This window comes from Pituophis catenifer, unplaced genomic scaffold, assembly GCF_029215685.1.
Source record: "Pituophis catenifer annectens isolate HBS135680 unplaced genomic scaffold, rPitCat1.0.hap2 SCAF_3, whole genome shotgun sequence".
Lineage (NCBI taxonomy): Eukaryota > Metazoa > Chordata > Lepidosauria > Squamata > Colubridae > Pituophis > Pituophis catenifer.
In genome coordinates, this window is record NW_027256883.1 from 11,564,248 (window position 1) to 11,708,426 (window position 144,179).

At 42.6% G+C, this 144,179-nt stretch overlaps 1 protein-coding gene across 1 annotated transcript; it reads left to right on the forward strand.

Annotated features, from left to right (window-relative positions):
• Positions 1-2,321: 2,321 nt before the first annotated feature.
• On the forward strand, positions 2,322-73,945 carry HHLA1 (HHLA1 neighbor of OC90). The gene is made up of 11 exons (XM_070940028.1): positions 2,322-2,345; positions 9,693-9,875; positions 34,184-34,307; positions 36,916-36,999; positions 38,644-38,727; positions 40,292-40,375; positions 41,993-42,049; positions 44,175-44,261; positions 66,141-66,291; positions 72,121-72,203; positions 73,902-73,945. Exons 1-11 carry the CDS (start codon positions 2,322-2,324, stop codon positions 73,943-73,945), a joined length of 1,005 nt encoding a protein of 334 aa, XP_070796129.1.
• The last annotated feature ends 70,234 nt before the right edge of the window (positions 73,946-144,179 follow it).

Consider the following 144,179-nt stretch of genomic DNA (forward strand, 5'->3'; position numbering starts at 1 on the left):
ATGTCCACGGGTCAAAGTCCACGGGTCAGATGAGCGAAGGATCATTTCTGCTCTCTTTTAAGTTTCCTTGAGTTGGGCAAGTTTTGAAGTCAACATTTGAACCGTTCGTCCCAAAGGTGCTTTTTCAAAAGGCAACTGGACTTTTTCTGGTTTTCTTTTGAAGACGTTTCGCTTTTCATCCAAGAAGCTTCTTCAGCTCTGACTGGATGGTGGGGTCAGAGCTGAAGAAGCTTCTTGGATGAGAAGCGAAACATCTTCAAAGAAAAACCAGAAAGTCCAGTTGCTTCTGAAAAAACACCTTTGGGACAATCATGACCTGGATGACTGAGAATCGTCATAGACATTTTAACCAATGTTTGTTAGCCTTCACACAGCACTTCTGTCGCCAATAGTAAGGGCCAAGTCATGCTTGTCCCTTTATGATGGTAGTCATATCTTACAACATTAATCTCTTCCCTGATGAGAGATAAGTCACTAAGACATTTGGTCATTTCTCAGCTGCTTACGTGCCCCTTCTTTTATTCCATAAAGCAGTGTTCCTCAGCCTCCACAACTTCAAAATGTGTGGACTTTTGGGGAATTCTGAGAGTTGAAATCCACACGTCTTGAATGTCTATGCAGATTCTTGTTCCTTCAAGTCGTGATTGTCATATAAATCCTTCCATTCTCCACCATGCAATCAGAAGCAAAAGAAGCTTCTTGGATGAGAGGTGAAACGTCTTCAAACGAAACAAGAAACTCCGGTTGCCTTTGGAAAGAAAAGCACCTTTGCGACACACGTCTGGAAGTCGCCAGAACCGAAAAACAACACTGCTTTTGAGGCTTTCCATGTACAATGTACTAGACGTAATCATGGCTGGGGAATTCTGGGAGTTGAAGTCCACACTCTTTTAAGTTGCCAAGGTTGAGATATACTGCCCTAGAGGCTTTCAGTATACAATTTGATGTGATGATGATGGTGATGATGATGATGATGATGATGGTGTCAACCATTCAGTTGTGTCTGACGTTTGGTGATTCTATGGGCAACATCTTCCAATCTTGCACTACCTTTTTTTGAGTTTTTCTATGCTCTGGATCAGGGGTCTCTAACCTTGGCCACTTTAAGACTTGTGGACTTCAACTCCCAGAGTTCCTCAGCCAGCTGGCTGAGGAACTCTGGGAGTTGAAGTCCACAAGTCTTAAAAGTGGCCAAGGTTGGAGACCCCTGCTCTGGATGGTGTCTGTTTGATGGTGTCCAGCCACCTTGTTTTTGGATGGCCGCTAATTCTTCTAAACATAATGGCTTTCTCTAACGAATTCTTCTGCATGACATGGCCAAAATAAGTGAAACGTTATTTTATGATTTTTTTCTTCTTCTAGTGACATGTCTGGTTTTTATGTGCTCCACTTGTTATTCACCTTTGCTGTCCAAGGAATACGAAGGAGCCTTCTCCAGCACCACAGCTGAAATGAGTCAATTTTTTTTCTGGTCTTAGTTTAGTTTAGTTCATTTGATTTATATACCACCCTACTCCCGAAGGACTCAGGGCGGTGAACAGCCACAAGATAAAAACACTTAAATATAAAATTTAAAAACAGAATAAAACCGAATTAAACAATTTGGCCAAAGACAAATTTAAAACACCCCAATAAATTAAAAACGAATTAAAATTTGCGTGTTAAAAAGGGAAAAAAGGGAAAAATTAGGCCAGGCCAGCCTGAGGGAATAAAAAAGTCTTGCTTTTTTAAGTTCTAACTTTCACGACCATCGTGGGATATACAATTTACTCAGCGGTGGGTTTCAAAAATTTTCGCTACCGGTTCGGTGGGCATGGCTAGGTGGGGGGGGGCATGTGACTGAATGAGCGTGGCCAACTTGATGTCACTCACGCCCACACCCACTCAGTCACATGACCCGCCCACCTAGCCACACCCACAGGAACATTTTTGGAATTTCCACCTATCTACCCCCGCCCTTCATTTGCCAGTCACCCCTGTTTCCCCTCCTTTAGTGGCCCTGGCCCTAGCCCTGCTTCCTCCCCCCCCCACCATTTTGTTCAGGCTGCTTACCTTCCACAGCAGCTGGTCCAGAGTCTGGAAGGCAAGCTGACCGAGTTTTCGGCGGCCCCCAGCCAGCCGCCACTTCTGAAAAGCAGCTGGCAATGAAGCCTCCCAGCTGCTGCCTCTTTGAGAGCTGCTTTGCAGCAGTGGCGGCTTGCCGCAGGCCGCTGAAAAGTACCGGAGGTCACGGAAAATGCTGCTGCCATCGTTGCCATGTTCTTCACGCATACACATCCCATTGGGCTTGCAAGGCAATGTGATGCGCGTGTGCAAAGAACATGGCGATGAACATGGCGGGCGGGGTGAGCGAGCGGCGACCAGGGAACTGGTTCAGGGGCGTGGCCAGCCAGCCATCGCTACCGGTTCGGCGACCTTGACCAAATTTCTGCCGACGGTTCGTGAAAACCGGTGCGAACCGTCTGAATACCACCTCTGAATTTACTAGATATAATAACGGCTGGGGAATTCTGGGAGTTGAAGTTCATACATCTTGAAGCGGACGTGTGTTTGAGAAGATGGAGACACACTATCTTAGAGATTTTCAATGTACAATTTACTAGACATAATCATGACTGGGAAATTCTGGGAGTTGAAGTTCACACATTTTAAAGTTGCCAAGGTTGAGAAACACTGTCACAAAGAGTCACCATTTGAACATCGCAGGGAGCATTTTAACAGAATAACAGAGTTGGAAGGGACCTTGGAAGTCTTCTAGTCCAACCCCCTGCTCAAGCAGGAAACCCTACTCCATTTCAGACAACTAGTCCTCCAATCTCTTCTTAAAAATCTTTAGTCTCCCCCCCCCTAATTTTCCTCTAATCCAGGATGTTTCCATAATCAAAGAGCAGGCCAGATGTTTGCAGGGTTCCACTTTAAGTAGTTTTCTAAAACGTTGCATTCATAAAAGAAGAGGTAGAATTTCTCTGGGCTTCACTTTCCCTTCCTGGATGAGGCCTGTTTGTGCATATAAGCCATGCACTTCAAATTCAGGTTTACAGATTAACAGAGTTGGAAGGGACCTTGTAGGTCATCTAGTCCAACCTCACTTCCAAGCTGAAGACCTACACCATCTCTGACAAATGGCAGTCCAGTCTCTTCTTGAAAGCTTCCAGTCATGAAGCTCCCACAACTTCCGAAGGCAACTTCTGTTCCATGGGTTGATTGCTCTCACTGTCAGAAATTTTCTCCTTATTTCCAGGTTGAATCTCTCCTTGTTCAGTTTCCATCCATTCTTCCTTGTCTGGCCTTCAGGTGCCTTGGAAAATAGCTTGACCCTCTTCCTCCTCTCTGTGGCAGCCCCTCAAATATTGGAAGACTGCTATCATGTCTCCCCTGGTCCTTCACTAGAGTAGCAGTCAAGTATTTCCCATTTTATTAATTGTTGCCTACACATTGTGGGATTTCTTTCTTGATCGCTGGCCAGGAAACAAGGCAAGTCTTAAATTTTCCTTCTCTGGAGTTCATGCACTTGCTTGTAATGACGTGTAAAACTTGACTCGGAGACCAAATGAAGCAGAAATGCAGTTCCCAAGATGGTGGTATGGATATATACAGGTAATCCTTGACTTACAATCATTCGTTGAAGTTACAATGGCACCGACAAAAAGCGACGTAACCATTTTGCATACAACTGTTGCAGCATCCCGTGGTCACGTGGTCAAAATTCAGACCCTTGGCAACTGGCGTGTATTTATGACCGTTGCAGAGTCCCAGGGCCATGTGATCCCCTTTTGTGACCTCCTGCTAAGCAAAGTCAATGAGGGAAGCAAGATTCACTTAACAACTGTGTTACTATCTTAACAGCTGTAGTGATTCAATTAACGATTGTAGCAAGAAAGGTCATGAAATGAGGCAAAACTCATTTAACAACTGTCTTGCTTAGCACTTGAAACTTTAGGCTCAATAATGGTCATAAATCAAGGATTATCTGTGTGCGAAAGGTTTCCTTATTTGTTAAGGGAACAAACATTAAATGTGTAGGCTTAGGATAGGGAAATTGCTTGCACAATAATGGCAGGGGTGAAAAAAATCCTTGAAATTACTACTCGTCTGCAAATTAAATACGAAATATATAATTCTTGATTTTTCTACCAAATATGGGCAAACACAGTTTTAGGCTGCGTCAGAAGAAGCCGTGATGAAGTCATGTGTGACATGATATTGTTACAGAAATGATATAAATCATGGACATGCCCAGAGGTGAAATGCTACCGGTTTGCTCCGGTTTGCAGCACCGCGCAGCACAGCTGATCATCGGAAATACTGGTTCAGAGGAACCGGTAGCTTTTTTTAACTACCAGTTCAACCGAACCGGTAGCTTTTGTTTACTACCGGTTCTCCTGAACCGATAGTAATTAAAACTACCGGTTCGGTTGAACTGGTAGTAAACAAAAGCTATCAGTTCGGTTGAACCGGTAGTTAAAAAAAGCTACCGATTCCTCCGAACCGGTATTTCCGATGATCAGCTGTGCTGTGTGGTTTAGCTTTGCTAGAAAGCAGGAAATCCTGCTTTCTAGCAAAGCTAAACCGTGCAGCACAGCTGATCCCCCCCTCAATGTTCTACTTACCCAAGCCTCCTTTTGGCCTGTACTGCACATGCGCGTTCAGAGCATGTTTGGTGCGTACTGCGCATACATGCGCACGCAGCATGTGTTTGTCATGCACTGTGCATGCGCATGCACAGCACGCAATTGGCACGCAGTGTGCATGCGCGGCCAGTGAACCGGTAACAAACTGGTTCAGATTTCACCACCGGACATGCCCCATTTTGCACCACCTAGACACTTTCAGGTGTGAAAGACCAGGTCTACATGTGAAGGTCTAATTAAACTGGTTTATTGCTAAATATAGACAGGAATCTTCTCAACTAACGGTTAGCACCTGCTTGAAAAATAGATAAGGTTCCATGGGATTTAAGGGAAGTTGGACTTAATCTGCTTGTGGCTATGTGGGGATTCTAGGCTAATCCCTCTTTTAACTCCATCTCCGGCTTCTGCCACTCCTTCTCCTACAGACACACAATAATCACCCCCTACCCACTGTTAATGCCTCTCCATCAACTGACTGAAGTATATGTTCCAATCCTAGCTGTTGACAGTTGTGCTCTTCTTTGACCCAACTTCTCACTTGAAGGATTTACCCAATTCTTGTCACACGTTATGAAAGATTTAAAGGAAATGAAGAAGGGCAGGCAAGGTCTAGGAGACTAACCCAGGACTAAAAATGAAATCCAATCAGCAGAGATGGACACGTTTGTACATGGTGGCTACAAAAATCTCATAGAGAAGGTCAAAACCTGGTGTCCCTCATCGAAGAACAGAGAAAAAGAAATAGTGCATCTAAGTTATAGGAAGCAGGGGTGAAATCCAGCATGTTCTGACAGGTTCTGGAGAACTGGTAGCGGAAATTTTGAGTAGTTCGGAGAACCAGCAAATACCACTTCTGGCTGGCCCCAGAGTGGAGAGGGAATGGAGATTTTGCAGTATCCTTCCCCTGCCACGCCCACCAAGCCATGCCCACCAAGTCACACCACACCCACCAAGCCACGCCCACCGAACCGGTAGTAAAAAAAAAATGAATTTCACCACTGATAGGAAGGCTGCTCTTGACTGAATATGGGAACAAAATTTCCTACCTATAAGGAAGTTTGGAGTCAATGCCGATGACCCAGAATGTTGCTGGGCAATTCCTTCTCTAAATATCCTAGGAAAAGTACATCTGCTTTGTGACTTTGCAGGGAGGCACAACAGTCACACTCCCACATGCTCCGAGATGCTTTTCTGAGCCTGAATTTGAAGTACCGCACAGCCCAAATGGATAAAAACTGTGAATCAGCTGTGTGTGTCATAGCTGCTAAAAGGAGAAATGTGTTTTTAGGTTGCATCAAGACAAGGAAGGTTACCAAAGGAAAGAACTAATTTCATCGGTTGTGATTCTCTCCAGGAGAGATTGAAGGACAGAAGTAGGTTTAGCCTTGCGAGTAGCAGATCGAGGGGATGGCAATCATAATAGCACTTAGACTTATATACCGCTTCACAGTGCTTTACAGCCTGCTCTAAGCGGTTTAAAGAGTCAACAAGTTGCCCACAACAATCTGGATCCTTATTTTACTGATCTTGGAAGGATGGAAGGCTGAATCAACCTTGAGCCGGTCAGGATCGAACTTCTGGCTGTGAGCAGAGTTGCCTGCAATACTGCATTCTAACCACTGTGCTACCCGGGCTATTGATTCCCAATACTTCTGAGTATTTGATGGGGTTGTTTGACACAAAATGTTCTTTTTCTCTCAAAGTTCCTACAAGTCAAGACAAAATCATGAACATCTCACTGTACGTGACCCAGAAATATAACAACCCTCTCTTTATTGGAAGTGGAGATGTTTTCATTTGGATTACTATACCGAGCAGATTCCATCCGTACCTTCTTCTAAATGATTTCTATGATGTACTGCAGAGAGAGGTATGTGGATGTCTCCCTCTCTGCATCTAAAGTTCTCTTTTTAATGGTGGAAGCCATTACACATGAGTGCCATACAGGAGGCATCTTATGTCAGACGCAAGAAATCGGGAAACCGGGTTAGATCCAAAACGAGTACAAGTGTATTCCGTGAAGGGGACCTGATGGCTCAGTGATTAAAAACTTCAGCCTGTCACCTGGAAAGCTGACAGCCCAGGTTTGAGACCCGAGCACTGCACAATGGGGGTGAGCTCCTGTTACTTACCCCAACTTTTGCCAATTTAGCAGTCTGAAAGCATGCAAATGCAAGTAGATAAATAGGTATAACTTTGGTGGAAGATAACAGCATTCTCCATGCCTTGGCATACAGCCATGCTGGTTACATGACCACAGAAGCTTCTTTGGACAATGCTGGCTCCTTTGGCTAAGAAACAGAGATGTGCACCATCCCCAAGAGTCGTACACAACTGGACAAGGGAAACCTTTATTTTTAATTTTTTGCTCCATGGAATTTTTGTTCCATGCGAGCTTGAGGAGGTAGTAGATGCCATTGTCTACCCTACCCAAACAGCTGCCCAAGCAGTGGTGAAATCCAATTATTTTACTACCGATTCTGTGGGCGTGACTTGGTGGGCATGATGTGGCTTGGTGGGCATGGCAGGAGAAGGATACTGCAAAATCTCCATTCCCACCCCACTCCAGGGGAAGGATACTGCAAAATCCCCATTCCCTCCCCACTCCTGGGGGAAGGATATTGCAACATCTCCATTCCCACCACACTGTGGGGCCAGCCAGAGGTGGTATTTGCCAGTTCTCTGAACTCAAAATTTCCGCTACCAGTTCTCCAGAACCTGTCAGAACCTGCTGGATTTCACCCCTGCACCCAAGTGACTACCAGACGACAACGCCACCACCGGCAAGACCAACCTGCAAGCGATCTAACAAAACTCAAAACTGAACTGCTAGCAGACCTCTGGTTCTGAGACAACCAACACATCTTGACAAAAAGAGATGACCTAGCGTGGAAGGGGATGAAACTCTACGTCCCATAATCCCTACGCACCCTAATTCTCCAGAGGAGCCACGACATCAAACCGGTAGGCTACTTTGGGTTCCTAAAAACGGAACCACTGACGGAACTGTGATACATCCTCCAAATAAGAATCTGATGACCTACTGTTGGTTAAGGCAAATTGGCAGTAGACAAGAATCAGCGGAATTCAAGGAGGGTTGGACTTTGATCTCTAGTGGGCATGAAGAAACTCAAAACTGATGATGCACTTGACCTCTCCCTCACGCTTTTGATACACCTTCTTCTCTAGAGACGTAGGCAGTTCCACCTAGCCCTACATAGATTCATCTATCACCTGCTACTATGAGCATTTGGGCTGAATTGACATCTCCCAAACCTTGGCATCGTTGTGCAAATAACAGGACTAAGTATCTTTTTCTTTTTTTCTTTTTTTAAAAAATAGTCTTTATTCCACCTTTTTAAGTTTTAAAAGCACATTTCTATTTGTATAGCTTTCAACTATCGGTAACAATTCAAATTTCATAATTCCAATCTATGGCCTATTATTTCATACATTATGTACATCTTTAAATATATAGTATCTTTTACTATATTCTATTTTTGTTCTTCATTAACATTGATTTAATCTATTCTTCATATATGTAGTATATGTATTTACATATTCCTTTTATCCTTTACCAAGTTTTATCGTATTTATAAATATATATATAATTTTCAATTTAACGTACTTTTTATATCATGTTTAGGCATCAATTTTACATTTTGTTTCAAGCCATTGATACCACTCTTGTAATACTCTGATTCCTCTCTGTCTTTAAGCTCCATAGTTAATTTGTCTATTTCTGCACAATCGAGGACTTTTTTTTAATTATCATTGCATTTGTTGGCATGTTTTCTTGTTTCCAATTCTGGGCAAATAAGATTCTTGCTGCTGTTGTAATATGAAGTATAATATATTGACTCCTTTTGCTTACATTTCCTTTTATATAATACCCAATAAGAACAACTCTGGCTTCATCTCAATTTTTTGTCTTTTAAAATTTATCTTTTTCTCTAGCTGAACATGCATACAGGAAGTCGAAGAATTTCAACTTCCTGTATGCAAAACAGATGCTCTATTATTCAACCAGCTGGATAACTGATGGATGGATGGATGGATGGAAGGAAGGAAGGAAGGAAGGAAGGAAGGAAGGAAGGAAGGAAAGGAGAAAGGGAGGGAGTGAGGAGAGATTGGAGTCATAGAAAATCATGGTTTCAATGATTTTAAAAATATCAGAAAGAATGGGAGGTAATTTTTTTCAGCATCCCCTTCACTCCTCTCCTTTGTTTTTCACATCAAGCTGTCCTCCCAATCCTTTCAAACTGGACTCCCAAGACATCAAATGGCTTCCGAGTCTGATGTTATGAAATGCGAACTCTCTCTCTCTCTCTCTCTCACACACACACACACACACACATACACACAAACACACATCCCACACACAACAGAATGGGGCCAATCACCACAGCCAATTCCCACCACAGCCAACTCACCATGGTCAATTCGCTGCAGCCAACTTGCCTCAGGACAACTCGCCACAAGATAATTCGGCAAATACAAAAGTTACAATTATTTCAATGTAACCATGGCCAACCATAATAAAATAAAGAAAGTCAAAAATATAAGAGTTACAATAATTTTGATGAAAATCTGGTGGTCACCAATAATAAAAGTCACTGAATGAAGCAATTAATACAGCGCTGAATTGTCCTGCGGCAAATTGCCTGTAGCAATATGGTCACAGCAAATTAGCTGTGGGGAGTTGGTCATGGGGAGTTGTCCTAGACACCCCCCACACATACACACTATCCCTTCCTTTATAGGGATGAGCCACAGTGGCGCAGTGGTTAGAGTGCAGTACTGCAGGCTACTTCTGCTGACTGCCAGCTGTCTGCAATTTGGCAGTTCAAATCTCACCAGGCTAAAGGTTGACTCAGCCTTCCATCCTTCCATGGTGGGTCGAATGAGGACCCAGATTGTTGGGGGCAATAGGCTGACTCTGTAAACCGCTTAGAGAGGGCTGTACCATTGTGAAGTGGTATATAAGTCTAAGTGCTATAGCACCTTTTCCAATTGGAAGCTTTCTAGGCTGGAAGCTCAACTCCTGTTGTGGCCTGCCAGCAGCCTGCGCAGATCGTGGCTGATCCCAATGACGAGGAGGCTGGTATGGTGTTGCGCCAGCAGCCTGCGCAGCCGGCGCTTGCATCGGACAGCGAGGAGGCTGAAAAGGATGTGGTGCCTGAGGCAGAGACTCAGCCAGGGCCTTCAGAACCTCCAGAGGCTCCTTCAAGTGGAGAGAGCGAAGTGGAGGAGCCTCTCCTCAATGCTTGAGCATGCAGGGCTGCCAAAAGGCAGGAGTGGCTACTCAGGAGGAGGAGTTCTCCTCAAGAGTAAGGCTTGAGGATAATTGGCCACTCCCTTAGCCTATTTAAGTCACACACAAGTTTCTTGCTAGAAACAACTCGCATTTATTATCAGAGTATTTTGGTTTATCATATCTTGTTTTCTGGGCTGGTTGCCAACCTTTGCCGGTCTTGTTTATTCTTACTACTTAATAAATTTGATAAGGACCGTTGGTGTGTGTCAATATCCTCAGAAATCTGGAGCTGGGGCAGAACAACTCCTGAATTTCCAGCCAATCTGGTCTTTGGTAGTTCCATATTCAGGGATAGATTCACAGAAGTCTCCTTCAGAGACAGGCTGCATATGCAGAAAGATTGCAGAGCATAAAACTACAGTAATTGGATTTTTTTAATAAAATAAAATAAATGATTGAACAATACATTTATTTATTCAAGAGATGTGTAGCGCTGCCCATTTTACACAACGTGATTCTGAATGGATTCAAAAGTTCCAAAAAACACACAAAAAAGATTAATGTATGTAAAAAACAATATATCAACAAAGAAATGGATCTTTTACCTTCAGATTAAGATGAAAATTAACCGCCTAGAAATATCCTTAAAGCTCTCCAGCTTCTTTTTAACTTTTTAAAAGAGGGCTGAGGAATGTGTTGCTGTAATTTGGTTTATTTTTAAAGTATATCCCGACGATGGAAACTAAAGCAGATCCTTTGTCATTGGGAGCTTCAAATCACTGAGGAGACAAACGGAAGCACATTGCTAAACTTTCACTCAAATGTGAATCCCAAAATGCAACATTTCCTTAAAAAATAATAATGATAGGATAGAATATTCTTTATTGACCAAGTGTGATTGGACACGCAAGGATTTTGTCTCTGATACCTAAGTTTTCAGTGTACATACAAACAACAAAGTAATATAAGACACCGAAAGGAGAAGATAATAGGAAAGATGAGAAGGATAATAGTAATACAGCCCTACTACATGGGTAAATGTCCTTAGACATAAGACAGTGCTGTGGAAATTAAGTGTTCAGCAGAAGGATGGCATGAGGGAAAAAACTGTCTGTCTAAATTGTTTTGGCATGCAGGGTCCTAAAGTGGTATCCTGAAGGGAGAAGTTAAAACCATTTATGTCCAGGATGTGAGAGGTCCTTATGGTAAATTCAAGTTCTAAATTTCTAAATTCTTCTGTAAATTCTTCCTGTCTATTGCAGTTGCAGTTCCTTGGGTTTTAAAAGCCAGTGTTATTTCTGAATTCCCTGCTTAAGAGCAATTAGAACTCGTATTTTTGTGCCTTGCTCACTCAAAAAAATAAAATAAAAAATTCTTCATGCTACAGAGATGCTTTTTCAGACAAGCGAACATAATTTGTGTACAAGTGGCCTTTACTACCTGATATTATTCCATGAAATTTTTTAAACGCTATGTCTCATTTATATTGCAGCTCCATTCGACTTTTTAACAACTTTTAAATCAGTTTGTTTCAATATATCGATTTAGACAGCTACATTGCACGAATAACTCTTCTTACCTGTTTTTTAAAAAATATATATGTTCTGCTTTTAAACAAACCTGTAACAATGATTAATAAAACAACGGACATTTCAGTTACTTGCAATTTAAAGTCATTTTGTAAATAGTATTCAAGCCATGTAGGGAGACTGTGAAGAACTGAGCATCTGGAATGCTTTCCAACCAAGTTACTAGTGCTGTGATACCTTGGTACTCAATGGCTTTGATACTCATCAGATTTGTTACTCAACACATTTTGAGATGAAAATTTTGTCCCGGGGTACTCATTGTTTGTTTGGTTCTCAATGCACAAGCTAGAACTTGTAGGTCTCAGCTGCCTTGTGACTCATTACATTCCCATTCCTTATGGGAAAAAATTGGTACTCATCGCTTTTGGTACTCATCACATCGCCTTGAATCAGTTAAACGATGAGTATTGAGGTACCATTGTAGTAACTTTCAGAGGCATCTACATTTTCTTCTGCATTTTCTTTCCAGGAAATATTCAAGTCATGCATATTGCCTCTGTGTATTTTTGTGTGTATATGTGCCAGAGGTGGGTTTCAGTAGGTTCTGACCAGTTCTCCAGAACTGGTAGCGGAAATTTTGAGTAGTTTGGAGAACTGATAAATATCACCTCTGTCTGGCCCTGCCCCCATCTATTCTCTGCTTCCCGAGTCCCAGCTAAGTGGAAGGAAATGGGGATTTTGCAGTAATCTTTTCCTGGAGTGGGGAGCAGTGCTGGTTGCCCCTGGTTCTATAGAACCAGTAGTAAAACTGGCAGGAGGCTCCATCCACTGACCCCGACATCATCAAAATGCTTCTGTGCATGCACAGAAGAGCATGCGCGCGGCCCTGTTGCAAACTGGTAGTAAAGGTAAGTAGAACCCATGCCTGGTGGGGAGGGAATGGAGAGATTTTACAGTATCCTTCCCCTGCCATGTCCACCAAGACACGCCCACCAAGACACGCCCACAGAACAGGTAGTAAAAATTTTTGAATCCCACCACTGATATAAGCGCGTGTGAATGAGTTAGTGAGAGAGAGAGAAAGAGAGAGACAAAATCTTATTAGAATTTAATTTAATTTAATTTAATTTCCAATTTATATACCGCACTTCTCCCTGAGGACTCAGGGCGGTGTACAGCCAAGATAAAAAACATAGAATACAAATATTAAAACATTTAAAAATATATATAAATTTTGGCCCGAAAGTTAAGAATCACAAACTAATTAAAAGAATTTAAAAATTTCTTCTAAGCCAACCCGGCTTGCTGAAAAAGATAGGTTTTCAGGGAACGACGGAAGGCATTGAGGTCATAGATTCTTCTTATCTCCGGGGGCAACTGATTCCAGAGGGTGGGAGCCCCCACAGAGAAGGCCCTCCCCCTGGGGGCCACCAGCCTACATTGTGTGGCTGATGGCACCCTGAGGAGGCCCTCTCTGTGGGAGCGCACGGGTCGATGGGAGGTCGTCGGTAGCAGCAGGCGGTCTCGCAGATAGCTAGGCCCTATGCCATGGAGCGCTTTAAAGGTGATAACCAACACCTTGAAGCGCACCCGGAAGACCACCGGGAGCCAGTGCAGCTCGCGCAGGAGAGAATGGATGTATACAGGTAATCCTTATTTTACAACTGTAATTGAGCCCAGAATTATGGTTGTAAGAGGGTCACCACACGACACAGCTGATTTTATGTCCTGTCTTGCAGCAATTATTAACAATGGGTGCTTTTTTGCTAGAAACTGAAAGTAAATGCTGGTTTTTTTTTCCCCAGCAGAACCCCCCCCCCCCCGAAAACATAAATTGTAGTTACAGGACTGTGGGTTTCTTGGTGCTGTTTGAGCTTAGTTGGGTCTTTTTGCAGATGTTTCATAAGCCATAGTAGATAACACTATCAGTGCTAGAAGTCAGAGGGACAAGCCACTTGTATATAAACCCAGAGAAAACCCTACTCCTCTCTAGCACTGATAATGTTACCTAGCTGGGTAATGAAAGGTCTGCAAGAAACCAACCACGCTCAGAGAAAATCAAGGACCTCACAGATCAACCATGAGCTTCAAATATTCTCTTCTATCGGTTACATGATTGTGGGGTACTGCAAACGTCTTTAAATGCAGGCCAGTTGCCAAGTGCCCAAAATGATATCACGTGACCATGTTGGAGTATGTTCTGCTATTGGAAGTTTGAATCTGGGTTGTAAGTAGCCCTAGGGAGATCGGTCTTAACATCAAATGGTCACTAAGCAACTGGTTGTAAGTCAAGGACTATCTGTATATTTTGTGGATTGATTTTATTTATTTATTTATTTATTTATTTATTTATTTATTTATTTATTTATTTATTGGTTTGATTTATATGCTGCCCTTCTCCGGAGACTCAGGGTGGCTTACAATGCATTAAGTAATAGCCTTCATACTTTTGTATATACCTGCTTAGTAGAGCTTTTGACACCCCCTAAGCGGTGTTCTTTTTTTTTTTTAATACAAAGTCATCTTATTGCCCCCACAATCCGGGTCCTCATTTTACCTACCTCAGAAGGATGGAAGGCTGAGTCAACCTTGAGCCTGGTGAGATTTGAACTCGCAGTAATTGCAGGCAGCTGATGCTACTTAAGAACACTTTAGTCTGCTGCACTACCAAGGCTCTTATCTTATCTCAGACGTTTTCTCTCTGGAGAAGGCTTTAATCTTGGGAAAATCTTGGAAGCAGAAAAAAAGAAAGGATAACCAGAAGTAAAGATGGGTGCTATGTGAGGAAGAGGTGAAAAATCAGCTTGGAGACAAATTGCCCTGGAGAAAATCTTTGTGTTCATTAAGGGCTGACATCAACTTGATGGCACCTAATCAAGCAAATAATCAAATCTATCAGGAACAACATTTAATAAACACACAATGTTCACATTTTGATATTTTCATCTATTCCAGATTCTTTTCATAGTTCTTGTTGTGCTCATTTCTTTACTTTCGGCAATCCTCCCCACCCAACCTACATTTGAAAACTGCCAATTCAATGAAAAACGTGTTGTAGTTTTGCAGTGTGTTGTGATAATAAACGTTAGCAGCGAGCGGTAAAACCACACTCAGTTTCCTTTGTTACATTGAGTTATATGCATTAAGGAACTTCGACAAGGAACCAAAGGCAATATTTATTATAACAATAGTTGGGTAATCTTCTCGATTCCTTCAAAACTGTCAGTCAAAACCACTAAATAAATGGGCACTGCCACCATAGTCTGTAATCTGTATAATTCTGTTTACACACCATTCTTCTACCTCAACTGTTGAAACTTGAGAATACAGAATCTTTCTATATGTATATAAAAATGGCTTTATGTGTGTATGTTCCAGCATAATTCTGGAACGCCTTGAGCAATTTCAACCAAACTTGGTACACAGATGACTTATTCTCTGGAAAGAAATACTGTGGGGGCAAGACACCCCTAATACCTCTCAGGGTGCGTGTTCTGTTAAGATACAGCCTGTTGTGCCTTAAAATGGCTTCTACTGGACAGCTTTAAAATGGCTTCTACTGGGCAGCACAGTGGAGTTGCTATGGTAACGGCTTCACAGTACTCCACAAGGGGGCTCCCTCTGGTAAGGGGGAAAATCCACCATTAGAAATTATATTTGGTCCAGACATTTTCAACAAGGTTTTGATCATTCTTGAGGACAAATGTATGGCCATGATCAATAAAATGTTACTGCAACTCAACCAGCCTGCACCACTACGAGACCGGCGCCACGTACTTCATGCAGATTACATACGAGAAAAGAACTAAAATGTCAAACAGAGTAGTGCAGATATCGCGGACAAGAAGTCACTTCTATATGAAGATCAGAAAAAAGCATACCAAATGATCATGGATCAGCTAGCAAAACAAGGTGATATCAGTTTACTTGATGCTTCTGGGGGCATAGGGAAAACATTTTTAACTAATTTAATTCTCGCCAAAATCAGGGCTCAGGGTGAAGTTGTTCATCCTGTCTAATGCAGGACTGGGATAAATAAATACCCAGGCAACGCCAGGTTATCAGTTAGTATAGAATATATATAGAGAGACTTATAAACAGAAAAGTTTCAGATGCAAACTGAAGATTGTTCTCCCCAATTAAAAAAATCTTGTTTTATTTCCGACAAACACCCAACTCTATGCAGTTCAAAAGCAAACTCAGTTAAATTCTCTTTGCTGTTTCACAGAGTATTTTAATTTCTAACCAGCGCACTTCGTTTCCTTCCTTAATAGAAGAACAGTTGGGATCACTTCCTTGCTTCCTTCATTCTTCCTCTGTCGCATTTGACTGAATCATCCCTTGTCTCTTGAATTCAAAAACAGGCAAGCTAAAATTATAGCCCTGAGAAAGTACTCGGCGCCCATTCATTTGAGCTGGGCTGTCATAGAAAGCGAACTGTTCATCTCATAATGCTTTGTGGTCCCTGGATGGACCCAAACAATACTGCAATTTAGCAAAAGCATTGTTGAGGGCAAGAGGGAAGCTATCAGGACAAAGCTGGGAATCCTGCTGAATGTCAGATGATCTTCTCATCCAGACATCAAACAGTTCGGACCAGGGTCCAGAAACTGTCTTTATTTCTCAGTTATAAGGATTCATAATTATCCTGCTTCGCTCCACCGGGAGATGACAAACAAGCCGTCAATGATAACTGAAACCTTCAAGGGGGTATTTTAACATTTGACAGATTTGGCTTCCAAGGTATATTTGAGACAGCTAAAAGTGCTCGATCAAAGAATATTGTTTGGTCTGGGATGGTACCCACCACACCAATGAGAGGAAATGGTGTAAGGAGTACAGAGTAAAGAATAACAGAGTTAGAAGAGACTTTGGAGGTCTTCTATTCCAACCCTCTGTTCAATCAAGAGGCCCTATACTGTTCCGGACAAATTTGTGTAAGGTAAAGGTAAAGGTTAACCTTGCACATATGTGCTAGTCGTTCCTGCATCTAGGGGGCGGTACTCATCTCCGTTTCAAAGCCGAAGAGCCAGCACTGTCCAAAGACTTCTCGGTGGTCATGTAACTGGCATGACTAAATCAGGGGTGAAATCTAAAATTTGTTACTACCGGTTCTGTGGGCGTGGCTTGGTGGGGGGGGTAATGTGACTGGGTGGGCGTTGCCAATTTTTTTTTACTTTTAAAACCATTTTTTTACATGTAAAACCATGTAAAAATGCTTTTAAATGGCTCTGGCGATCCAAGCTGAGTTGCCTGATTAGCAGGCAACTCAGCTGGGATCGTCAGAGCTTGACTCGTCAGAGCCATTTAAAAGAAAAAAAAGGCTCTGATGATCGCGCAGCTCAGCTGGGCATAGGGGGCGGGGGCAGGGATTTTTGCTACCGGTTCTCCGAATTGCCCACCGCCATCACTACCTACTTGCCTGAGCCGGTCTGAACCGGGAGCATTTCACCCCTGGACTAAATGCCAAAGGCGCACGGAACACTGTTCCCTTCCCACCAAAGGTGGTCCCTATTTTTCTACTTGCATTTTTTATGTGCTTTCGAACTGCTAGGTTGGCAGAAACTGGGACAAGTATAAGAGGAGCTCACCCCATTACGCAGCACTAGGGATTCGAACCGCCAAACTGCCGACCTTTCAGTCGACAAGCTCAGTGTTTTAGCCACTGAGCCACCGCGTCCAAATTGGCTGTACAATTTCTTAAAAACCTCCAGTGTTGGAGCATTCACAACTTCTGGAGGCAAGTTGTTCCACTGATTCATTTTTGTAACTGTCAGGAATTTTCTCCTTAGTTCTAGGTTGCTTCTCTCCTTGATTAGTTTCCATCCGTTGCTTCTTGTCCTACTGTTCCTATCCGTTGTGTTTTGGAGAATAGGTTGACCCACCCTCTTCTCTTTGACAGCCCTCTAATATTAGAAGACTGCTATCATGTCATTCCCCTGAATGCTGAATACTACAATTGAGGAAATTATTTAAGCCACTAAATGCAACAATGGCCTAGACTGGATTTCATATTTAACAGAATAAAACGGTTGGGAGGGACCTTGGAGGTCTTCTAGTCCAACCCCCTGCTCAGGCAGGAAACCCTATACCAATCCAGGCAAATGATTGTCCAATCTCTTTTTAAAAACTTCCAGTGTTGGATCATTCCCAACTTCTGGAGGCAAATCCTTCCACTGATTCATTGTTCTCATGGTCAGGAAGTTTCTCCTTAGTTCTAGGTTGCTTCTCTCCTTGATTAGTTTCCATCCAGTGCTTCTTGTTCTGTTTTTGGATGCTTTAAAGAATAGGTTGATTCCCTCTTCTTTGTTGCAGTCCCTGAATATTTTACCAGTCTGTCTTCCCTTCTAAGCTCTGGAATAATTCTTAATTATATTGCAGATGGTTCCGTCCTCCCTTCCAAACCCCCTTGGAAGGTAGACCTACTGCTATGCCCATTTTACAGCCAGAGACACCTGTAAAAAAGATGTTGAGACTCTAGAAAGAGTGCAGAGAAGAGCAACAAAGATGATTAGGGGTCTGGAGGCTAATATATACAAAGAATGATTGAAGGAACTAGGTATGTCTAGTTTAATGAAAAGAAGGACTAGGGGAGACACAATAGCAGTGTTCCAATATCTCAGGGGTTGCCACAAAGAAGAGGGAGTCAAGCTATTCTCCAAAGCCCCTGAGGGCAGGACAAGAAGCAATGGGTGGGAACCAGGGGTGGGTTCTACTTACCTTTACTACCGGTTTGCAACAGGGCCGCGCGCATGTACTTGCTTTGCGTGCCCACGCGCGCTCTTCTGCACAAACGCAGAAGCGTTTTGATGATGTCAGGGTCAGTGAGGACCCAGTTGTGGGGGCAATAAGCTGACTTTGTATAAATATATACAAAAAGGATGAAGGCTATTGCTGAGCACATTGTAAGCCGCCCTGAGTCTTCGGAGAAGGGCGGCATATAAATCAAATTAAAAAAAAAAAAAGTGGGCGGAGCCTCCCACCGGTTTTACTACTGGTTCTATAGAACCGGTGCGAACCGGGGGCAACCCACCACTGGTGGGAACTAATCAAGGAGAGAAGCAACCTAGAACTAAGGAAAAAATTCCTGACAGTTAGAACAATTAATCAGTGGCTTCCGCCGAGCCCTTAAAACCTTCTTTTTCCAACAACCCAGGCTGGCCTAATTCTTTTTAAGTGTTTTTAATTGTTTTGTTTATCGTTTTAATTAATGGGGCCAAATCTATATATATTTTTAACTGTATTTTAATATTTGTATTTGATGTTTTTATTTGGCTGTTCACCGCCCTGAGTCCTCAGGGAGAAGGGCGGTATACAAATTCAAAATAAAATAAAATAAATAAATAAGTGGGACAACTTGCCTCCAGAAGTTGTGGATGCTCCAACACTGGAAATTTTTAAGAAGATGTTGGATTACCATTTGTCTGAAGTGATGTAGGGCTTCCTGTCTGGGCAGGGGGTTTGACTAGAAGCCCTCCAAGGTCCCTTCCAACTCTGTTATTCTATTCTATTCTATTCTATTCTATTCTATTCTATTCTATTCTATTCTATTCTATTCTATTCTATTCTATTCTATTCTATTCTATTCTATTCTATTCTCTGTTCCTTTATCAGTGTTTCGAGCTGTTTAAAGGAAGCAAGGAGATATGTAGAAGTTTCATTCTTCTTGAGTTGAGTATGTCAAACTCGGCCGTTCGGCGGTTCGAATCCCTAGTACAGGTCTCCTGCGTGAGCACGGGGTTGGACTAGATGACCTCCAAGGTCCCTTCCAACTCTGTTACTGTTAATCTGTTAAAAACTACTCCTTTCCTTGGGGGGCTAAAGCAGCCAGGCTGGACCCTCCTCCCGATGTGATCTGGAAACTCCAGTTAAGAGTTTGCCATCTTGGCTCAAGCCTTAATTCAATCAGAGTTAAAGTGGCACCAGAAAGAATCCGTAATACTTTGAAGACTGGTTGTTCTTGATTTATAACCATTTTGTTTGGTGTCTATTCAAACTTACATCACCATAGAAAAAAGTGACTTAGGTACCCCTGATCCTCACATTTATGACTGTTGCAGCATCCCCATAGTCACAGGATAAAACTCAGGCCCTTGGCAACTGGCATGTGTGACCTTCCCAGCCAGCTTCCAACAAACAAACTCAAGGGAGGAAGCCCGATTCGCTTAATGGCCACGTGATCCAATGTTACGACTGCATCAATTCGCTTAACCAACATGGCAAAAAAAGATCGTGAAATCAGGCGCAACTCGGCTATCATCCATCTTGCCTAGCAATGGAAATTCTGGGCCCAATTGTAGTCATGGGTCAAGGTTGCGAAAGTTGGCCGCGTGGACATTACAACTGTCCTAAAGGAGTCCGTTGCCAAGCGTCTGAATTTTGCTCACGTGACCATGGGGAGGGTGCGACGGTCGTAAGTGTGACAAAAATGGTCATGTCACTTTTTTTCAGCGCAGTTGTAACTTCGAATGGTCACTAAAGGAATGGTTGTTAAGTCGAGGACTACCTGTCTTCTGTTCTTCTAAAAAATGCTGCAATTTCTTCCAAGCGGCTCATGACCTACAGAGGATCCAGACTACTTCCTTGAGATTGATGGTGTGTCCTCAAGTCATTTTTAACTCCTGGAACCTACATAGATAGGCTTTGTTTGTGAGCACCTGTCCCTAACCTTTTTCTTTCACATCTACCAACAGTCTCCACTGTAACTGGGTCTATCTTCCTTGTTGCTGGTCATCTTCCTCTTTCTTTCTTTCTTTCTTTCTTTTTTCTTTCTTTCTTTCTTTCTTTCTTTCTTTCTTTCTTTCTTTCTTTCTTTCTTTCTTCCTTCCTTCCTTCCTTCCTTCCTTCCTTCCTTCCTTCCTTCCTTCTCCTTTTCTTTCTTTCTCTTTCCTCCCTCACTCCTTCTTTCCTTTCTCCTCCCTCCCTCTTTCTTTCTTTCTTTCTTTCTTTCTTTCTTTCTTTCTTTCTTTCTTTCTTTTTCTTTCTTTCTTTCTTTCTTTCTTTCTTTCTTTCTTTCTTTCTTTCTTTCTTTCTTTCTTTTTCTTTGTCCTTCCTTCCTTCTTTCTTTCTTTTTCTTTCTCCTTCCTTTCTTCCTTCTCCTTCTTTCCTTCTTTCTTTCTCTTTCTTTCCTCCCTCCTTCCTTCTTTCTTTTCTCCTCCCTCCCTCTCTTTCTTTCTTTCTTTCTTTCTTTCTTTCTTTCTTTCTTTCTTTCTTTCTTTCTTTCTTTTTCTTTCTCCTTCCTTCCTTCCTTCTTTCTTTTTCTTTCTCCTTCCTTTCTTCCTTCTCCTTCTTTCCTTCTTTCTTTCTCTTTCTTTCCTCCCTCCCTCCCTCCTTCCTTCTTTCCTTTCTCCTCCCTCCCTCACTCTTTCTTTCTTTCTTTCTTTCTTTCTTTCTTTCTTTCTTTCTTTCTTTCTTTTCTTTCTTTCTTTCTTTCTTTTTCTACCTCCCTCCCTCCCTCCCTCCCTCCCTCCCTCCCTCCCTCCCTCCTTCCTTCCTTCCTTCCTTCCTTCCTTCCTTCCTTCCTTCCTTCCTTCCTTCCTTTCACCAGACTGGTTTTCCTTTCTTGTGGAAGCCAAAGAGGGTGGTAGATTAAGTCTACTTGGAATCATGACTGTAGAAGGATATGAAGGATGTTTTGGATGTAAAATGAAGCCATGGCATTGCAAAAGCCTTTTTCCCAAGGTCACCCTCTGGCTCTCCAAAGTGATGACACGCAGGGACACTGTCCCTTTAACCAGTGGGGAAAAGAAGCTGCACAATTCTATTTTTCAGGGAAGGGAATAGCTGCCAAAACCTGGTTTCAGGTCCCATTAAGAGAGTCACTCAAGTTGGTGCCACAAGCATTTTGCTCGCTGGCAGATACCTTTCCAAACTTCTGCATCCTTCTGGGTGACATCCTTTGCTCAGAGACATCCTTGTTTTTTTTTTTAGAAGATTATCAAACTCACTGGTTTTCAGCCTAGTTCTCTTTTATCCTCTGGTTGTCCTGCTGATAGACGACGTGTGCAAGAATTTGTCAACAGCAGCTCACAACCGCAAAGCCAGGTAAGTTGAAACTGAAAAGATTTGGAGATAGGATAGAAGAAGAGGGGCTTCTTAGCCGCCCAGCTCTCTTGGAGAGGAGCTCTGGGTGGCGTACAATTTAAACAAATATATCCAAAGAAGTCAATTTTAACACTACATCCTTAAATTCTAGGATCTGTTGAGCTGAAATAAAATAGAATCATGTTCTAGAAATGTGATGCTTCTTTCCATCTTCCTTTTTTGAAACGGACCTGAAATGGGGGCTGGTGGCCTTTCTTTCTTTGCAGCTTAATATCAAAATAGGACAGATCAAAATAAGGCAGGAACGTTGGCAGAGAAGATCCTTCTCAGTACGTCCTCTAATTTTACTATAATTTCGTGGCTTGTTATGAGAGTTTGTTACCGCCGCCGCTTCTAACACGAAGATACCACTGAACCCAGTTCATATGTTTGTTACACTGACCAGTTTGCTGAGTCACAACCATGGAAAAGCAATAAATCCCAATTGAAATTAATCTCTTTATCTTAATTCAACCAGCTGGAGAGGTTGCCAAAGGAAACAGAACCAGATTAAAGCAGATCCATTCCTCGAAGAAGTTAACGGGCAAAACTGTTGATGCTTAAAAAGTATTGAAATTTCTTTATAACTGGATTAAAGCAGATTCATTCCTTGAAGTAGTTAACAGGCAAAACGGTTGATGCTTAAAAAGTCTTGGGATTTTTTAAAAATACTGGATGAAAGTGGATTCTTTCCTTCATGAAATTCAAGGAAAATTATTAATGCAAAAACCATTGGAATTTATCTTAAACTGGATTAAAGCAGATTCATTCCTTGAAGAAGTTAACTGTTGATTCTTAAAAGTATTGAATAGAATAGAATTTTTTATTGGCCAAGTGTGATTGGACACACAAGGAATTTGTCTTGGTGCCTATGCTTTCAGTGTACATAAAAGAAAAGATACATTCATCAAGAATAATAAGGTACAACACTTAATGATAGTCATAGAGAACAAATAAGCAATTGAATCATATTAGGAAACAGTCAATGTAAATTTCTCCTTAGTTCTAAGTTGCTTCTCTCCTTGATTAGTTTCCACCCATAGCTTCTTGTCCTGCCCTCAATTGCCTTTGGTAATTTCTTTTTATTGATTTATAATATAAAATACAAAAATAGAAAAGAAAATAGTAGGAAAAATAGGAGAGGGAACTTGTATGTATAAAGAACAGTATATATCTTGATATATTTACTTTCTTTCTGCTTCCACTATGGAGCTCAGCTTGTTAAAGGTGTTAAGGTGTCTATTTAAAGAGAGAAACATTGGTGGCCAGGAAAAAATTTAAAATATCACACATACTTCTAAGTCAGTGTTAAAGGTTGATTTAACAAAAACCAACAAACAAGAATGAAAAAGCAAAGCTTCTGCATCTTGAAATACTTCTCTCAAAATAAATAATTTCAGCAATTGAACTGAAAAATAATTTCAAGAAATAATTCTCTTGAAATAAACAATGTTCTTGCTTCCTGAAATAATTTCAAACCGACAGTAACTTTTATAGAAAAGTTTTGGGTGGAAAACGTTTGAAGTCTTGCAAAAGTGCCAAGCTGAAATATATTAAAGAATGTTAAAGTGCATAAAATCCAATCTTACTAATTTATGATAGCTAATTTTTATATCTAGAAGTTTGGGAAGTATAAAATGACTGCTGCCTGCATTATACAGGATTAGCTAGCTGAAGAACCAACTGTGCTCATTTCTGAACAAAGAGTGGGTTTAAATAAAACAATTTCTGTTAGATACCCTGTAGTAAAATATGGACTGAACGGTGTCTTAAAACATTCCTCATTTAACAATAACATAAAAAGAGATGATTTGTATATCCATCTCTTAAATTTAATTATGTTTACTGGAGGAGCAAAACATGCCGCGCTCAATAAGGATGCAAAAGTACCCATTAAAATACCAAATGGGGTTTGTATTTGACACTTTAAATATATTTCTGGGTAAAAAAAAACTGGCTGAGGAATTCTGGGAGTTGAAGTCCGTTGCCAAGGTTGAAAAACACTAGTCTAACTTCATAAGAAATCTGTATCGCAGTGGCTTCCCACCTTTTTCCCTCATTCTCCAAAACTGCTTATCAGAAAGTCTAACTCAACTTTTAGAACCAGTCATGAATCCCTATCTTCTAACTCTCAACCGTCGCTGAATGAATGGTCATAATTCGAGGACTGTATCATAAAAATAATAATATTTTTGAATGATGTTTATGTCATTTCAAGAATAGAATAGAATAGAATAGAATAGAATAGAATAGAATAGAATAGAATAGAAAGAGTTGGAAGGGACCTTGGAGGTCTTCTAGTCCAACCCCCTGCTTAGGCAGGAAACCCTACACCACTTCAGATAAATGGTTATCCAACATCTTCTTAAAAACTTCCAGTGTTGAAGCATTCACAACTTCTGGAGGCAAGTTGTTCCACTGATGAATTGTTCTAACTGTCAGGAAATTTCTCCTTAGTCTTAAATTGCTTCTCTCCTTGATTAGTTTCCACCCATTGCTTCTTGTCCTGCCCTCAATTGCCTTTGGTAATTTCTTTTTATTGATTTATAATATAAAATACAAAAATAGAAAAGAAAATAGTAGGAAAAATAGGAGGGGGAAAAGAGAAGAGAAAAGTGTAGGAAAAAAAGGGGGGAAAAGAAAGAAAAGGTGTTAACTTTTGACTCCCTTTGGTACAGTAGAATAAGATAGTAAGATCAAACCTCAGCTTTTACTTTTACATCATAATATAAACTAGCCATTGCTATAACAACAAACCTATCTAATCGATAAAACCCAAAAACAAAGTTTCATTTTTTTTAACCACCTCAAGCAGAAAGTCCAGAAGACTTGATAATTTCTTGAAATGACATAAAAATTACCCTTGGTAATTTCCACCAGTTTTGTCTTAATAGAAATACTATTGGGAGTACTATTAATAGGAATACTATTATTGGGAGATTCTAAAATATATTTTAGTACACGTGGCAAGCTTTAAGCCAATGTCCCTGTTCGTGAGGGAAAATGGGATTCTGTGTCTTGACTCTTGACCCAGAGTAAAACCAATTTTACTCAGCGTGAGGTAATTTACTCAGAATTTTGAAGAAATAATAACAGAAAAGAATAACAAGAACTGGAAGGTACCTCTGTCTTCTAGTCCAACCCTTGCTCAAGCAGGAGACCCTGTGCCATTCCAGACAAATGGCTGTCCAATCTCTTACTAACCCCCCCCCCCCTTGATGATGCACCAATAACTTCTGAAGGCAAGCTGTTCCACTGGTCAATTGTTCTCACTGTTGTGAAATTTCTCCTTATTTCTAGATTGGATCTATATTGCTCTACAGTTCATATTAAATCCACATCTCTCTTTATAGCTTAATAATATGCCAGTTCAGGATAGAAAAGAAAGCAGGTATACGTTGCCTGGCTAGCTGGCTCAGTGGCTAAGTTTGTCAATCAGAAAGGTTGGCAGTTCGGCGGTTCGAATCCCTAGTATGGGTCTCCTGAGTGAGCAGGGGGTTGGACTAAATGACCTCCAAGGTCCCTCCCAACTCTGTTACTGTTACTGACCCTGCTGATAAGCAATGGAGGTTATGGAGACGCTGATTTAATGAAGGAGTGTTGGATAGCCTGACTATCAAAGTTGCAATATCACAAATAAGTCTTCACCTAGCTATCATTGCAAAATGTAAGAGTGCATATATAACATGTTGGCTTGCTTCTCGCCAGATTGTGGGTATTGTCACTAAAATATATTTTTCTACAATGTTATTGCTCTTCATGTGAATTTGCGCTCAAAGCTATGTAATTCAGTGCTAATTCATTCCTGTCTTTGGCCTGTCGGTTTTTTGGAGTACGGATTTGCCATGCTGCTCAAAAACTCAGGGGATCTTTCTGTGTGAAAAAGAAAAAAAAGAAAGGACTTATGCACCCAATTTGGATTATTAAAGTTATTTATATATAATATATAATATTATTTATTTAGTCTTCTTATGATTATAACTTTGTTGCTTGTATCTTACAATTTATATTGTTGACATAGTATCCTAGTATGATTTATGTTGATTGCTTATTTAGTATCCATGACTATCACTAAATGTTGCATCTAATGTTTTATGATTATTGTATTTTTACAATGGCTATGATAATGATCTATCATTATTTTTGTACGTACATGGAGAGCTTATGCACTGGAGACAAATTCCTAGGTGTGTCTAATCACACATGGCCAAGAAAGAATTCTAAAATTCTAAATATCCATCTTCCTTATGGTTTGGTGTATAGGTAATCCTTGACTTGCAACCATAATGGAGCTTGCCCATTACAGTTGTAAGTTATGATGTTTTAAAGTGGGTTATCATCAGTGGTGGGTTTCAAAATTTCTTACTACCGGTTCTGTGGGTGTGGCTTGGTGGGCGTGGCTTGGTGGGCATGGCAGCTCTGCTTGGCGACAATATCTTGCAAGGTTAATTGCTTTTGTTTAACATGTCACTCAGTTAGCCCTCGCCTCCCCACAATGCCCCATGCTATCCTCCCTTCTCCTTAGTTTCCTATTTTATTCCCATAAGAGATTCACAGAGTCCAGGAGCATTTTCAGTCCTCATTTCAAAGGGGCATCTATGGGATGCAGGTGTGTCAAAAAAGCCAAAAATATATATATATGTTTTTCTTCTAGCCAGGTTTTCCCTACGTAGCCAAGGTTTTTTTGTAGCTCCAGCTCAGTAGAATCTCATCTACTCGGTTCTGGGCTTTTTTCTTTTCTAACACCTAGCAAGCTCTCACTCATTATATATATATATATAAATAGGTCGGGTTTCATAAATAGCTTCTGGGCTCTTTTGACCCTTCTCCACAGGTACTTCTACTCTTTGGCCTTTTAAGAGTTCTCTCCATCTCTTTCCTTCCTTCCTTCCTTCCTTCCTTCCTTCCTTCCTTCCTTCCTTCCCTCCTTCCCTCCTTCCCTCCCTCTCCTTCCTTCCTTCTTCCTCCCTCTCCTCCCTCCCTCCCCCCATCCTTCTTCCCTCCCTCCCTCCCTCTCCTTCCTTCCTCCATCTCCTCCCTCCCTCTCTCCCTCTACTTCCTTCCTTCGTCTTCCCTCTCCTCCCTCCCCATCCTTCTTCCCTCTCCTTCCTTCCTTCCTTCCTTCCTTCCTTCCTTCCTTCCTTCCTTCCTTCCTTCCTTCCTTCCTTCCTTCCTTCCTTCCTCCCTCCCTCCCTCCCTTCCTCCCTCCGTCCCTCCCTCCCCATCCTTCTTCCCTCCCTCTCCTTCCTCCCTCCCTCCCTCCCTCCCTGTTGTGTATTTATTTCTCATTTTCTTATTTTGATTTATACACTAGCTTTTGGTCCATGGGATAGTTCAGTTGGTGAATGAAATAAAATAATGGATTTTTTGAAAACCCAATAAAAGCAGTTGAAAGGCCTGGTTTTAAGTCCTTTCCTGAAAATAAAAAAAAATGCAGATTAACTCTACTTCCCCAGAAAATGAGATCCTTCTTAAAAAAAAAATTGCTTGCAGCCTGTTTTCATGAACAATTCATAATATTTCAAACTGGGGAAAACATTCAGTCAGATCAAAATGCTCAGAACATGACTTGAACAGACGAGAAGCATCTTCTGACAGATCTTCATTTTTCCTGGCGATAGAACTTCAAAGGCATTTTCCTTGCCCTTTATCTTTCCTTCATTCATTCCCCCAAATGCCCCAATAATTCAGAGACTTGGATAATTGTCCCGCCAAACAGAGAGGCTATTTTACAGCAGCTGGGGAGCAACCTGACCAGGGATTTTATTTTAATCATGCTTTTTGATCTGTGGATCTGTTTTGCCCTGATGATAACTTAAGAGCATCTTAGCTGCCTTTGAATGTCCAGGGATGGAGATGATTGCTTCAGATCTGAAATTGATTCATGCAGAATATCCCTAAAGTGATTATCTTCTTTTTTTAATGTGCAATTTCCAGTCTGTCTTCAACAATCTTTAGCTGTAAAAGGATTATCTTTGGTGTATAATGTAATTAGCAGTACCATAGTGGATATAAAAGGGACGCGGTGGCTCAGTGGCTAAGATGCTGAGCTTGTCGATCGAAAGGTCGGCAGTTCGGCGGTTCGAATCCCTAGTGCCGCGTAATGGGGTGAATTCCCTTTACTTGTCCCAGCTTCTGCCAACCTAGCAGTTCGAAAGCACGTAAAAAATGCAAGTAGGAAAATAGGGACCACCTTTGGTGGGAAGGTAACAGCATTCCGTGCGCCTTTGGCGTTTAGTCATGCTGGCTACATGACCACGGAGATGTCTTCAGACAGCGCTGGCTCTTCGGCTTTGAAACGGAGATGAGCACCGCCTGCTAGAGTGCTCGACTAGCACATATGTGCGAAGGGGAACTTTTACCTTTACCTTTATAGTGGATATCTTCACTCTGGTGTGGTATGTGTGATGCTGTGCTCAGGATAGCAACTGGTGAAGAGATCCAGCAGAAGATCTTCTGGGATTTCTGGACTGGAAAAGAAGGAATGTTCCAACTAACGTAACATTAACTTATTTCTGTTTATACAGATGATCCTCATCTTACAACAGTTCACTTAGTGACTATTCAATGTTACAACAGCACTGAAAAAAAGTGACTTATAACCAGTGGTGGGATTCAAATAATTTAACAATCAGTTCACCCAGGCTGTCGTGGAAGGCGTGGCCCAACCTGACCCTGGGAAAATTGGTTGTTTGATTACACCCCTCCCCCCTACTATCAAAGTGGATCCTGAGCAGATGCTTGGCAACTGGCATGTACTTAAGGCGGTTGCAGTGTCCCGGGGTCATGTGATCCCTTTTTGCAACCTTTTGATAAGCAAAGTCAAGGGGGAAGCCAATTTAGGAACTACAGTGAGTCGCTTAACAAATGTGGTAAGAAAAATCATAAAATGGGGCAAAACTCACTTAACGACATAAATTTTGGGCTCAATTGTGGTCGTAAGTCAAGGACTACCTGTATATGTTTGTTTGTGTGTGTAGGAGTGTCTGTGTGTAGGAGTGGCATCATAGCCTAATGGCCAAGACTTCTAATGGTCAAGACGCTCAAATGTTGAGATTTCAATCCTAAGTAATGGCATGTATTTCTTTCTCAAGAAGCTGAAGAAGCTTCTTGGAGGAGAAGTGAAACGTCTTCAAAGAAAAACCAGAAAGTCCACTTGCCTCTTGAAAAAACACCTTTGGCACTATACCTTATTGCATATAACTGTACTGTAAACTATTTTGAATCCAATTGGATTGAGGATAGGGGCATAGGTTTCAATCCATCCATCCATCCATCCATCCATCCATCCATCCATCCAAGCTGTTTCCAGAAAGCTGTTATTGGTATGGTGAAGTTTTAGCCTTGAGGACCTCCACTGTTTATACAAACATACATGCATGCATGCATACATGCATACATACTAAACTTCAGGTCTCTTCTCTCAACACCTAGACCTGTTATACCAAAACTGAAGAACTGCAGTTTATCACAGTGAATTTTGACACCTATGATCAGTAAAGGGTTTACGGTGTTCCTAACAATATTATTGTAAACCAGAACTGCTGGTTAGGGAATTCTGGCTGCTGAAATCCACACATCTTAAACATCAGCAAGTTTGAAAAAAAAACACACGCTAGTGGTATCTCTCTTTTATTGCAGTGGTATTTTTGTTAACCGAATAATAAACTGCGGCCATTTTGCTTAAGTCATTTCTGTCAGATTCACCGCATTTCCTTTTGTCTCTCTTCTCTTTCTCCAGATAATTTCTCAGAAAAGCAGATTCCAAAATGCGTGGTGGTGTGAATCTATCCATCATCTTTTTATACTTCTGCTTTGTATCTAGCTTGGGTAAGTAACAAGCTGTAGCTGTGTTTTCACAATAGAGTTATGTTCAGGAGTGGGCTTCAAAATTTTTAGCAAGGGGTTCTCTGCCCGGTTGCTGGGTAGGCATAGCCATGGTGGGGTGTGGCCTGTGGGCTTCCTACACCACGGCCCGGGGGGGGGAGGATTTCTGCCCTCCCTGGGCTCTGGAGGCTTTCCTTAAGCCTCCGGAAGGACAAAAACAGCCTCCCCAGACTCTGGAGGCCCTTCCCAAACTTCTGGTAGGCCTGTTTTTCGCCCTCCCCAAGCCTCCTTGTGCACCCTGCACTTACCTGCATCCAAAACAGGCCACATGGGGACTCCTGGAAAGGGAGGGGCAGGATGGCAGGGGCCAGCCAGGAGTGGAATTTGGGGGGGTTCTCCTACCTGCACAGAATCTTAGCTAGATGTTTTCCCAAACCCCTGCGAACCCCCAGCAGCCCACCCCTGGTTATGTTGTGGGCTGTTGTGGCTCCGTTGCCTGAGCCTGGGCTATCGACAGATGCAGACTCTGAGAGTGAGGGAGAGGAGTTGGCAAGGCCTCCCTCTCCAGGACCCTCCTCTCTGGCAATGCCTCCGGAGGACACCGAAGGCCAAACGATAGGCTCAGAGCCAAGCACATCCCCGCAGCCAACAGGTGGACAGCGACGAAGAAGATAAGTGCTGGCTGGACCCTTGGCAGAGGCGCAGGGAGAAGCGTGCGCAGCAGAGGGGAAGGCGTGCCAGAGATTAGCTGAGTCACTGGACCACACCCCACAGGGTATAAATGTGGGTGTGGTGGCCGGTTCAGTTTGTGATGAGCAAAAACTGGAAATAATCCATGATCTCTGCGTTACTGGACTTTGCCTGCTTTATTGGACTACATTTGGATTAATCCTTGTATTGTTGAAACTCTGCCTGTTTTATCAGAATGCTTGCAGTCTAATCTTTGTTTTGTGTGAGTAAAGTCTGAATTGGCAGCTAGCCACTGGGTTGCTGCCAGCTTTATCTTCAAAGAGTTTTGTCGTGTGGTTTATTAACTCCGGGCCGTCTGTGGGGTGCGTGTGTGGTACGGGGACAGAACATGGGCTCACACAATTTTTTTTTTCTTTTAATGACCCTGCAGTCCTTTGCTTCACAAAATATTGAATAATAAACCAGCCAAAAGGGATGGGCTAAACCAACATACATCAGGGAAAAAAACTAACTAACCAAGATTAATATTAATTAAATCTGAACGTTGACAATGTAATTGCTGAATCTTTCATTTACTTGGTGTAGTATTCATCCTCCCCACCCCCAGAAAATGATATTATTAATGCCATAATTTTGATTCCGTATCTAATAAATGACTGTTTTTGGACAAGATATTTTATACATTAATATTATTTTTTTTTTCAAAATAGAGGGACAGGGGGGATATATTTTCTTCAGGAGTCTATTTAGAAATTGATATTATGGTTTCTTTTTTTCTTTCTTTTTTTTTTTTTTGCAGCTGGAAGCACAAAGAGAGAAAATAAGAAAGAAGAGCGAGTTGTTGTAATGGCAACCGCAGGTAAATTCTTGTCAAAGAACTAATTTCCTCCCCGTCTTTCTGCAGACGTGTTCTGAATTAGAAAAGGCAGAATTGTTGCAACGGTGGCAGAATTAGACAATCATCAGCAACGGCATTGTAAGAAAATTATGATTATTCTCTGACATAGCAAGCAGACCGTAATATTTTTCCACAGCTGCTTATCACTCTTTTTAATTCTTGTCTGATAGTCATTCAAGGCGATTTAGGGATCGGGGTGAGTTTCCCACGAGCAGAAACCAAATTTATGCATTACATATTAAGTAGCCAATAAGAAATATGCAGCCGGATTTACAAAATCTTTTCCTTTGCTAACCTACCTTAATGGTCTCATTCGTTTTTGCTTTTCTGCACGAGCATTCATACCTTCATGCACACATATGCCACTTTTGGGTGTATGAACTTGATAGATAGGCACTTGTGTGCGTGTGTGTTTGTGTATATGGGAAGAAGAAGAAGAAGAAAACACCATGTTACCCTTCCTGGATATTCTCATCATGAGAGATGGTGATGTCAAACTAGAAACACAAGGAAGAAGAAGAAGAAGAAGAAGAAGAAGAAGAAGAAGAAGAAGAAGGAGGAGGAGGAGGAGGAGGAGGAGGAGGAGGAGGAGGAGGAGGAGGAGGAGGAGGAGGAGGAGGAGGAGGAGGGGGAAGAAGAGGAAGAGGAAGAGGAAGGGGAAGAGGAAGGGAAAAAAGAGGAAAAAGAAAAGAGTTCATTTGTCTGAAATGGTATAGGATTTCCTGCCTGAGCAGGGAGTTGGACTAGATTAGAAGACCTCCAAGGTCCCTTCCCACTCTGTTATTTTGTTAAGAAAAGGAGGAGGAGGAAGAGGAGGAAGAAGAAAAGGAAGAGAAGAGGAGGAAGAGGAAGAGGAAGAGGAAAGTGAATGGGAAGAAGAGGAAGGGGAAGAAGAAAAAGAAACTCTGTTATTCTGTTAAGAAGAGGGAGGAGGAGGAAGAGGAAGAAGAAAAAGAAGAGGAGGAGGAAAAGGAAGAGGAAGGGGAATGGGAAGAAGAGGAAGGGGAAGAAGAGGAAAAAGAAGAAGAAAAGAGTTCATTTGTCTGAAATGGTATAGGGTTTCCTGCCTGAGCAGGGAGTTGGACTAGATTAGAAGACCTCCAAGGTCCCTTCCCACTCTGTTATTTTGTTAAGAAAAGGAGGAGGAGGAAGGAGGAGGAGGAAGAGGAGGAAGAAGAAGAGGAAGAGAAGAGGAGGAAGAGGAAGAGGAAGGGGAAGAAGAAAAAGAAACTCTGTTATTCTGTTAAGAAGAGGAGGAGGAGGAGGAGGAAGAGGAAGAGGAAGAAGAAAAAGAAGAGGAAGAGGAAGGAGGAAGAAGGGGAAGGGGAAAGGGAAGAAGAGGAAAAAGAAAAGAGTTCATTTGTCTGAAATGGTATAGGGTTTCCTGCCTGAGCAGGGAGTTGGACTAAACTAGAAGACCTCCAAGGTCCCTTCCAACTCTGTTATTCCGTTAAGAAAAAGAGGAGGAGGAAGGAGGAGGAGGGGGGGTGTCAGAGTAAAGCAAACAATGTTTCATGGCCATAGTGCAAACCCTTTTCTATGTGCATTCTGACATTGCATGCATGCCCCAAATGGTGCAAACTGGTGATCATGCAGTGACTGCTGCCTATAGCCCAATATTGCCAAAAGAGGATCCTAGCAGGTCTCCAGGGCTTTAGCCAGCACATATGGGGCCGTGGTGGCTCATGTGGTTAGGACGCTGAGAAAAAAAGACCATTGAGAGGTCAACAGCTCAGCAGTTCAAAACCCCAGAGTGAGCCGCGTGACGGAATGAGCTCCCATTCGTTTGTCCCAGCTCTTGCCCACCTAGCAGTTTGAAAGCATGCACGTGCAAGTAGATAAATAAGTACCACTTCAGAGGGAGAATAACAGGGACATGAAAGGAGCCCCCTCGGGCCGCCCTTGGGCAATGGTGATATTATTGGGTAGTCCTTTCAACCTGGAAGTGCCTTGGTAGGTGCTTCCAACACAAATGTAGTAGTAGCCAGGACATTTCCCATCTCTCATTGGAGCACCTGGAATTTTTTCCCACACTCATCAGGAGCCAGAACATCAACAGTCCATATTCATCCTACGTTGCATGGCCTGTTGAGCTGAGACTTTAAATCGAAACTGAGAATTCTGGCCTTTTTTTGACAAAACTTCTCAATTCACAATGCCTCTGGGGCAGTGGTGGGATTCAAATAATTTAAGAACTGGTTCTCTGCCCTAATGATTGGCTGGGTGGGCGTGGCCATGGTGGGTGTGGCCAGGGGGTGTGACAGGCAGCACTTGGCCTCCTACACCCCCCTGGGAGCAAAAATGGGTCGCGGGGGGACGTACCCCCGGTGCCCCATTTTGGGCCTAGGAGGCCTCCCTGCACTTACCTGGGAGCCAAAATGGGGCATGTGGGGACACCTGGAAGGGGCGGGGTGGGAAAGGGTGGGGCCAGTCAGCAATTTAACTACCGGTTCACCTGACCTGGCCCAAACCGGCTGAATCCGACCACTGCTCTGGTGTGTAGTTCAGTGAGGTAGAAATCTGATAAATAGGTCTTTATCCTTGCACTTCTCCCATCCAGGAACAGTGCATAATGGGACATGGCCCAGTGCATGATGGGGCAGTCAGTGCATGATGGGACATGGGTACAATTTAGGAGGTGATATTATAAATCATGGTTAACCCTGAATGTCAGCATTGCGTACAGGTTGTCCTCGACTTATGATCACAAAGGAGCCCAAAACTTTTGTTGTTGAGCAAGACAGTTGTTAAGTGAGTTTTGCCCAGTAAAATTTTACAACTTTTCTTGTCATGGTTGTTAAGCGAATCGCTAGCATTGCTGAATTAGTAACATGGTTGTTAAGTGAATCTGGCTTCCCCGTTGACTTTGCTTGTCAGAAGGTCACAACTGTAACCGTCATAAATATGAGCTAGTTGCCGAGCATCTCTTGACCCATGGGGATGCTTCAGTGGTGGTATTCAGCCGGTTCTATCCGGTTCGGGCAAACTGGTAGCGGTGGCTGTGGGTGGCTCCGCCCACCCGTCTGAATGTAATCACGTCCCATTTATCCACATTTTTGATGCTCTGCGCATGCGCGGAAGGCCCTGCCCATGCATGGAGGTGGCATGTGCGAGCAAATCGAGCACACGCATGCGTGCGCTCACATTTGCGAACCGGTAGTGAAGGTAAGTGACTACCACCCCTGGGATGCTACAATGGTGGTAAGTGTGAAAAATGGTAATAAGTCAATTTTTTCAATGCCGTTGTAACTTGGAACGGTCACTAAAGGAATGGTTGCAAATCAAGGACTATCTGTACTTGTCCTTTTCAGAGCTCCCTGCAAAATTGGTTGATCTGGCAGCGATGAACCTGACGGGGATGGTGAATGGCATGCTAAACACCGCTCTCAGAGGTAGCTTCTCATTTGATGACTTTTTTCTCTTTGGTGAACCACATTCAACTGGCAGACAGAGAAATAGGAAAAGAGAAATGCATATGAAGTGAAGCCATTGGCCAAAACCCTGCTCTAACCTCTTGTCCTTACCAAGAAAATATAGCAGTCGCAATAGCCGTTAGACTTACCGTATTTTTCGGACTATAAGACGCACCGGAGTATAAGACACACCAAAATTTCAAAGAGGAAAACAAGAAAAAAAAATAGTTTTTGGCCTCCGTGCGTCCGATTTTTGCCCTCCCCAGCCCCCAGGAGCACTCTGTAGGCCTCCCAAACCCTCTGCGCACCCCATTTTTATGAAAAACAGGCCCGTTTTCACAAAAATGGGGCACGTGGAGTGGGGTTTCAGGAGGCCAAAAATGGCTGTATTTGGTGTATAAGATGCACCAACATTTCCACCCTCATTTTTTGGGGGGTGGGGAAGTGTGTCTTATACTCTGAAAAGTATGCTATATACTTCTTCATATTGCTTTACAGTCCTCTCTGTTTACAGAGCCAGCCTATTGCCCCCAACAATCTGGGTTATCAAATTTTACCAACCTTGGAATGATGGAAGTCTGAGTTAAACTTGAGCCGGTTGTTGTGACCCGTCAGCTGCCAGCAGAGCTAGCAGCAAAGTCTGACCAGGAGGACGTTGAGGGAGAACCTGGGCCGGCTTCGGAGCCTTTGGAAGGCTCTGATAAGGAAACAGCATCGGAGACAGAGGCAGAGCTGGGGCTTTCCGTCCTCCTCCAGGTGGAGAGGCAGATGTCTTTGGGTCCTGAGCTGAGTGAGGGGGAGGAAAAGATGGGGCCCATCCCAGATGCACGTATGCACAGAGAGGAAAGGAGAGGAGAGCAAAGGAAAGCAGTAAGCCGGCTCTCAGGGCGAGGGAGATGCAGATAGCCAGCCTCTCCCTGGCTGGGAAATAAATAGGAGGGGTTTGGGAATGGCTAGTTGTTGTAGACAATAATTGGTTTCTAGTATACAGCAAGCAATTTGGATTTCTTGCCTAAACCCAGGTTTGTTGGGACTAATTACGTTTGATTTTTTTTTTTTTTGCTTTAATTTATATGCCGCCCTTCTCCGGAGACTCAAGGCGGCTTACAATGCATTAAGCAATAGCCTTCATACTTTTGTATATTTATACAAAGTCAGCTTATTGCCCCCACAATCTGGGTCCTCATTTCACCTACCTTTGAAAGGATGGAAGGCTGAGTCAACCTTGAGCCTGGTAAGATTTGAACTTGCAGTAATTGCAAGCAGCAGATGTTGATAACAGTGCTTAGTCCACTCTACTACAGGCTCTTGCGATTTTTTGTTTATCAAGTGTGATAATGTGATATTATTATATGAATAAACGACTGTTACTGCCCTGTTATAAAAAGGGGGCTTGTTTTACTTGTGAGTAGACATCTTATCACTACTTGGAAACCAGTCAGAACATGGATCAGAATCAAACTCCTATCAGTGGGCAGAGTTAGCCTGCAATACTGCATTCTAACCACAGCGCCACCATGGCTTCTATATAATGTGGACCGACTCCCAAATGAATGTAAAAGAGCTCTGTTATGTCTTGACGTTTCAAAGTCAGTGTTGTGACCTAGGCTTACTGAGTAATTACAATACACAATTAGTCCCAAACAAACCTATTTTATTGTAACAGCTGAGAATTATGTTCATTCCCAGCCGAGTCCCAATTAGCTGCAAAACAAGAAGTCCTTCGGGATTATCACCAACCTTTCTTTGACACCTTGCCGAAGGCCTTACTTGGCAAAGCCCCACGAAGTTCAGAAAAAAGCAAGAGATGCTGACTGGAAACAGAGTTAGCAACGTTGCTTTCCTGCAAAAGGCCCAAGTGCCTGTGTTTCTCTTTTAAGCCTTATGGGAGGGGCAAATCATCTCCTGGCCTTACTCCTGAGTTGTCCCTTTTGATTTAGTTGCTCTTGCCTTCTGGCAGCTCTGCGCATGCGTGCGCTAGGAACAGGCTCCTCCTGTTCCTCTGCCTCTCTGCTGTCCAACTCTGGGGGCTCCAGAGTCCGCGCATCACTCCCAGATGGCCCTTGCCCCATCTCTGCCTCTGATGCAGAGCCCTCATCCGGGTCTTCCCCAGACTCCAGAACTGGCCCATGTCCATCCCCAGCCCCCTCACTGCCCAACTCCACTGCCAGCTCTGCAGGCTGCTGGCGGACCACAACAGTCAGAAATCTGATGGCATCACCTGGAACACAACAATATTTAAAGACTGCACCTGCTCCGCCTGCAAATTCCATAAATATTTATTTGCAAGCATCCTTGTACTCAACGCATTTCCCCCAAATCTACCCAACTCTGAGTCCTACCTGCCAATTCTCCATCTCTTGCTGGGTTGCTGACACGGCAGCATCTTTCTTCTCTAGTCACCAGGGGATTCCAGAGAATAAATTTGATCAGAACCTCAGGGAGTGAAATGTATTATGGATTCCTGTGGTGCTAAAGTATTCACGAGGCATTTTAGCAGCCCTACATAAGAGGGATAGAAAATTAGTTTCCATGCAGCTCTTTTAATTATGAGTAGGGTGATTGTTTTTAAATCGTATTTCCACAGGAACTAAAGAGTTCTTCTCTTTGCTGAGCATCGTATCTTATAGTTCGTATGCCTTCCACAAAGTTTCCATTGTCCTCTACAACAGTAAGTTAATGATAATTGGGACCACCTAATAGAGTTTTTGTTTGTTTATATCCTGCCTTTATTCTTTTTATAAGTAATTCAAAGTGGTAAAATACCTAATATTCCTTCCTCCTCTTATTTTCCCTATGACAACAATACTGTGAAGTGAGTTGGGCTGGCCCAAAGTCATCCAGTCAGCTTTCATGCCTGAGGTGGGACTAGAACTCTCCATCTCCTGGTGATTGGCCCAAAGTCACCCAGCCGGCTTTCATGCCTAAAGTGGGACTAGAATTCTCCATTTCCTGGTGATTGGCCCAAAGTCACCCAGCCAGCTTTCATGCTTAAAGTGGGACTAGAACTCTCCATTTCCTGGTGATTGGCCCAAAGTCACTCAGCCAGCTTTCAGGCCTGAGGCGGGACTAGAACTCTCCATCTCCTGGTGATTGGCCCAAAGTCACCCAGCTGGCTTTCATGCCTAAAGTGGGACTAGAACTCTCCATCTCCTGGTGATTGGCCCAAAGTCACTCAGCCAGCTTTCAGGCCTGAGGCGGGACTAGAACTCTCCATCTCCTGGTGATTGGCCCAAAGTCACCCAGTCAGCTTTCATGCTTAAAGTGGGACTAGAACTCTCCATCTCCTAGTGATTGGCCCAAAGTCACCCAGCCGGCTTTCATGCCTAAAGTGGGACTAGAATTCTCCATTTCCTGGTGATTGGCCCAAAGTCACCCAGCCAGCTTTCATGCTTAAAGTGGGACTAGAACTCTCCATTTCCTGGTGATTGGCCCAAAGTCACTCAGCCAGCTTTCAGGCCTGAGGCGGGACTAGAACTCTCCATCTCCTGGTGATTGGCCCAAAGTCACCCAGCTGGCTTTCATGCCTAAAGTGGGACTAGAACTCTCCATCTCCTGGTGATTGGCCCAAAGTCACTCAGCCAGCTTTCAGGCCTGAGGCGGGACTAGAACTCTCCATCTCCTGGTGATTGGCCCAAAGTCACCCAGTCAGCTTTCATGCTTAAAGTGGGACTAGAACTCTCCATTTCCTGGTGATTGGCCCAAAGTCACTCAGCCAGCTTTCAGGCCTGAGGCGGGACTAGAACTCTCCATCTCCTGGTGATTGGCCCAAAGTCACCCAGCCGGCTTTCATGCCTAAAGTGGGACTAGAACTCTCCACCTCCTGGTGATTGGCCCAAAGTCACTCAGCCAGCTTTCAGGCCTGAGGCGGGACTAGAACTCTCCATCTCCTGGTGATTGGCCCAAAGTCACCCAGTCAGCTTTCATGCTTAAAGTGGGACTAGAACTCTCCATTTCCTGGTGATTGGCCCAAAGTCACTCAGCCAGCTTTCAGGCCTGAGGCGGGACTAGAACTCTCCATCTCCTGGTGATTGGCCCAAAGTCACCCAGCCGGCTTTCATGCCTAAAGTGGGACTAGAACTCTCCACCTCCTGGTGATTGGCCCAAAGTCACTCAGCGAGCTTTCAGGCCTGAGGCGGGACTAGAACTCTCCATCTCCTGGTGATTGGCCCAAAGTCACCCAGCCAGCTTTCATGACTAAGGTAGGACTAGAACTCACAGTCTCCTGGTTTCTAGTTCAGCCCCTTAACCAAACTGGCTCTCTTATTCTTTTGGTGGATAAGATTTTATGTTCCATAATATTTTTTCTTCGCAGTATCCAGCTTAAGGAACATAGATCCTACCAAGTTCTCCACACGATACTGCTACTGCCTAAACAACAGGACTAACGACTTAACAGGCAAGTTGTGAAATAGGAGAAGTTCAAAAGAGATGTAATTTTTCAGTCTTTATAGTTTCATGCAGGCAATATATTGCCACTAAGAGGTGGAAAAGTAAAAAAGAAAAAGAACATTCTTCTTAATTGTTTCTTTTTTCTTATACCCTCAGTAGATGTTAGCATTTTTTCTTGTTAAGAATAGAATAGATTTTTGTAAACAACATATATGAACATTAAGGTTACTAGCAGGGGTGAAGTCCTGCAGGTTCCTACAGGTTCTGGAGAACTGGTAGCGGAAATTTTGAGTAGATCGGAGAACCGGCAAATACCACCTCTGGCTGGCCCCAGAGTGGGGTAGGAATGGAGATTTTGCAATATTCTTCCCCTGCCACACCCACCAAGCCACACCACACCCACTAAGCCACACCCACAGAACCGGTAGTAGAAAAATTTGGATTTCACCACTGATTATTGGTATTTGATTAACTAAATCAAATACTCACTCCTCAATCACCCTCCCCATATCTTCTCCGTACAATATAGATTTTCAAATGATCTATATTAAAACTAAATTTTGCTGTTGTTATTTTGAAGTCATATCCGATCCATCGCGACCCCATGGACAACATTCTTCCTGTCCTCTACCATCCCCCGGAGTCCATTTAAGCTCATGCTGACTGCTTCAGTGACTCCATCCGGCCACCTCATTCTCTGTTGTCCCATTCTTCTTTTGCCCTCAATCCTTCCCAGCATGAGGCTCTTCTCCAGTGAGTCCTTCCTTCTCATTAGGTGGCCAAAGTAATTGAGTTTCATCTTCAGGATCTGGCCTTCTAAAGAGCAGCCAGGATTGATCTCCTCTAGGACTGACCGGTTGGATCGCCTTGCAGTCCAAGGGACTCGCAGGAGTCTTCTCCAGCACCAGAGTTCAAAGAAAATCAAATTAAACTATATTAAAACTAAAAAAAAAAAAGTTTTTTTTGGGGGGAGAATTAAGCAACAGTTTATGCAAAGACCTTATATGTCAGCATAGTTCTACCCTGGATTTACCAATTTATAGCCTGCTATCAAAGAAATTAAAAAGAGAAAAAAGTACGATGCAGCTGGGATTTGCTTCCAACAAAGGAATACCGCATGTTTAAACAGCCTTGAAAACTTGAAAACAGATTGAAGTTTCTGAACCATGTAAACTAATCTTTGTGTTCAGTGATCCCACAACAGTCTATTTTCCAAGGTGAAGGTAGCAGGCTTCGTCCATAGGTTCTATGCAAATTCATTTATCGCAACTTGTCTTTTAGGTTTTTGAATCCACACTTTCTCTGCTTCCACAGTAGTAAGAAAACCGTGGAATTCTTGGAGGTTTCTGAGCTTGGCTGTTTGTTTGCAGATGTTTCATTCATTACCTAACTTGGTAACAACATCAACACTGATTATATTACCGAGTTGGGTAATGAAATGTCTGCAAGCAAACATCCAAGTTCAGAGAACCTCAAGGATTCCACAGTTCAACCCTGACCTTTAGATATTGTCTTCTATGGGAAGAAAGGACAATATGGGAATGTCAAAATGCATCTCTTTACTTTTCTAGATTTTACAGCATTGCTGGTGGACATTGTGGGAAACTCCACCAGTTATCTTACTGAGATTTTCAAGTCGACTTCCATTGTGTCAGGTAAAAAAAAAATGTTGCTGTTTCTTTGGCTGATCAATCCAATACTCATTTTTTTCCACATAGATTAACAAAATGAGGAAGAAGGGAATGTAATTTAGGAAAGAATATTTGGCTGACAGGGTAAGACGACCCATCCATCTCTTTGCTCCCTTGGTTTCAGTTTTAGTACAGTTTTAATAAAATTTAAATCTGTGTAGTTTTAATGTAAGCCTGTTCTGACCCAGCTGTCCAAACACCACAAACCCTCTGAAGTTAACTCAAAGATTCCTTTATTAGGAGCGCCAGGAGCCCCAGCAAAAAAGTTTCTCTCTCAATGCAGTCTGTCTGGCAGGGAATAGTTGTCTGACACACCTATTCATCTCTGCCCCCTGCCTTTTATCCCCAGAGCTAGGGTGGGGGGTCGCTAGCAGCAGTGGCTCTTCCGTCCCAAGGACCAGCCCATAGATTTCCACTGCTCTCCTCTCCTCTGCCTTCTGCACATCGGCATGTCAGGCACTGGACCCAGCTGTTCCTCCTCTTCCTCATCAGCCACCTCCAGACCTGGGAGCTATTGACTCTCCATCTGAGGGCTGACAGACGGCCCAGGCTCCGCCTCTGTCTCTCTCTCTGAAGCTCCATTCCCTCTTCCCCCTCGGAGCTCTCAGGTTGCCTTGATGCTGCTCCTGACTCCCACGCCACCTCTTCCTCTGATTCGGCTGCTGGAGGGTCCGGTGGCTGACAGGCCACAACAAAGCCCCCTTGGATTCCACGGTGGATGGCTATCCACAATAGAATCAAGCCAGCATTCTTTCCAGTCCATATCTCAATCCTTTAACTGTAGAACCAAGCAAAGAAAGCAATTTCAGGGGAAAAAAAAAATCAGGCTAAAACTCTAACCCTCCCCCAAATCATTTCCTTTTGCATTTAAGAAATTATAGGTAAGTATTAGTTTCTTGTTATCCATTGGCATTTGAGGCATTTTGATTTTAGAACCTCAGAGAGTTAATGGTTTGAGGGTTGTTTTTTTTTTTTTTAGTTTTTCTTATTTCCTTCCGTATGCGAATTGAAAATTAGCTTCTGTTTAGGTTTTAGTTCCAGTTTAAGGAACCTTAAATAAGTTAATGAAAACAATGAAACTGGCTCCCTATTGGTCTCCGGGCACAATTCAAGGTGTTGGTTCTTACCTTTAAAGCCCTACATGGCTCAGGGCCAGGTTATCTTTGAGACCGCCTTCTACCGCATAGCTCCCAGCGACCAGTAACATCCCACAGAGTTGGTCTCCTCAGGGTCCTGTCAGCTAAACAATGCCGGCTGGCGGGCCCGCAGGGGAGGGCCTTCTCTGTGGCTGCCCCAGCTCTCTGGAACCAGTTACCTCCTGAGATCCAGACCATCCCCACCCTATTGGCCTTCCGAAAAGCGGTGAAGACCTGGCTTTTCTGGCAGGCCTGGGGCCGTTGATCTCACTGTTGCGATCTTGTGAGATCCGGCCATGAATGGTGTGAATGGATTTTAATGTTTTAATTTTTAAATGTTTTTATAATGTTTTTTTTAAATGCATTGTAAGCCGCCCTGAGTCTCCAGAGAAAGGTGGCATATAAATTGAATTAATAATAAATAATAAAAACTGTCTTCTTTCAGTGAGCCAGAGCAATGATACAGACTGCATCTACATTTGCGTCATGTCAGGACGAATAGGTAAACCTAAGACTCTTCTTTGTTCAGAAATTTACTGCTTAGAGTTGAACCCCATATATGTGTGTAGGTCTCTATCTCTCTTCCCTGTCCCAGTTATGGACTATACCATGTTCCCTAAGCACAGGAAATGGGTATGTCTAGTTTAATGAAAAGAAGGACCAGGGGAGACATGATAGCAGTGTTCCAATATTTCAGGGGCTGCCACAAAGAAGAGGGAGTCAAGCTATTCTCCAAAGCACCTGAGGGTAGAACAAGAAGCAATGGATGGAAACTAATCAAGGAGAGAAGCAACCTAGAACTGAGGAGAAATTTCCTGACAGTTAGAACAATTAATCAGTGGAACAACTTGCCTGCAGAAGTTGTGAATGCTCCAACACTGGAAGTTTTTAAATGGATAACCATTTGTCTGAAGTGGTGTAGGGTTTCCTGCCTAAGCAGGGGGTTGGACTAGAAGACCTCCAAGGTCCCTTCCAACTCTGTTATTCTATTCCATTTTCCAAAGCACTATAAGGCAAGACAAGAAACAATGGATGGAAATTAATAAAGAAGAGACGCAATTGGATAAGCTTTAAGTTCCAAAGTCCCATTTCTTCAAATGAAAACCAAGAGTTTCGTTCAAGAGTCATGCATTGCGAAAGGATGACAATATTCATGCCATCCCTAACTTTGCAAACTTTAGCATGTGTGATAAAATCACAATACAATATTGATCATCTTCCATTGTTCTTCCAACTCTGTCATCCTGTTAGCTCAAGGTAAATACGTTTTTGAGGATAATGGCCTATTTTGCTCAACTTTGTGTTGTGCATCCTTCCTGGATAGAGAGGCCCTTTGCTCAGTCACTCACCCACCCACGGATTGTTTCCCATTTGGACTATTGCAAAGAGGCTCCCTTTGAAGAATATCCAGAAGCTTCAGGGGCTACAGGATGCAGCTGCATGAGCTATCTTGGGTGCTCAAAGGATGGGGCATGGAACAACTCTGCCGCATAAGCTGCATTAGGTACCAGTTTGCTTCCAGGTCCAATTTAAGGTATTGGCAATGACCTTTTAAGCCCTACCTGGCATGGGCCAGGTGACCTGCAGAGTTTCTTTGCCCCATTACATCAGCCTGTCCCACCCAGTCAGGGAGGAAATGTATGCTATGCATTCCATCAATGGAAGAACTCCAACTGGTAGGGTTCAGGAAGAGGCCCTTCTCTGTCATATGCCCCTGTCCTGATGAATATGCTCAGCCCAAAGATGAGGTGGGCCCCCACCAGGGGTGGGTTCTACTTACCTTTACTACAGGTTTGCAACGGGACCACACACACTCGCTTCACATGTGCAGAAACTTCCTGATGACGTCCGGGTCGGTGGGCGGAGTCTCCCGCCAGTTTTACTACCTGTTCATGCAAACCAGTCCGAACTGGGGGCAACCCACCACTGGCCCCCACTGTCCTGGTCTCTCAGAAATGCTTGAAGACCTGGTTCTGCTGACTCCCTTGGGGCCCACAGAGGAGCACATCATTTATCATCTATCCTTCATCTAGATATACATATAGATATAGATATAGATGACAGATATAGATGATAGATATAGATGATAGATATAGATGATATAGATATAGATATAGATGATAGATATAGATATAGATGATAGATATAGATATAGATATAGATGATATAGATATAGATATAGATTATAGATATAGATGATACAGATATATAGATATAGATTATAGATATAGATGATATATAAAGATATAGATGATAGATATAGATGATAGATATAGATAATATAGATATAGATATAGATATAGATATAGATATAGATATAGATATAGATATAGATATAGATATAGATATAGATTATAGATATAGATGATATAGATATAGATATAGATATAGATATAGATATAGATGATATAGATATAGATTATAGATATAGATATACTGTGTTAAGTTCTTGCAAAGATAGTGATATTTTTTGCTCTGGATTATGGGAGTCAAAGTTTTTCAACCCTGTCAATACTCAGGTTCCTGCTATAGACAACCTCAGTGCAGTGATCTGATCACTAGTTATAGTAGCCACTGAACCAAAAGCAATGATATCTTCATCTCCCCACACTTTTTTTTCTCTATAGGCAGAAATCTTACAGATCTATGGGAAGCAATAGAGAAGTCTCCTATAGTCAACTACACTTTTTCCGGCAACATATCAGATTTTTTGGGTGAGTATATGTGATAGAAGGTAGTCTGGAGTTACAGGAGGGCCTTTTTTCCCAGATAGCAAAGGGACAATAGAGTTTGGAATGTCTGGTGGGCAGGAAAAGAGCAAGATCAGACCCTCCCTAGCAATTCACAAGCATGTCAATAGTTATGTTGGATAATTGCTTTAGTCTGGCAAGATTCTGTCTGTAAGCAAACAACCATCTATAAAGCACGAACGAAGGCGGATATACGTGTCCCAGGATAATGTTGCAGGATCAAATCTGGATCGGTCACTGGTGCCAGAGCAAGGGTGAAATGCTCCCAGTTCGGATCAGTTCAGCCAAACCGGTAGCGATGGCAGCTGGTGGTTCGGAGAACCGGTAGCGATGGCGGCATGAGGTTCCGCCCACCTGCCCGGTCATTGTTACTTCCTGGTTTTAACTTGTTTTTTACCCTCTGCGCATGTGCAGAAGGATTTGGGCATCTGCAGAGGGTCCGCGCGCACACCTGAAGAACCGGTTGGGAAGGTAAGTAGATTTCACCCCTGTACCAGAGGTTTTGTCTTCTGAGCTTTCAGACTTGTGCTGGAGCCCATCCTCAAGAGGACTTCTCTCTAGCTCTAGCACGAATCTAGCCTAGAGAGAAATTCTTGGGAAGATGGGCTCCAGCATGAGTCTGAAAGCTCGCCAGACAAAACCTCGGGTCCCAGCGACCGATCCAGATTGAATCCTGCAACTATAAGGCAGCTACTCAGAAGAATCTCCATGTGTCACTCTTAGTTCTTTGGGTCTAACATTATGTCCTGAATATGTCCATTTAGAAGAGAGAGATACTGAGCAATGAAAAGAGGGTTTAGAGTAGTCCTCAGCTGCATGTTCATTGGAGCCAGTTCTGACATTAGACAGAGTGTGAAACAGCAGTCTCACGTCACAGTTGTTGCATGCCAAGAAAGATTATTACAACTCTCTCTCTCTTTTTTTTAAACTACCAGGGATATACAAAAGAATCTTTTCTTTCTCAAAAGTTGAATAATTTGATCTCTGTATTTTTTAAAGCCTTTATATTAAATTTTATTATAAGATATTGATGGGCTGTATGCTAAAATAAAGCCAGGTCATGACACACACTTGAAAGTAAATCAGGAAGCCTGTCATTGGGGAGTGTGTCTGGCAAGAACAAAGAATGCTTATCTACAGGAAATATGCATGTGTAAATCTTGTAACAATTCTGGGTAGATAGAAAGCTGAGAAAAGTAACAAGAGTTAGACAACTTGCAGGCCTCAGCTAACAATTAGGAATACAGATGGCCTGCAGCCAATAAAATGTGTATTAGATAACTCCTGGGGCATTCATTAGCCAAGGCTTAGGAATAGGGACAGCTAGAGATCAATAGAACAAATTGTAGAATTATTACTAAAATGTTTATTAGATGATATTTCTTATTATCTCACCTTCTTCTTTAGTGAAAATGTATAAAGCTTTCTTAATCCTTTGTTCTTGGTTCTTGGCATTTTGGCCAGGAGCCCCTTTTTCCTTGGGGTACTCCAGTAAAAAGTTGGAGTACTCAGCTTTTTACTGGAGCCCTTTTTCTTTGGGGTACTCAGAAAACCTGCACCTTGTGTCTGGCGTCCATCAGGCTCGGACCCAAACAATATAAATACAAAAAGTAACAAAAGAAAACTAAGAGAAGAAAAAACAAGGGTCTGGAAATAAATAAATAAATAAATAAATAAATAAATAAATAAATAAATAAATAAATAAATAAATAAATAAATAAATAAATAAAAAGAAAGAAAGAGAAAGAAAGAAAAAGAAAGAAAGAATAGCAACTTCTGACTTTTTTCAACGCAGTAGATTACAAAAAGAACTAAAACCTCAGTTTTACATTAAAGCTTTACATATCTTCACATTTCAAGCCATTTCTAGAACAATAAAACCATTCTAGTTATCAAAACCTAAAATCAAAATTTCACTTTTTTCCCAGTTTGAACAACAAGTTCAGAAGCTGAGGTTTTTTTCACTGTGACCTCACTTTTTCACAGTTGGACTTGGGTGAAATAAAGTCAGAATTTTACACCAAATTTTGTATTATTTCTCTTAGAGAGAGAGAAATAAGAAAATGAAATAAGGAACAATGACAAAGAATAAGAACAAAAAACAATAAAGCTGGTGCCACACCAAAAATGAATATTCAGGGCTAGACATACCTAACTTTACAAAGATGATTTTTCTGCAGCAGGTTCCTTTATTTTCTCCCCGATTTCTAGAAAGTCCAAGCTTTAATCAGAAACTCTTTGCGACTGTCAACCTTTTTTCCCCGTCCCACTCTAGGTCAATATTTTGTTCCTTGGTTTCCTCTTGAAGATCTGTTACGATTTTAAAAGAACTTAGGTCCAATAGGAGGAGCTGAAAGAATTTGATCGTTGTACACATAACAGATTGTTATACACATGACAGACATTTTCTCGCTCCTCAGAAAATGTATATCCACATTGACAAGCTGGCTGGCATGTAAAGCTGATTTGAACTGGCCAGCTGTAAATAGTAGGGCAGGGATGGTTAACCTTTCTCTTGTCATGTGCTGAAAGTACGTGCCAGCACCCATAATGCAATGCGCCCCCCATGCATGTGCCCTCTCATGTTCCCCCACCCCTGCGCATGCGCATACAAACCCCCAGCTCCCCATTGCTCCTCCGTGCAACAGTGTGTGACCTCCCTGCCCCTGTTTTAGGCCTAGTAGGCCTCCCTGAAGCCTCCTGGGCCCAAAAACGGGCCATGGGGGGAGCACTGCACCCTCCCACACCCCATTTTGGACCTAGTAGGCCTCCCTGCAGTCTCCTGGGCCCAAAAATGGGCCAGCGGGGGGCGCCGTACCCCCACGCTCCCCCTGCCCCCCATATATGGGTGTGCAACCCCCACCCCCTGCACATGCATTCATGACCCCTCACACATGCGCTCATGTCTCCTGCATGTGCCCCACCTCTTGTGCATCCCGAAAACCAGCTGGCTGGTGGGAGGTGTGCTCGCTTGCGCGGTGAAGCTGAGCTGGGCGACAGCTCACATGCCCGCAGAAAGGGCTCTGTGTGCCAGCTGTGGCACCAGAGGTGGGTTTCAGCAGGTTCTGACCAGTTCTGGAGAACCGGTAGTGGAAATTTTGAGTAGTTCGGAGAACCAGTAGTAAAAATTCTGACTGGCCTCGTCTCCATCTATTCTCTGCATCCCGAGTCACAGCTGATCGGGAGGAAATGGGTATTTTGCAGTAACCTTCTCCTGGATTGGGGAGGGAATGGAGATTTTACAGTATCCTTCCCTTGCCACGCCCACCAAGCCACACCCACCAAGCCACACCCACAGAACTAGTAGTAAAAAAATTCGAAACCCACCACTGTGTGGCACACTAGCCATAGGTTCACCATCATGGTACTAGGGTTTGTAGCCCCCATACTCACAACATGTCAACACTCCTCACATGCAGCCACTGTTTTTCCATACTCCATTTGGTAATAACCATAACATTTTATCTCTCCCTCCCTCCTTGCCTCCATCCATCCATCTAACATCCCTCCATTCCTCACTCATGGGCTATGAATGTTCACAAGATTGCTGATTTAATGGTGGTGGAAGAATGGGAAGATATCTCCTCGACACAAGCTAGTGAAACAACAGGCTAATCAATATTATTATCAATATAATCAATTTTAATATTTGTAGTCTATGTTTTTATGTGGCTATACACCGCCCTGAGTCCTTAGGGAGAAGGGCGGTATAAAAATTCATAAATAAATAAATAAATAAATATTACATTTATTAGCAATATTACATTTTTTTTGGGGGGGGGAACTGAATTATCTGCTTTTCTGTATTTTATCCTACCAACTTTTAGCCTATTGGGCACATCCATTGGTATCCCTAGAGATCTAATATTCCTGTACAGCAGTGTTTCTCAACCTTGGTAGCTTGAAGATGGGTGGACTTCAACTCCCAGAATCCCCCAGCCAGCAGCGCTGGCTGGGGGATTCTGGGAGTTGAAGTCCACCCATCTTCAAGCTACCAAGGTTGAGAAACATTGCTGTACAGCCTTTATATACAATGATGGGGAATGTATGAGTGTGAAGCTGAAACGTATTCCACGAACAATAACTATGTTTAACGTCTTTCAGCTGCAAAGTTGCCTACCTGGACACAAACTGGCACCTTGAAGGAAGACCTGTTGTTGACAAAACAGCCAAATTGGCTGAAGCCTGGAAAAGCAGAAGGACCAGAAGTTCCATTGGTACAAGCTTCCTGGTGGCTGAAGACCAATGCTTCCAAAGAATCTGGTCTTCCCTCTGCTGAAGCAACCTTAACAAGGTCTTCTCCTGCTTCTATAGACATCTCCAGCACTTCGTCAAGATTTCTGCCAGCTCATAGTGAGTCTGTATAGGCTATATAGTTTATCTTCTTTTAACAACCCCATAAGGCCTTGCAGGGTGGAGTCTGGGCAACTGAATGGAGCTAGCAGACTGTTATAATAGCTGGATGCCCTTCCAGTTGCCAATTTGGAGTTTTGTCCAGCAGATATATTCTCAGTGTGCCCAGAGAGAGAAAAATATTTGCCTCTACCTAGGATCGAACTCACAGCCTCCTGGTTGTGAGGCGAGAGCTCCACCTCTAGGCCACCGCACCATTCTTGTAGAGGCCATGGAGTTGTGTGGTATGAATTTGATAATTTCAACCAATCAATCATAGACTACTCAAACCATCGCTGACTTCATGCGGTATAACCGTCTTTATTTTAAGGGATTTTACTTGCTTAAGAGAAATTTTATTCCAGTCTTCCATTTATCTAAAATAGATTCACAATGGCATATCAGTATATTGTATGTGAGAGCCAGTTTGGTGAAGGTATCAGCATAGAAATCAGAAGGCTCTGAGTTTTAGTCCTGCCCTCTTTGACTTAGGAAGGAGGCAATGGCAAACCCCTTCTGAGAAACTTTGCCAAGAAAACTGCAGGGACTAGTCTGAGTCCAAGAATCAGATATACAGTAGCGGCCAAAATTGTGGAAAGCTTGTGGGAAAAGTGTATTTTTGAGGTTTGATGGCTAAGAACACCACTTTTTTGGGGGAGTTTCAAGACAATCATATCCCACTGCTAGAATGGCCTGGGAATAGCCCAGACCTTAATCCAATTGAAAATCTATGGAGCCGACTAAAGAAACTTGTTAGTCCCCGCAATAAAACCCAGTTAATAGAAGCAATCCTTCAATCTTGCTTTCACATTACAACAGCTGCAGAACTAAAAGACTTGGTTCACTCCATGGGAAGACTTTGTAAGGCCATAATTCATGCTAAAGGTGACCCAACTAAGTATTAACTGACTTGGTGATCATTTTTGTATATCTCTTTTTTTCTATGTGTTTCACTTTTCTTCTTTATACTGCAATTGCTCTTCTAATAGCAAATCCTTCATAAAAGTTATTGCATTGCATTCTTGATTAAATTATCTTTCCACTGATATACAATTTTATGGTACTACTCCCCCCCCAAAAAAGTGGTGTTATTAGCTAGTTTTAGAAAATACATTTTTCCCAAAAGGTTTCCACAATTTTGGCCACTACTGTAGTTGAACAGAAGACCAAAAAAAAAAAAAAATTGCATGTATCTCCAAACTGGCTTGCAAGACCATCTCAAGTTTAGAGTTTGTGGCTTGCAGCTAAGACCCAGCTAAGAGTGTGGGTTAAAAGTGGGTTTGCTTGTATGTGTGGTTTACTGGCCAAAATGTGCCAGAACTAACAACAGTTTATACCTTCTCTACCTTAATAAAAAAATAATAATATGAGAATTAACAAATGTCATGATGGATATCAGAGGTCAATAGCTGTGGGCCCCTCTGATGAAGCCCATAGTTTGCAGAATGTTGCAACTTGGAATGTTAAAGCGGTACATGATAAAGAGTATATATTGAACTGAAAGAAAAAGAATTACCTTTCTGTGAGACTAAAAAAAAAAAAAAGTGGGGAGAGATATAATAAACCTGAATCAAGGTGATATTGTCCTATGGCAGTGATGGCGAACCTTTTCGGCACTTAGTACCCAAATCGGAACACGTGTGCATGTGCACACGCTGGAGCGCCGGAAACCCAAAGACCAGCTGGCTGGTGCACTTGCACGTGCCAGCCAGCTGGTCTTTGGGTTTCTGGCATACTCATGCACGCCAGCCAGCTGATCTTCGTGCATGCTGGGGCACCAGAAACCTGAAGATCAGCTGGCTGGCACACGCATGCCTGGTTTTTGGCCGGGTTTTTTGGCCGTTTTCAGGCTATTTTTTTGGCCGTTTTCAGGCCATTTTGGGGGGCTGTTTTCAGGCCATTTTTTGGTGCTCTGGCACCTGCAAAGACCAGCTGGTGATGGTGCACATGCCCACAGAGAGGGCTCTGTGTCCCACCTCTGGCACACGTGCCATAGGTTCACCATCACGGTCCTATAGAGCTGAGTTAAAGAATATTGGCAGGGAAGTGAAAGTCTATGTTTGATTGCCATGGGACCATGCGTTCAATCCAATGAAACCTCTTCCTTCTCAAGAAAGTTATCAAACACAAAAGCACCACATTTTACTCCAGATCTCTTAAGGTGGACGGTAAATAAAGGATTAAGATGGTAAATAAAGGAGTCTTCCACTCCTCTGCTCGCAACAAAATACCTTAGGCCACCAGACTCGAAATTTTGTGCTTAGACAACTTAGAACTTCACCGTCTTCAGTCTGACCTAAGCATAGTACATAACATCGTCTGCTACAATGTCCTACCAGCCAATGAATACTTCAGCCTCAACCAAAACAATACAAGTGCACACAATAGATACAAACTCTTGGTAAACTGATCCAAACTAGACTGCAGAAAATACGACTTCAGTAACAGATTGGTCAATGCCTGGAATGCGCTACCTGACTCTGAGGTTTCTTCCCCAAACCCCCAAAACTTTAACCATAGATTTTAACCCTTAGATTCCTAAAAGGTCAGTAAGGGGCGTGCATAAGCACACCAGGGTGCCCACCATTTCTGTCCTAATCCTTTTCATGTATTTATAATTATGTTTACACTTGTATCTGTCATAAAATACATGCTTGACGAAAATAAAAATAAATAAAAATGTTCCATTAGAGCAGTGTTTCTCAACCTTGGAAGCTTGAAGATGGGTGGACTTCAACTCCCAGAATCCCCCAGCCAGCAGCGCTGGCTGGGGGATTCTTGGAGTTGAAGTCCACTCATCTTCAAGCTTCCAAGGTTGAGAAACACTGCATTAGAGGCTCTGTTGATTTACATACTTTTCTTTCTTTCTTTTTTTCTCCAGCCCCAAGGATACCTTTACAAGCTAAGACCATTGTTGTGAAAGAGGATGAAACGGTTCCCCAACAGTTGTCAATATGGCAAAACTCTGCTACTTTGAAAAGTTCTCCAGGTCCTTCTCCCCAGATCTCATCTTGGTTGCAGACAAACGCTTCAATGGGATGGGGCATTTCTCCTACCCAACCATCTATACCTTCAGCTCCTTTGATCCAATCAGACTTTCTGTCTATGACCCGGCCAGCACCAAGTGAGTGTTCAAAGTCTGGAAATATTCAGCATTTCAGCTCTTTTGTTTATTGCCAAGTTTCCCAAACTTTTTTCCTTTTTCCTTTTCCTTTTCCTTTTCCTTTTCCTTTTCCTTTTCCTTTTCCTTTTCCTTTTCCTTTTCCTTTTCCTTTTCCCTGTCTTGTCTTGTCTTGTCTTGTCTTGTCTTGTCTTGTCCTGTCCTGTCCTGTCCTGTCCTGTCCTGTCTTTGAGTAATTGTTGACCCATGGCAACTGGCTGGACAAGTCCCTGAAATTTTCTTAGCAGTATTTTTGGAAATGGTTTGTCATTGCTTGCTTCCTAGTGTTAAGAGAGAGGGACTGGCCCGAAGTCACTGAGCTGGCTTTCATGCCTGAGGCGGGATTAGAGCTCATGGTCTCCTGGTGATTAGCCCAAAGTCACCCAGCTGACTTTCATGTTTAAGGTGGGACTAGAACTCACAGTCTCCTAGTGTTCGGCCCAAGGTCATCCAGTTGGCTTTCATGCCTAAGGCAAGACTAGAACTCACAGTCTCCTAGTGATCGGCCCAAAGTCACCCAACTGGCTTCATGCCTAAGAGGAACTATAACTCCTGGCCACCCGGTTTCTAGCCTGATGCTTTAACCACGATACCAAACTGGCATTCTTTGAATTGATTTAATGTCATCCATTCACTTTCCTTCCCAGCCACTGCTGCTTTCTTTTTCCTGAGTATTCATATTTGCGATCCTCAGCTCTTAGGGAATCACACAATAAATGGGACCTGGTTGTCACCTGCAGGGACAACCAGGTTTAGTTATGTGATGACATCTCTCAATTGAAATGGCCCAACTGATGTCGATAAAACTGGAGGAATTTCATTCCTTGAAAAAGTTGGGTATCAAATTAATTTCTTGATAGTATTTATTTTAACAGCAAGCGAAGCATGAAGTAATGAATCCCAGACTGTGCAAATAAATTCTCCATTCAGCCAACTAATGTTATTTTTTAAATAAAGCTTTTAAGCCTTTAAGAATATGCACAGAAAGGTTTTTTTTTTTTTTTTTTAAAGAGAGACTGTATTTCATGCAAGCAGAAAATCCTTTTAGGGTATCCACGCTTAAGAGCCACACATTCTTTTTAATCCAGATCTCCCCTTTATTGTAACTCGTTTTCTAGAATTTAAATTTCATTTTGATTAATTGAGATCGGCTGGGAGCAGACTAATGATTTTATTACTCAATATTTACAGCAATGGGTGTCCCTTCTCCATTGGCTTCTCCATCTACAGAGCAAAAACCAGTTGCCTTGAAGACCCATCCTCCTTCTAGTAAGTTGCAACTATTATGTGTCGCACGGTGCAGTGTTCTGTTTGTCACAAGAAAGTATATTTTAACCAGGGGTGAAATCCAGCAGATTCTGACAGGTTCTGGAGAACCGGTAGCAGAAATTTTGAGCAGTTCGGAGAACCGGCAAATACCACCTCTGGCTGGCCCCAGGTGTGGGGAGGGAATGTGGATTTTGCAATATCCTTCACCTGGAGTGGGGTGGGAATGGAGATGTTGCAGTATCCTTCCCCTGCCATGCCCACTAAGCCACACCCACAGAACCGGTAGTAAAAAAAATTGGATTTAACCACTGATTTCAACGCTTGAGAAGGTGCAGAAAAGGACTACACAAAGGATCTTGGGAAACTCATTTATGATCTTACTGCACTAGTGAGGCCACTCCTGGAATACTGTGCCCAATTCCGGTCATCACGGCACAAAAAAGAGGGTCCAGTCTAGGGCAACTTGCCATGGCCAACTCACCACGGTCAACTCACAGTGGGACAACTGACCATGCAGTGGTGGAATTCAATTTTTTTTTACTACCGGTTCTGTGGGCATGGCTTGGTGGGCATGGCAGGGGAAGGATACTGCAACATCTCCATTCCCACCCCACTCCTGGGGGAAGGATACTGCAAAATCCCCATTTCCACCCCACTTCAGGGGAAGGATACTGCAAAATCTCCATTCCCATCCGACTCCAGGGAAAGGATATTGCAAAATCCCCATTCCCACCCCACTCCAGGGGAAGGATACTGCAAAATCCCCATTCCCACCCCACTCCAGGGAAAGGATATTGCAAAATCCCCATTCCCACCCCACTCCAGGGGAAGGATATTGCAAAATCTCCATTCCCAACCCACTCCTGGGGAAGGATTTTGCAAAATCCCCATTCCCACCCCACTCCAGGGAAAGGATACTGCAAAATCCCCATTCCCTCCCCACTCCTGGGGGAAGGATACTGCAAAATCTCCATTCCCTCCCCACTCCTGGGGGAAGGATACTGCAAAATCTCCATTCCCACCCCACTCTGGGGCCAGCCAGAGGTGGTATTTGCCGGTTCTCCGAACTACTCAAAATTTCTGCTACCGGTTCTCCCAAACCTGTCAAAACCTGCTGAATAGCATCTCTGTTACCATGGCCAACTTGCTGTGGGACAAGAATTACACTAATCTTGAAGAAACGGTGGAAGAGAATCATTACAGAAAGGAGGGACAAAATGAAATATGAATGACACAAATTAAAACAACATTTTAATTCTTTTAAATCATTAAATCGAACTGTGGTGAATTATCCTGCGGTGAGTTGGCCATGGTGTGACAAATGGATCATGACAAAATGGCTGTGGTGCGGGGTCCCATTCCGAGATGCTAAGAACCTAAGAAAGAGTGCAGAGAAGAGTAACAAAGATGATGAAGGGTCTGGGAACTAAATCGTATGATGAACAGTTGAGGGAGGAGGTAGCTATGTCTAACTTATTGAAGAGAAGGATTGGGGAGTGGGGACATGATAACTGTTTTCCAATACTTGAGGGAATATCACAAAGAAGAGTAGATTGATTTATTCTCCAAAGCATCTGAGGCAGTGGTGAAATCCAAATATTTTACTACCGGTTCTGTGGGTGTGGCTTGGTGGGCATGACAGGGGAAGGATACTGCAAAATCCCCACTCTGGGACCAGCCAGGGGTGGTATTTGCCAGTTCTCCGAACTACTCAAAATTTCCACTACTGGTTCTCCAGAACCTGCTGGATTTCACCCCTGATCTGAGGATAGGATAAGAAGTAAGGGTGGAAGCTTCTTAAAGAGAGATCCAACCTAAAAGTAAGGAGAAATTTTCTGACAGTGAGAACAATTAATCAATGGAATAGCTTGCCTCCTGGAAGTGTGGGTGCTTTTTAAAAATAGAATGCATAATCATTTGATATAAGGAATGATATAAGGAATGATATAAGGATGCCTATCTTGTTCTGGGATGGCCAACTTCATACATCTGGTTCATTTGTTCCAGAAATGAGCCAAAGGTGGAGACGAGATTAAAGGAGACATATGCACTAGTAGCCAAAATTGTGGAAACCTTTTGGGAAAAGTGTATTTTTGAGGTTTGATGGCTAAGAACACCACTTTTTTTTGGAGCTTCAAGACAATCCTATTCCACTGCTGGAATGGGCTGGGAATAGCCCAGACCTTAACCCAATTGAAAAATCTAGGGAGCTGACTAAAGAAACTTGTTAGTCGGAAGTGACCCAGCAATAAAACCCAGTTAATAGAAGCCATCATTCAATCTTGGTTTCACATTATAACAGCTGCAGAACTAAAAGACTTGGTTTACTCCATGGGAAGATGTTGTAAGGCCGTCATTCATGCTGAAGGTTACCCAACTAAGTATTAATTGACATGGTGATCATTTTTGTATATCTCATTTTTTCTATGATGATCATTTTTGTATATCTCGTTTATTTTCTATGTGTTTCACTTTCCTTCTTTATACTGTAACTGCTATTCTAATAGCAAATCCTTCATAAAAGTTATTGCATTACCTTCTTGATTAAATTATCTTTCCATTGATATATAATTTTATGGTACTACTCCAAAAACAAAAACAAAAAAAAAAAAAAGTGGTGTTATCAGCTAGTTTTAGAAAATATACTTTTCCCAAAAGGTTTCCACAATTTTGGCCATTACTGTGTAGAGAACATGGCTCCCTGTGCATGAAGGACAAGATTGTGCTAACCCATACCTGCATTTCTAGTGGGAACCTCCGCTAAAGCAGTGCAATTCACTGCTTGCTAATACGTTCTCTTCTCATTCTCCTTTCCTTGACAGGAAACACACCCTTACCTGCCCTCGTGACATTGCCACAGAGGCCTAACAGTGACAGCTTACCAAAGGTGAATTCCAGTAAGTACTTTTCTTTCGAGCGACCAAACATGGCATACATTTTGCAGGACTGTTCTCACAGACTCCACGCACGAAAAAAATACATCTTGATGCAGAAAAAAATTGCTACAAGACACCCCACCTCCTATTTTCACCTCTCAATTTCCACATTTCCTATTCATCCCTTTTGTTCTGAGCTTCGCCTTCATTCCTGCCTCTTCTTTTGTTCTGAGTCAGCATGTGTGGGATTACTAAAAACATTTCAAGCTTCTAGTCCTTAAGCTTATTATCTGCACCTGTGATATTACTTTAAATCAAAGAGCTCTGCTTGTTTGAGATACGGCCTGGCTTTACTGCTTTTCGGTTGCAAAAGAAAAAAGGAAATTTTGTTCTGTCTGAATTTGGGCCTGGAAATAGCTTTTAGTTCCATCCGGCATTTCTACTTCTTCTGACTGCTAACCTGATCAACAGGACTGGAAGAAAACAGATGACTTTTTTTTAAAAAAAAAAGTTTAAAATCTCTTCCTTTAAAGGGCAAAGGGTCCATATTACAGGTAGTCCTCAACTTACGACCACAATTTTGAGCCCAAAATTCCAGTTGTTAAGTGAGACGTTTGTTAAGTGAATTTTGTCCCATTTTACAACCTTCAGCCCAAAATTTCTGTTGTTAAGCAAAACATTTGTTAAATGAATTTGGACCCATTTTACAACCTTTCTTGCCACCGTCGTTAAGTGAATCATTGTAGTTGTTACATTACTAACACAGCTGTTAAGTGAATCCCGCTTCCCCATTGACTTTGCTTGTCAGAAGGTCGCAAAAGGGTATCTCCATGACCCCGGGACACTGCAATGGTCATAAATATGAGTCGGATGCCGAGCATCTGAATTTTGATCATATGGCCATGGGGTCATACGTGTGAAAAACAGTCATAAGTCCAGTGGTGGGATCCTTCCAGTTTAACAACTGGTTTGGTGATCGCGCTGTCAGGGTTCCAAGTAACACCGCCAATGAAATCAAACTCTGAGACTTGAAGTTCCTCAAAGTTAACTTTTATTAGAGATGTGAGATTGGCATATCTGGGAAAACCTGAATCTGAAAGCTTCCGGGTTTTTTTCACCCACAAGAAAGTTCAAGAACTTGCCCACATCTCCCACATGTCCACCACAGCTCCAATCAATTCTGTTGAGGAATTCGCAGAGCAACCCCTGAGTGCACATGAAAAGCGATTGAGAGTAGTTAGGAAATAACACAGCCAACACACAGATACACTGAGTTGTGTTTACTTTCAGGAAATAGTAATAAGTCACAGTCCAATAAACAGTTCAGGTCATACACAGATAAAGGTCATACACAGGTCATACACAGATAAAGCAGTAGATGGTTAAACAATAGTCCAGGGATAATCCAGTAACAAAATCTTCTTACCAGTCATTGTAGTCATACACGATAATCAGTTCTTCTATATTTGCAAACAGTAGCAAAAACACAGCAAAGAGTCAGTAAAAGGAAGCAAAGAGAAACAAACCAGGTTTCTAGCTCCCTTTTGAGGACATTGGCTACAGAGCTAACCAATCAGGACACAGTATGATGCAATACAGCAGTCTTAAAGCAATATTGATGGTTTATTTATTGCCAACCCAACAAGTTAGGTAAAATCATTTCCTAACAAGTTCTTTCCCGAATATCCTCCAATTTCTTCTTTGCACAGCTTCCGGACACCATGGCCTTGAACCTCTCTTAGAGAAGTTTGTTATGACTATCTCTACTTCACTCATGCAATCCCCACTCCCAACTTCCCACGGTATGACTGTGGCAGGCCTGGATCAGATAATATGGTAATATGGTAATATCAGGTAATATGGCTTCCAGGCATGACATGCATGCTTCATTGCATGCACACACGCAGTTCAACGAAATATCACCTTCTGCATTAGTGTAGGGAATTAAAACAGCTGAAGTGCGGCAATCTGCTCTGCCATGCTAATCAGTTGCGAAGATAAAGGCAAGTAAAGTGCAGGGACGAAGGGACGGGCCCAGCTGACACTGGTTCGCTTCCAGCTGATCGTCGGACTACCAGTTCACCCAAACCGGTCCAAACCGGTAGAATCCCACCCCTGCATAAGTCACATCTTTCAGTGCCATTGTAACAATCACTAAACGAATTGTTGTAAATCGAGGACTACCTACATATTTCTGAAGCAGGACCATTGGTGAAGGAAACAAACGAAAGAAGATAAGATGCTAATAATATTGTAGGAGATTCAGGGCACAAATTCACACTTGCACATAAGACTGTTCCAGTGTGTATCTGCATTGCTATAGCAGGACACCTCTAGAAAAAAACAGACAGGAGAAACTGCACAAATTTCAAGAAAATGTCTTCCCTGCATCTGTCTATGGAGCTTCTCAGTCATCCAGGTCATGGTTGTCCCAAAGGTGCCTTTTTTCCAAGAGGCAACTGGACTTTCTGGTTTTTCTTTGAAGACCTTTCACTCCTCATCCAAGAAGCTTCTTCAGCTCTGCTTAGGTTGAATTTAGTGGAATCGGCTGAATTCTCTGGACCGAAGACGGGAGGTCAAAAGATTGGGTATCCAATTCCTTGTATAATTGCATTCTTCAGGCCGCTGACCCTATTAGCTCATATTCCTTTGAGGTTGTCTTGGCAAAGTTGGGCCCTTGAGAATGGCTGCTTTGAGTAGTGTTTTCTCCCGTCCATCTCTTGGTCACTAAGTCAACAAGCGTCGCCAACAAATTTACAGTCTTAACGTGGAAGATTCTATTTCAAGCAACTAATTGACCTGAAAGCTGAGCCTTCAGCTGCCCGTTTTCCTTGTTTTTGCTTTTCTTGGAATGGGCAACATTTATATTCAGTAATTACTTAACAAAGAGAGAGTCAGGGGGTGCAGTTATCCTGGCACAAAGCTGGCAGAACTGCAACGATATTTTTTTTTTAAAAAAACATTTATTTATTAATATTTATTTTTTTTAAATTTTATTTTTATTTATTTTTATATGCCGCCCTTCTCCGGAGACTCAGGGCGGCTTACAATGCATTAAGCAATAGCCTTCATACTTTTGTATATTTTATACAAAGTCAGCTCCCACAAACCGGGTCCTCATTTTACCCACCTTAGAAAGGATGGAAGGCTGAGTCGACCTTGAGCCTGGTGAGAATTGAACTCGCAGTAATTGCAGGCAGCTGGATATTAAATGCTGCCTTAGGAGGCATTAGCCTCCTACGCCACTCAGGCTCCTTTATATCCCACCTTTATTGTTTTTAGAAATAGCTCAGGGAACAGACATAACTAATACTCATTTCTCCTCCTATTTTCCCCATAACGCTACAACCCTGTGAGGTGGGTTCGGCTGGGACGGACGGGCCCAAAATCACAGAACTCACAGTCTCCTGGTGATTGGCCCAAATTCACCCAACAGGCTTTCATGGCTAAGGTGGGACTAGAATTCACAGTCACCTAGTGTACCTAGGTACACCCACATTACACCAATTCTCCCTGAGCTGCACTGGCTCTCTATTGGTCTCTGGTCACAATTCAAGGTGTTGGTTCTTACCTTTAAAGCTCTACATGGCTCAGGGCCAGGTTATCTTCGAGACCGCCTTCTACCGGATAGCTCCCAGTGACTGGTAAGATCTCACATAGTTGGTCTCCTCTGGGTCCCGTCAGCTAAACAGTGCCGGCTGGCGGGCCCGTGGTGGAGGGCCTTCTCTGTGGCTGCCCCAGCTCTCTGGAACCAATTACCTCCTGAGATCCAGACCATCCCCACCCTATTGGCCTTCCGAAAAGTGGTGAAAACTTGGCTTTTCCGGCAGGCCTGGGGCCGTTGATCTCGCTGTTGCGATCTGGCGAGATCTGGCCATGAATGGTGTGAATGGGTTTTAATTGTTTTTAATGTTTTTATATATGGTTTTTAAATGCATTGAGTCTTCGGAGAAAGGCCGCATACAAGTTGAACAAATAAATAAATAATTTTTCCATGGATCGTAGGAGATGTTTATCCCATAAATATTAGGTTCCTAAATATTAGGAACCAACCAACATATCAGCAAGAGTTAGCCTTTAAAGTGATCTCAAATTCATTCAGAGCTGAATTTCTAACGTGAAATTTGAACAGTCTTGGGTTGATTAAAAAAATCCATTTTTTATGCCACTACGATATAGGGAGGTTGTCTTTGGAAAACATGGGGTGGGCTGAATTAGTACTATTAACGTTGTAGTAATGTTCCAATTCTCTAAAAATGAGCTCTGCCAACCTTAAAGGGCTTGAACAGAAGATTCTACTATATTGCAAGGTGTAATTTGACTGGATGGTACCTCTTATCCATGATTGGATTGCTATGTAATTTATAGAGTCAATGTTGTGTGGATAACTAACTTGTGAAATAGAATGTATGGCCCGCCTTGATAGGAGCAGAAACAACAACTGGAGCAGTTAGATTAAGTCTGCCATATTATCTTACTATTTGCTTTCAAGCTCAATAAGTACCGTATTTTTCGGAGTATAAGATGCTCTGGAGTATAAGACGCACATTAGTTTTTGGGGAGGAAAACAAGAAAAAAAAAATTCTGTCTCTGCCAACCAGCATCCATTAGTATTCATCTGGCTAGCGTCCTTGCAGCAAACAGCAAACAGCCTGGTAAGCTTCAGCATGTTATCGCAGCCTGATTCAGCATGAGCAGCTGATTGGCAATTGGATCAGCCTCCCAGAATACCACCAATCAGCTGTTCCAGGCTGCGGGGATTACCACAGCCCATTGCCGCCTCTGTGTGTCATGTTTTCGGCCTCCGTGCATCACATTTTCGGCCTCCGCATACCCCGTTTTTGGCCTCCGCACATCACATTTTCGGCTGGTTTCAAATGGCAGGGATTACCGCCGCTGCTGCTGCTGATCCCCGCTGCCTGGAACTGGCCAAAAATGCGACAGAGATCAAAAACGGGGCATGCAGAGGCCAAGAACGCAATACACGGAAGCCAAAAATGGCTGAAGGGTAGGGGCCAGCGAGTGGGTGGGGCTTCAGCAACATTCAGTGCAGGGGTGGGTTCTACTTACCTTTACTACTGGTTTGCAATGGGGCCGCCTGCACGTGCTCGCTTCGCTCACGTTCGTGAACGCGCTTCTGCGCATGCGCAGAAGCTTTCTGATGACGTCGGGGTCAGTGGGAGGAGCCTCCCACTGGTTTTACTACCGGTTCTATAGAACCAGTCCGAACCGGGGGCAACCCATCACTGATTCGGTGTATAAGACGCACCACAATTTTCACCCACTTTTAGAGGGGGGAAAAGTGTGTCTTATATTCCGAAAAGTACAGTAAGCATCTTGCAGTCCTTGGGTTTCATCCTGCCCCCAGCTCCTTTCTCATGACCCCTGAAGCTCCTCAGAATTTCAGGTGAACAACCAACGTGCCAATCCTGTCTTGTTTATTGATGACCATTCCATGCCTGTTGTGGGTCTGAGACCACTGTTCTGGAACTCCAACCTTTGATAGAAGTAAGGACACCCATCACTGCAGTAAAATTCAACAGTGAAAAAAGCAAAGTTCTACATTTAGAAAAGAAAAACAAAATGCACAGGTACCGTATATGTGGTACCTTGATCAATAGTAGTAACTGTGAGAGGGATCTTGGAGTCCTAGTGGACAACCATTTAGATATGAGCCAACAGTGTGCAGCAGCTGCCAAAAAGGCCAACACAGTTCTAGGCTGCATAAACAGAGGGATAGAATCAAGATGACGTGAAGTGTTAATACCACTTTATAATGCCTTGGTAAGGCCACACTTGGAATATTGCATTCAGTTTTGGTTGCCATGATGTAAAAAAGATGTGGAGACTCTAGAAAGAGTGCAGAGAAGAGCAACAAAGATGATTAGGGGACTGGAGGCTAAAACATATGAAAAACGGTTGCAGGAACTGGGTATGTCTAGTTTAATGAAAAGAAGGACTAGGGGAGACATGATAGCACTGTTCCAATATCTCAGGGGCTGCCCTAAAGAAGAGGGAGTCAAGCTATTCTCCAAAGCACCTGAAGGCAGGACAAGAAGCAATGGGTGGAAACTAATCAAGGAGAGAAGCAACCTAGAACTAAGGATATATTTCCTGACAGTGAGAACAATTAATCAATGGAACAACTTGCCTCCAGAAGTTGTGAATGCTCCAACACTGGAAGTTTTTAAGAAGAAGTTGGATAACCATTTGTCTGAAGTGGTGTAGGGTTTCCTGCCTAAGCAGGGGGTTGGACTAGAAGACCTCCAAGGTCCCTTCCAACTCTGTCATTCTATTCTATTCTATTCTATTCTATTCTATTCTATTCTATTCTATTCTATTCTATTCTATTCTATTCTATTCTATTCTAAAATAAAAGTCTGATGATTGGAGATAAAGATCAATTGTTGCCCTCCTTTTGCCAAATTTGGAATTTTACAGAATGCTACAGTCCCAGAGTTGGAGACACCATCAAGGTCATTGAATCCAACTCTTTGTTCAGTGCAAGGATCCAAATGAAAGCATCTCTGAGTGATGTCAACACATCTGTTGAATGAAGTCTACCACCTCTTTGGGTCACTAGTTTCATTGTTGAACTGTTGTTAAAGCTAGGAAACTTTTCAAACCATCTATCAAAGCTGTTTCCTGTAATTTAAATCTGATATGCAGTGTCTTGATCTCTGAAATTGTGAGCTGCTGTCAGCAAAGAATTGTGGAAGTTGTAGTCCAAGCCATATAGAAAGCATCAAGTTGCCTGCTCTTGACTTGGAAAATTAAGTAGATCCTACTGATTAGGGGGGGACGCTTGCTTAACATAATAGCAAGTTCTCTTCCAGATATATTGTTTCAAAGTAAGAATGAAGACATGCATGCAGGAATGAAAAGCACTGTAGAAAAAGTAGCCTTAACCCCAAAGGCCAACCAACTACAAGGAAGTGGCCTTCGTGGGTTGACCATATGGAGATGGTCAGGGGATAACAGAAAACCAGAGAGAGTTTCCACTTCTGGCTTTTGAAGGTGTTTCTCTAAGACATTCACCAGGACCAAAAGACTGGTCAAATCTTGGAGATGAAAGCAAGAATTGAGAAGTCTTCTTTTGGTGCTTGGACTTGATGGCAGGTATACATTTTCTTCTCAACAATTTCCTTATTCGTTTTGGCTTTCTTCCACCAAAGCATATAACTTGCTCATTGCTGGCACATGACTTTTTAATTTTAAACAGGCGTTGAGGGATGGAGAGCTGGAAAAAGAATAAGGCCATTGTCTCTGGAAGAGGCACAGCTACACCTGACCATCTCACCCCTGAAGTATGGGGAAATGATATATTTTTTTCTACCTGGCTTTGGTTCAAGAATGTGACAGAAAATGGAGTGGTTTTGGGAGCCGGGCATCTCCTCACCTTCAGGATAAAGCTGTCTATTTTTTTCTTTTGCCAGGAGAGATTCTTCTACAGGGTTGAAGAGATGTTGAAGGTCGCACAAGATATTTCTTCCTTTTCCCCCAAAAGACCCTGTAGGCTTCAGTTCTTTTACTGTGACCGAACCCAAATCCCATCTTGAAAAGATAACAGTCCAATACAAAGGATTTTACATTCATAATATAACACTCAATATATTAAAACCTGTTGCAGGAACTGGGTATGTCAAGTTTAATGAAAAGAAGGACTAGGGGAGACATGATAGCAGTCTTCCAATATCTCAGGGGCTGCCCCAAAGAAGAGGGAGTCAAGCTATGCTCCAAAGCACCTGAAAGCAGGACAATTGCATGATCCCGCATGACTGTAACTGTCATAAGTATGAACCTGAATTTTGATCACCTGACCATTAGCATGTTGCAATGGGCATAAGTGTGAAAAATGGTCATAAGTCACTTTTTTCAGTGCTGTTGTAACTTCAAACGGTCACTGAACAAAGGTTTGTACGTTGACGACTACCTGCAAAGACAAATTGTATTTAGGAGAGAAAAAAAATAGCAATAAACTTCTTGGGTTACTGACTGTTAAAGAGCCTTGATAGTACAGTGGTTTAGTGCACCCTGTTATTAACACAGCTGCCTGCAATTTCTGCTGGTTCGAATCTCTCCAAGGCTCAAGGTTGACTCAGCCTTCCATCCTTTCTAAGGTAGGTGAAATGAGGACCCAGTTTGTGGGGGCAATAAGCTGACTTTGTATAAAATATACAAAAGGATGAAGGCTATTGCTTAACGCATTGTAAGCCGCCCTGAGTCTCCGGAGAAGGGCGGCATATAAATCAAATTAAAAAAAAACAAAACTGTTTTCCATAGGACATTTGCAACAGGAGAAAGTGGGAGTTGTAGATAGATATCCGTTTGCTTCAAGAAAGACAAGAAGTGATTAAAATCTAAATTTTGGTTTTGGCTTCCTGCCTGTAGAGTTTGAATTCAAAAATATGATTTCCAATGCTCACTTTGATACATTGCTCAGTTAAAATTAAAACAAGGAAAAGTTTCTGTTTCTGGTTTGCTCCTCAGAGCTCAGTTCGCTCCCTGTTTAAATTTCGCAACAACTCTGAGGTAAATTCATCCAAGGAGTGACGGCCCAACCAAGGTCACACTGTTGGTTCTGTGGCAGACCTGAGATCCTTCCAGCCCCTTCCCTTGATAGCTCGTCAAGTATTGTATGTGATTCTTTGTCTTGAATCTAGTTTTCCTCTTCTGCTGTAATTAGATGCCATTTTCTATTAATTTCATGGCTGCTTCTGACAGCTCAGGCACATGTCGTCAGCCCTTCATTACTTGAGGGACACTTCCCCACCTCTCTCTGATCATGTAACCGGTTCAAAGTCATGAAGAATGCTAAGCATGATTCCTGAGGGAATCCAATCTCCCGGCCCAAGAGAAAAAAAGTTGACTTTTGATAAGGCTCAACTTCCAAGAGCAGAGAGGGAGAAGAGATTTGAGATTGGATGAAGGTTCAGGTTCCTTCTAAGTTTAAGGAAACATTATTTGGGTTACCGAAGGGAATCAATCATCAGGAAATGATTCTCTTTGAGAAAGATCAGTTAGCTTACCAAGCTGATGAGAATTTGGGCTGTCGTCTGTTGTACGTTAATTTGGGTGTTCCATACGTGCTAATTCAAAAGGCAACTGGATTTTCTTTTGTTTTTCCTTGAAAACATTTTGCTGAGGAAAAAGTTTCCTCAGTTCTGACTGAATGGTGGAGAATGGAAGGATTTATATTCCTTGCAGTCATCTGGTCATTCGTCCTCTTTCTGAGAGTCGTTGAGGCCACTTGGGGGTTTATCTGTGCCCTCAGATAATGCAACTGGGAACTGGAAATATCCATAGGTGTTAAATTGGGAGGAAACCCCAGGTTGTTTAAGGGGACTTATTAATTTATGAAACTTAAGAGGAAACGGTGTTGAACTAAATATATGAGGAAAGTGCTTCTAAAGAACAATTGCTGCCATAAATGACTATTTTAAAAATATTTAAAATTGTTTGGAATTAATGAAGAAATGATATTTCTTTACCGAGATCTCATAGAGGCCATAATGGAACATTTTCACAACTTTGTCTCAGAAACCTTCATCTAGATGTTATATAAAACTTTGACCTCCCAGAATGGCTGTGTGGTATAGTGTCGGCTACTTAAAACAAAACTCTAGTGTCAGGGTTCCTACAGATGCTGTAATTAAATAATGAACCTTGAGCCAAGCTTCAAAAGAAATCCAGTTATTTATTGGGAGTTTCATGTTGGCAGGTTCCCAAGTAAAGCCAGCTCTGACCCTACATAATTTATGCCCCAATTAAAACCCTGTTTCCCCTCCTCCACCCAGGGTGTGTCATTAATCACATTTGCCAATGGAGCAATTTTGTGGATTGTAGAGGTCACTCCCCTCTGGTTGCTGTGGGTAACCTTGGGATACAGCCTTGAGAGAGATAAGCATGGAATGTGAATCTGTCTTTGGCTGCTGTGCCGTTTCGCCGGTTTCCCATCCCCCTGGCCTATGGCAACTCAAGAGCAGGCCAGGGATGCTTTGTGAGTTGACATTGATTTTCTCTGTGCAAAAACACATCCTTTCTTTAAATAAAAGTACTCAGATGTGCCAACAAATGTCTTATTACACAGTCGTAAAATGTCAATCCCATGGACTACTTTGGGATTACATACTTCTTTTTCTCTAGAATGCACACAGGTAATCAAAAAAGGCAATTTTGTGACTGTGCCACCCCTCACGGTTCAAAAGCTGAATCCTTGTGTGATGGAGCTGTGCAAGTTTTATCAACGGTGCTTCTGTACCAGAGACCGGAGTTACTCAAGGGATCACGCTATGAGGTAAATCTAAAAATGGTCTCATCAAAGTTCTTAGTCAGGAATCTAGATATTACAAGTTGTGCAGATTCTCACAAGGATGTTTTGTTTTGGTGAAGAGTTGAGTGATACACTCCTTCTAGGTGGATGCTTGAAGCAAGAGAGGTCCATGCTTTTCAGAAGAAAGCCAATCCCCCATGTTGGTTTCTGGATCTTTATAGTCTCTCCTAAGATCTACTTCCCCATCTTTTCTTATCAAACTTTGGTGAGATTGCCACAAAGCATGTCCTTTACCAGCAGCCAGCTTTGGCTATCACCATTGGACAATACCTTCTCTTGCATGTTCTCACCCTCAAGCATCAGGAAATTTCTAACATCTTCTAGAGTTCCCCAACCATGGTGTTCCAAACTAGACCAATGAGGCTAGATTTATGTCGCTTCAGTAATGAGTAGATGATATATGAAGATACCTGTCAGGCTTCGATGCTATCTCAAAATAAATGAATTTCCAAACTGCCGATCTTTAAGGAAATTTTCTCTTTATTTGAGCACAGCGATCTGATCCTGGCTCTTTCGCAGTCAGTACTGACCTTTGCCCCCCAATCCCTCCCTTTCCGATCCCCAATTCTCTGCTTCTCATTGGCTATCTTCCAAGTCACTTTCCTGATCTCTTCTTCGTCAGATCACAGGAATGTCTCCCCCTTCTCCCATCTCCGAGGAGACAGAATCTTCAAAGGGATTTAGTAGGCAAAAGTTCAAGCTTCTCCTCTCTTTATATATGTCACTGCTGGGATGCTGACAATACCATAAGTCAGTGATGGAGAAATGGGTCCAAAAATAGTTTTTCAGAGGAAAATCCATCCTTCTGGTGAATTCCAATTATCTCAAACAGGCTCAGCGCATAAGAGGGAAGTGAGTTAAGAATGTTTCCTTGTGATAACATCAAAAAAATTCTAGACAAATCAGAGATTTCTGCACCTGAAACTCTGGGTGTAGAAACGTGAGGCAGAAGAGAACATCAGCTGAATATTGGCTACTTTAGATTTGATTTGATGGGCTTAATACGATGACCTCCTTAAAAGGGATCTCATCAGATTTAATGAATGGGCATTCATAGAACAAATGTGGTTCATATTTAATAAGTAGAAATCAAGCTTCCTCAGCTTGAGAGAACCAGGAAGACCAGGCAATTTCTTCGATCTATTTATTCATTCATTTACTTAGCTTTGCAGATGTTACTATGCCACCCCATTTCAGGGAGTGTGGTTTGCAATGCAGCACAAGCAAAACCAATAAGAATTAATAACAAAACCATAAAATATATGAAGATAGCCAAGTCTACCCCGTATACTATAAACTAGTGATAATGAACCCAAACTGGACCGCACACGTGCATATGCGCGCTGGAGCACTGGAGCATGTGCACCGGCTAGCTGTTTTTTGGGTTTCCGGCGCTCCGGCATGTGCGAAGACCAGCTGGCCAGCGCACATGGACGTACTGGAAACCCGAAGAGCATCTGCGATGTGTGCCACCTCTGTGTGCCACCTCTGGCACGCGTGCCATAGGTTCGCCATCCCAGCTATAAGCCAACAGGAACAAAATGTTATGACCATGCAAAGAAGTAAATAGGATGTCTCAAAGGTGCTGTTTTTCAAGAGGCAACTGGACTTCCTTGGTTTTCTTTGAAGACGTTTCACTTCTCATCCAAGAAGCTTCTTCAGCTCTGACTGGATGGTGGGGAATGGAAGGATTTATATTCCTTGCAGACAGCTGGTCATTGGCATCCTTTTATAGAGTCGTTGAGGCCACTTGGAGGTTTATCTCAGTGGTGAAATGTAAAATTTGTTACTACTGGTTCTGTGGGCGTGGCTTGGTGGGTGGGGGTTAATGTGACTGGGTGGGCATGGCCAACTTTTTTTTTTTTCTTTTAAAAGCATTTTTTCTACAACCTCTTCGGCTGAAGAGGTTGTAGAAAAAATGCTTTTAAAAGCCTCTGACGATCCCAGCTGAGTTGCCTGATCGTCAGAAGCTTTTTTCTTTTCTTTTAAAAGCATTTTTTCTACAACCTCTTCAGCCGAAGAGGTTATTAAAAAATGCTTTTAAAAGGCTCTGACGATCAGGCAACTCAGCTGGGATCGTCAGAGCCTTTTAAAAGCATTTTTTAAATAACCTCTTTGGCCGAAGAGGTTGTAGAAAAAATGCTTTTAAAGGCCTCTGATGATCCCAGCTGAGCCGCACAATCATCAGAGGCTTTTTTTTTTTTAACTTTTAAAAGCATTGTTTTGGCTGAAGAGGTTGTGATGATGATCGCACAGCTCTGATGATCGCATGGCTCAGCTGGGCATGGGGCGTGGGGCAGGGATTTTTGCTACCAGTTCTCTGAACCACCCGCCTCCATCGCTACCGGATCGGGCGATCCGGTCTGAACCGGGAGCATTTCATCCCTGGTTTATCTGTGTCCTCAGGATCACCTGAGTGGTGGTAATGGGTATGGCGCCTTCTTGGAACTGCTGAAAGGACTGTGTTGTGGAGCTGTGCTTTATGCAGGATGTTTCTCTGCCCTGTGTCCCTTCTCTGTTGAAGGCAAGCACAGACTATTGGGGATGAGTCTGTGTTGTCTGCATCTCAAACTGAAGTGCAAATGGTTCCTGTAGCCTGCAATTTTTTTGTTCACGCTTCCGCACCATTTGAAGGATGTTCATCCCAAAGAGCAAAGCTAAAGGTCTATGGAGAATCTCAGTGTTATGACCTGGACAGTCCTTTCAGCAGTTCCATTTGCACCACTCAGTTGACCCCGAGGACACAGACAAACCTCCAAGTGACCTCAACGACTCTCTAAAAGAATGCAAATGACCAGCTGTCTTGCAAGGAGTATGAATCCTTCCATTCCCCACCATCCAGTCAGATTTGAAGAAGCATCTTGGATGAGAAGTGAAACGTCTTCAAAGAAAAAACAAGAAAGTCCAGTTGCCTCTTGAAAAAGCACCTTTGGGACATCTATGACCTGGATGATTGAGAGTCTCCATAGATAATAGGATATCAGGATATAAATATGTGGGAATTCACAACAAGCTTCCCATATATTCAAAAGACGTGATAATACAGTAGTGGCCAAAATTGTGGAAACCTTTTGGGAAAAGTGTATTTTTGAGGTTTGATGGCTAATAACACCACTTTTTTGGAGTTTCAAGATAATCCTATTCTGCTGCTGGAATGGCCTGAGAATACCCAGACCTTAACCCAATTGAAAATCTATGGAGCTGACTAAAGAAACTTGTTAGTAAGAAGCGACCCAGCAATAAAACCCAGTTAATAGTTAATAGAAGTTAATGGAAGCAATCATTCAATCTTGGTTTCACATTATAACAGCTGCAGAACTAAAAGGCTTGGTTCACTCCATGGGAAGACATTGTAAGGACGTAATTCATGCTAAAGGTTACCCAACTAAGCATTAACTGACATGGTGATAATTTTGGTATATCTCATTTTTTCTATGGTGATCATTTTTGTATATCACGTTTTTTCTATGTGTTTCACTTTTTTTCTGTAACTGTTGAGGACCCAGTTTGTGGGGGCAATAAGCTGACTTTGTATAAATATACAAAAAGTATGAAGGCTATTGCTTAACGCATTGTAAGCCGCCCTGAGTCTCCGGAGAAGGGCGGCATATAAATCAATTTTTTTAAAAAATTAAATAAAAAAAAATAAAATAACTTGCTAGTCGAATAGCAAATCCTTCAGAAAAGTTATTGCATTATGTTCTTGATTAAATTATCTTTCCATTGATATATAATTTTATGGTACTACTCCAAAGGAAAAAAAAAAAGAAGTGGTGTTATTAGCTAGTTTTAGAAAATACAGTTTTCCTAAAAGGTTTCAACAATTTTGACCACTGCTGAAGATACTATGTTCTCCCCTACCAAATATGTGTTTTGTCAGCCACATTCTATGTGCAACAATCAGACATTTTGGTTGTGTGTGAGAGATTTGTAGAGAAGAAGCAACTGTCAATTGTTGTTGGCTACTCTCCATATTTCCCATCTGAATAACACAGCTGAATTTTAGCCTGATGGAAATATAACTAAATTTTGTTGCAGGGATCTGTAAGATTAACCAATTAAGATTGGTTATTTTCTTCCTGGATTTTTTTTTTTTTGCTTTTTCTTTTTTTCTTTTTGTCTTTTCGGAAAGTGCAAAACAGCTAGGTCTCTAAATCCAGCGTTCCTAGGTACTGAATTTATCACCCAATAAATTTATCGTGACCTTAGCAAGGAAATTACCATACGGGTTTTCATCTCAGAAGCAATAGAATAGGAGAAATAACAAGGCCTCAGAGAGAATGCAGGAAAAAAACTAAAATGAACTTAAGTTCCAATAAAATGCATCAGGGAACTAAAAGGAAAGGAAGCACTGAAGCTTGTGGTTTCAGTAGCCCTGGAATAAGAATTGATTTGGAAAAGCCCTTAAGATTTTGTATTACTTATTGCTCAGTATTGAAAACAATGTTTTGGAAGTAATTTTTGGAAGTCAAGGATGCTTGTTACTTGGCACGCGTGCCAGAAGCGGCATGTGGAGCCATCTCTCCAGGCACGCGAGCCATCACTCGTTGCTTTTTGGGGTTTCAGCGCTCCAGCCAGCTGGTCTTTGAGTGTGGGGGAGCACCGGAAACTGGAAAAGCAGCAGCACATGCGCGCGCCGAGTGGCTGCTCTTCTGGTTTCTGACACGCGCATGCACACTGACCACATGGTCTTCCGGGTTCTGGTGCTGGCAAGCTGGTCTTCACGCATGTGGGAGCGCTGGAAACCGGAAGAGCAGCAGCCCGGTGCACATGCGTGTGCCGGACGGCTGCTCCAGGGGTGAAATCCAGCAGGTTTTGACAGGTTCTGGAGAACCGATAGCGGAAATTTTGAGTAGTCCGGAGAACTGGCACATACCACCTCTGGCTGGCCCCAGAGTGGGGTGGGAATGGGGATTTTGCAGTATCCTTCCCCTGGAGTGGGGTGGGAATGGAGATTTTGCAATATCCTTCCCCTGGAGTGGGGTGGGAATGGAGATTTTGCAATATCCTTCCCCCGGATTGGGGAGGGAATGGGGATTTTGCAGTATCCTTCCCCTGGAGTGGGGTGGGAATGGGGATTTTGCAATATTCTTCCCCCAGGAGTGGGGAGGGAATGGGGATTTTGCAGTATCCTTCCCCTGGAGTGGGGTGGGAATGGAGATTTTGCAATATCCTTCCCCCAGGAGTGGGGAGGGAATGGGGATTTTGCAGTATCCTTCCCCTGGAGTGGGGTGGGAATGGAGATTTTGCAGTATCCTTCCCCTGCCATGCCCACCAAGCCACCCCCACCAAGCCACACCACACTCACCAAGCCACACCCACAGAACCGGTAGTAAAAATATTTGGATTTCACCACTGGGCTGCTCTTTCGGTTTCTGGCACATGCATGCACACCAGTCACTTGGTCTTCCGATTTCTGGTGCACATGCGCACGTGAAGACCAGCTAGCCGATGCACATGCATGGAAACCACAAGATCCTATTCCTGACACATGCATGTGCACCGGCCTGCTGGTCTTTGCACGCACATGTGCACCAAAACCCGGAAGACCAGGTAGCCGGTGCGCATGTGTGCACCAGAAACTGGAAGAGCAGCCGCCTGGCACACGCATGTGCATCAGGTAGCTGATATTCCAGTTTCTGGCACATATGCGCACACTCCTATTTTGGCATTCGGTGTCGAAAAAGTTCTCCAACACTGCTTTAGTTACAGACATCAGCTAAGGATTTCAATCCACGAATACACGATTCAAAATATATCCGATTCATCTTTTGATATTGGTTTCCGTTTTAGGTACTGTATTGAAAACTATCCATGGTTCTTTAAAAATGCAGCATTTATCTGCGAGAAGGTCAAGAGATCAACTTATTCTAAGAGTAAGTAGACTTCCCATCTGGTCTATTTCTATGGGATTTATGCCCAATGAGTTCAATGTGCCTTGGGTAGGATTGCAACCATAATAGTGTATCCTCCTAAGAAATCCACAACTTAATCAACTAGCCCAAACTTTTCTTTAGTTTTCCAACTTTCCCCCACCAAGTTTTGGCAGAAGAATGGGAAAATGGGACGATGAGGGGGAAACCAATCTTAGTTTCTCTGATGATTGTTTATGATTGACTTGACCTCTTGACTGCACTTTTGACATGTTCAAGTCATTGAAGTCATTTTGTAGAGGGATACCCACAATAGAAACCCAGGAATGATGGGTATCATAATGTATTCATGAAGTTTCATTTGGGGAAGTATGAAGATTGACTAAGTCTGTGGGATCCTTGGTGCTCTTTCAGCTTGTTTTCTTGTATCACCCAACTAAGTAACATCACCAGTATTAGAAAGGAGTGGAATTCGATCTCTGTTTACATACCAGTGACTTGCTCTGTCAGTGTTGGTGGGAGTGTTCTTGGTGGATTCCTTAATTAGGTTGTTATTTATTGTTTGATTGTCAGAGTTGGTACTTCCTTGTTTGGGGTGTTGTTTACTGCTTGATTATTTTTCTGGAATTAATCCTGGTGTTAATCTCTACCTAGCTGGGTGTTGATTGCTGGTGTTTTGGTCTTTTGTTTCCTTTTTAGTTGTTTTATTGTCTTTTTTGAATGGTATGTAGCTGTTATTTATCTCTATGTGCCTGTTGATCGCTGATTTGTCTGAGTGTCAGACTTCCAGAAATTTTCTAGCATTTTAGAATAGATAGAATAGAATTTTTTTATTGGCCAAGTGTGATTGGACACACAAGGAATTTGTCTTGGTGCATATGCTCTCAGTGTACATAAAAGAAAAGATACGTTCATCAAGAATCATAAGGTACAACACTTAATGATAGTCATAGGGTACAAATAAACAACCGGGAAACAATATCAATATAAATCATAAGGATACAAGCAACAAAGTTACAGTCATAAGTGGGAGGAGGCGGGTTATAAGAACGATGAGAAGATTAATAGTAATGCAGACTTAGTGAATAGTTTGACAGTGTTGAGGGAATTATTTGTTTAGCAGAGTGATGGCGTTCGGGAAAAAACTGTTCTTGTATCTAGTTGTTCTGGTGTGCAGTGCCCTATAGCGTCATTTTGAAAGTAGGAGTTGAAACAGTTTATGTCCAGGATGCGAGGGGTCTGTAGATATTTTCACAGCCCTCTTTTTGACTCGTGCAGTATATAGGTCCTCAATGGAAGGCAGGTTGGTAGCCATTGTTTTTTCTGCAGTTTTAATTATTTTTGCACCTAGCTTGGTCTAAGATGCTCAGGGTTTCCCTTTTGAAATTATGATTAAATCTGTCCATGTCTGGTGCAATTAAGGAGTTTTCAACAAACAAACAATCCAACTGTAAACAGCATCCTAATCAAGAACACTCCCACCAATGTTGATAGGGCAAACTATATATAAACAGAGCAACCCCTACTCCCTTCTAACACTGATGAGGTTACCTACTTGGGTAATGAAACACCTACAAGAAAACAGCCAAGCTCAGTCAGCACCAAGGAAACTGGTTCAACACTGAGCAACAAATATTCTCTTCTGTCTAAGTATGAATTTCTTTGTCTGCATTGAATTGCCCTTTCTTTTTCTTTTTCTAGCGTTGAAACAGAAGTGCCTTAAATATATTTGTAGATCCATCTGATTCTCCAAGAGGAATTGTTGAGAACAAGGCAACATGGAAGAAGTCCATAGGTTTATTCCATCGTCCAGTGCAAGAAACCACACACACACACACACACACACACACACACACACACACTACTAACAGAAGAGGAAAAATAGGATTTTTCTTGGATGGCAGGATCTCCTTGCTTGCACGCTGATTAAACAAAGTTATTAATGAATAGAAGATGACATTCACAAGAAGAAACTCACCTGGAAATGAAAAGTTATAATACTTATTGTTGTGTTTCCTAAAGAATGTTCCCTAGTTTGTTAGTGAATGTAAATCACTGGACTCTTTTAATTGTTTGAAACCACAGTGAAACCACCTTTGAAATTAAAATGTAAAAATGACATCGCAGTTCTGTCTTCACTTAAACAAGAAAAATGTGATAAGATAACTGCTGTTTATTTGTTTGTATTTTGTGTTACTTTTGGATGTCGCAGCTCAATTTAAGGTTCATTCTTATTGACGAATAAACCAGTTTGACCTTCCATCTTTATAAGATCTACAGCACAGATTGATTTTATAAACTTGGCATGGTCGACTCGCCAGAAGGATTTTCATGCTAAAAAATGGGATGTTTGGATGAGCCTTTTTGCCTTTTCATAACCAAAGGGAGAGGGAAATCCTGCACTTTATAGGGTTTCAGAGATAGTCCTCAATTTAGGACTGGTCGCTCAGCAATAAAAAAAAAAAGGACTTATGATTCTGATCCAAAGTTAATGACTGCACTTCAAGCACTTGGTAACAAGGCCACATGAAAGCTTTTCGCAGCATCCTGTGGCTCTGTGACTGTATTTTCCAATATTTTTTATAGAATAGAATAGAGTAGAGTAGAGTAGAGTAGAGTAGAGTAGAGTAGAGAGTGGAGTGGAGAGTGGAGTGGAGTGGAGTGGAGTGGAGTGGAGTGGAGTGGAGTAGAGTAGAGTAGAGTAGAGTAGAGTAGAGTAGAGTAGAGAGTGGAGTGGAGAGTGGAGAGTGGAGAGTGGAGTGGAGTGGAGTGGAGTAGAGTAGAGTAGAGTAGAGTAGAGTAGAGTAGAGTAGAGTGTGGAGTGGAGAGTGGAGAGTGGAGAGTGGAGTGGAGTGGAGTGGAGTGGAGTGGAGTGGAGTAGAGTAGAGTAGAGTAGAGTAGAGTAGAGTGTGGAGTGGAGAGTGGAGAGTGGAGAGTGGAGTGGAGTGGAGTGGAGTAGAGTAGAGTAGAGTAGAGTAGAGTAGAGTAGAGTAGAGTAGAGTAGAGTAGAGTAGAGTAGAGTAATAGAGCTGGAAGGGACTTTTTTTTTTTTTTAATTTGATTTATATGCCGCCCTTCTCCGAAGACTCAGGGCGGCTTACAATGTGCTCAGCAATAGCCTTCATCCTTTTGTATATTTATACAAAGCTGGCTTATTGCCCCCACAAACTGGGTCCTCATTTCACCTACCTTAGAAAGGATGGAAGGCTGAGTCAACCTTGAGCCTGGGGAGATTTGAACCCTGCAGTAATTGCAGGCAGCTGGTCTTAAGCAGCTTAATAACAGGGTGCCTTAAACCCTTGTACTACCAAGGCTCTTTGGAGGTCTTCTAGTCCAGCTCAAGCAGGAGAACCTATACCATCTCAGACAAGTGACTGTCCAGTCTCTTCTTAAAAACCTCCAGTGATGGAGCTCCCACAACTTCTGGAGGCAAGCCATTACACTGGTTAACTGTCCTCACTGTCAGGAAGTTTCTCCTTAATTCCAGGTTGCTTCTCTCTTTGATTAGTTTCCAACCATTACCATCTTGTCCTGCCCTCTGGTACTTTGGAGAATAATTTGACCCCTTCATCTTTATGGCAACCCCTCAAATACTGAAATACTGTTATCATGTCACCCCCTAACTCTTCCTTTCCTTAGAGTAGCCAGACCCAAAAACTGCAGCCGTTCTTCCTATGGTTTAGCCTCCAGTCTTTTTGATCATCTTAGTTGCTCTTCTCTGAACTTTTTCCAAAGTCTCAACATCTTTTGTGCAGTGTGGTGACCAAAATTGATTGCAGTATTCCAGGTGTGGTCTTACTAGGGTTGCTTCCAGTTTTTGGCAAAACATGTCATAGCAAACAACAGGCTCGCTTAAACAATCATTGAAGTGTTTGCTGAATGGCTGCCACCCAAAACAAATGACATAAAATCAGGTCAGTCACGTAACTGACCCATTTAACATCCATTATGACTTACCATTTTAAATGGACAGGCTCCATTAAGGTCATAATTTGAGGACTACCTGGCTACAACTTGTGGGTTCCCATCACTCTCTTGCTTGCCTTTCCAGAAAAATCTTCCCCATAGTAAGACCCGCTACCAATCGACCTATGGATGTTATGGGTCCTCCACAGGGGTGGGCTTCAAAAATTTCAGCAACTGGTCCTCTGCCTGGTTGCTGGGTGGGTGTGACCATGGTGGGTGTGGCCTAGTTGGCCTCAACACCACAGCGGGGGGGGGGGCATTTTTGCCTTCCCCAGGCTCTGGAGACTTTCCTTGAGCCTCTGGAAGGGCGAAAACTGCCTCGCCTGGGCTCCGGAGGCCCTTTGGAGCTTCCAGGAGGCCAGTTTTCCCCCCTCTCCAAGCCTCTGTGTAGGCCCGGCACTTACCTCACATCCAAAACAGACTACATGGAGACTCCTGGGAGGGGAGGGGTGAGAGTGGCGGGGCAGTGTGGACAGAACCCGCCAGGGGTTGGATTTGGAGGTTCATAACATTAGCTACAGGTTCTCTCGAACCCGGGCGAACCAGTAGCAGCCCACCCTTGGTCCTCCATCTCTGGAAAGAAGAAACTGGACAGTGACCTCTCGAGAATAGTTTCTGCAAAGAGTTGGTCTAAATGATCTTTGTGGCCCCTTCCAAAACTTCTCAGGTCTGTGATTCCATAATTTTATGGAATCTTTCAGTGTTTTTTTTCAAGTCCACCCCCTGAGCGTTTCAGCACTCAGAGATTTGGGGGGGGGGTTTACCCTATCATCTAACTTTTCACCTGTCCCTCAACCATGAATGAAGCTGTTTATTAAGTTCTTGCTCACCGCCATCATCTGACTTAGCAGGAAAGGGATAACAACGATACCATTGTTTCATGACAACAAGGCCTGTATTAGGGTAGCTTTCAGGAACCTGGGGAGGGGAGGGAAGAACTCCCCCCGACTGAATATAACCTTAAGTACATAAATGATCTATAATGTTCACCCTTGCTGCTCTAGGAATTGCGACCTGCCGAAATTTTAATGAAAGGGACGATTGAGAAAGGTTGAGTTTGGGTTGATGAAGAAAGTACAGTAGTCACGTGACCAAGGGAGGGCAGAGTCAAAAAAAGGTATAAATCACTAAAGCCTAACCTCCTTAAGGCCAAATTCTTCCTTTTACCTTCCTTTGAGAAGTATCCTTCAAGGTAAGCAATTGTTTCCCATGTTCTAGGGTTTGGAAAGACTGCTGAATTGACAGCGAGTGAATTATTATAGATCAGACATCCAAGCCCTTGCTTATCAATGGAGACCGAGTGGAGCAAGTGGCCAGTTTTAAGTTTCTAGGTGTTATCATAAAAGAGGACCTGACTTGGGGCGCTCACATTGCAGCACTGGTCAAAAGGGCCCAGCAGAGATTATGCTACCTGAGACTTCTCAGGAAACAACAACTGAATGAAAAACTGCTGGTGGCTTTCTACTGCTGCACCATAGAGAGTATTTTATCTTACTGCACCTGTGTATGGTTTGCCAATTGCACAGTGGCAGATAGGACAGCACCCTAGAGAGTCAACATCATTGCCCAGAGGATCATTGCTTGCCCTCTCCCCTCTTTGGAAGAGCTTTATAGCTCCCGCTGCCTTAAGAAAGTTCAAAACATTCTTAAAGATTCATCTCATCCTGGGCATCCTTTTTTTTTTTTGAACTATTACCATCTGGCAGACGGTACAGGACAATAAAAACAAGGACAAATAGGCTGAAAAAACAGCTTCTACCCCAGGGCAATAACCATATTGAATTCTACTGCATAGTGTAATATCGGGTTTTCAATTTCAATTATATGGAATGTAAAGGATGTATGTTTGTGCTTTTATTTTTATAGTTATAATATACACTGAAGACGGCATTTAATTTCATTGTACCATGTGCAATGGCAATAAAGTAAACTAAACTAAACTAAATTAGCCGGTTGTCTAAGCTGAGACCTGTGAACCTGGAAGTCAATTTCAGGAGAAACAGAAGCCCAAGGAAATAGTAACCATCATCCTGGCCTGGGCTGACAAAATCTCCATGGCCACTGCATGGTGGTAAACAGGTTTTTTTAATCTCTTTGTTGCCACCTTGTGATGGGTTAGACTTTTGCAGATCTGGCAATATTCTATAATACCAGAATAAGTCCAGTTATCCAAAGAGTTTTGTTTCTCAGATAAGCACACGTTGACCATCAGTTTGCAAATTCAGAGATTGAGTTAGGATTCTAAGCATCCGCCTGGCACCCCCTCATGCTCAGCTGTAAGCATGTCGTCCTGTAGATACTTAACAATCTAAGTCAGAAATTGAACTTATAATTAGTGCATACCAGTATAAAGATACAGAGATACGATCTGTGCAGTGTGTACAAAATAGGGGTACCTTACTATAGCTAAAAAGTAGTCCGACGTTTCTGTAGAATGTTTTCAGTTCATCGATTTACCTATTGGGTTACAACTCATCTACAAAAGGGTGCAGAACTTCCCTTGGTGTCAGTGGGGGTAGACTACTAACCGTGGTGACGAGATCAAGGTTGCAGAGAGGATAGGTTCAGATTTGATCCAAAATGGTGGCTCAGAGACTTATTTAGAAAATAAGGGACTTTCCCTCCCTCTATAGTTGATCATAGGTAAGGTTTGCCCACGTCTCAGGTCTGTCTTGCAATCTCTACATAGTAACAGTACTGACCAGCCTTAAACAGCTGCTCCACATCTTGGTTAGAGGGATGCAAAATCCATTGGATATCCAAAATGTGTAGAAATCTGTACAAGGATACTCGTACAAAAGTATTTTACGTGGCATGAACTTCGGCTGATTGTGGGCAAAACCTTTTGAACTTTGGGATTTTATTTTTTTTACTTTTAACTTGTAAATTTTAACCTTGTTTTTAGACTGTTTTAACTTTGGTTTTTAGTCGCGTTTTGTATTATTTTATGATGTTAGTTGTAAACCGCCCAAAGTTACTTAAATAAAATGGACAGTGTAGAAATCTGATATATAAACAACTTAAAAAAATCACTTTGGGAGTTAATTTTTTTTTTATATAGCAGACAGAATGTGGCTATTCGAAATGTGCATTGCCCCAAATGTGACACTTTTTGCAACTCTACTACACAATTCTACTTTTTGCAACCACATGAATATGTGAGCTCTCATCTCAACTCAACTGAGCAATTGTCCTTTCCCTTCCTTCCAAAAGCTAAATGCTAAATGAGCGCAAAGAACGCAACAAATGAATTTTACATGATGCAAAAATATTCTTTCCCTCACTCTCCCTCAGTTTGCGTTCCTTGAAGTTACTCATTGGTTCACTGAACAATCTGAAATTCTATCGCGAGAAAGGGAGAAGCATCTGTTCTCTCTTTCTTGGCACAGCTGTCTAGTTCCAAAACTCCACCAAGCTTCCCTCTTGAATTATCTTGTCCTCTTCTAAATTGGGACACCGCCAAATGTTTTAGTCCTTCTTGGTGCGAGCTGGCACTAGCAATAAGCAGCTCAAACATTCAACCCAGCCTAAATGTGTTAGAATTCAGTTCGCATAACCTGATAGGACCAGTTTTGCTGCTTTGGGATTATAGGATGTAAAATCTAGATCTACATCTGGACAGAATCTGATTCTGGGAGATGTTTTAGAATAACATCTACTTTGGTACTCATTTCGAAGGTGCATTTTGAAAGGCAACTGGACTTTCTTGAAGACGTTTCACTTCTCCTCCAAGAAGCTTCTTCAGTTCTGAGACAGAAACTGAAGAAGCTTCTTAGAGGAGAAGTGAAACATCTTCAAGAAAAAAAACCACAAGAAAGTCCAGTTGCATTCTGGAAAAGAACTTTTGGGACAACCATGACCTGGATGATTTGAGAATCTGCTTTGGTTATTATCATGTGGTTATACACGAAGCACAAGTAAATTGATGCTATACCATGGGCGAATCATATTTTATTGTCTCAAAGGACATTTATATAAACATTTTATTTAATTCACCAGGCAAGCTTCCTGAAAAATAATGCTGATAATTCTGTTGATGACTATATTGATGATTTTACGTAATGGTGGTAAGTGAAAAATTATGTCACTGTTTTGCTTCCTTCCTCTTCTCTAGATTATTTGGCATAGGCAATTTGTTCAAATAACTCCTTGAGGTGAATTTCTGCAGGCAGAATAGTTGCTGTTATTGCTATTAATATTACTGGGTAAAAACATAGTAAAAGTAGATCTACACATTAAATCCCATTGATTTAATTTGATAAGAAAGTTGATCGCTATTGATTTTGTGATAATTGGGAGTTAGGTGGCATGTACATTTAAATGATGAGAATTATAATATAATAATGATGACACTAGCAGATTTCTAGAAGAAAATGCTACAGATATGTCTGGATAAGCTGTTTTTATTCAGTGTGACTATTAAGTAATAAAATGGTCAGATTAACAGTAAAATACACAATTGTTTTTGAATGTTACACATAATGACTTTCTTGTGGTGGTCCCCGTATGCCTTGATTGACAAGTTAGGATTCCTCTGTGGATAGGAATAATTCTTCTCTTATTGAAAAATTATTATCTAATAATCTGTATAAATAACAAAGAAGATTAGGGGCCTAGAATCTATAACATATGAAGACCGATTGCAGCAGGGGTGGGTTCTACTTACTTTTACTACTGGTTGGCATCGCGCCCGTGCACGCGCTCTTCGGTGCATGCCCAGATCACCTATGATGATGTCCCGGTCAGTGGGTGGAGCCTCCTGCCGGTTTTACTACCGGTTCTTGTGAACTGGTCCGAACTGGGGGCACTAGATTGCAGGAATTGGGTAGATCTAGTCTAGTGAGAAGAATTTATTTTATTTTATTTTATTTATTTTATTTTATAAAATAAAATAAATTCTCCCTGAGGACTCAGGGCGGTGTACAGTCAAATAAAAACATAGACTACAAACATTAAAATACTATTAAAAAGATATATATAAATTTGGCCCCTTAATTAAAAAAACAATCACAAACCAATTAAAAACATTTAAAAGTGTTAAGCCAGCCTGGCTTGCTGAAAAAAGAAAGTTTTAAGGGCACGGCGGAAGGCACCGAGGTCATGGATTCTCCTTATCTCTGGGGGCTGTTGGTTCCAGAGGGTAGGTGCCCCACAGAGAAGGCCCTCCCCCTGAGGGTCACCAGCCTACATTGTTTGGCTGAAGGCAACCCGAGGAGGCCCTCTCTGTGGGAGCGCACAGGTCGATGGGAGGCTGTCAGTAACAGCAGGCGGTCTCGAAGATATCTAGGTCCTATGCCATGGAGTGCTTTAAAGGTGATAACCAACACCTTGAAGCGCACCCGGAAGACCACTGGGAGCCAGTGCAGCTCACGCAGGAGAGGTGTTGTATGGGAGCGCCATGCAGCTCCCGTAACTATCCGCGTGGCCGCATTCTGGACCAGTTGGAGCCTCCAGGTGCCAGAAGGACAAGGAGTGACATGATAGTAGTCTTCCAACACTTGGACGGCTACCACAAGGAAGAGGGGGGCAACCTAGTTTCCAAAGCACTTGAAAGCAAGACAAGAAACAATGGATGGAAACTAATAAAGGAGAGAAGCAGCCTAGAACTAAGGAGAAAATTCCCAATGGTGTGAACAATCAACCAGTGGAACAGCTTGCCTTCAGAAGTTGTGGGTGCTCCATCACTGGAGATTTTCAAAAAAGAGACTGGACAGCCATTTATCTGGAATAGTTTAGGATCTCTGCTTGAACAGGGGGTTGTACTAGATGACCTCCAAGATCCCCTCCAACTCTATTATTGGTACTACCTGTGTTAACTAATCACTCTGATCTTAGGCAAAAAGGACTGATGATTTTAGGAGATTTCTAAATTAGTAGATGTAGAATTAGAAACTGAAATCTGGTTCTGACTCCTTAGCAAGGATATTCCTAGGTGTACATATATGTAGATGTAGATGTAGATGATGTAGATGTTAAAACGGAAGATAAAAATGAATACAAACTAATACAAACTAAGAAAGAGAAATCAAAACAAAAGCTAAAAGTGCAAGAGAAGGAAAAAAAATAATAGAAAAATAGAAAAGAAAGAAAAATAAATCAAAGAAATAGCTTCTGATCTTTACAGCTGTTATAAGTACAATTGTAAATTGCCTCTTACTCTATGGTTACAGCATGACTCCCTTCTTTCTATAATCTGTCTAATCATCAAAACCCATCAAAACCATAAATTCATTTTTTTCTGCTTCATGAACAAAGTCCATAAGGGTTTTCAAGCCAGTAATAAGGATAGATTTTATCCTTTCTCTGATCAAAGAAGACAATTCAGCCATTTCCGAAAGTTCCATCACCTTCACCGGCCATTCTTCTGTTGTGGATAATGCCAAATTGTCCCCATCTTTGTACATACAATAATCCTGCTTCAGTTATCATGTATAAGAAACATGATTCCATAACTTTTTTTTGCAACATTATGTCCATCATTCTTGTGGGAAGTGGGGAGGGGTTCAATCTACGTTTATCTTTTGTCAAGTGTGGAATGGTTTAGGGATGCTAACCTATCCTCAAGAGCTAATTTGATTTCCCCTCTGAATGCATCTCTCTCTCTCTCTCTCTCTCTCTCTCTCTCTCTCTCTCTCTCTCTCTCCCTCCCTCCCTCCCTCCCTCCCTCCCTCCCTCCCCCCTCTCCCCTCTCTCTTGGTTGATGCAGGTACTCAGGGATCAGAGACAGGAGCTAGAGGTATTTTGCTGGATCTCCCACATGCAACAGAAAGAAATCTAAGTAAGATATACTTTTTAAGATAGTCATTTGTCTGTCTGTCTGTCTGTCTGTCTGTCTGTCTGTCTGTCTGTCTGTCTGTCTGTCTGTCTATCTATCTATCTATCTATCTATCTATCTATCTATCTAGTTGTTTGTTTGTTTGTTTGTTTGTTTGTTTGTTTGTTTGTTTATTGGCAAACAAGGAGTTACAAAGCCCTGGTATCTCAACTCTCTGCCTAAATTTCTCCTAAATTTCCAGCTAATAACTGGAAGCAGCTAGATGAAAGGCAGGCGTAGAGAAAACCATGGAGAAGGTCTGTTGAGACCATTAGTGAAACATGGACTTAGCTTGGAAAAACAGAAACGTGTGAGGAAGAAACTCAAGACTGCATCATCATGTCTCACTTGGGTATAAGAGGAAGGGCAGAGAAATGCTGATAGGCTGTCAATAAAGTTGGCTTCTGGCATTTTTGGTGGTCCCTGTTTCCTGACCTGGTCCACCTCAAAAGGCTGACATAAGTCTTTTGTACCAAAGTTTACACCAAAGAGACATAGTTGGACAATTGTAAATTTCTTTTTCTTGACTCTCCAGGATGAATTCATGGTTTGCTAATAGTGTCTGCGGTTCTTCTCCAAGATCATCCCTATTATTTTCTACCAGAGCTGAGCAATGTAAACCAGAAGATTTCAGCTATATGTTAGGTAGTTCCAAACACTGTCCATCTTTTTAGACAGCATCTTCCCAGAGCTTCATACAACTTTCACCCTACGGTCTTTACATAAAACCCAGTTCTTCCCTTGGGTCTTAGATCTCTGTAGGGTTGGGCCTCTTTAAAACATAAAATGGAGTGAGCATTTTTTTTGGGGGGGGGGATTGCTCTTCTTTTTATACAATACTAGTTGATAACCTGGCATTGCCTGGGTATTTATTTATCCCAATCCTGTATTAGACAGGAAGAGCAACTTCACCCTGAGCCCTGATTTCGGCGAGAATTAAATTAGTTAAAAATGTTTTCCCTGTGCCCCCGGAAGTGTCAAGTGAAATGATACCACCTTGTTGTTTTGCTAGCTGATCCATGATTATTTGGTATGCTTTTTTCTGATCTTGGTTTAGAAGTGGCTTCTTGTCTGCGATATATGCACTATGCTGTTTGAAATTGCAGTTCTTTTCTCCTATGTAATCTGCATGAAATATGTCGTGTCGGTCTCATAGTGGTGCAGGCAGGCCAAGTTGCAATAATGTTTTATTGATCATGGCCATACATTTGTCCTCAAGAATAATCAAAGCCTTGTTGAAAATGTCTGGATCAAACGTAATTTCTAATGTTGGATTTTCCCCCTTACCAGAGGGAGCCCCCTTGTGGAGTACTGTGAAGCTATTACCATGGCAACTCCACTGTGCTGTAAAGTAGAAGCCATTTTAAGACAGTACAGTAGCAGCCATTTTAAGGCACAACAGGCTGTATCTTAACAGAACACACACCCTGAGAGGTGTTAGGGGTGTCTTACCCCCACAATATTTTTTTTCCAGAGAGTAAGTCATCTGTGTACCAAGTTTGGTTGAAATTGCTCAAGGCGTTCCAGAGTTATGCTGGAACATACACACACACCCATTTATATGTATATAGATTGCTGCTATTTTTTTTTAATTGCAAAGCCATCCAGAGTTGGTTTTGGAGTGAGGTAATCTAGACATTGGACAGATTAAAAAACTTAAATAAATAACGTTATCCTCCAGGTTGGCTCTCTACTGAGATGTTTAGAACTGGAAATAACAAGAAAGGACATTTCAGAGTCCTTCTGTATTCAAAGCCTGACCTCTTGTTTCTGAGAGGTTTTAAGGCATTAATAGATAATGAAAACATTAAATTATAATCTTTCCTTGAAGGCGGCAAAAGGATTGAATTACTCCCTTCAACAAATCAGAGGTAGGATTTGAAGCAGTCTTAAAGTACATTAATGTTGGCCTTCACCAAAAAGGAAGGAAAAAAAGCAATTAAATTAGTAGCAGAAATATGAGATTGTGCGGAATGGTACCAATTCACATCAAATGGAGAGGAAATTGCCATATGTTTGACTTCTCTATATTAAATAACTTTTTTGCCAAATTTTGCCAAACTGGTCCACAGAATAAAGGAATTTCTCCATAGTTCTTGCATTTACTTATGCTACATTGGTGAAATAGCCCAATAATTGGAGCACCACCAGTAACAAAACAGTCTCCCACCCTAAATTACACTACCAAAATAAAACTAGTTAAAATGGAGACACCAAATGTATGTTTGTGTATGTTTGTATGGACACGGTGTGAACTTCATTCTATTCTGCTTCGACAAACATATTCGTTTTTTAAAAACAGTTTGTGTTTGGGACTAAGAGATTAAGAGACAGATAGTAGATCTTGGATTTTTATCTTGCAAAGGTGAAATTTGCCTCCTGTTGCTATAAGATGTGATATAATTGCTGTGATTTTCTAATGTTCTTCAGATAGACAGTAGTGGCCAAAATTGTGGAAACCTTTTGGGAAAAGTGTATTTTCTAAAACTAGTTAATAACACCACTTTTTTTTTAGTAGTACCATAAATTTATATATCAATGGAAAGATAATTTAATCAAGAATGTAATGCAATAACTTTTATGAAGGATTTGCTATTAGAACACCATGTTTCCCTGAAAATAAGACCCTGTTTTATATTAAACATGTAGAAAAAACGACTAAAGCCGACTAAAGAAACTTGTTAGACAGAAGCGACCCAGCAATAAAACCCAGTTAATAGAAGCAATCCTTCAATCTTGGTTTCACATTATAACAGCTGCAGAACTAAAAGACTTGGTTCACTCCATGGGAAGACGTTGTAAGGCCATAATTCATGCTAAAGGTTACCCACTAAATATTAAATGACATGATGATCATTTTTGTATATCCCAATTTTGGGTATCTCGTTTTTTCTACGTGTTTCACTTTTCTTCTTTATACTGTAACTGCTATTCTAATAGCAAATCCTTCATAAAAGTTATTGCATTACATTCTTGATTAAATTATCTTTCCATTGATATATAAATTTATGGTACTACTAAAAAAAAAGTGATGTTATTAACTTGTTTTAGAAAATAGACTTTTCCCAAAAGGTTTCCACAATTTTGGCCACTATTGTATTTGTGTTTTAATAGTTTGTGTTTCCCCTCAGACAATATCACCTTCTTCAACGGAGTCTTTGAGAATGTGGAAAGTGTTGCTTTGTTCTTTGGTAAGTGGGCTTTTATTTGCTTGTTGGTTTCCATTGGATTAAAGGATCCCTTTGTTTGTATCGGTATTTAACAGAATAATAGAGTTGGAAGGGACCTTGGAGGTCTTCTAGTCCAACCCCCTGCTCAAGCAGGAAATCCCATACCATTTCAGACAAATGGTTGTCCAATCTCTTCTTAAAAACCTCCAGTGTTAGAGCACCCACAACTTCTGGATTCTTGTTCCACTGATTCATTGTTCTAACTTTCCCCACAAATGGTGAAGAAATGTGGATGCATCTGAATGCAGATAGGTGCAAACTTAGGAAAAGCTGGTCGGCTGCATATCGTGAATGGAAGGTGTGACAAAGCACAACTTATCAGAACTCTTCTGGTCTTTGTTTTGAAATAGAAAAGTAAACTTGATAGAGCACATGGCTAAGCAGGTATAGGTGATAGATTGGCCCATTCATCTGTCTGTACAAGAGCCACATAATTTTTCAGCAGTAGTCTTCTACAGGGGTGGGCTGCTGGGGGTTCACAGGGGTTCAGGAGAACCTCTAGCTAAGAGTCTGTGCAGTTCAGAGAACCCCCAAATCCCACTCCTGGCTGGGCCCCTACACCCCGCCCCTCCCAGGAACCCCTACATGGCCTGTTTTGGATGCAGGTAAATGCAGGGCGTGCGTGGAAGCTCAGGGAGGGCAAAAAACAGGTCTACTGGAAGTTCAGAAGGCTGGAAACAGGCCCGTTTCTGGCCTCCAGAGGGCCTCTGGAGCCTGGGGAGGCTGTTTTCACCCTCCTAGAAGCTCGAGGAAAGCCTCCGGAGCCCAGGGAGGGCAAAAATGCCCTCCCTGCTGTGGTGCAGGAGGCCGACTAGGCCACGCCCACCATGGCCACACCCACCCAGCAACCGGGCAGAGAACCCCTTGCTAAAATTTTTGAAGCCCACCCCTGGTCTTCTACAACATGCTCACCCAAAACTCTTAACCAGCTTAAAGGAAAACAAGGCAGATGCATTTTTTCAACCAGCTCGATTTCATTAGTGATAACTTTAGTTGTTGTTTTTTTGTTGCTTTAAATATAGTTCAGGGTGTTGCTTAAGAAGATTAATACAGAAACTACATTACATTTGAGCCATAATTGAGAAATTAGCCATAATGAGCTGTGGTGGCGCAATGGTTAGAGTGCAGTACTTCAGGCTACTTCTGCTGACTGTCAGCTGACTGCAGTTCGGCAGTTCGATTCTCACAGGCTCAAGGTTGACTCAGCCTTCCATCCTTCCGAGGTCGGTAAAATGAGGACCCAGATTGTTGGGGGCAATATGCTGAATGTCAGGGTTCCAAGTAACACTCCCAATGGGACTTCCTTAAAGTTCCATTTTATTAGCCACCCTGAGTCTTCAGAGAGGGGCGGCATATAAATTTAATTAATTTAATTTAATTAATTAAATTATTAGAGATGTCATATTGGCACATCTGGGAAAACCCGAATCTGAAAGCTTCCAGGTTTTCCCCACCCAAAGGAAAGTCCAAGTCCAAGTCCCTGCCCAACACCCATCACATGGTCCAATCAAAGCACCGTCCCAATTGGAGATGCCTTCCAGTTCCAGCCCTCCAGTTGCAGGGCAAGATGTCCTTGACTCTCTGAGAAAGGAATGTTATTATGACTATGTATCTCACACATGCTCCATACAATCCCCCCTCCCAGTTTCCCACAGTAGTAAATGTGGCAGGCCTGAAGGCCCAATGCAAAAGATGGCTTCCAGGCCTGACACTAACTCTGTAAAACCGCTTAGAGAGGGCTGTAAAAGCACTGTGAAGTGTTAAATAAGTCTATATTTGTTGTACGAAGCTTCCTAGAAACCAGAGGAAAAAGGAAATAACTTTACCAAACCTTTGGGTGGCCACCAGCTGATATTTTGAAGCTTTGCATTAGAGGAGATAAATAACATTGTGATATTAACATTAATGAGGCATTAATTTGCTGTCTTTGAGGCAGCAAATTTGGCATTCGCAGTGCAGTTTCAGCCTTTTGAATTAGACTCAAAGGTCCAACAACGTTCAGATGAAATTTAATATAGACCTCAATCAGATCACAAGTGGCTTATCAGTTAAGGTAAATTTTTAAAGCAAATCTAGTGAAAAATCTTGAAGTCATTTATTGGAGTCACCTCATTTACATCATGGTATGAATTGAATCAAGCCATGTAGTAAAGAAACTAAAAGGACAAGTCAAATATAAGTCATATTTTTTAATTAAACATTCTGATTGTTTAATAAACAGAAACTTCTGTATATCATGGTAGAGAAAAGAAGGAAGGAGGGAGGGAGGAAAGGCAGGTGGGAGGGCAGGAGGGAGGGAGGGAGGAAGAAGGAAGGAAGGAAGAAAAAGGAGGGAGAGAAGGAGGGAGGGAGGAAGGAGGGAGGGGGGTTGGAAGGGAGGGAGGAAGGAGAAGGAAGGAGGGAGGGAGGGAAGAAGGGAGGGAGGAAGGAAGGAGGGAGGGAGGATGGAAGGAAGGAAGGAGAAGGAAGGAAGGAAGGAAGGAGAGAATGAGGGAGGGAGGGAGGAAGGCAGGAAGCTAAAGTGAAGACCTTTAGGTCTGCTGATCAGGCAAAAAGCATATTAGAGAAAATGAGAGGATCAAAGAAGAAATCCCTTCCCCATTATTTTGACCACTGATCTCCTACTAAAAGGTGCCATAGGTGAACGATACAAAAAGTGGATTCTTCTGGGATTTTATTTATCACAAAAGAAAAGGAAATGCATTAGGAATTATACAGGACACACATTTTTATAAAACTTCTACGAGCTAATTAATGTAGATGGAAGCATAGATAGAATGCCCATTAACATCGATAGACACATGACTCTATTTTAAATAGAAGCGCAGCACATTTTACCAGAGTAGAAAGACTATGACCGAGTGACTTCTGTGCTCACTTCCTTGTGGGATGCGCAAGGGCCGATTTCTGCAGATAATTATAAATGTGGACATAATTACTTGGTTTGATAGCCACATTGTGCTGTAAATAGGCATTTCTTTCTTTTTTCTTTTTCTTTCTTTCTTTCTTTCTTTCTTTCTTTCTTTCTTTCTTTCTTTCCTTTTGTTTGTTCTTTCTTTCCTTCTTTCTTTCTCTCTCTCTTTCTTTCTCCCTTCCTTCCACTCTCTTTCCCTCCCTCCCTCCCTCCCTCCGTCTTTCTTTCTTTCTTTCTTTCTTTCTTTCTTTCTTTCTTTCTTTCTTTCTTTCTTTCTTTCTTTTTCTCTTTCTTTCTCCCTCCCTCCCTCCCTCCCTTCTCTCCTTCCTTCCTTCCTTCCTCTTTCTTTCCCTCCCTCCCCCTCTTTCTTTCTTTCTTTCTTTCTTTCTTTCTTTCTTTCTTTCTTTCTTTCTTTCTCTTTCTCCCTCCCTCCCTCCCTCCCTCCCTTCTCTCCTTCCTTCCTTCCACTCTCTTTCCCTCCCTCCCTCCCCCTTTTTTTCTTTCTTGCTTTCTTTTTCTCTCCCTCCCTCCCTCCCCCCTCCCTCCCTTCTCTCCTTCCTTCCTTCCTTCCATTCTCTTTCCCTCCCTCCCTCCTTCCCTCCCTCCCTTCCTTCCTTCCTTGCTTCTCAAGAAAATTTACATGGCCGCCCAACTCATGGTAAGCTTACAGAAATAAAACCCCAATACAAAAGCCAATAGCAAACCCCCCCGCCCCCCACGGGACAATAATCAAACCAACCACTTGAAAGACACCCTATCACCCTGAGGTCCCCAGGCTTTTCTGCAAAACCACGACTTCAAGGCCTTTGGAAGGAGCATTGAAGTGGGGCCAAAATTATTTCGACAGGGATATTTCCAAAGGTTGGGCGCCACCACAGAGAAGGGCCTTCTTCTTAGTTCCACCAGATGGATCTCTTTAAGAGAGGGGTCCTGTTCCATACCCTGCTCTGGTGGATCAGGTAGATGGGAAAAAAATGGTCATTCAAATAATCTGACCCCTGGCAATGTAAGACTTTAAAGGTAACCATTAGCAGTTTGAATTAAACCTGGAAGCAAATCAACAACCAATTCAGCTTTCTCAAGAGAGGTGAAACATAGAAAATCACCAGTGAAGGGTTTCAAATTTTTTTACTACTGGTTCTGTGGGTGTGGCTTGGTGGGCATGGCATGGCTTGGTGGGCGTGGCTAGGTGGGCATGGCAGGGGAAGGAAATCTCCATTCCCTCTCCACTCCAGGGGAAGGTTACTGCAAAATCCCCATTTCCTCCCGATCAGCTGGGACTCGGAGGCAGAGAATAGATGGGGGCATGGCAAGTCAGAGATGGTATTTACTGGTTCTCCGAACTACTCAAAATTTCTGCTACCGGTTCTCCAGAACTGGTCAGAACCTGCTGAATACCACCTCCGAAAACCACCCATGGGCCACTACATTTTGAACACATTTGGATGCTTTTCAAGGGCAAGCCCATGTAGAGCTTATTGCAGTAGTCAAGTTGGGAGGTAACTAGGGCAGGGGTGACAGTGAGCAGGGATTTTCCAGCTAGGCGTTATGTTGCCAAAAGACATTCACAATAAGCAGTGGTGGGATTCAAATAATTTAACAACCGGTTCTCTGTCCTAATGACCAGCTGGGTAGGCGTGGCTCGGTGGTCATGTGACCGTGTGGGCGTGGCCAACTCAACATTGCTCACATCGATGGGTGCTTCGCCTTAGCTGTTACAATGTAATAAGGGTTAACCAGAGAGGCAGTTTCTGTAAGCAGGGCAATAAAGATTAGGCTAGAAACACCACCAGAATGTTTCCTTCCTGCCTTCCTTACAGGATTAGCCCTGTAAAGTGGGAAAAAAACAAAATAAGATTTCTTCCAATAACCAGTTCTCCGAACTGCTTAGAAAGTTAATAACCGGTTCTCCCGAATAGGTGCGAACTGGCTGAATCCCACCACTGACAATAAGGTCTACAAGGTTTACTTAAACTTGCATTTCCTATTTCTACTCACCAGTTTCTCCTTCCTTTGCTTGCTTGGAAATTAAGAGATTTGCAAGACAGCCCTCCACGGATAGTCCCGCTCTATTTTTTTTTTTTTTTTTAAGTGAAGGATGAGCAGAACCTGAGATGCTGCAGATGTCAAACTTATCCTTGACTTTGCTTGGATGTCAGTTTGACCATTAGCTTCTTCCCATCTTTGCAGATTGCTTGGGCTCTCACTTCACTTGGCTTCAGTCTGTATTCACCAGCTTTCCTCCGTTGCTCAACTTTGTGAGTAGAATGAAGTGTGTGACTGGCGTTTGTCCAAGAGACTTTGAAGACTACGGCTGTGCCTGCCGATTCGAGATGGAGGGCTTCCCGGTGGATGAAGTAGATGGGTGAGATTTGGACCAAAGACCAATTCCTTCTGTGTCCAATCACACATGGCCAATAAAGAATTCTAGTCCTCTTCTCTTCTCTTCTCCTCTCCTCTCCTCTCCTCTCCTCTCCTCTCCTCTCCTCTCCTCTCCTCTCCTCTCCTCTCCTCTCCTCTCCTCTCTCCTCTTCTCTTCTTTCTATTCTATTCTAGATACAAGAACAGTTTTTTCTCGAACGCCATCACTCTGCTAAACAAATAATTCCCTCAACACTGTCAAACTAGTTACTAAGTCTGCATTAGTATTAATCTGCTCATCGTTCCTATCACCCATCTCCTCCCACTTATGACTGTATGACTGTAACCTTGTTGCTGGTATCCTTAAGATTTATATTGACTGTTTCCTAATATGATTTGATTGCTTATTTTTCCCTATGACTATCATTAAGTGTTGTACCTTATGATTCTTGACGAACGTATCTTTTCTTTTTATGTACACTGAGAGCATATGCACCAAAGACAAATTCCTTGTGTGTCCAATCACACTTGGCCAATAAAGTTTTCTATTCTATTCTATTCTATTCTATTCTATTCTATTCTATTCTATTCTATTCTATTCTATTCTATTCTATTCTATTCTATTCTAAGATAAGTTTGAAAAACAAATGCTAATCCTTGAAGCAACTGGTGGTGAGATTGAAATCAGATCAGTTCGATTCTTGATAAGTCTTTCCATTCTTTTAGTGTTGTGGCTGTTCAGAAATACTCCAAAGCGAATGTGCTTAAAGCAATAGAATCAGCCGAGACTGAACCTTGAAGTTGCCAATATGTTCACGAACCATCTCTCCTAACGATATTTTGATTTCTTTTCTGGAATCAGCTGCTGTTTCCAACATCGGAAATGCTACGAAGAGGCAACGGAAGAAGAATGCACCTGGGATCCTACCAAAATCATCATGAACGTCAGCTGTCTAACCAAAAACATCACTTGTGGTGAGTTTGAAGTAGCAAAGCACTACAAAACGGTCAGAGTATATTCATGGACTGGAATAGGGCATAGCAACAAGCCAGCCAATGGGGGACTGTTTGGTAACTGAAACATAGTATTTATTATATGGGACCATAAGAGACAGCAAGGAGCCTGGGCGTGGCTTAACTGTTCTGTATATAAGCTTAAGGGCACTAGCTTCTCTCTTCTCCTCCATTTTGTCTTCCCCATTTTGTGCTTCCATTTTGTGCTGTGTTTGCACTTGCTATTTCTCTTCTCTACAACGTGGTAAAACCTACAAGGGTATATTGTATGCCTTGTGTGTTGTTATGTATATAAAGACGTTTTGAATCCTGCTTAATAGGCTGCTTGTGTGTGCTGCAACCAACTCTGACAAAAACAACTTTTTATTCTGCTATTTTCTTTGGTTAGTGAAAGAAGTCATTTCCTGACCTGTATAGGTAGTCCTAAGCTTAGAACCATTCATTTAGTTCGAAGTTTTGAAACAAGTGTAACAGTAACAGAGTTGGAAGGGACCTTGAAGGTCATCTAGTCCAACCCCCTTCTCACACAGGAGATCTACACTAGGGATTCGAACTGCCGAACTGCCTCTGGCACCATATCCTCTTCAGCCTCCTCGCTGCCCGACTCGAGTGCCAGCTGCACAGGCTGCTGGTGCGACACCAGCCTCCTTGTCGTCGGGATCAGCCACAATCCGTGCAGGCCGCTGGTGGGCCACAACACCTCTTGAGTTATTTCAACTTCTTGTTGAGGACACACCTGATTGTAATTCAAATACTTATTGTTCTGAAATGGAGGGGTCAATAAAATCGGCACCCATGACGATGTGACTGAAGCGATATCTTTTCTTTTTTTTGACGTGTGTCGAGAGATTCAATCACATCCTTGTGGTTCTTTTTTTTTTACTATACCCTTTGGACAGCTTTGCGGTGAAGAAGGAGTTCAAAGTCTTTTTATTCATTTCAGGGAAGACACACAGCAGCTCATCCAGAAAACCCAGTTATAGGCTCACAGCGTATCCTCCTATGGATGGCCTGGATTTCTTTGATGCAATCTCAACCGTATCATGTTGCCCAGATTCCAAACATTTGGAAACTTTAGAAATTGGATAAGCTTTAAGCCCCAATGACTGGGATGCGGTGGCTCAGTGGCTATGACACTGAGCTTGTCATCGAAAGGTCGGCAGTTCAGCGGTTCGAATCCCTAGTGCCGCATAATGGGGTGAGCTCCCATTACTTGTCCCAGCTTTTGCCAACCTAGCAGTTTGAAAACACGTAAAAATGCAAGTAGAAAGGCTCTTCGGCTTTGAAACAGAGATGTGCACCACCTCCTAGAGTCGGGAACGACTAGCACATATGTGTGAGGGAAACCTTTACCTAAGTCCCAAAGTCCCTTTTATTAAAATTAAAACTAAGAGTTTAGTTCAAGAGTCAGGTACTATGAAAAGGATGACACTGTTTGTGCCATCCCTTACTTTACAAACTTAAGCATGTGAGATAAAATCAGGATACAATATTTATCATCTCACATTTTTCTTTTCTCGTTCTCTTACTGTTGACATCCCCGTTTCTGACTTTATTGCAAAATCATGAAACCTAGAATGAAAAAGAAATTTCCTACCAGTGAGAACAATTAATCAGAGGAACAGCTTGCCTTCAGAAACTGTGGGTGCTCCATCACTGGAGGTTTTGAAGAAGAGATTAGACAATCATTTGTCTGAAATGGTATAGGGATTCCTGCTTCAGCAGGAGGTTGGACTAGAAGACCTCCAAAGTGCCTTCCAACTCTGTTGTGAAAAGAAAGACCAGGGGAGACAGGATAGCAGTCTTCCAATATTTGAGGGGCTGCCACAGAGAGGAGGGGGTCAAGCCATTTTCCAAGACACCTGAAGGCCAGAAAAGGAATAATGGATGGAAACTGATCAAGGAGAGATTCAACCTGGAAATAAGGAGAAAATTTCTGACAGTGAAAACAATCAACCAATGGAACAGAAGGAAGTTCCACTTGGGAAATTGTGGGAGCTTCATCACTTGAGACTTTCAAGAAGAGATTGGACTGCCATTTGTCAGAAATGGTGTAGGGTATCTTGCCTGGGTGTGTGTGTGTGGTGTACTATTTATTTATTTATTTTATTCAATTTGTATACCGCCCTTCTCCTAGTGGACTCAGGGCGGTGCACAGCCAGAACTAAAACACATACCAATACAAAATTTAAAATTTTTAAAAGAATTACATGACTTTGGCCCAAAATTTAAAACATTCAAACTAAAACCCATTGTTGTGGCTCCGTTACCTGAGCCTGTGTCATCGGCAGGAGAGGACTCCGAAAGTGAAGGCGAGGAGTTGGCAAGGCCTCCCTCTCCAGGACCCTCCTCTCTGGCAATGCCTTCGGTGTCCGCCGAAGGGCAAGAGATAGGGCCAGGGCTAAGCACGTCCACGCAGCCACAGGTGGACAGTGATGAGGGTAATGAGTCTTGGCTGGATCCTCGGCAGCGTCGCAGAGATAAGCGCACGCAACAGAAGAAAAGGCATGCCAGAGATTAAGCTGAGTCACTGGACCACACCCCACAGGGTATAAAAGGGGGTGAGGTGGCCATTCAGACTCTGTGACGGACAAAACTAACTACTATCGAGTCACATTGCATCTTTGGAAACAACATTATCGGCCTTGGATTTATTTTACGAACTGGACAATTCTTGACTGTGGGTATTTTGTTTATTGAGTAAAAGTTCTTGGCAAGCAGCTACTGGGTTGCTGCCAAGCGTCTTATCGGAAGAATTGGTTGTCTGCCAGTTTATTTAACCCCCGGCTGTCTGTTTGTGTGCATGTGTGGGACAGGGACAGAACACCCATTGACAATTTAAAAAGCTAAAAATGACCTACTAGATGACCTACAAGGTCCCTTCCAACTCTGTTAATCTGTAATCATCTGTAATTCTATTATTCTGTTATGCTTATTCCAGTCACTTAATCCATGTGGCAGATAGTACTTTCAGAGAAGCTTCTGAATTTTATTACTACCATTCTAGAATGAACATTCTTGGGAACATTCTTCCCAACAGTTCAAGTCTTGGGGGGGAGGAAAAAGCATTTTACAAAAAAGATGAATTTTCTATTGTGTTCAAATGACTTCTTGCTGTGGAATGGAACTCAATCCTGCTTTCCTCCTGCAGTGATGAACTGTGTCTGGGCCCAGGATATAAATAAAATGTAACTCTCTGGGTCAAAACCTTACAGAGAGTCAGCAGATTATAGCAAAAAACATCTCAAGCCAACTTTGTAAACAGGCTTTTCACTCTCTCTCTCTTTTTACATGCTGTTTTTTTCTTTTTCCTTTTTCCCCAGGATCTGAGGATTCTTGCGAGCATTTGCTCTGCAACTGTGACAGAGAAGCTATTGAATGTTTCTTGCATTCTCCCATTAACTCTTCCTTGAATAATTTTGATGCTTCCCTCTGCTCCTCTCTGGAGACAGGTGAGAAAATTGGGGGAAATCTCTCAGTTCTTCGTTCCTCTTCTGATCCTTCATTTCCTTGCTCGGTAAATTCGTCTTATTCCTTTGACGGTGCCACATGTTGAAGAAACAAATTAATGTCGTCTGATTTTACCTCATTCAAGAGTTATCCTAAGGCAGGGCTTGCCAATCTTGGCAACTTCAAGATGTGTGAACTTCAACTCCCAGAATTCCCCAGCCATGTTGACTGGAGAATTCTGGGAGTTGAAGTCCATATGTCTTAAACTTGTCGAGATCGGCAAACCCTTGCCTAAGGGGAGTTTTGACACTCTTTTCTGGAGAGTTTATATAGTACATCGTGCTTGGTTACAATACATCCTGGTTTCCAAAGTACTAAAAAAATTGGCTTAATGTTGAGTATAGGCCAGGGGTGGGCTGCTGGGGGTTCGCACGGGTTCAGGCAATCCTCTAGCTAGTATTCTGCCCAGTTCGGCGAACCCTCAAATCCCATACCTGGCTGGCCCCGCTCCTCCCCACTCACCCCTCCCCACCCCTCCCTGCCTGACCCCTTCCACTGCTCCCTGCCCCTCCCAGGAGTCTCCATGCAGCCTGTTTTGGATGCCATGAAAATACAGGGCTCGCGCAGAGGCCCTCCCTTGGAAGTTCCGGAAGGCCGGAAACGGACCTCCGGAAGGCCAGGGAGGCCGTTTTTGCCCTCCTGGAGACTCCAGGAAAGCCTCCAGAGCCTGGGGAGGGCGAACCCCCCCCACACCGTGGTGCAGGAGGCTGAGTAGGCCAGGCCCACCATGGCCATGCCCACCCAGCAATGGGGCAGCGAACCCGTTGCTGAGATTTTTGAAGCCCACGCCTGGTATAGTCCCCATACCACAAAGAGTACCCACCCTTGCCTCCATGGCATAATGACACTTCTCTTTGCTCCTTTTATTTTTATTTTATTATTTTTATTTTTCAAATTTATATGCTGCCCTTCTCCCATAGGACTCGGGGCGGCTCACAAAATAAAAACAACACAACAATCCAAATACTAAAAATTAGTCAATTTAAAATCCCCAAACAATTAAAAACCCCACAGCAGATCAGGGAATTTGCTGAAAAAGCCATGTCTTCAGCTCAGCGCAGAAAGTGCGGAGTTCAGGGGCTGTCCGGAGCCCAGTGGGTAACCCATTCCAGAGGGTCAGTGTGGCCATAGAGAATGCCCTCATCCTGGGGGCCATCAGCCGACATTGTCTGTCACTCTCTGGCGACCCTCCTCCCCCTCCTCCTCTCAGGATGCCCGGGACAGATGTGGCTGAGGCGGGAGCTGTGCAAGGGCTAGGAGACCCTTCTCAAATGAGCGCCAAAACTCAGGAAAGGCCCCCGTGGGTCAGCCAGTGGCTCGCTTAAGGAGGGTCTCTCCATGCATGCTCACACTCAGCCACAGCCGGCCAGGGGCTTATGACAGGAGGAGGGGGGAAGAGTGCAGGAGTGAAGCTGCCCTGGACCTGCCTTAGCACCACATTTGCCTGTAAGGCAGCCTTTGCTTCCTGCCGCTTCGGGCTGGAGTCCAAAAGAGAAATAAGAGGGGCGGGGCGGGACAAATCAGTGATGGGACAGGGAGCCATGGCAGAGGGCCCAAAGAGCCGCTTGTGGCTCCTGAACCGCGGGTTGCTGACCTCTGTGCTTTTAAAGGCATGAATTAGGAAAGGAATCTGATACGTGCTGTAATCACAGTATGCTCGGTGGTGTAGTGGTTAGAGTGCAGTACTGCAGGCTACTTCTGCTGACTGACTGCCGTCTGCCTGCAGTTCCGCAGTTCGAATCTGACCGCCTCAAGGTTGACTCAGCCTTCCATCCTTCCAAGGTGGGTAAAACGAGGACCCAGATTGTTGGGGGCAATAGGCTGACTCTATAAACCGCTTCGAGAGGGGTGTAAAAGCACTGTGAAGCAGTATATAAGTCTAAGTGCTATTGCTATTGCTATGCTACACGTGCTCTATATACATGCGATAATTTCCTGTGATATGATATATGAACAATCATATGATGCATTTATATTACTAGCCACCTGTTCCCTGTCAGCGTTTCAATGCTGGCATAGAGAGCAGAGGAGAGTGAGAGATAAACTCTGAAACTTTTGCCTGCTAAATCCCTTTGAAGTCTGGTTGTCGTGGAAATGAGGGGAGGGGGCACATTCCTGGGAAATGATGAGAAAAAGAAGTCTGAAGAATGACTTGGAAGATAGCCAATGAGAAGCAGAGATTTGGGGATCGGAAAGGGAGGGATTGGGGGGCAAATGTTCAGTCTTGTCCGCGCGGAGTCATGATCCGGTGGCTGTGCTCAATTAAAGAAAGATTTCCTTAAAGATTGGCAGTTTGGAAATTCATTTAATTTTGAGATAGCATCGTAGTCTGACATTCCCTCTCTTTTCAGAAACGTCAAGTGTGAAAGCTCTCACCACTGTTCCTGCTTCAGGTATGCGTCATACCTACAGAATATTCATTTATTAAACCTATTTGGTTTTTTCCCCTCCAATTTATAGGGCCACTTGATTCAAAATGACACTGGGCGGTTTGGGACAAATTTAAAGTCTGGTAAAAACCACAAAAACAAAGCAATTGGCAGTTGTGCACCATCACACCAAAAAACTCTTGAAACCTCTCTTAGCGGGGCCTAGTGCCCATAGGAAGAGACTGGTCTACAGTCTCTTTTAAAGGACCACCACGATGGAAAATGTTTTCTTTTTGGTTCCCATCAGGTGACATTGACATTGACAACTTTCCTGAAACATAGTTTACTTGTCAGTACACAGATTTGCATCCTTTAGATCAGGGGTGTCAAACTCAAGGCCCATGGGCAGGATCCGGTCTGTGGGTAATTGGATCTGGCCCGTGGGGCCACCGTGGAAACAGCGAAAGGCTGGCCACGTGCTCTCCTGAGCTCCGTGGCAGAGGGTTACAGGAGGCCGTCGCAGCCGAAAACGGAGCTCAGGAGCCCGTTTTCACTGGTATAGCACTCGGGCCACCACAGGCGCCCCTGATATGAGTGACATCGAGCTGGCCACACCCATCCTGGCCACACCCATCCCAGCCCCCGAGGCAGTGGGGGAAATGCTCCTGGCTCGGACTGGATTGCCCAATCCGGTAGCGATGACGGCGGCAGTTCGGAGAACCGGTAGCAAAAATCCCTGCCCCCCTCCCCCCGCCCATGCCCAGCTGAGCCGCGCGATCATCAGAGGCTTTTTTTAAACTTTTAAAAGCATTTTTTTCTACAACCTCTTCAGCTGAAGAGGTTGTAAAAAAATGCTTTTAAAAGAAAAAAAAAAGCCTCTGACGATCAGGCAACTCAGCTGGAATCGTCAGAGCCTTTTAAAAGCATTTTGTTTACAACCTCTTTGGCCGAAGAGGTTGTAGAAAAAATGCTTTTAAAAGGTAAAAAAAAAAAAAGCCTCTGACGATCACAGCTGAGCAGCGCGATCGTCAGAGGCTTTTTTAAAAAAACTTTTAAAAGCAATGCTTTTAAAAGTAAAAAAAAAGATTGCGCGCCACAGCTGATCTTCCCCCCCGCGCACTGTTCTACTTACCGCACGCCTCATTTTGGCATGCACTGCGTGCGCACCTCGGTTTGGTGCACGGTGCGCACTGCAAATGTGCAGCCAGCGAATCGGAGTAAACCGGTTCAGATTTCACCACTGCCCTGAGGTCAAACATAGCCCTGATGAGGCCCTCAATGAAATCGAGTTTGACACCACTGCCTTAGATGTTTAGAGATTGGCTGATATGGTTAAGATTTTTAAAGGCCTGTTGTTGTTGTTTTTTAAAAAAGAAAGAATAAAGTGTCTCTTTGCCAAGTCTGTTTTAGCAGAGCAGTATTGATTTCTGGGCTGCAGGAAAAAAAAAAAAAATCCCAAACTTAAAGAATACTGTTAATTTTTTTTTCCTGCAGAGCTTCAACACCTGAGGACCAAAGAGACTCAGTTAACAGACAGGATCCTGGCAGATGGTTAGTGCCTGTCCTTCTCCTCACCTTGTTTCATGTTCCCCTCATGAGAATGGACGCTTTTTTCTCAAGTTAAGAGATTGTTCAACCAGGAAACAAAAGGGGGTCTATAATACTATCAATTAAGGAAATACACATAGATTTTTATATCCTTCCTTTTTTCAAAAGACTTGGCAGAATTCCTCTTTTGTAGAAGCGATGAAGCTCCTAAAATTGAAGTTCCAGGTTGATCAGGTTTACAAATGGCTGCCAAGCTGGGCGAGATAGACAAGACCTTATAAACAGATGTAAAATTCTATTCTAAATGGACAGGTGATCCTGGCAGCTTAACATTTTGACTCAGTCAAAAAGAACAGGACAAAAACAGTGGTGAAATCCAATTTTTTTTACTACTGGTGCTGTGGGCGTGGCTTGGTGGGCGTGGCAGGGGAAGGATATTGCAAAATCTCCATTCCCTCCACACTCTTGGAGGAAGGATATTATAAAATCTCCATTTCAATCCCACTCTGGGGCCAGCCAGAGGTGGTATTTGCTGGTTCTCCAAACTACTCAAAATTTCCGCTGCCGGTTCTCCAGAACCTATCAGAACCTGCTAGATTTCACCCCTGGATGAAACCTAACAGGGACTAATACAAAGTTCTTTATTTACCAACAAATAAGGAATTATGCATTAATGGTAGATAGATTTTAATATATTATATTTCTTTATCATTCCCTATCTACCTTAATGGCAACAATTTACGGTACATGGATTATTTTAAAGTTGTTTTATTGCTCCCCCGCCCCCCAAAACCTGATTGTCAACTCCTTTGAATATTTTACAGAGACAAATAAATGTGTAGAGAAGTCAAATGCATAGGTGTAGTGTGGGGAATACTGCGTATGGGTTATTCATAATACATGTGAAAAAAAAATTGGATCACAAGGTGACATGAATCCACAGGGGCATATATTGTGACCTAGTTTAGGGGTGAAGGTGTTGACCTAGAAACCAGGAGACTGTGAATTCTAGCCCACCTTAAGCATGAAAGCTGGTGGGTGACTTTGGGCCAATCACCAGGAGTCTGCGAGTTCTAGTCCCACCTTAGGCATGAAAGCCAGCTGGATGACTTTGGGCCAATCACCAGGAGACGGTGAGTTCTAGTCCCATATAAGGCATGAAAGGGATTGACCAAGTACAGCCAGCATTTGTTGATGCAACATGTTACAAATTAGAAAGACAATTGTTTTTTTGGACTGACACATCGCATGAAGTTTCAGAACAATCAGATCATTTATTCCCTCAAACAATTGTATTCAGTTCCCTTTTGGGCTTCTGATACACATGCTGGACAGTGATGGAGAGAGTTGAGTAGCAATGTGCTGCAAAATTTCAGACAGCACACAGCTTTTCATCTAGCATCAGAGCAAAAATAGCTCGCTGCCTGGAGAAAAACCTTTTTTGTTCTCTTTTTTAAATGGGATTATAGTTGGTGAGGATTCAGGCAGAGAGAGTACTGAGGTTAAAGTTTTGAAATGTTTCTGTAGGTGGCTAATCTGATTATACTGGAAACTCAGATGCTTCTATCTGGGCAAAAGCTATAATTGTCATGGCTGACATTTTCATTAAAATGTCATTAAGAATAAGGCTTGCATGATCTCACAAGGATATCCTGTTTTATTACCTATCTATCTTATAGTTATTCCCCAAATCCACCACTGGCCCAGCTGTAATGATTTCGGGAGCTGAGCGTAAATCCATCAGTACTGCAATTATTATTATTATTTAATCTGACATGTTTAATAACGCCAATTCATTTGAAACGTTATTTGGGATAAACAGAATTATGGATTGTTTTGTGATCAAGTCTATACCCCTGTATTGATAGTCTTTTATTCCGAATAGTTACTGTAGAAGTGGAAAGCAACGGAAATACCGATTTCCAGAGAGGAAGAGAAGGAGGCGGAGGAGGTACGATATTTGTAAAAGTTCAGACGATTGCATTCTCATGAAAGTATGAGCTTGGTAATATATCCTGTAACTTTACTTAAAGGAAGGCTTTCAATACCCAAAAATCTATTATGATAATTCGGGGGCATCCATTGCTAGTTTGGTGTAGTGGTTAAGATACTAGCCTAGAAACCAGGTGACTGTGAGTTCTAGTCCCGACTTTGACATGAAATCTGGCTGAGTGACTTTGGGCCAATCGTCAGGAAATTGTGAGTTCTAGTCCCATCTTAGGCAGGAAAGTTACCCAGGTGACTTTATTTATTTATTTATTTATTTATTTATTTATTTATTTATTTATTTATTTATTTAATTTGTATACCGCCCTTCTCCCAGAAGGGACTCAGGGCGGTGAACAGCCAAAATTAAAAAACATACAAATGCAAAAGTTAAGATAATTAAAAGAATTAAATCACTGGCTACCCAATTTAAAACCCCAAAATCCATAAAATTTAAAATCCCAATTAAAAACCATTTAGGCTAGGCTGGCTTGATGAAATAAAAACGTCTTCAGGGCTTTACGGAAGGTCCGGAGGTCCGGGATCAATCGTATTCCAGGAGGCAGCTCATTCCACAGGGCGGGTGCCCCCACAGAGAAGGCTCGCCCCCTGGGGGCCGCCAGCTGACATTGCCTGATCAACGGCACCCCGAGGAGGCCCTCTCTGTGAGAGCGTATTGGCCGGTGGGAGGTTATCGGTAGCAGCAGGCGGTCTCGCAAATACCCTGGCCCTAAGCCATGGAGCGCTTTAAAGATGAGAACCAACACCTTAAAGCGCACCCGGAAGACCACCGGGAGCCAATGCAGCTCGCGCAGGAGAGGTGTTACGTGGGAGCGCCACGTCGCTCCCATAATCACCCACGCGGCCGCATTCTGCACCAGCTGGAGCCTCCGGGTGCTCCTCAGGGGGAGCCCCATGTAGAGAGCGTTACAGTAGTCCAGGCGTGACGTAACCAAGGCATGAGTGACTGTGCACAAGGAGTCCCGATCCAGAAAGGGGCGCAACTGGCATATCAGGCGAACCTGATAAAAAGCCCCCCTGGCCACGGCCGTCATATGCTCTTCTAAAGACAGCCATGTGTCCAGGAGGACGCCCAAGTTGCGAGCCCCCTCTGTGGGGGTCAGTGACTCGCCCCCAATAGCCAGCGATGGCACCAGCTGGCTATACCGGGACGCCGGCATCCACAGCCACTCGGTCTTGGAAGGGTGACTTTGAGCCAAACACCAGGTAACAGTGAGTTCTAGTCCCATCTTAGGTGTGAAAGCCAGCTTGGTGACTTTGGAGCAATTACCAGGAGATGGTGAGTTCTAGTTTGGCCTTAGACATGAAAAGCTGATTAGGTGACTCTGAACCAGTCACTTTTTCTCAGCCCAGCCCATTTCACAAAGTTGTGGTTGTGGGAAAAATAGAAGGACAAAGGAGTGTTATTATATGGGTAACTGCCTTGAGTTACCTATATAATAATAAAGGCAAAATAAAAATCTAAAAAAATGTATTATAATTGCCATATTGATTTCTTTGACCCCTACCCAAAAAAATCCCCCATATCTATTATTTTTGCCATCCTAAACCATAACTTATAGAGGAAAAAATATGTGGGTTTTTTCTTCTACCTTCAAAATGATGCTATAGGGCACTGCATGCCAGAACAACTAGACACAAAGACAATCTTTCCCCTATGCCATCACTCTGCTAAACAACTAATTCCCACAACACTGTCAGACTATCTAGTAAGGCTGTATTCTATTATTCTTCTCATCTTTCCTATCTCATGATCTTCTTTTGACTATAATTTTGTTGCTTATAGCTTATGATTTATATTGTTTACTTAGTATCCTAGTATGATTTATATTGATTGCTTATTTAGTATCCTGTGACTATCACTGTGTTGTATCTTATGATTTGTGATGAATGTATTTTTACAATGACTATGATCGTGATTTATCTCTCCTCCTCCTCCTCCTCCTCCTCCTCCTCCTCCTCCTCCTCTTTTTTTTCTTTTTCTTTTTCTTTTTCTTTTTCTTTTTCTTTTTCTTTTTCTTTTTCTTTTTCTTTTCCTTTTCCTTTTCCTTTTCCTTTTCCTTTTCCTTTTCCTTTTCCTTTTCCTTTTCCTTTTCCTTTTCCTTCTTCTTCTTCTTCTTCTTCTTCTTCTTCTTCTTCTTCTTCTTCTTCTTCTTCTTCTTCTTCTTCTTCTTCTTCTTCTTCTCCTTCTCCTCCTCCTCCTCCTCCTCCTCCTCCTCCTCCTCCTCCTCCTCCTCCTCCTCCTCCTCCTCCTCCTCCTCCTCCTCCTCCTTCTTCTTCTCAATTCTTTATTTTATTCAAAAAATCACTTCTGTTAATTCTTGGAGTAAGTTACAAAACAGGATTTGTCACAGAATCTATTTTTTGTTCCTTGACAGATGTCCCTCAAGAGTTCAGTGACCTGACTCTGAACAACCATGAAAGATGTAAGTTAATACATTCTTCTGGACAGGTGCAACTGTTGTCTCCTTGAAATTCTTAGATTTCCAGAATAACCAAAGACATGATGGATAATGAACCCTTTGATTAAGTTTTTCTTTTTTACACTGGCACAGTGAGATGCAGATGGCTGAGCAGCATTTGAATGTAGATTTTTCCACACTTAGTCCCTCCTTCAATAGACCAGGACATCTCAATGAACCTTAGCTAATACAGGTTGTCCTCAACTTACAACAGTTCACTTAGTGACTGTGCAAAGTTACAACAGCACTGAAAAAAGTGACTTAGGACCATTTTTCACATTTATGACCTTTGTAGCATACCCATGATCACAGGAACAAAACTCAGATGCTTGGAAACGGGTTCATACTCATGACCGTTGCTGTGTCTCATGGTCATGGGATCACCTTTTGCAACCTTCTGACAAGCAAAGTCAACAGGGAAACCTGATTCACTTAACAACCAGGTTACTAACTTATCAACTGCAGCGATTCACTTGACAACGGTGGCAAGATCTATCATGTAGATCAGTGATGGCTAACCTTTTTGCTGTCATGTGCCAAAAGTGTGGGGAGCGTGGGGGAATTGCACCTGTGCGTGCCCATACTCATAATTCAATGTTCCCCATGCCACGCCCCCCGCGCATGCGTGCGTGACCCCCCCTCATGCTCCCTGCGCTCTACAGGTTTTCTTGGAGCCTGAGGAGGGTGAAAACGGCCTTCCCCACTCCCCTGAAGGCCTGAAACAGACAGTTTCCTGACTTCCAGTGGGCCCAGAGGCCCTTTTTTTTCACTCTCCCCAGGCTCCAGAAGTTTTCTAGGAGCCTGGGTAGGGCAAAAACAGACTTCTGCACCCCCGGAGGCCCTCCGAATGCTGGAAACAGCCCATTTCCTGACTTCTGGTGGGCCCGGAAGGCCCAAAAATCAGCTGGCATGCACTGGAGCTGAGCTAGGGCAATGCTCGCGTGCCCACAAATATGGCTCACCATATCACGTGCCATAGGTTCACCATCATGGATATAGATCAAATATGTAGATACTCAGGAGAAGAAAGTGGAAAGGCTGGTGAGGAATCCTGTTCGAGGTAGATCTCTTTGGTCCATAGCTAAAAACTGATGCACCTTGATCCATGATTGAGATTCATACTGAAGCAACATTTTCATCACTTGATCCCTGAGAGGCCTGTGATGGCCTTTGGTCTACGTTAGAAGTACACAGAAGTTCCAATCTTTCACCATCTGCTCTGAAACAAAAATTCTCTTAAGACAGTGATTCTCCATCTGTTATCTGCAGGCCCCCAATATCCTCACAGGGGGTCGACGAAGGGCTTGAAGAAATGTTATGATTTAAATCTTGAGTTAAGTCTTGGTGATCCGTGGCCACACAAGGTATTTAAAGGGGGTCTATGGTGAAGAAAAGGTTGAGAATCACTGCTCTAAGAAATTTCATCTTGAGATAGACTTCATTCTTCATATGACTTCCTTCAAATCAATAGATTTTTGTGATAAATTATTTGATGATTTGATGCTTGTTTACTAGGAGGAATCCATGGACTTTTTTAACGCCCAGCGTATCTGTTTTTCTTTCAGTTTCTTCAGACGTTGAAAGCAGTGGAGTCCTTGAAGCCTTCAGAGGAGGGGGTACTGTATAGGTCTTCATATTTCATTATGAAAACACGTAGATAATGTATTTTAACATAATGTAACAGCATTGCCAAAAAGGCATTAAGAGTCGTTAACCTAATCTTGCAAAGCTTCTTCTCCGGTAATATTGTATTGCAAACTAGGGCAAACAAAACCTTTGCTAGACCAATTCTCGAATACAACTCATCTGTCTGGAACCCACACTGCATATCAGACATAAATACAATTGAGAGAGTCCAGAGATATTTCACAAGAAGTGTCCTCCACTCCTCTACCCGCAATAGAATACCTTATGTCACCAGACTTGAAATTTTGGGCTTAGATAACTTAGAACTACGCTGCCTTCGGTCTGACCTAAGCATAGTACATAAAATTATCTGCTATAACGTCCTACCTATCAATGACTACTTCAGCTTCAACCGCAACAATACATGAGCACACAATAGATACAAACTTAAGGACAACCTCTCCAAACGCAGAAAATACGACTTCAGCAACAGAGTGGTCAATGCCTGGAATGCACTACCTGATTCTGTAGTTTCTTCCCCAAACCTCCATAACTTTAACCTTAGATTGTCTACTGTTGATCTCACCCCATTCCTAAGAGGTCTGTAAGGGGCGTGCATTAGTGCACCAGCGTGCCTACCGTCCCTGTCCTACTGTCCCCATTTATTTGTATCCATTTCCTGTATTCATAATTCATAATACATGCTTGACAAATAAAATAAATGAATAAATAAATAAAACTTCAACATGGGATGAACCATAAGCCATTTCAGGAAGCACCAATTTTTTTTCAACACCCAAATGGTCTTAGCCTTGCCTAAGGGACAATGTGGTTCAAAACAAATATCTTATTCAAATATAAGAAATTCTTGTATTTAGTAAAAGCTCATGGGGGACTTCCTTCCTTCCTTCCTTCCTTCCTTCCTTCCTTCCTTCCTTCCTTCCTTCCTTCTTTCTTTCTTTCTTTCCTCCTTCCTTCCTTCCTTCTTTCCTTCTTTCCTTCCTCCTCCCTTCCTTTTCCTTTCTTTCTCCCCTGTAGTTTTCTTGGCCATTTCTGGAAGTGATAGAAGTTTGCTTCAGCTCATTCTGTTAAGCATCAAATTTCTGTTTTCATCATCTGAAAAAGGAAGCAATAGAAAAGGTATTTGATTGCTTAGAGAGGCACGTTTTGAAATTTTCCTGATCAAGGAAATTACAAAAACCATAAACATTATCTGATATGGTAACACAAACTTTTCTTGTGTATGTTGCTTTATAGCTGTAACCCAGAAAGATGCAACTGTTGCTTTTGATAATTCAGAACTAAGAGGTAAGGTGGCACTTGCCGTTTGTTCCCAGGGTGAACAAGTCTTCAATCCTGCTGTGGAAAGTGTTTGCTTAATTTACATTTATTGGAAACACATGTCTTCCTTTTATCCTGGCCTTTAAAAAGGGTGTAGTTGAAAGTAACCTGGCTTGCAAAGACTTTTATGCCATGAGTGACCTTGCTAGGAGTATATACATATCTTACAGCCAACATTTCCTCCTAACAGTTGTATCTCCCCCCCAAACCTCCCACCCAGTGGTGAAATTCAAAAATTTCCCCTACCGGTTCTGTGGGCGTGGCTTGATGGGCATGGCTTGGTGGTCATGTGACTGGGTGGGCATGGCTTGGTGGTCATGTGACTGGGAAAACCAACTATCACACTGTACACAAAAATAACACAAAAGCTACACAACTGACTCACACACAATGCAAAAGCAGCTGGACTTCACACAAAATGGCCCCTGCAACAAGCAGGAACCTCACAGAGAGCTCAAAAACAAACTATCACACTTTACACAAAAATACCGGTTTGGGCAATAGGTAATAAAAAATGCTTTAAAAAGTAAAAAAAAAAATTTCTGACCATTGCGCGGCACAGCTTATTATCACAGCTAATTGTCGCAACCTATTGCCCGAACTGGTAGTAAAAAAATGCTAAAAAAATTAACAAAAAGTTCAGACGATCAGCTGTTCCGCGCTATCGTGGGAGCTTTTTAAAACTTTTTAAAGCATTATTTTATTACTGGTTCCCGTGAACCAGTAGCATTTTCACTACCGGTTCGGGCGAACTGCCCTGAACCGGTAGTATTTCACCTCTGCTCCCACCTGATAAGGCAATATAGCAAGACTTGGGAGATTGAGTGGGGGAAAAACATATTTATACTTGTCTTAAATTAATACAGATTCTAATGTCCTATTAAGAAGTAAAGGAACCTGAGATATTCCTCCTGGGCATGCTACCAGAAAAGTATAATAAGGGTAATACATATTTAATTTTACATATTTTAACAGCAGCCAGGATTGTATACGCACAATATTTGAAAAATGAATAAATCCCCCCAGATGAAAATATAATCAAAAAAATAATGGAATGTGCAGAAATGGATAGGTTAATGTTAAAAATTAAAGATAAAGAACATTCTGAATATTTTATGACATGGGAACTTTTTTTAACAAACGGTTAGTCAATAGATACAGAGATCAGATGGATGGGTTTATATGAAATATGGATTATACGAGAAAGAAAAATTGATTAGTAAACGTTTTGATGCTTATATGATTGATGTTAATATGGAAGATAGTGTACTTTATAACAATGATTGATAGTATCTACTATATGTTTGTATGTTGATATGATTATAATGATTATGAGGATGTTTAAATTTTAACACTTTTGTTACCTAGAAATGAATTTAGAAATGGAATTTGTGATATAAAAACAATAATTTAAAAAAGGGAAAAAAAGAAGAAGTAAAGGAGTTAATTCTGCATCTTTCCCCAGGATTGTCAGAGAGCTATTTCACTACCATAAGAACTAGATCCACTTCACCTGGGATTAGCACACCAGAAGCAGAATTCATGCCAACTTCAGAATTTCCAAGACCAGCAAACAGCGGCAAGTAAAATTCCTGTTGCCACAGGATTCATTAGAAAAAAAGTAAAATTAGAATATATTTAGAAGAGATAACCAGACAACGTATAGAGATGAAGCCAGAAGTATTTTGTTTAGGAATATTTCCAGGGATATATGACAACAACAACAACAACAAAATTACAATACTTAATTATACATATTACAACAGCGGCAAGAATAATATATGCACAAAACTGGAAAAATAATAATATACCTACACCAACAGAAGAAAATTTGATTAGAAAGGTTTTGGAGAGTGCAGAGGTAGACAAGCTCACAAAGAAATACAAGAAAAGGAGGAAACAGAATACTATATGGCAGTGGTGAAATCCAATTTTTTTGCTACCGATTCTGTGGGTGTGGCTTGGTGGGCGTGCCAGGGGAAGGATACTGCAAAATCTCCATTCCCACCCCACTCTAGGGGAAGGATACTGCAAAATCCCCATTCCGTCCCTACTCTGGGGCCAGCCAGAGGTGGTATTTGCCAGTTCTCTGAACTACTCAAAATTTTCACTACCGGTTCTTCAGAACCTGTAAGAACCTGCTGGATTTCACCCCTGCTATATGGTATGGGAAAAATGGTATGGATGGTTAGAGGAGAGGAATAAAGGGCAAGGAAAGAGTAAATGAGGAAGATATAGGAGCTGAAATGTAGTAACAAACAAGTGGAAATGGAACGGACACAGAATGTATGATTGAAATTGAGCACGTTGTTATCTTTATGTATATAAATCAATATTAGAATCATATGTAGAAATGGTAAATTGAAGTAAGGGAGAAAAATGGACACGTAAGAAATGTTGACTGATGCGAAAATGTTGAAAAGAAGAAAATTGCAAAAATTTCTTTTTTTGTTTTCAAAAAAACCTGTTTAATAAAAATTATATACATATAAACAAAGAGAAAAATAGGCAGTGCAAGGCATCTGTGGCTGTATGTTTAAAGTGCGCCTCTACTTTTTATTTATCATCATTATCATTCTAGCTTTTGTCTACTCATGGCAGGATGAAGAAGGCCTCTTCTGCACCAATACTTTTTATATATAAGACACTTATTTAAAGTGAGATTCATGGAAGGATGGCACAGGGTTTTGATTATTTTTTTTTCATTCAAGAACGCTACAGGATTCTGCTCTGTTTTTGTTTCCTTTAATAGATGTTAGGTCCACTGCAGAGGTGGTATTCAGCCGGTTCACTGGAACCGGTAGCAAAAATCGTGGGTGGGTCTGCCCACCTGCTCCAGCTCTATGCCATCCCATTTAGTCACATTTGTGAGGTCGGGCGAATGCGTGGAAGGCACGCGCACCAGCAAAGCACATGTGCAGCAGGCCGGATCCATGCGTGGATGGGGCGCATGCGACCAAAGCATGCATACTCACATTTGCAAACCGGTAGGGAAGGGAAGTGAATACCACTTTAGGTCCACTGAATCTAAAAAGGCATCTTTGTAACCCAAAATCCAGGACATCTCTTCAAGATCGCTGGGGAGGAAACTGTGACATTTTCTACGATGATTCCAGAAGCATCACCACCTCCTGAAGAATCTTTTAGAGAAGGTATGAAATGCTTTCACTCAACCCAATAATTTCACTGTAAGAAAAGAGAGACCTACAAAACAGTTAGTTTGAGAGTTAATTGAGTGTAGTACATGAAAGAAAAATGTAAATAGAAAAGAAGTGTATTAATTCTTCAAGAGGTGTAAAAAAACCTCCCTTTCATGACTCTGGAATCCCTTAATTCGGGGTAGAGTTGTGGCGATTGGTTGCAGCTGAGCATTTATTAGCTGGATGCCCTCCCTGACACCACGCGGAGTTCACAGCAGATATTTTCTCTTTGTGCCCTAACAGAGAAACCTCTGCCACAATCTAGGATTGAACTCTCAACTTTCTGAGTGGGAGGCAAGTGCCTTCACCACTAGGCCACCACGCTGCTCCTTTAGGAGATACTTTGGGTTTAATTGTTACTTTTTTAATAGCACACAGAAGTTATATCAACAACTGCCATTTGCTAGTGGAATGGACAGTTCCAGAAAAATGGGTCCTTTATCCCAATTCAACCTTATCTTTCTGATGCCCAGATCTTCTCTAGACGGTTGGAAGATAAAGGGGAGAAAATATGAGGAATATGAGAGATGCAGCAGAAAAGGGAATTCTGTAGTCATCTGTATATATACTCAACAGAATAAAACTGTGAAATGCCTATCTCCTTTCCTCAGTCTGTGATCGTTTCTCCTTCCTGCAACGGGGCGAGAACGGAAAACTCAAACAAGAGTTTCCACAGTTGGGTGAGATGCTCTACTGCTTGACTGACCAGTGTCCAGAGGAGTTCGAATTATATGGCTGCTTTTGTGGACAAGAGGGAAGAGGACATCCGACCGATGAACTTGACAGGTGGGTAACATTAAAAGCAAAACAAAGGAATCGCCTATGATCCTAGAGCAGCATGCATTTGGTTAACTTAATTCTTCTATCCAGGCATGTGGGCCCTAAATCAATATTTGCGGTTAACTATAAAATAAATTGAACCAGAGGGGGAAAAAAATCTTCCCCTGTTTCTGCTCAGCAAGAGCTAGGATTGCTGCCTAGCTCTTGCTGAGGATATTAGGGCAGGATATTAGATATTATGTACCACATGTGCCAATACTGATGTATTCAATTTAATCATTATGTAGCATGTATTCAATATGTTACATTGATGTATTTACATTGTGTTTATTGTTTATTTTATTCTATTATTATTATACTACTCTTCCTCTCTCCCTCCCTCCTCTCTTTCTCTCCCTCCGTTCTTCTTCCCTCCCTTCTCTCTCCCTCCCTTCTCTCTTTCTCTCCTTCCTTGTTTCCTTCCTTCCTCCCTCCTCCCTCCATTCCTTCTCTCTTTCTCTCCTCCCTCCCTTCTCTCCCTCTCCCTTCTCTCTTTCTCTCCTTCCTTGTTTCCTTCCTTCCTCCCTCCTCCCTCCATCCCTTCTTTCTTTCTCTCCTCCCTCCCTTCTCTCCCTGTCCCTTCTCTCTTTCTCTCCTTCCTTCTTTCCTTCCTTCCTCCCTCCTCCCTCCATCCCTTCTCTCTTTCTCTCCTCCCTCCCTTCTCTCTCCCTCCCTTCTCTTTTTCTCTCCTTATTTCCTTCTTTCCTTCCTTCCTCCCTCCTCCCTCCATCCCTTCTCTCTTTCTCTCCTCCCTCCCTTCTCTCTCCCTCCCTTCTCTTTTTCTCTCCTTATTTCCTTCTTTCTTTCCTCCCTCCCTTCCTCCCTCCCTCCCTTCTCTTTCTCCTTCCTTCTTTCCTTCCTTTCTCCTCCCTCCCTCCTATAAATAGATAAATAGATAGATAAATAAGATAAATAGATAAATAGATAAATAGATACTGCTTTCTGGGTTCTACTAGTTGCGTTGCTGAAGCAACAGGATCCAGATGGTACCAACTCTGTCAGATCTCAAACGATGGGCAGTAATCATAGAGAGAGAGGGGGAGATGGTCCTCTTTGCCCCTCACCTCCTCTTGTGGCTGGCTCTGCTTCCGGCCCATGTCCCATCGTTGACCTGAACCAGATGATATGATAAAGCAAGAGAGAAAATAGTTTTCAAAATATGATACCAGCAAGGTTTATACCAATGTAAGGAACGCTGCAGTCCATATAGGTAGAAAATGGTGTTGAAGCGTTAATTCTCTTATCCTTTCCATCTAACAGATGCTGTTTCTCCCATCAATGCTGCCTGGAACAAGTTAAAAGACTGGGATGTCAGCCAGAAAAAAAATCAAGATCTGAAGTTGTGTGTTTTGATCGCACACCAACATGTAAGTTTTGAGAGGGCGGTGTCCAAGAATCACCTCTTTCTTAAGTGAACTATTTTTAAAAGAAAAAAAAAAATCACTTTTCTCCGGTAAATATAGGAAATTATTTGGAAATATACTTTCCTATATTTCCAAATCATGGAAAGGATTTTAACAGAGTTAGAATTGAATCAGATCTTTAGAAATTCATCTCCCCAATCCATAACGAACGTATATTTTGGAGGAGTGCGAGTATCAAATTTGTCAAAACCAAATACTGTAATCAATTGGAATCCTTGGTGCTCTGAGTTTAGTTGTTTGATTACAGACGTTTCATTACCCAATTAGGTAACATCTAGTTGGTGAAATCCAACATTTTTTACTACTGGTTCTGTGGGCATGGTTTGGTGGGCATGGCAGGGGAAGGATACTGCAAAATCTCCATTCCCACCCCACTCCAGGGGAAGGATACTGCAAAATCCCCATTCCCTCCTCACTCCTGGGGGAAGGATACTGCAAAATCTCCATTCCCACCCCACTCCAGGGGAAGGATACTGCAAAATCCCCATTCCCTCCTCACTCCTGGGGGAAGGATACTGCAAAATTTCCATTCCCACCCCAGTCTGGGGCCAGCCGGAGGTGGCATTTGCCGGTTCTCTGAACTACTCAAAATGTCCTCTGCCGGTTCTCCAGAACCTGTCAGAACCTGCTGGATTTCACCCCTGATCTTCATGCTCCCTTCTAGAACTCAGAGGTTAGTTGGGGATTGCCTGATGTTTATATACAGCTGGCTTGCCTTGTTAGTGTTTGTGGGAATCTGCTTTTTCTTCATTCCTTCATTCTTAGTAGTTCTTTGAATTATCGCGTCTTGTCTCTATAACATGCACTGCATACTCTTAAAAAGAGGTGGGGCTTTGATTTCCAATAGCCAATAGCAGAGATTATTTGTAGGTCAGGGCAGAAATGAGGGGGTCCTTGGTGCTCTCTAAGCTTGGTGGGCTTTTTTTGCAGATGCTCCATTACCCCATTAGATACAGTAGTGGCCAAAATTGTGGAAACTTTTTGGGGAAAGTGTATTTTTGAGGTTTGATGGCTAATAACACCACTTTTTTTTGGAGTTTCAAGATAATCCTATTCCACTGCTGGAATGGCCTGGGAATAGCCCAGACCTTAACCCAATTGAAAATCTAGAGAGCCGACTAAAGAAACTTATTAGTCAGAAGCGACCCAGCAATAAAACCCAGTTAATAGAAGCCATCATTCAATCTTGGTTTCACATTATAACAGCTGCAGAACTAAAAGACTTGGTTCACGCCATTGGAAGATGTTGTAAGGCTGTAATTTGGTTTTTTTTGTTTGTTTTTATTGGATTTGTATACCACCCTACTCCCGAAGGACTCAGGGCAGTGAACAGCCACAGAATAAAACACATAAATACAAAAATGTAAAATAGAATAAAAACGAATTAAATAATTTGGCTGAAACAAATTAAAATACCCAATAATTTTAAAAACAAATTAAAATTTACATTTAGCAGGGGAAAAGATTTAGGCCAGGCCAGCTTGATGAAATAAGAAAATCTTGAGAGCGCGACGGAAGGTACGCAGATCCAGGATCCTCCGTATCTCCGGGGGGAGCTCGTTCCAGATCGTAGGTGCCCCCACAGAGAAGGCTCTCCCCCTGAGGGCCGCCAGTCGACATTGTTTGGCCGACGGCACCCGGAGGAGCTCCTCTCTATGGGAGCATACTGGCCAGTGGGAGGCTATTGGTGGTAGCAGGCGGTCCCGTAGATATTTCATGCTAAAGGTTACCCAACTAAGTATTAACTGACATAGTGATAATTTTTATATACAGTATCTCATTTTTTCTACATGTTTCACTTTTCTTCTTTGTATTGTAACTGCTATTCTAATAGCAAATCCTTCATAAAAGTTATTGTATTACATTCTTCATTAAATTATCTTTCCATTGATATATAATTTTATGGTACTACTCAGTGGTGGGATTCAGCCAGTTTGCACCACTTTGGGAGAATCGGTTGTTAACTTTCTGAGCAGTTTGGCAAACTGGTTGTTGGAAGAAATCATTAGGGCAGAGAACCAGTTGTTAAATTACTTGAATCCCATCACTGATACTACTCCAAAAAAAAAAAAAAAAAGTGGTGCTATTAGCTACTTTTAGTAAATACACTTTTCCCAAAAGGTTTCCACAATTTTGGCCACTACTGAATTGAAATGTTAGTGATGCTGGCACTGATAACGTTATCTAGTTGGGTAATGAAACATCTGCAAGAAAACAATGAAACTTGGAGAGCATCAAAGATCTTGTCAAGGTTCCACTAACATAACCCGAAACCAAAGAACTCCGAGGCACGAGATCTCCCCAAAGAACATTTTATTTGGGCATGTCACATTGGCACAATGCTGGTGAAAACCAGATCTATGTTCCCACCAGTTCTTCCCCCCTCAATTAAAAGTAAAAGTTTGTCACTTCCCCAGAGGTGTCAATCACACGGTCTAATCAGCATACAGTCCAGACGTGGGATGGTCTCAGTCTCCACCTCCAACCACCTGCACATATGACCTTGGTTCCCTGGGGAAACAATGTTGTTTTGGTTATAGAACCCCAGCGATCTCTACACCCCCCTCCCTATCCCTCATAACCAGTCTGTGTCAGCACTGAAGCTTTGAAGCAAAGAAAAAAACCCCAATAGAACAGGAAAATGGCCACCAGCCAGCCAACTTCATGGTTGACAGATCTCTTATTTGATTGCTTGGTTTGTACCTCCTGTTTGACATCATTGGCTCTCTACCCCATGGACTCTGTTGCTATGATGGTAAACACTTCCCACAATCATTTATTTATTTATTTTTAAAATTTTTATACCGCCCCCTCTCCCGAAGGACTCGAGGCGGTAAACAGCCAAAATTAAAAAAACATGCAATATAAACATTAAAATATACTATAAAACAAAATTAAATTTATCTTAGGCTTCCCCCAATTTAAAAACCCCTTACTCATAAAATTCACCAATTAAAAAAATTTTTAACCCAGCCCGGCTTGCTGAAATAAAAAAGTCTTCAGAGCCCGGCGGAAGGTCCAGAGGTCCGGGATCAGTCGTATCCCTGGGAGTAGCTCATTCCAGAGGGCAGGTGCCCCCACAGAGAAGGCTCTTCCCCGGGGGGTGGGGGTGTCACCAGCCGGCATTGCCTGACCGACGGCACCCTGAGGAGGCCCTCTCTGTGGGAGCGTACTGGCCGGTGGGAGGTTATCGGTCGCAGAAGGTGGTCTTGTAAATAACTGGGCCCTAAGCCATGGAGCACTTTGAAGATGAGAACCAATACCTTGAAGCGCACCCGGAAGACCACTGGAAGCCAATGCAGCTTGCGCAGGACAGGTGTCACATGGGAGCGCCATGTTGCCCCCATAAGTACCTGCACGGCCACATTCTGCACCAGTTGGAGCCTCCGAGTGCTCCTCAAGGGGAGCCCCATGTAGAGAGCGTTGCAATAGTCATGACCTTATTGTAGCCCTTGTGAGATTTGATGCAGAAGCTACTCTCCACCATCTTCCTTTCTCTCAGGTGTTGGATGGACCCTGTGTGAAAACCTCCTGTGTTCGTGTGATAAAGCTGCGGCCGAATGCATGGCTTCAGCCCCATTCAACGAAAGCTGGAGGTTGCCCAGCAGACAGGCTTGCCAAGAGGACACACTGGCTTGCCGTGGGGCGGGGCGTGAGAGGCCTCCGAGCAGCCCTCCCAGAGATGCCAGAACATCTAGTGAAGAAGAAGAAAGTAGCAGCGAGGAGGCAGATCCAGCTCAGCCCCTCCTGAGACGCGGGAAAAGAGCAATACGGAATGGCAGGCGAAGATCCAGAATGGTCCCATTGCAAACAAGATAATCTCCACTTCTCTATCCAGCTACAGATCTACTGGCAACGTTGTTCAAGAAGCAGCCAGTAGTGTATCTATCCTATATGGCTGTCCGGTCTTTTCTTAAAAGCCTCCAATGATGAAGCACCCACAACTTCTGAAGGCAAGTTGTCCCAGTGTTTAATTTTGTTCTCAGAGTTAGGAAATTTCTCCTCAGTGATAGCAACTTTGTGGGTCATCCATCCATTGAGGCTTTTAAGAAGAGACTGGACAGCCGCTAGTCTGGAATGGTATAGGGTGTCCTGCTTGAGCAAGGGGTTTGATTAGAGCAGGGGTCTCCAACCTTGGCAACTTTAAGCCTGGAGGACTTCAACTCCCAGAATTCCTCATGGTGGAAGTTGAAGTCCTCCAGGCTTAAAGTTGCCAAGGTTGGAGACTCCTGGACTAGAGAACCTCCAAGGTCCCTTCCAACTCTGTTCTATCTTAGAAGAACAACAACAGGTTGTAAATGTGGGAGATCTTCTACTTATGTGGGAGATCTTCTACTTATAGGATGATCCCTATATATATCAATGGTGAGGAACCACAACACACCTTCTGGTTATACAGCCATAATACCTATTTCATTTTTAATCTCTTATGAGTAGGATGGAGGTTGTACAAAGATCAGGAGGAGCAGAGATGAAAAGTTCTAAGTGATTTTCAATTCCATCACAGGTTTTCTAAATCTCTGTTTCTGGAACAAGCCACCATGAACACGTTCATTGTTCCTAATCCTAATAAATAACTCTGCGCACAACGCTTAAACCAAAACGAACGTCTACTTGATATTATGGCTTATCATACCATGTAAATGAAAGTTCCTATTAAAAGCTTGACACTGCTTCTTCCTTTGTCCTTATTTTTAGGAACAAATTTACATTATGAAACAAGTGAAGTATGCTAATAATTCTTCTTCAGGGTTTGCTTTAATATTGGAGGGGTTGAGCCCATGGATATGAAACCTATTTTTTAAGAGAATGGCAAAGTAATCACGCCTGAATTTTCCTTGACTTAATTTCTGGCGTGGCCAATCATGCATTTGTAGCTTTAGATGTTTGGATTGTCTCAGAATCCTTACGATAAACTTCAATGGAGACAATGGCCAAGAGTACAAACCAGTGGTGGGTTCTAAATTTTTTTACTACCGGTTCTGTGGGTGTGGCAGGTGGGCATGGCTTGGTGGCAGGGGTGGGTTCTAAATTTTTTTACCACTGGTTCTGTGGGCGTGGCTTATTTTGTGGGTGTGGCTTGGAGGTCATGTGACTAGGTGGGTGTGGCTAGCTGGTCAGAGTCATTTCTGGAAGGTCCTCGCACTTACGACCAGTCCTCACACTTACGACCCGACTCATTTGTTTGCTTTTAACACTGATCAGCTGTAGGGCAGCCCTTTGAAGCCCCGCGGCAAGAGTTTAAACAGTTTTTTTCCCTCTCGTCATCAGCTGGGACTCAGGAGGCAGCAATAGATTGGGGGTGGGACCAAATAAAAGGTAAGAATAATGGGGGGGAGGGCGGGGGGGGGAGAACCGGTTTGGTGACGTCATATTGTCACCGCTACTGGCTCGGCCAAACCCGACCGAACTGGGAGGAACCCACCACTGCTTGGTGGGCATGGCAGGGGAAGGGATACTGTAAAATCTTCATTCTGTCCCCACTCCAGGGGAAGCTTACAGCAAAATCCCCATTTCCTCCCGATCAACTGGGACTCAGGAGGCAGAGAATAGATGAGGGCGGGGCAAGTCAGAGGTGGTATTTATCGGTTCTCTGAACTACTCAAAATTTCCACTACCGGTTCTCCAGAACTGGTCAGAACCTGCTGAAACCCACCTCTGGTACAAACTGATGTTCTGCCTGAGCAGGGGGTTGGACTAGAAGACGTCCAAGGTCTTTTCCAACTATTATTCTGTTAATTACTGCTAATACAAGAAAGAACAGTTAATATACTGTTTGCTTCCTAAGTTGCATTAACAGTGGGATACAATGAAGATCAAGTGAGGTACTAATACCACTCTATAAAGCCTTAGTAAGTCCACACATAGAGTACTGCATCCAGTTTTGGTCACCACACTATAAAAAAGTTGTTGAGACTCTAGAAAGAGTGCAGAGAAGAGCAACCAGGATGATTAGGGGACTGGAGACTAAAACAAATGAAGAACGGTTACAGGAACTGGACATGGCTAGTTAGTGAAGAAAAGGACCAGGGGAGACAGGATAGCAGTGCTCCAATATTTGAGGGGCTGCCACAGAGAGGAAGGGGCCAAGCTATTTTCTAAAGCATCCGAAGGCCAGACAAGGAATAATGGATGGAAACTGAACAAGGAAAGATTTAACCTGGAAATAAGGAGAAACTTTCTGACAGTGAGAAGTTGAACAATCAACCAATGGAACAGAAGTTGCCTTCAGAAGTTGTGGGAGCTTCATCACCTGAGACTTTCAAGAAGAGATTGGACTACCATTTGTCAGAAATGGTGTAGGGTCTTGTGCTTTGGTAGGGGGTTGGACTAAATGACCTACAAGGTCCCTTCCAACTCTGTTAATCTCTTAATCTGCTTAATATGCTCATATACTCAGTGGAATTTGAGATAGCGCAGATCTGGAGGTGAACTGGGCTAATTTTATTTTTCTGGGGGAGAGAATAGAAGTCTGCTTCTCTGGGGCTATTTACAATACGTAGAAAAAAACGGCTATGATCCCCACGGATCCTAATCCTAGTTGAGAATTGTGTTTTAGGAAGTTTCTACCCATTCTGTGCTTCTTCAAAATGCACACTGCCCCTTTGGGTTCCCAGGTTCTCATCGGAGAGCTGAACAGATTTACTCTCCAAAGGAGAATTAATGCAAATCTTTTTTTTTTTTAAACTCTAAAGCTTTGGGAAGCTTATGGTTGTAGTGATTTCCATTTGGCAGAAACTCTCACATCGTTCAACCTCCAGGCTCCTGGGATCCATTCAGTTACTTTCCACTCACCCGAGATCCGTGATGGCGAACCTGTGTCATGTGTGCCACAGGTGGCATGCATAGCCATATCGGTGGGCATGTGAGCTCAGCTCTGGGCCTTCTGAGCCCACCAGAAGTAGGGAAACAGGCTGTTTCCTGCCTCCAGAGGGCCTCGGGGGATGGTCGGGAAGACCCATTTTTCTCTCTCCCCAGGCTCCAGAGCCTTTCTAGGAGTCTGGGGAGGGCAAAAACAGCCTTCCCCACTCCCCTGGAGGCCCTCCGGAGGCTGAAAATGGCCCATTTGCCAACTTCCGGTCCCACCTCACATTTTCGGTGCTGGGGTGAACCGGTTGTTACTTCATGTGCCGCCCACCTCTGGGCAAAACTCACTTAATGTCTGGTTTAGCAATGGAAATTTTGGCCTCAGTTGTGATCCGAAGTCAAGGATTACCTGCAATTTATTGGTTAAATTTATACTGTATGCTGCTCATCCCTCATGGGGTGACTCTAGGTGGCCGGTTCCTGCCGTTCCTAAAATACTAAATTTGGCCCACCCTGCTTTAGCTTCCCAAAATCAGCCAAGGTTACTTATTTTGTTGTTGTTGTTAGTTGCAAAGTCATGTCCGACCCATCGCGACCCCATGGACAACTTTCCTCCAGGCCTTCCTGTCCTCTACCATCCCCCGGAGACCATTTAAGTTCAGGTTATTTATTACCATTTGGCTAAGTTTAGGATTATGCATCAGCTAGCAATTAAAAAAGAAAAAAGAAAGGAAAGAAAGGAAAGCAGAAAGAGCAGGAAACTCTTCAGTTTTCCACCCCCCTCAGCATCAATATTTTTCTGAGGATGAAAAGTTCTGGGAGAAACTTTGGACTTTAGCTTATTTTGCTCTGATCTGGCATACATTTGAAATGCTGGATGTCTTGTGAAAAGGGGGCAAGGGTGGAGGATGAAAGGAAGGAAAGATTTCGGAAACTAAAAAAAAAAAATAAATCAAAGTACCAAAGGCGAAAATCTCAGGCCGCTGGGAGCCTTTGCAATTGAAAGCAATTGAAATCCTTCCCTGCCCCACAGGCCTTCCTTCGTTCCATGGGGCCTCCAGGATCAATGGAAACCGATTCAATCAAAAGGGGCAACGGAGCTAAAATAAAAGGCTTCTGAAAGAAGCAGGAGAAACACTGTGGGAGACATAACTGCTGTTTTTATTATTACTATTATCAACATAGGATAGTGTCCTACCACAAGATAAATAATTGCTTTCCTTGCTACCAAGGCTAATTGGAGCAGTTTTCTTCATGGCCTCAGTTTTAATAGTTGGATCCAGCACTCCAACACTTTGGAGTGTTACAGTGTGTGATGGCTCAGCTGTTAAAGACTGACAGCCTGGGTTCGAGACCCAAGCGCTGGGCAGAAGGAGAGGAGGTCCCTCTAGAGCAGGTATGTCAAAGTCAAGACCCAGGAGCCGGATTCGGCCCACGAGGTATTTAGATCTGGCCCTCGGGGCGACCCTGAAAACAGAAGTGCTTCTGCCAGCGAAAACAGGCTCCCGAGCTCCATTTCTGGCTGCCACAATCTCCTGCAACCTTCTGCCAGTGAAAAAGGAGCTCCGTTTTCACTGGCAGATGGTTGCAGGAGGCCATTGCAGCCGAAAATGGAGCTCTGGAGTCTGTTTTCGTTGGCAGAGCGCTCAGGCCGCCACAGGCACCCCCGACAAGAGTGACGTCGAGTTGGCCATGCACACCCTGGCCCCTCCACCTCATCGCCCCCAAGGTCAAACACAATCCTAATGCGGCCCTCAATGAAATCGAGTTTTGACACCCCTGCTCTAGAGGAAGCAAAGAGACATTCCAGTTTAGAGTCCATTCTGGGGAGGTCAAATTCCTAAGTCTATATCAGTGGTGGGTTGCTACCCACCAGTCCGGGGCGAACCGGTAGTGGTGGCAGCGGGAGGCTCTGCCCACTCGCCCGGAGGCTTCTGCACATGTGCACAAGCGTTATGCATGTGTGCGAGCCAGTGGTGAAATCTAAAATTTGTTACTACTGGTTCTGTGGGCGTGGCTTGTTGGGGGGGGGTAATATGACTGGGTGGGTGTGGCCAATTGTGTTTTTTTTTTACTTTTAAAACCATTTTTTCTACAACCTCTTCGGCGAAGAGGTTGTAAAAACAATGCTTTCAAAAGGCTCTGACGATCCCAGCTGAGTTGCCTGATCGGCAGAGGCTTTTTTAAAAAGCCTCTGCTGATCAGGCAACTCAGCTGGGATCGTCAGAGGCATTTAAAAGAAAAAAAACCCTTTTTTTCTTTTAAATGCCTCTGACGATCCCAGCTGAGTTCTTTAAAAAGCCTCTGCTGATCAGGCAACTCAGCTGGGATCGTCAGAGGCATTTAAAAGAAAAAAAAACCCTTTTTTTCTTTTAAATGCCTCTGACGATCCCAGCTGAGTTCTTTAAAAAGCCTCTGCCGATCAAGCAACTCAGCTGGGATCATCAGAGGCATTTAAAAGAAAAAAAAACCCTTTTTTTTCTTTTAAATGCCTCTGACGATCCCAGCTGAGTTCTTTAAAAAGCCTCTGCTGATCAGGCAACTCAGCTGGGATCGTCAGAGGCATTTAAAAGAAAAAAAAGGGTTTTTTTCTTTTAAAAGCCTTTGACGATCCCAGCTGAGCTGCGCGATCATCAGAGGCTATTTTTTTTTACTTTTAAAAGCATTTTTTCGGCCGAAGAGGTTGTAGAAAAAATGCTTTTAAAAGTAAAAAAAAAAAGCCTCTGATGATTGTGTGGCTCAGCTGGGCATGGGGGAGGGGCAGGGATTTTTGCTACCGGTTCTCCGAACCACCTACGTCCATCACTACCGGATCAGGCAATCCGGTCCGAACCGGGAGCATTTCATCCCTGGTGCGAGCGCGTGAGCATCCATGAGCGAACCAGTAGCGATGGGATTTGCAACCCACTACTGGTCTATATCGGCCTTTTCCCAAGGGAAGGTAGTCAGTTTGAAGACATTCTTGCAATATGAGTGATCAACAATATAATATCTATTTCAGGCCATCCACTAATGCTTCAGTGGCTTGGCTGCTTTCTATTTAACATTTTTTATTGAGTTTCTGGCTTCTTTGCTACAATCTTTGCTATTTTGCTTGTGTACTGCATATAATTTTCAGCTTTTGCCTTAAATTAGAATAGAATAAGAGAGTTGGAAGGGATCTTGGAGGTCTTCTAGTCCAACCCCCTGCTTAGGCATGAAACCCTACACCACTTCAGACAAATTGTTGTCCAATCTCTTCTTAAAAACTTCCAGAGTTGGAGCATTCACAACTTCTGGAGGCCAGTTGTTCCACTGATTAATTGTTCTAACTGTCAGGAAATTTCTCCTTTGTTCTAAGTTGCTTCTCTCCTTGATTAGTTTCCACCCATTGCTTCTTGTCCTGCCTTCAGGAGCTTTGGAGAATAGTTTGACTCCCTCTTCTTTGTGGCAGCCTCTGAGATATTGGAACACTGCTATCATGTCACCCCTAGTCCTTCTTTTCATCAGACTTGACATACCCAATACCAGCAACCATTGTTTATATGTTTTAATTTCCAATCCCCTGATCATCTTTGTTGCTTTTCTCTGCACTCTTCATAGACATTTACAGAACCATTTCCATTTTAATTGCATTCACGTTTAACAATGTTAATCAATTTTCTGGAGGAAATCAAATGTAATTGAGTTAGGAATAGGAATATTCCATTTTATGTTTTTCATAAACCTTTTTGTACAAAACAAAAATATAATTATAAGTGCAATTAAGCTGGGAGTGATTTGAAAGAACTATTTAACATCCAGGGCAATTGAGATGGAAAACAAATCCATGCAGCATTTTCAAATGGTCACATTCTTGTAACTTTTTTCTTTACTCGCAAATTTTAAAAGAGCTTAAAAAGAACAGTGGGAACAGTGAAACAGATTGATTGTGGCCAAGTTTCCAGGTTAGAGTCATACTCTGAATCATGGCTTGTAACACTGTAGACCCTAGCACCTGTTTTAGAAAAGTATTAAAGAAAATATTCAGATCAATCATTCAAATATAAAGGAATCAGCAATCAGACAGGGAGATCCAGACTCATTGGCAGCCTCACATTGCAATGAACAAGGACATGCATTCAATTTTGCAGCTATTAAGATTGTTGGTCGAGCAGGGACAAAAATAGCCAGGGATATTATCAAAGTCTGGGAAATGGGCCCCTTGTCAGCCAACAGGAGACCTGATTTACCATCAGCTTATCAAGTACTTAGGACTGAGGGTTGGACAGTACAAGGAAACATCAACCTAACAATTTAATACCCTGTTTTCCCCAAAATAAGACATCCCCTGATAATAAGCCCAGTCCAGCTTTTGAGCGCATGGCAATAAGGCCAAGCGCTTATTTCAGGGTTCAAAAATATATAAAACAGGGTCTTATTTTTGGGGAAACACGGTAGCAGGTCATCAACACTCCAATCAACAACTAAAAAAATTACACCCAACCAGGCACTACATAAATACTACACACAGAATAGCTCAAAGTACACATCCTGCTAGGCAGACGTTCCCTCAGAATGGGCTCCAGCAGTCAGAAGACTAAACTTCTGATACCAGTGAAGGACCCAGACTGGATCCTGCAACATTATACTGGGACATGTATATATGCCTTCATTTGTGAGAACCTTTACACACACACTCACACACACACCCGTAAGTTTGCCTGGCTGACTTAGTTTTAAACAAAGTCACACCCATGGAGGTTTGCTGTAATCTTCCTTTATCGCTTGATCTGAAAATTGATTTTCTCAGCCCAAAGCTAACCAGTTCTGAATTATTCATTTGCTCAATCAGAAGCGTCTAACATACTCTTCTGACCCAGCTCCCCAAATACAACAAACCCTCTGAAGTTAACTCAAAGATTCCTTTATTAGGAGCGCCAGCAGCCCCGGCAAAAAGTTTCTCTCACCACAGGCTAACAAGTCTGTCCGGCAGGGAGATAAATAGTTGTCTGCCACATCTATTCATCTCCGCCCCCTGCCTTTTATCCCCAGAGCTTTTGTGGGGCTTCACTAGCAGCGGTGGCTCTTCTGTCCCAAGGATCGGCCCACAGATTTCCACTGTTCTCCTCTCCTCTGCCTTCTGCGCATCCGCACGTCAGGCACTGGACCCAGCTGTTCCTCCTCTTCCTCATCAGCCACCTCCAGATCTGGGGGCTGTTGATTCTCCATCTGAGGGCTGACGGACAGCCTCTTCCCCCTCGGAGCTCTCTGATTGCCTTGATGCTGGCCCTGACTCCCACGCCTCCTCCTCATCTAATTCGGCTGCTGGAGGGGCCAATAAGACACAACACAAACATTTGTGTGGTTCTTTTTGAGGAATGATGCATTTTACCAGGGTCGAGACCAAAACAGTTTGTTATCTGCTGAGGCAGCTGGAGGGTTAATTTTTTTACAGAAAAGTTGAGGCTTTTCCAGTCAACCAGAAAAGGTTGCACAATCTCGTTCTACATTTCTTCGCAAACGGCAGTAGCGACAAATTAATTAAGCTGTTGCTAAGGCCAAACCTAAAAATGGCTAAAAGAGCCCTAATAAATCACCCAGTTCGCCCATAAAAATAATGTTTTTACCCTGATGTAAAAATAGGCTATTATTCTATAATTAAAACATCCTCTATGGATATACTCGAACATTTATTTCCAGCTGAATGAAAAGGCTGGTTAGACAGGTTAGATGTCAAGTGACACTCTTGGAAAAATAACTGTTTGTGCTTGCTGTCTTTCAAATAAGTTTGCAAAAGTTAATAGGCTGTGATTTCCTTTAATTGCCTGCCTACTCTAATTTAAAATCTCTTTTTAATAGCCTTTCGGTCTGTATCTGAAATGGCCCTCACGCAAGAAGAGACCTGCCTTTCTCTGGGAGGTTGATACAAAAAAACCCAGTAAAATGATATAAAAGCTAGAGATGAAAACAAGTCAAAAACCAGATTAAAACACAGTTTTAAAAGGGACAATGAGAAAGTTAAAAAGGCAGAGAGAGCATCTTCAACCCACCAACCACCATCAGGGTCTTGGGGCAATGGTGAAATCCAGCCGGATCTATCCGGTTTGCATGAACTGGTAGCGCAGGCGGTGGGAGGCGCATGCACAGAAGAGGTGCGCTCACTCACATTCCCAAACCGGTAACGAAGGTAAGTGGATTTCACCACTGTCTTGGACTCTCAGGCTTAATGCTCTACCTGAAGGCCATGAGAGTGTGGGGTCTTCCTTACCTCTGAGGCAGGGATCCCCAAAGTCAGCAACTTTAAGCGTTGTGGCTGGCTGAGGAATTCTGGAAGTCGAAGTCCACAAGTCCACAAGGTTGCTGGAACTGCGTATGTCTAGTTTAATGAAAAGAAGGACTAGGGGAGACATGATAGCAGTGTTCCAATATCTCAGGGGTTGCCACAAAGAAGAGGGAGTCAAGCTATTCTCCAAAGCACCTGAGGGCAGGACAAGAAGCAACGGGTGGAAACTAATCAAGGAGAGAAGCAACCTAAACTGGACACAAAAGGGTTCTCAAAATTCTCTACTAAATCTGATGGATGGAGGACCAGATGGGTGATTCTCTGGAGGTGTCCAGAGGGAGGAGAAATTCTTTTTTTTTTTATTGAAAAGTTTTACAAAAAGTTTACATATTCCCCCCCCCTTCTCTACCTCAACCTCCCCCCTCCCCCCTCCTCTTCCCAGAACAAATTACAGGGTATAACCTTCAACAATCATAATCAATCCTAGTCTAAATAATTATGACATTCCACATCTCTTGTTCCTTCAATTCCCTAATTACCCGCCTAGCTTTATTACTTAAAGACACACCAAATATCTATATAATCATTCATAACCTATCTGCAATTTCTTATTCCGGTATTTATTTTGAATATAATCTATCCATCTTCTCCAGTCTCTTAAATATCTTTCATTTGAATGATCCTTCAAGTACGCCGAAATTTTTGCCATTTCCGCTAGATTTGTAACTTTCATTGTCCACTCTTGGATTGTAGGTAAGTCTTGCTTCTTCCAATATTGTGCCACCAACAGTCTTGCTGCAGTTATTAAGTTCAAAATCAATTTAGTCTCTATAACTTAGAGGGAGGAGAAATTCTTCAATGATTTCTTGAGGACAAGATTCCATGTTGATGGTACCAGCATGATTGAAGAGGACCCATGGGGAAACCTTTCCTGATGTCTTCCCTTGGGATTGAATAGAAGCATTGGGAGTGTTTGTTTGTTTGTTTGTTTATTTGTTTGTTAAATTTAGAATAGAATAACAGAGTTGGAAGGGACCTTGGAGGTCTTCTAGTCCAACCCCCTGCTTAGGCAGGAAACCTTACACCACTTCAGACAAATGGTTATCCAACATCTTCTTAAAAACTTCCAGTATTGGAACATTCACAACTTCTGGAGGCCAGTTGTTCCACTCATTAATTGTTCTAACTGTCAGGAAATTTCTCCTTAGTTCTAGGTTGCTTCTCTCCTTGATTAGTTTCCACCCATTGCTTCTTGTCCTGCCTTCGGGTGCGTTGGAGAATAGCTTGACTCCCTCTTCTTTGTGGCAGCCCTTGTGATATTGGAAGACTGCTATCATGTCCCCCTAGTCCTTCTTTTCATTAAACTAGACATACCCAGTTCCTGCAACCGTTCTTCATATGTTTTATCCTCCAGTCCCCTAATCCTCTTTGTTGCTCTTCTCTGCACTCTTTCTAGAGTCTCAACATCTTTTTTACATCGTGGCAACCAAAATTGGATGCAGTATTCCAAGTGTGGCCTTACCAAGGCATTATAAAGTGGTATTAACCCTTCACGTGATCTTGATTCTATCCCTCTGTTTATGCAGCCTAGAACTGTGTTGGCTTTTTTGGCAGCTGCTGCACACTGCTGGCTCATATTTAAATGGTTTTCCACTAGGACTCCAAGATCCCTCTCACAGTTGCTATTATTGTCCAAGGTATTTATTTGCCCTCTTTCTTGTATCCAATGAATCCGGGCAGTATAGAAGCTGTTCTTCATAGAAGATAAACTAATCACTAATCCAGGAGAGATCTAACCGAGAACTTAGGAAAAATTTCCTGATCGTGAGAACAATGAATCAGTGGAACAGCTTGCCTCTAGAAGTTGTGAATGCTCCAACACTGGAGGTTTTTAAAAAGAGATTGGACAGCCATTTGTCTGAACTGGTATTTGTCTCCTGCTTGAACAGCGGTTTGGACAAGAAGTCGTCCAACGTCCCTTGCCAACTCTATTATTCTGTACATATCCCACTGAATTCAGTGACTATCCAGTCTGACTTATTCCCAAGGAAATGTATTTAGCACTACAGTCAAAAACTTGCTGTTGTTGTGTGGCCCACATACGTTCAATAAAGGAAAGTACATGCTTTTGCAACCAAAAAAAAATTCAATTTCTGGTAGAGTGGAAGGAACAATCAAAACATCATCTGCTTTTCACTTTCTCCCATACTCTAAAAATATTGATTTACATTTTCATTTTGCCACAATTGAGGTCAGAATGCCGAACACATTTCTGAGCCTTAAAGACTTTTTTTGAACAAACAATAATTATAATGTCAAATGTCAAAAAAAATGAAATGGAATGAAATAAAATAAAATGACAACGTCGTGCCTTCCCAGTGGCTAGGAGAAGCTTTTAACAGCTAGCTATTTCCCAAAATTACAATATTGAATCTATGCGTCTTCATGCCAAGGACACATCATTTAAAAAAACTATGCAGGCGGTCCATCCTGTAGCAATTCCATTTTATATAAAAGGAGAGCACATTAACCATTTTGTCCTCATGCGCGATTTAAAAAGTTTTGTAGGAACTATGAGTTTTGTTGGAACTATGCCAACAAAAGCACATAGAGTCAAGGCTATGGTTTTCCCAGTTGCAATGGATGGCTGTGAAAGTTGGACCATAAGGAAGGCTGAGCGCCAAAGAATTGAGGCCTTTGAACTCTGGTGCTGGAGAAGAGTCCTGCGAGTCCCTTGGACTGCAAGGCGATCAAACCGGTCAGTCCTAGAGGAGATCAACCCTGACTGCTCTTTAGAAGGTCAGATCCTGAAGATGAAACTCAAATACTTTGGCCGCCTAATGAGAAGGAAGGACTCACTGGAGAAGAGCCTAATGCTGGGAACGATGGAGGGCAAAAGAAGAAGGGGATGACAGAGAAGGAGGTGGCTGGATGGAGTCACTGAAGCAGTAGGTGTGAGCTTAAATGGACTCCAGAGGTTGGTAGAGGACAGGAAGGCCTGGAGGAATGCTGTCCATGAGGTTGCGATGGGTTGGATATGACTTGGCAACTAACAACAATAACATGGGTTTTAGTCTTTAGAACATAGCTAAGACATGTCCGACTCTTTGCAACCCTATGGACTATAGCACGCCAGGCCCTCCTATTCTTCACTCTCTCCTGGAAAATGCCCAAATTTATGATCATTGCGATGACGACACTACCTACCCATCTCATCCTCTGCTGTCCCCTTCTCCTTTTGCCTTCCATCTTTCCCAACTTCAGTGGGGTTTTTTTGCCTGAAGAGTTCTATCTTCTCATTTGGTGACCAAAATATTTGAGCTTCAGGTTCAATATCTGTCCTTCCAAAGGACAGTCAGGGTTGATTTCCTTTAGGATTGACTGATTCGATCTCCTTGCAGTCCCAGTGACTCTCAAGAGTGTTCTCTAATGCCACAGTTTGAAAGCATTCATTTTTGGCGCTCAGCTTTCCTTATGGTCCAAATCTTACAATCGTATATTACTACTGGTAAAACTATAGCTGTCTTCCTTCCTTCCTTCCTTCCTTCCTTCCTTCCTTCCTTCCTTCCTTCCTTCCTTCCTTCCTTCCTTCCTTCTTTCTCTCCTTCTCTTTCTTTCTTTTTTATCTTGGTTTATTGATTGATTGATTGATTGATTTTATGGCTCTCGCCTAGTCTAGATATTTACAGTGGATCCATGCAATATTTTCTTGTGAGCCTTTTGTTTTAATGCAAAATAGCCTCAAAAATCTGAATTTAAGACCCGTATTCTTCATCTAGTGATTTGTTAGGCATGAAGAATCAGGACCACACATTAAATTCCAATTAAGCTGCTGTATTGGTCATGCCTCTACAGAATAATCTAGTCAGCAGTCAGTCAGTAAATTGGTATTAGATAAAAGTTAACAGAATTCAAGAGCATTTGTGGGAACGTAATGACTCAAGGCTGATTCCTCTCTTGATGCCACCCCCAGTCTCAGCCTCCCCTCCTATGGTGATGAATCCATGGATTGACACCCTCAAGTTTCAATCTAGGTGAGACTCATAAAATCCTAAAGATGTCTGAAATCCTAGAGAATGTCAATTTCCATAATTTCCCACCCTGCCTCCCTATGCTTTGTGGCCCATTGCAGAAGATTATTAGATACTTAGGATGCTTTCCTACTAAACTGGACACAAAGGGCTTCTCAGATAAATCTGATGGACGGAGGACCAGATGGGTGATTCTCTGGAGGTGTCCAGAGGGAGGAGAAATTCTTCAATGATTTCTTGAGGACAAGATTCCATGTTGGTGGTACCAGCATGATTGAAGAGGACCCACGGGGAAACCTTTCCTGATGTCTTCCCTTGGGATTGAATAGAAGCATTGGGAGTGTTTGTTTGTTTGTTTGTTTGTTTGTTTGTTTGTTTGTTAAATTTAGAATAGAATAAGAGAATTGGAAGGGACCTTGGAGGTCTTCTGGTCCTCCAAGAACAACAAAGGATTCCATATTGATGGTACCACAATGATTGAAGGAGACCCACAGGGAAACTTTTTTTGAAGTCTTCCCTTGGGATTGAATAGAAGCATTAGGAGTATTTATTTGTTTGTTTGTTTGTTTGTTAAATTGATTTGTCCCCACCCCAATCTTTTATCTAATGACTGTGATCGTATAAAAGCTGCGCTTCATAGAAGATCAATTAATCTTCTAATTCAGGAGAGATCCAACCTAGAAATAAGGGAAATTTTCCTGACAGTAAGAACAATTAATCAGTGGAACACCTTGCCTTCAGAAGTTGTGGGTGCTCCAACACTGGAGGTTTTTCAGAAGAGTTTGGACAGCCATTTGTCTGAACTGGTGAAGGATCTCCTCAGGGATGGGCTTCAAAAATTTTAGCAAGGGGTTCTCTGCCCAGTTGCTGGGTGGGCGTGACCTAGTCAGCCTCCTGCACCATGATGGGGGGGGGGCATTTTTGCCCTCCCTGAGCTCCGGAGGCTTTCCTCGAGCCTCTGGGAGGGCGAAAATGGCCTCCCCAGGCTCTGGAGGCCCTCTGGAGGCTTCCCTTACCTCCGGTAGGCCCGTTTTACATCATCCCCAAGCCTCTGTGCATGCCCTGCACTTACCTGCATCCAAAACAGGCTGTGTGGGGACTCCTGGGAGGGGCGGGGTGGGGTGGGAGGGGCCAGCCAGGAGTGGGATTTGTGGGTTCTCTGAACCGCATAGAATCTTAGCTAGAGGTTCTCCCGAACCCCCAGCAGCCCATCCCTTGGTCTCCTGCTTGAGCCGGAATTGGACTAGACATCCTCCCAAGTCCCTTCCAACTCTGTTCTTCTGTCAAGAGTAAAAGACAAGGATTTCACGCACAGCGAATGGCTGCTTTTTTAAGCAAATAAATTCAGGAACAGCATGAGCATTTCGCTGAAATTATCGTTGCCTCTGAAAGAAGGTCGAAAGTCAATTCTTTTTCAACAAATCGAAGGAGAAGTGGTAGAAAAAAGCAATTGCGGCATTTCTCTCCACGGCCCTAATTATGACTAAGGCATTGACTCAAAACAGGCTTCTCAGAACTGTAAGTGGTTAAGAAGACACAGAGCAACTTATTGCTATTGGCAGAGAAACAGTGTCCTTCTCGCTTCAGTTGGGCGGGTTCCTCTCTATCTTCAATGTTTTCTCCTACGCGCAGCCATCTGTCTGAACCATATGTGTCTCCCACCCACTCCTCAGCACTAAGTCCATATGAGAAGAGTCACAATATCCACAAGGAAAATAAGACGAGAAACTTATTGCTTGAACTCCGTGAAACCGACAGAGCAACAACTCATAAATCACGTCTCCAAGCTCAACTTCATCTGTGTATCCAGAGGGTAGAAATGTGAGTCTCGGGGAGTAAGTGTTCTCCTCTTTTAATCGGAATTTTATTTGAAAGCAATTTCTAGTATCTCCCAGATGCTTAATTGTAATGGGACTGGTACTCAGATAAAAAAAGAATTAGCTGCCTGTATTTGTTTAATATAGAATCATCATTTCACCAGAAGCTTTATGTGGATTTCCATGGGACTAAAATAACAGTTCTAAAGAAACAAGAAGGGTGCATCTTTTCATATTTAGTTTAGCTATGGGGCAAATTTGGGTTGCAGAAGTTACTGACTTATAACAACCGGCACTTTAAACCAATAATAAAGAAAAAACAAAGATTTCTGGAAGTCGTAGTTCAATGACCATCAAAGAACTACAAATTCCCCGAACCAGATTTAGATGACTTCTAGCCGACATTACCTTAATGAAAGAGAAAAACCTTAGTTGACATTTATGAATATTTTACCCCAGTTGAATGCAACTAGGTAAAGGTAAAGCTTCCCCTCGGACATATGTGCTAGTTGTTCCCAACTCTAAGGGGTGGTGGTCATCTCCGTTTAAAAGCCAAAGAGCCAGCACTGTCTGAAGACATCTCCGTGGTCATGTGGCTGGCATGACTAAATGCCAAAGGCGCACGGAACGCTGTTACCTTCCCACCAAAGGTGGTCCCTATTTTTCTACTTGCATTTTTACGTGCTTTCGAACTGCTAGGTTGGCAGAAGCTGGGACAAGTCACGGGAGCTCACCCCGTTACGCAGCACTAGGGATTCAAACCACTGAAGTGCCAGCCTTCTGATCGACAAGCTCAGTGTCTTAGCCACTGAGCCACCGTGTCCCATGAATGCAGCTAGCCCCTACACTATTTAATTTCCTACATTTTAGGAGACTTCTATCACCAAAACCAGCAACCCATGATGGGAAAAAGCTCTAATTTCTTCCATTTTGAGGATTATTTAATGTATAGCCATGTAGCCTTGCATACAATCAATTTATGGAGCCTACCAAAGCAGAGAGGTCGTCAGCTGAACTTCTTTTGGGGAAGGGTCCCTCTCATATAAAGAGTCACAAGCGAGGATTACGACTATGACTATTGCTCAAGTCACGATATCTGTAGAGCACGGGTGTCAAACTGGCAGCCCACGGGCCAGTTGCGTCACATGCAGGCCACGCCCACCCCAGCTCCACGAAGGGGGAAAACATTGCAAAGGTCACATGACGGCAACATGTTGCTGTGAGTTTGACACCTGCAGAGCATTTATGTGGTCACAGAGTCCTTAAGACCCCCCCTTTTTTAAATCTTAGACAAAACCATGAAATTTCTGGTCTTGTGGGATCCTTCTCAGCTACAATAATGTGGACTTCTTTTAACAGAGCAATTTCATTTTATCCGCCATATTTTGCTGTTGTTATTATTATTACTCACCAATTCTTACCTAGCAATTTATCATGTATTATATAATTTGCCTATGGCATAAAAATACCACAATGTAGAAAAAATAAACCCACAACGTATCAATAAAAGCAGAGCCTTCGTAACACACCAAAAGATAGAACTAAGACCAGAAAGCTTCTTATTAGGCATAGTGAATGGATACTATGAAAAAGAAACAACCTATTTAATTATACATATGATAACAGCAGCACGAATACTATACGCGCAACACTGGAAGAGTAGTGATATACCAACACCAGATAAAGTAATCAATAAAATTATGGAATGTGCGGAATTCGATAGACTCACAAAGGAATTACAAAATAGGGAAGAACATGACTTTTACTTAGTATGGGAAAAGTGGTATAGTTGGTTGAAAGATAGGAAAGAGATGAAGCAATAGGAAGTAAATAAAATGACCAAATATAATATGATGGAAACAAAGAACAGACATAGGTCAACAAAGATCAATATTAGATAGATAAAAGGGAATGACCAAATAAGGAAGAGTCAAAATACAAATAGAAATGTATATTATAGTTGTGACAAACTGGACATGTATTGAAATGGATGTTTATATGTTTTTATGTTTTGTACGTTTCATTGTTCTGTTTAGTTTATACTTATAAATAAAAATTGGAGGAAAAAAAAAGAAAGAGGGGGAAAGGAAAAACTGTTTAAAATGGAAAACGAAGTATTTTGCAAAGGGGAAAACAAAATAACGAAAGAATATCTTCAGCTTTGCTACTTTCTACTTTTATATATAGGTGTCCTGTCTTCTATCCATATATATAGAGAGAAATAAATGGGCAATGCTTTCCTATTCATAAATCCAAAATAAATAAGTATTCTGTTTTATGAAAAAAAAAAAATCTTAGTTAGCTCACCACATCTAAATTAATAAATATACTTTTATAAATAAATAAATAACAAAAAAGCAGAGCCTTCGTGGCGCAGCAGACTAAAGCACTGTTAAGTAACACCAGCTGCCTGCAATTACTGCAAGTTCAAATCTCACCAGGCTCAAGGTTGACTCAGCCTTCCATCCTTTCGAGGTAGGTAAAATGAGGAGGGGGCAATTGTGGGGGCAATAAGCTGACTTTGTATAAAAAGGAACACCGCTTGGGGGGAGCCGAAAGCCCTACTAAGCAGGTATATACAAAAGTATGAAGGCTATTGCTTAACGCATTGTAAGCCCCCTTGAGTCTCCGGAAAAGGGCGGCATATAAATCGAACCAATAAATAAATAAATAAATAAATAAATAAATAAATAAATAAATAAATAAATAAATAAAATAAAGAACAATATTATGACAATACAAAAGCAATCAACCCATATGCAGAGAGGAAGAGAGGTGACCTGGATAGGAATACACAAATTGCAGAAGCAAAGAGGAGTGAAAAATTCTTTAAGCCAGATATTCATAAGTGACTCTGGCAGGTTCCTTTGTAACAGAATAACAGAGTTGGAAGGAACCTTGGAGGTCTTCTACTCCAACCCCCTGATCAAGCAGGAGAACCTATATCACTCCAGACAAATGGCTGTCCAATCTCTTCTTGAAAACCTCCAGTGATGGAGCATCCAGAACTTCATGAGGCAGACTGTTCCACTGATTCATGGTTCTCAATGTCAGGAAATTTTCTCCTTAGTTCTAGGTCAGTTCTCTTCTTGATTAGTTTCCACCCATAGTTTCTTGTCCTGCTCTCTGGTACTTTGAAGAATCGGTTGGCCCTCTCTTCTTTGTGGCAGCCCTCAAATGTTGGACCACTGCTGGTTGCCAAGCCCAAAATGTGATCGTGTGACTGGAGGGAGGGACATCCACTGGAACTTTGAACCTGGGTTGTAATTAAATACCTTTTTGGGCGGGTCCATCATAACTTCAAACATTTGCTAAGTGGCCAATTGTAAGTTGAGGACTATCTGTATTATATTTTCTGGATTCCATTCTAAAATGGAAATTTATCTTTTTTATCTTGCTGTTAGGGCTGAGGGACGGCAGTGGCTCAGTGGCTAAGATGCTGAGCTTGTCGATCGAAAGGTCGGCAGTTCAGGGGTTCGAATCCCTAGTGCCATGTTAACGGAGTGAGCTCCCGTGACTTGTCCCAGCTTCTGCCAACCTAGCAGTTCGAAAGCACATAAAAAATGCAAGTAGAAAAATAGGGGCCACCTTTGGTGGGAAGGTAACAGCGTTCCGTGTGCCTTTGGCATTTAGTCATGCCAGCCACATGATCACAGAGACGTCTTTGGAGAGCTCTGGCTCTTCGGCTTTGAAACGGAGATGAGCACCGCCCCCTTGAGTTGGGAATGACTAGCACATATGTGCGAGGGGAACCTTTACCTTTTACCTACGGCTGATGAGTACAAGATACCAATTTATTAACAAGTATTGTTTACTAACATTTATTAACAAATACTGTATTGTATATCCTCTTTTAGCGTTTACAAAAACAACTGAATTAAGACAAATGCATATTAATACATGCAAATACATATGAAGAACGGTTGCAGGATTTGGGTTTGGCTAGTCTAGAGAAAAGAAGGACTTGTGGGGGGGCATGATAGCAGTATTGCAGTATTTGAGAGGTTACCACAAGAAAGAGGGGGTCAATTTATTTTCCAAAGCACCAGAAGGCAGAACAAGAAACAATGGATGGAAACTAATCAAGAGAGAAGCAACCTGGAATTCAGGAGAAACATCCTAACAGTAAAACCAATTAACTTTGGAAGGACTTGCCTTCAGAAGGTACGGTTGCTTCATCACTGGGGTTTTTTAAGAAGAGACTGGACAATCACTTGTCTGAAATGGTATAGGATCTCCTGCTTGAGCAGAGGGCTGGACTACAAGACCTCCAAGGTCCCTTCCAACTTTATTCTGATTGAAATGGGCCTCAGTGCAACCATTCTTCTGAATTCTCCATATGGTTTTATATAAGTTTATCTGTTCACTAGAGGGTGCTAAAGACCAGAATACATATTATTAGACCCAGATGCATATAAAAATAGTCTGGATTCCTTTCTCCCAATCAAATATTTGTTTGTAGCTATTTAATTCAGATTAGTGCATCATGCAGGATTTGTTTCATGGGCTTAAAGAAAAGGTTTATCTATGACCAATCAACTTGTAAAACAAAAATAATTCATTGAAATATATCCGAAATGGAAAGAGAGGTGGTCCGATGCAATATTCAGATTTTGTGATTGCGGTGATTTTGTCTTGAAACACCCATGTACTTTTATGAGGTGAGAATTTAAAAGGGTGCTTTCATACTTAAGACTTTCCAGAATAAAATATACATAGTTAATATTACCTTATTTGGGAATTGTTTTACACAGAAAACCAACCAGCACAGCAATTGGTGATAGTTAACATTTTTGCTTTTATTGTTAGCACTGTCTGCATTCTGGAGGCAGACTCATGATTCAGGCCCCAGAGATTAAAACAGGGATGTTTGACCTTCAAGGGTTTATTTTAGGAGAAAAAAAAATGGTCATAACTTGAAACAATTAGGAATAAAACAGTTTAGAAGCAAAACAAGCTTTATTAGTAACCATTTCTATACCATCTGTGAAATTATGACTGAAGTGTCAGGAATGCTGAGCACCCCTCATCTGCTTTTCTAGAACTTTCTAGAAGATTCCAGATACACTTCTTTTAATACAGGATCACAAATACAGCATGGCTGCCTGGTCCCACATGATGAGTTTAATAATCATCTCCTTTTGAAACATTTCTGCATTATATCCGTAGCTCAAAGGTGTTTTTTTTTCAGCTGGGTTCAAAAATATTTTCACTCAGTTTGAAAGGGAATCAATTGATGGTTGATTGATTAAAAGATGGATTAAGCTTGAATCTAATGTCGTCCAGCCTCCCTCGATTGGGTGTCCTTTTAATGATTCCCCCCCTCCTTCCATATAATCGTATCCAATTCCCAGATCCTTGCAGTTTCTTGGCAAGGAGGGGTTTGCCATTGCCTCCTTTCTAGGGCTGGGAGTGAGTGACTGGCCCAAGGCCACCCAGATGGCTTCACCACTACACCAAACTGGCTCTCTTCAAAGATGCTGGGTTTAAAATGTTGTCTTCCCTACCAAAAGGCCTTTGGAGAGGGTAGCTGGCGTTCTGGACAATTGAATGTAAGACATCTCTGGAGCACACCAGTTTGAGGACTGACATATATATAGAAATATGTCTATGGGACTCAGCCATACACAAACAGACATCCTCCTAACATTTAAAATATGGCTTACCTCTGCTGCGGAATTAACTGGTTAAAAAAATCAAAGAAGGCAGGAAAGTAAAAAATACGATTTTAGATATTGTGGGTAGCCAACACTTATAAAGCTGGAGGCCAAACATATGGAAAATAAATCCTTTCCAGACATTACTATTACTCTCTCACCACTAAGATAGATGGAAAGATGGATGGATAGATGGATGGATGGATAGATGAATAGATAGAATCTTGTATTTTCACTTAGATCACCTCCCCTTCTCCCTCTCCTTTTCTCCTTCTCCTCTTCTTCTTCTTCCCTCCCTCCTCTCCCCCTTTTTCATGACTTAAAAGTAGCAACGTCTTGCCAGCAGAGCACGTCCCATTGTTCTGTCTTCCAATATTTTTTTTTTCTTTACTGCTGGGAACTCTTCTCTGTGAAGTCAATGACAAAAATAGTCAGGTCCAGCCTCACCTGCAGGCTGCTGGAAATCCAATGGTGGTAGGTCCAGCAGATGCCTCCAGCCATAGTAGTCACAACTCATTGGATAAATGAGTTACCTCTCCTACAGAAACTTGATTCTATTTCAGCTGCCCACAATTATCTGATGAGATACAACCCAATTCACAGCAGCCTAAACGCTGTTTCCCTGAAAATAAGATCTATCCCAAAAATAAGCCCTAGCATGTTTTAGGCATATGCCTGATATAAGCCCTACTCCCAAAATAAGCCCTACTTAAGAGCCTGCGCAGCCGCCTGGCCGCCCATTCCATCTGGTTGCTCATGGTGCCATGGCCACAAGGTGAGGCAGGGAGTGGAGCTGCCCCACACACCCCGCCACAGCTTACCTCAAGGCCCCTGCAACCAGTCCACCCATGCCCGACACCTGCCTCGCCTTGTGGTGGGAGCACCGGCACGTCGCTCAGCTCCTGCTCTGTTGTGGCTGCAAGCAAGCAGAAGAAGTGGGTTGGTAGCTATGCGGGTTCCTGGAACTGGAACCGCTGCCCCGAGGCAAGGAAGGTATCAGAGCATGGGTGGCCTGGCTGGAGGGCCCTGAGGTAAGGCGGTGTGGGGTCCATGGGGTAGCTCCACTCCTTGGCCTCATGGTGGCAGCACTGGCACACTGCATGGCCTCCTCCCCCGCCGCAAGCAAGCAGAAGAAGTAGGCCTCCCATACATGGACAAAAATAAGACACCCCCTGAATATAAGCCCTAGTGCTTATTTTGCGGCCCAAAAGAAAATAAAACCTGGTCTTATTTTCGGGAAAACACAGGTATCAGTCTAGGCCACTTTTTCCATTCTCCACTCTCTCCTAGTTTCTCTGACTCTGACCTCACTTTTAATCACCATCTACTCCTAGTACACATTTGGCCAAAACTGTACTAGGAAAAGGACTTGCAGCATCCTACTTTGGCCGTAATTGAAGTGTGCTCTAAGGGGTGCTGGTGGGATCCTTGAGGCATCATGCAGGCCACAGACTGCCAACTCTTGACGCAAATTTAATGGGCTGCAAATAATCCACCCACTTGCTGACAGAATGTCCCCAAAAGAGTTGATGACAAAATAAAGCACTGGCACAGCACAGGAATGAAAAGAGAGGGGAAAAAAAATCTGTTCACCCATAATTCCTTGCGACTAGTAGTAGAAAGCTCAAGGGCAGCTTTACAGACTTGTTCAAATGCCAGTTTTCTTGAAGAAATCCTCCACATGGCTTAATAATGAATTTTCTGTGACCTTCCAGCAAGTGCTGTTTGAACCCAAATCTCCGTGGATCAATTTATTACAGAGAGAATAGACACACAAGATGCTCTCCTGTGTGTTAAGGTAGGTGGTGGCCTGCAATCACACTATTTCTAAAAACTTCTCTTGATCCGTGAATAATACTCGATTTGGGTTGATTTCTTGGTGGTTTTGTCTTTGGTTTATTTTATTGCTCCTTTTTCTTTCTCACAAGATGACAAATCGAACATTTAAATTGAGTGTAACTGAAAGACATCTGCTCTAATTGAAAGCAGTTTGCCTTTTGCCATGGTGACCCACCGGGTACTTGACCTCAACGGTACATTCTTATGGTCATTTCCCTGACCAAGCAGGGAACTGCTTGGACTGTTATCTTCTGCCAGGAATTGACAGCTGGTGAAAAAGTTGTCTTTGCCATTCCAATTTCTTGTAGCCATATGCCATTCTTGCCATCAACATCCTTGGCCTCAAAGGGACATTTTGCCAAGTAACATCATGACCTCATATGAATCAATAGGGTTAAATATTACAACTTCGGCTTGGATGGGGTGGGGACAGTTAAGAGTGGTCTTAAGTGATCCAGAAGCTTCATGTTGTGGCTCCGTTACCGGAACCTGTGTCATCGTCAGGAGAGGACTCCGAGAGTGAAGGGGAGGACTTGGCAAGGCCTCCCTCTCCAGGACCCTCCTCTCTGGCAATGCCTTCGGTGTCTGCCGAAGGGCAAGAGATAGGGCCAGGGCCAAGCACGTCCACGCAGCCACAGATGGACAGTGATGAGGGTAATGAGTCTTGGCTGGACCCACGTCAGTGTCGCAGAGATAAGCGCGCACAACAGAAGGGCGTGCCCGAGATTAGGCTGAGTCACTGGACCACACCCCACAGGATATAAAAGGGAGCGTGGTGGCCAGTCAAACCTTGTGACGAACAAAGCTGAAAGCTTCCACGCCATTCTGCATTGTTGGACTTTTGCTTTAAGACTGGATTATCTCTGGACTTGATTGTAATTATTGAGCTGCTTTTCTTTGATGTATCAGAAGTGGGGAGAAGTTATCTCTCCTCTTTGTAAATAATAAACTCTTGGCAGGCAGCCACTAGGTTGTTGCCAAGTTCCGTTATCATAAGGAAAAGGATTTTGCCAGCTGGTTTGGTCTTTAACTCCTGAACGTCTGTTGGTGTGTGTGCGTGGGGTTGGGGACAGAACACTTCAGGCAGTCCATTCTCTCCAAATGAAAATCAGTAACTCCAGAGTTGTGTATGTTTGTGTGGAAGAGGGGTCCATAAAATTCAGAGGGCATTGCCCAAAGTCACCCAACTGGCTTCAGGCCTAAGGCAGGACTAGAACTCATCATCTCCTGGCGATTGGCCAGTCACCCAGCCAGCTTTCCTTCCTAAGGTAGATCTAGAATTCACAGTCTTGTGATTTCTAGGCCAGCACCTTAACCACCACACCATACTGTCTCTTTCTTTAGTCATTTACCTCAGGGATGTAAATTTAAGTGAGCCCTTCAAAATTCATTCCCAAATTGAGTCCCAATGTGACGTGATCCCACTTATTTGTGGGTCTCTCTTTGCCCCGAAGAACACTAACTTTGTCCATCTCTCATTTAGATTTTCGGACAAGTTAGGGAATATTCAATTTTATATATTTTGTGAGTTTTGAAACTCAATGGATTTTGTTTGATATAACTGATATCAAACAGGGCTTTTTTGGGTAGGAAACTATACACATACCATATGCCATCTTGATCTACTTGCAGAAAAGGCAGATATAAATAATTTTTGAGTATTTTTCTATAAAATACATTATTATGGAGAAATGAAATACATTTGCTGTCCTGTGTGTTGAAGATTTCGGATCAAATTAAACATTCTAGTCCAAGGAAGCTTTAATTAAAACCACAAAAACAACCAAAACTGTTCCCAGAGGGCCACATTAAATTGTGAAAAGACGTATGAATATTATCACAACTGAAAACCACCTTTAGGTGGAATTTTTCTGAAAACCTGAATGAGTCATTAGGAATTCAAGAAAAAAAAAACACACACAAGAATTTCAGCATCTCCCTGGGCCAACAGAAAATATATGCATATTTATAAGGAGTGTGACCTTCTCTTAAAAAATATTTACCACAGCTTACTAAGAAATATCCTGACCTACAGCTACAGTCAAAAACAACTAGGGCACATAACCAAAAATGTCTAATTAAAGGAGAAGACAGAATGAATGATGAACTTATGAATTAGATTTGGAAATGCCACTTTCAAAAGTGTTCAGTCAACCTTCCTTCCTTCCTTCCTTCCTTCCTTCCTTCCTTCCTTCCTTCCTTCCTTCCTTCCTTCCTTCCTCCCTCCCTCCCTCCCTCCCTCCCTTCCCCTCCCTTCCTCTCCTCCCTATCTTTTTTCCTTCCCTCCCCTTCTCTCTTCTCCCTCCCTTCTTCCCTTCCTCCTTCCCTTTTTTCCTTTCCCTCCCTCCCTCCTGTACTATACATTTAAACATCTCCGAAACACTGACATTTTCAAAGAGTGCTGTTCTTTCATCCCAAGGACTTCTTAAAAATAATCTGTCACAGCCTGGGGCAATAGAGCTTGTAGAAATCAAGATTGGGGGCTTCGGTTCTTGAAAGGTTTTTAGAACGAACATTTTCCTGTGTGACATTTTCCATCTGGGCTGCAATCAAAGACACTTGGCAGGAGCTCCCGTGGTTTGAGCTCCTGGAAGCTGCTACACACGGTGATGGGCGTATTCAGACATCAAGGCAGGCAAAATAACTCCAGAAATGCATCTACGGACAATCGCTTCCACTTCCTTAAGTACTGTTGGAAGAAATTTCCATCTGGGTTCAGTTCCAAGTGGGGAGAAAGACACTGGAAACATGGTGGCTGATTGGAAAGATGGTTTTCAATGGTGGACAGGACCACGTGGTTTGAGGTCCTGGGCAAAAAAGCACATGGGGGGGGGGGAGAGAGAGAGACAGAGACAGAGACAGAGAGACAGAGAGAGAGAGACAGAGAGAGAGATTTATACCCTCTGTTGGGCCTTGAATTTGAGCTTGTATTCTGATTGGTTGTCAGACTCCCATGGGGTCATGCAGAGGTAACTTTGTAGGTTGTCTTTTGAGTCCCAGGCTTGGTTGACTTTTGCTGGGTGATGATGTAATGAAAGGGCTTTGGGCAATTCCTACTATGGCTCTGCCTGAAGGAGGTAGATCCTTGTTATGTAGAATAGACTGGCCCAGGCCTTAATGGCCCATTGACAAAGATGGGAGGGTGGGGGCTGAGTTTATGCCTCCCTTTTAGGGGAAATATTCTGTCTTTTTAATATTTCCTAAAATATCTCATTTTCTTAGGAGGGGTGGGTACTACAGTACATTTAGCAATAGGAAGAGACGCAAAGAGAGCAGAGCCATGTCTCAGCTTGGAGGGGAAAATACTCTTCAGCTCATTCTCTTTTTAAATCTATTTCCCATTTGAAACATCCTGAAAAGAAGACCACGGACTTCAATCTGTATCAGAAGAACTTTAGAAGTTTAGCTTGCTTCTTTTCCTTTTCCTTCCTTGTCCCTTTTCCTTCGTTGTGGTCAGCCTGAAGATAGGGAATATTTTTAGAGAGGAATATAAGCTACTTTCAGAGCTCTTCCCTCTGAAAATTAAGGTTCCATCTCTATGACAGAAATGCAAAATATGTTTTTGTAGTCCTTGCGCTCTCAAAGAAACCCTTTCATTACTTAAAAGTCTGTAGAGACTCTCAGTTATTCAGGTCATGGTTGTCCCAAAAGTGAGGCAACTGGACTTCCTTGTTTTTTCTTTGAAGACGTTTTCGCTTCTCATCCAAGAAGCTTCCTCATCAGCTCTGACAAGATAGAGTCAGAATCCTTCCATTCCCCACCATCCTGTCAGAGTGAAGAAGCTTCTTGGATGAGAAGCGAAATGTCTTCAAAGAAAAAAACAAGAAAATTCAGTTGCCTCCTGAAAAAGCACCTTTGGCTCTCTCATTACTTGTTGAGGGCTCCGTCAAATGGGCTGTGTGAGAAATCTATTTGAGAATAAAATAGTTGCATGTGTGTGTACACAGGTAGTCCTTGACTTACAACCATTTGTTTAGTGACCATTTGAAGTTACAAACCGAAAAATGGGACTTATGACTGATTTGCATACTTTATGCCCATTGTAGCATCCTCAATTGTCACGTGATCAAAATTTGGATGCTTGGCAACTGGCATGTATTTATGACAGTTGCATCCTTCTGGGGTAATGTGATCATGTATTTATGACAGTTGCAGCCTTCTGGGGTAACGTGGTCACCATTTGTAAACTTCTCAACTGGCTTCTTGAAAGTAAATTCGGTGGGAAGGCCAGATTCGCTTAACGACTACATGATTCATTTAACAACTTCAGTGATTTGCTTATGTAGGAAGTTAGCACCCACCCTTTTCTTGGAAGAGTAAAATATTTTAGGAAATATGAAAAAGGCAGAATATTATATTTCCCTGGATGAGAAATGGATAAACATTTAAGGGGTTGGGGAAAATTGTTGTTTTTCTTTAAAAAACTTTTCAATAATAAAAAAAAGAGAAACATTTTCAAAGGAAAAAAAAAGAGCCCAGAAAGTCCAGCTGCCTGTTGGAAAAAGCACCTTTGGGATTGTCCTGTGTTAAATCATCCTGTATGGCAGATGATTTGATCAGAGCAGTCCTGGGGCATGGCAGATGTTCTCGGCCTTCTACCGACTTCTGCATCTTTTTTTATTAAGTAATATATATTTAACAAGAATTCAGTCTTTCCTCTAGTGAGCTATAAAATCTAGGTCATGTTTTGCGAAGTCCATCCTGTTCTCTGTGAGCCCTTCTCTGAAACAAGAGCAAGCTGCAGCTGAAACAGAGTGGGACCTCCTGTTGAAGTTTTTCCAGAGGCCAAAGACAGAATCTTCCCTGGAAGTTCTGAGCTTGGGTTCACATCTACCTTTCTCAATTTTTTTTTTTTTTAAAAAACAATAGGCTCCAAATTGACTTAAAAACATATATGTCAAAAAACTGTAGAAAGTTAGCACCCACCCTTCTCCTGTTATGGAATGATGAGACCAAACAACATTCCTGGTCAGCCAGAG

What these genes read in the sequence shown, in the direction of transcription:
- HHLA1 (XM_070940028.1), top strand. Translation starts at nt 2,322, where the DNA reads ATGGCGATGAACATGGCGGGCGGG. An exon ending in CGTCATGTCAGGACGAATAG is followed by an intron (nt 42,050 to 44,174) that starts GTAAACCTAAGA and finishes TTTTCTCTATAG; the next exon opens with GCAGAAATCTTACAGATCTA. An exon ending in TCAAGGGATCACGCTATGAG is followed by an intron (nt 66,292 to 72,120) that starts GTAAATCTAAAA and finishes TTTCCGTTTTAG; the next exon opens with GTACTGTATTGAAAACTATC.